The sequence below is a fragment of the Carcharodon carcharias genome, chromosome 31, assembly GCF_017639515.1.
Source record: "Carcharodon carcharias isolate sCarCar2 chromosome 31, sCarCar2.pri, whole genome shotgun sequence".
NCBI classification, from domain to species: Eukaryota; Metazoa; Chordata; class Chondrichthyes; order Lamniformes; family Lamnidae; genus Carcharodon; species Carcharodon carcharias.
This window is the reverse complement of record NC_054497.1, coordinates 6,853,440-6,997,618: the sequence shown is the minus strand read 5'-3', so window position 1 is coordinate 6,997,618 and position 144,179 is coordinate 6,853,440. Positions and strand designations below refer to the sequence as shown.

General features: G+C 43.4%; 2 protein-coding genes across 7 annotated transcripts in view; both read right to left on the bottom strand.

Moving 5' to 3' along the window:
• LOC121271473 (transcription factor PU.1-like) overlaps positions 1–6,159 on the bottom strand; it is a 24,980-nt gene extending 18,821 nt beyond the window's left edge. Inside the window, exon 1 of the mRNA XM_041177451.1 lies at positions 6,082–6,159. Coding sequence (XP_041033385.1) covers positions 6,082–6,104 — 23 coding nt within the window. The 5' untranslated portion in view covers positions 6,105–6,159. The remainder of the gene's footprint in view (positions 1–6,081) is intronic.
• Positions 6,160–26,854: 20,695 nt separating this feature from the next.
• On the bottom strand, positions 26,855–141,937 carry pold1 (polymerase (DNA directed), delta 1, catalytic subunit). Of its 6 annotated transcripts, none has more exons than XM_041178009.1 (28): positions 141,828–141,927; positions 138,151–138,192; positions 134,094–134,294; positions 131,292–131,408; positions 129,480–129,620; positions 127,840–127,965; positions 127,054–127,222; positions 123,044–123,164; positions 119,955–120,084; positions 116,945–117,111; positions 112,608–112,712; positions 110,312–110,452; positions 108,450–108,560; positions 107,463–107,654; positions 99,461–99,549; positions 96,885–97,001; positions 95,497–95,610; positions 93,737–93,884; positions 68,647–68,742; positions 67,558–67,695; positions 62,838–63,013; positions 61,766–61,918; positions 56,686–56,788; positions 52,045–52,177; positions 51,118–51,231; positions 41,032–41,084; positions 35,290–35,387; positions 26,855–29,001 (listed from the first exon to the last, which is right to left on the bottom strand). In XM_041178009.1, the coding sequence occupies exons 3-28, from the start codon at positions 134,287–134,289 to the stop codon at positions 28,905–28,907; spliced, it is 3,345 nt and encodes a 1,114-aa protein (XP_041033943.1). In that variant the 5' UTR covers positions 134,290–134,294; positions 138,151–138,192; positions 141,828–141,927; the 3' UTR covers positions 26,855–28,904. The 6 variants fall into 6 exon arrangements, with proteins under 6 accessions (XP_041033943.1, XP_041033939.1, XP_041033940.1 ...); XM_041178005.1 differs by lacking the exon at positions 138,151–138,192 and adding an exon at positions 134,387–134,476 and having other exon boundaries at positions 141,828–141,854; XM_041178006.1 differs by lacking the exons at positions 138,151–138,192; positions 141,828–141,927 and adding exons at positions 134,387–134,476; positions 135,482–135,505.
• Between the last annotated feature and the right edge of the window lie 2,242 nt (positions 141,938–144,179).

Here is a 144,179-nt window from a genome sequence, read left to right as displayed (position 1 = left end):
AGAATCATGTGACAGGGCAGAAAGAGACCATTCGGCCCATCACGTCTGCACCAGCTCTCCAAATGAGCAATTCACTGAGTGCCATCCCCCCGTCTCCTCCCTGTAACCCTGTACATTCTACCTTTTCAGATAATAATCCAATTCCCTCTTGAACGCCTCGCTTGACCCTGCCTCCACCACACTCTCAGGCAGCGCATCCCAGATCCTAACCATTCGCTGTATGAAAAACTTTCTCCTCACATCTCCCTTGTTTCTTTTGTCAATTACCTTAAAACTGTGCCCTTGCGTTCTCGATCGTTCCACCAGTGGGAACAGTTTCTCCCTATCTACTCTGTCCAGTCCGCTCATGATCTTGAATACCTCTATCAAATCTCCTCTCAACTTTCTCTTCTCCAAGGAGAACAGTCCCAAATTCTCCAATCTATCTGCATAACTGAAATAATACCCACTATGTTTGGGCCAGAGTAGTGGGAGCTTACATCCGAATTTGTGTATTCAGAAGGAGGAGGGAGAAAATTAGAACAATAAAATATAATGTATTATACTTGAATTTTGTATAAAGAAAGTTACACTCCTCACAGAGGCCTCCTATATTCTGGCAACACAGACTTAATGTTAAACATAAACACTGGAATGGACCAGGTAAGCAGAATTCCTGGTTTTCCTGCTGTATATTCTGTGTAAGATGCCCGATTGTGGCACTGACCAAATATAAGATAATCACTAATAACTCCAACTGGGAATTCAGGAGAAGCATCTTCACTGAGAGGGTGGTGAGAATGTGGAACTCGCTCCCAATTATTGGGACAATGATTGCACCTCTGGACATCTGAAGTCATGCACGATGTTAATTAAGTGCATTAATTAAGTGGCCAAAGATAAAAATAATCCCTCCCTCTCCAACCCCCCCCCCCCCCCCCCCCCCCCCACCCCCCCCCCCACCACCCACCCCCCACCGCCCCCTCTTCCCTAGAAGACTTCAGTCTTGATGGTTATGATCCTATGGTCGCACTGCAATGCTGAGCTTCAATGGTCAACATTGATGTCTGAGCAAGGCTGCAGGCAGCTGCTTATTCACTCAAGTTGGCCCTCACTGCTGTCCAATTCCGGTAGCTGCTACTTAAACGTGGCATGAGCAGGAAGCTGGGCTGATTATGGGACACTAAAGCCAACTGTATAAATCTTACCACCACATCATGCGCTAAATGCCAATTACTGCCAAACGTGCAACCCTCCTGGTCTGTAAGACTCAGATAAGCAAGTGCTGAAAACTCGGATTTAAACTCAATCTAATTTGCCCCAACCCATGGTGCCCAAGTTCATGTCATCGCTAATCTTAACGGAGAGGCCTCTTGATTTTAAACTTCTCATCCTCCTTTCCAAATCCCTCCATGGCCTCACCCATCCCTGTCTCTGTAATCTACTCCAGCCCCACAACCCACTGAGATACCTGTGTTCCTCTAACTCTGGCCTCTCAGGAATTCCCAGGCACAATTGGTGGTGTGCCTTCAGTTGCCTGGGCCTCAAGCTCTGGAATTCCCTCCCTACACCAATCTGTCTCGCTGCTTCACTTGCCTCCTTCAAGACACTTAAAACCTACCTCTTTGACTAAACTTTTGGCCATCTAACCTAACATCTAGTTATGTGGCTCGCTGTCATAACTCATTTTATAATGCTCCTGTGAAGCGCCTGGGAACGTTTCATTATATTAAAGGTGCTCCACAAGTTGTCGTTGTTTCTTATTACATGAACGTCTTCTTTCTTGTTAAGGTTAGTGACCTCAGGAAGCTGCCTCTAGGTCCAGAAGCAAACAGGTGTTGCACCCTATTACTGAGCCATCAGAAGGGGCCACATATTATCACTGCAGCTGGGTGCACGCGAATTCACATCAGAAGGCTGTGGCTTCAAGCCTTCCGACCGAGACTGGAGCACATGGCCTAGGCTGACAACCCAGTACACTGCTGGAAGGGCCAAGCCTAGGCCGAGATCTTCAACCAACAATCAGTCAGCTTGTTCGACTCTCAACTTTAAAAAGAAAATGCCATTACTCCACCGTGAGGAAAATTTGTGTCATTGGACTCGTATTCCAGAGGTCCAGGCAAATGCTCGAGGATCACGGGTTCAAATTCCACCACAGCAGCCGGAATATAAAGCTAGTCTCAGTAATGGCGACCATGATAACTACTGATTCACGTAAAGGCCCATCCGGTTCACTTATGTCCTTTAGTGAAGGGAATCTGCTGTACTAAATGTGACACCGGACCCACAGCAATGTGGTCGGCTCTTAACTGCCCTCTGAAATGTTTACTTCTAGGCCAATTAGGGACGGGCAACAACAGTGACACACACATCCCATGAAAGAATAAAGAAAAAAAGAACATCGCTGGCAAAGCCACATTTACTGTCCACACCGAGAAGGTAGCTTGAGAAGGTAGTGATGGAATCTTCTCCTTGAATCTGGGATTTGGTGGGAAACTTAAGGCAGAAAAACACAAGTAGGTCCTTCATACAGATACTTGGATATGCCCGCTGTGTTGGATAGGATAGAGTGAAGAGAAACAGCTATACAAGGAGGCCATAATGTAGAATAGGTATTTAATGGAGGCAATTTTACACTGCCTTCAGTAATGAATAATATCCAAGACGATGCTACATTAGAGAAGTGATGTTCTATTCAGGTGACCACAAGTACTGGGTGCACCGTGTCACATGACAATTCAAACGCTTCAGAAACTACAATAAGGGAAGTTTCACCATTTACTTATTTGCACTTTCTAATTGGTGAATAGCCTTCTTGTTCAGCCTTTCTGGATATGGGATGAGAACCTGACCCCAACCCCAACCCACCCAGTGGTAAATACGTAGCACTAACAGGCTATATCAATAATTGACAGACAGGTTCCAGTCAAGACCTTTGAGTCAGCCCATTGGAGTGCCAACATGCAATACAATGGAACTATGGAATGGGGAGGGCTATTGTCCCAGCCTCATTTTAATTTCTGAATCCAGCTGCACTGAGGCATTGAGTATGGCCAAGAGCCTCCCTGGAATTGGAATCACCCTTGGGTGCCTCCTAGTGGCCGGCTTGGTGTTGTGTTGTTGGAGGTCTGGGAGAAAATTGTGGACCCTTTAGGCTGGTGTACACTTTCAGGTAGGGGGTGGGTGGGTGAGTGGAGATGACTGAGGAATAATAAAGGGTTTTCATATGTATAAATTAAGAAATGCTTTGCACATTCCTTAAACTCTCCTTTCTAACGTTTATTCCTAGAATTGTCTGGAATAAAGCTGATTCAGATGCGTGATTATCCTTATGTCACAGCTGGATCAAGGACTACAGTCAGAGATGTGTGGGTGCTTTTTTACTCACACATCTTCCCTCTCATTAGTGACTGAAGACTGATGTGCTGTCGGTGATTGGTAAGGGGATCAAAGGTTACGGGGAGTAGGCAGGAGAATGGGGTTGAGAAACTTATCAGCCATGATTGAATGGCAGAGCAGACTCGATGGGCCGAATGGCCTAATTTCTGCTTCTATGTCTTATGGTGAAGTATGTTGAAGGGATACACAACAAATTGCATTTACACGGTGTGTTTAACATGGTAAAATGTCCCAAGGCACTTCACAGGGGCAATTACCAAATAAATGTGACAACCAGACAAAGGAGGAGCTAGTGGAACAGGTGAGCTTGGACAGAGGGATTTTAAAGAGCATCTTAAAAGAGAGAGAGGTGGAAAGGCAGAGAGGTAGAAAGGTTTAGGGCAGGAAATCCATAGCTGAAGGCAGGACTGTCAATGATGGAGCAATTAAAATTAGGGATGCTCAAGAGGCCTGAACTGGAGGAATGTGGGGTTCACTGAGGGTTGTGGGGCTGTAGGAGGTTGCAGAGATAGAGAGGGCCAAAGATTTGGTGAAGATAGAATGTGAAAAATAAAATGTGAGAGAACTGCCAACATACAGAGCCAAGGAGAAAATGAGACAGGTTTGACCTGTGAAAGATGTACAGGTGCTATAATTAAAAGTACTGTTTTTACTGTTGAAAACTCCACTTGCTTTCGTATAGGGTCTCGTCTGACAATACCATGTAGCACTGAGAACAAAACAGCAGCCTATGTGCATATAGAATCATACTCTATATCAACACTTAAAAACAGATGATCTGGTCATTATCCTGTTGCTATCTGTGGGAGCTTGCTGTGCACAAATTGGCTGCCAAGTTTACTACAATACGACGGTGGCTACACTTTAAAAGTAATGCATTGGCTGTAAAGTGTTTCGGCACATCCTGTGGTGGTCACAGATGCTGTATAAATAGTTATTTTCTTTCTAAACAACCCTAATTATCTGTGACATACTGTTGGCACTTCATCTGAGCCTTAATTCAAGAATGGGAAAAGGTTGCTCAAAACCATCCCTTGGTCATTTTGTTAAACAGTTTGCCCCCAAGAACTCCCCGCCCCTTCCTCACCTTAAGACAATGACTTGCTACAAGCTTGAGCAGCGCCCTATTCAAGTGGGCAATCATCCTGAGCACACCTCAATGGAGCACAGCCCCTCCCAATGCTATCCTCACCCAACATCGACTTTCTATCAGGGATCACTGGGCAGTGATTGGTGGCAATTGATTCCCCCAGAGGCACTGTGAGGCCAATTACAGCACCCCCTAAAATTGCCCAGCTGAGGTCATGCATTGAACCAGGGACCCACTGGTCTGTAAGACTCACTGGCCAATGCTTTCCCAATTTACCCATGAGGGGGAGCTACAACACCCCCTCCATCTTCCACTTTTTTTAAGTGTGAATTTTAAAATCTGTTTATATATATATATAAAAAACAAAGCAGTGCAGAGGCTTAAACTAAAAGAATCAAACTAAATTCTACCCAGTTAGAAAAAAAAGCAGTACAACTTATTTGTGACTACAAAGCAAGTTGTAAAACACCAACCTCCACAAAAAACAAACACATGCAAATACCTATCTATTTATAAGCACAAGCATTAATAATAAAACAACATAACACTTCTAAAAGCAGAATTCTCTTCCAGTGCCCCAGCCAGCATTTCCCCCTCAGCAAACAGCATCATAAAGCAGATTAACAGGTCATTCTAGTTATTGATTGTGGGAGAATGGTTGTTGCATTCGCCAACATAACAAGTCTCGTAAGTCCTCAAAAGTAATCCATTGTGAATATTTTGACATAGCCTATTAATTGACGTATTTTTCTATTTGTATAGAGGTTAACATAGTGTATCTCTGCGCGACAGAAAGCACTTTTTTTTAAATTCTCGGCCTGAACCCTAGGTCTGGAAGTGACAGGAATGTGGTCTATAATCACATTTGGTTCTCTTCTTTTTGCTGTGCTTTTGGGTAACATAAGCCAGATTTCAGTGAAATTGTACGCAATGATGCTCAAGATGAGAATCAGCTTCTGTTAGTAATGAACCAAGCTTCAAAAACAGCACAGCAGAAAAATAGTACCTGTAACACTGAAATACTAATGTGGTATTTACGTAAAATTGTTACATCTAAGAAACCAACATCTCTCACAAATTTACAAGGAGACGCATCTGTACTGTCCGTATAAACATACGTAGAAATAATGCAGCCACAGTAATCTGTCAGAGTTAAAAAAAATTAACATTCTTCCTATACTCCTCATAGCTTCAAATCAATCCAGGTTTCACAGCTTAAATTTATGCCCTTTCCGTTTATTCCCCACGAAACAAAACGGCAACTTCATTCTTGTTTAAACAGTTCTAATCCTACACACTGGCACCACCAAAAACCCAGATCCCTCAACTCCTTTTGTCACTTTCAGTAATCGCTAGCTTCCCACACCGATTTTTTTTTAAAAAAAGTTTACACTTTCAAAAGGAAGTTATCATCAAGTAACTTGGATGGAGGAAAGAGGGGAGCAGCCCGACCCAAAGTCGTCTTTCAGCATTGAAAGAGTTCCAATTTTTTTTTAAGTTTAAATAAAAGAGGATTTCTTTTGTCTGTTTAACCTGGGGTTGGGCAGTGAGTTTATCAGTGTTGAGGTGGCTTGCTTTGTCGGGATTTATCTGGTGTGTTTACAAGTACTTACTGCGGTGATTCCAGTGTGTGCATGTTGGTCGGAATAGAGTTGTGACAGCCCGATCTAGTCCTGCTTCCCTTCTGAACCCAGGCTCGAATCGCTACAAGCGTTTTAAAGTTCCCTACAGCTTTCGTTGGTGGGCGGAGCCTGGTGATTTCATTGCAAAAATCCCCCTTTACATTGCACAATCGACATTTCTGGAGTCAAGAGCCTCTTGTGGGTGTCTGTGTGTGTTTGGGGAGGGCCAGCTAGAAGAAAATATTTCACTTTGGAGCGTAAAAGTGACCCGGGCCCCTCAATGAAGGAACAATTAAAGAAGCAACGCAAAACATCTGAGCTGGGTTTGGAGCAACGCAATTATTTTTGAGAAGGCAGAATTGTAATCTCACCCGAGTTTCCCAAACTGTATGAACATTAACAGGGAGATTTCATCTCCGATTCCCAACAGCTCCTGTGTCTTTTTTTTTCCCTAACACTACACCAAACGCCTGAAATTCCCCGGGGAAGCCCTGTACCAAGTGTTAACTTCTGATCCCACCCGCACCTTCCCCTACCTCATAGAAATCACACACTTGTAAGCACTGACACACTTCTGAGGGGACCACCAGCTCCTCCCCACCCCCCCCCCCCCCCCCCCCCCCCCCAACTTCCAGTGGCTACTATTACTGCAGAAGAGCTTTTTTTTATCGGGATGGGGGCATCACTGGCATTTGTTGCCCATCCCTAACTGCCCCTTGGACTGAGTGACTTGCTAGGTCATTTCAGATTTGCTGTCGATCTGGAGTTACACAGAGACCAGATCATGTAATAATGAACCAGACGAGTACAACAATCACGGTCACAATTACTGAGACCAATATTCCAGATTTTATTAATTGAATTTAAATTTCCACCAGCTGCCATGGTGGGATTTGAATCCATGTCCTCGCACCATTAGCCTGGGCCTCTGGATTACTAGTCTGTGTGACATTGGCACTATGCCACCATCTCCCCTTTGTCCAAACCATTAGATGATGGAAATAATATATCAGGGAATCAACAAATTTGGAACTCCAATTGTGTTTGATGCTAGACTATACTTAAGAGAAGGCACCTAGTCCCTCTCAACTTCTGGAATAGCAGTTGTTGGGATTTTGCAATTAGTTGTTGACCTTTGGGTGTAGAAGTGGATAAAAATAATATCTTGCTCGTGATTGCCATTCAATGATCGTCTAATTCAAAATTCCAATGGTCCCGTAAACCAATGGTCCCCACCCATTGACTTTTGCCAGCATTTGAGCATTGGGTGAGAGGAGGTTGACATCTGGCTGTGATGGACAAACTGACAGTCATGTACCTTGCCAACACTCACTACTGGTCACCTGTGTAATCACACCACAGTGACCCCCCTCCAAAAGGGGAGAAAAAATGGAGTCTTCTTTGAAACCTTGAACCTTGCTAAGTAGCTACAAACAAAGCAGATAACAAGTTTAACATGGGCAGGGCATCATACATTAATGGAGTATCCATGACCAAGCTATTTGGCTTCAAGGACCATACTGTCATGGGTCAGAGAGAGAGGATGTTGAAATGTACCAAGGGTCAATTAATTGGCATCTTTCTCATCACCCACAAGAAACAAGAATTGCTGGAACAGGAAAGGCACCATAAACAGCCACTAATAAAACCAATAGAGAATTCTTGAGAAACTTCTTTACCCAGAGAGTAGCGAGAAGGCAGAACTTGCTGTCATACATAATATTTGAGGTGAATAGCATAGCTGCATTTAAGGGGAAGCTGGATAAACAATTGAGGGAGAAAGGAATAGAAGGATATGTTGGTGGAAGGAGAAGAAATAGGATGGGAGAAAGCATCTTGTGCAGTATAAACACAAGCACAGGCCAGTTACAAAGAAGTACATAGAATTCACAGCACAGTAAGAGACCATTTGATACATCAAGTCCATGCAAGTGATTATGCTCAAAGCTCAGGCTGAATAGCCTGTTTTTATGCTATAAATTTTACATAATTCTATTCAATAAAAGGTCATTAGGTCCAACAGGTCCATCCATTCTTGTAGGGCAAGAGGCGTACAAAATTATGAGGGGCCAGGATAGGGTAGACAGGAAAGATCTGTTTCCCCAGCAGAGAGGTCAATTACCAGGGGGCATAGGTTTAATGTGATTCGTAGAAGGATTAGAGGGGACATGAGGAAAACCTTTTCACCCAGAGGATGGTGAACGTCTGGATTTCATTGCCCGACTTGGTGGCTGAGACTCATTTAAAAGATACCTGGATCTGCACCTGAAGTGTTATAACCTGCTACAGACCAGGTGCAGGAAAGAGGGATTAAAACGAACAGCTAGTTTCTTTTTTTTCTTTTTTGGCCGGCGCAAACATGATGGGCTGAATGGCCTCTTTCTGTGCCGTAACCTTTCTATGGTTCTATGGGTAAACCACACCCTTCTTTTTCCAGCAATGCCTTATTCAGTCATTTATAGTATCTGATTCAATGATTAACTTGTTCCATAAATCTATGATGCTTTGTTGAAATTTTTTTTTCCCAATTGTGAATTTCAAAAAAAAATAATTACTTCACAATAAAATTTCCTGGACTGAGCATTGTCAGTTGCCGCATTCTCATAATAATAGTCAGAGGGACTGGATTTAACTGGCTAATTTATAACCTGAGCCCTGAAGTTAGGCTTGGCAATAGTGCCATGGAAACTTATAGCACATTTAACCAAAACGGGTTAACATCTCTGTTAGGATACCAGCAAGAGGCATTTCAGACAATCATGTTGAATATTTAGAATACTGGTGTCCCACAATATAATTTACTAGGTCAGTTGGTAGCAACATGGTTGCCACAGAACAAGCTCCTTGTTTAATATATGCAAACTCAACAGAAATAGCTGCTCTTTTTATTAATGCTTTGACACTTCCATGAGTCTATAACGACACATCTAGGTATAGTTTCTTCAGTGCCCTCATCTTGTGTGTTATAAATTGTTGCGATTATTTGAAATTTGACATTCTTGCATCTGTCCTGTTAAGTGCAAAGTGAAAAAGCTTTGGCAACATGTCTCTCTTTTCAGCGATATTCAAGCACTGTTTAGTTCCTTGGTTTAATCTCCGCTCCGTACTGAGTTAACTGATGTTAGATTGGGGGAAACACTGCAATTGGTCTCAATTCCTCTGACTGATAATAAATTTTTGATGGACAGGGGTATTATGAACAACAATTTGTATTCATACGATACTTTTAATGTATACAACATCCTATAACATTATGGAGCAAAGGTGAATATAAAGAGTTGAGGTAGATCAGCCATGATATAATTGAATGGTGGAACAAGCTGATGGGGTGTAACAGCTTACTCTTCTTCTGTTCCTATGTAGGGCACAGAAATGAAGGGGGTGCTTTTTACTGATTGCTATCCTGAAACATTTCCTTGAAAGAATGAAAAGTGGGTGAGGATCAGGTGTGTGCCCCTATAATAATGCCCTTCATGGTCAGGTAGAATGGCGACACTCACTCATGCTCGCACACAAAGAGTAGTCACTTGCATGAGGCACCAGAGGGCTGTTAGTGTCCGTGGACCAATCGCTAGAGATAAGTCACCAAGAATAAAGGAGAGAAAAATTACTTGTAACGGTTAGCATCCTCAATGATGCCCAAATAAGGAATTAAAGAATTTGTCACTAACACTGTGCACGATCGGGGGCCTGACAACCGAAATAACAAGACTTATGGAGAAGTTACTTACATTTGACATCATCCCACATCCTGTGATTAAAGGGATAATTCTGGCCAATTCCTCTTTACTCACCTGTGCCCACTGTGAAGTAACCTGAGAAACTGGTAATACTGGGTGGCACAGACAATTCCCCCATGGCACATATTCCTAGCCTTTCCCATGGAGATGTAAGCGCCTGACCCTCAGAAACATTGTCCCTGGTCATTGTCACAATGTCCGCTGATGGGAATTTATCCTCCCACGTATGATTCCCTCACAGTTGCACTAAAAATATCTCACCACAGTTGGGTTAATGATCTCATTGTTCCTTAACAAAATAAAGCACTAGATCATCTGAACAGAAATCTCTAGCTGCCACAGATTATGTTCTTACCCCACCTAACATAGATCCATTATCCACAGCCTTTTTATCCTAAATTATGCAACCCAGGTCGTGACCCATTTTGCAAGATATCATGAATCCTGAAGAAAGGAGGAGGAAATAGGTAAATGAAGGAGTATTGGGTAAGTGATTAGGGTTGCCAGTCCTCTAGGATTCTCCAGGAGTCTCCAGGAATTGAAGGTTAATCACCAGGGCATTGCTGAGATGATGCCAAGAGAAAAGTCATAGAGGGCACTAAACAAAGTTGTGCTTTTTTCCATTTTCTTGGAGCATTTCCTTTTATTAATTATGAAAATATTGAATATGGGAGAAAAACCTCAACAGTGAAGATTAATCTAATTGAGTAACCAAGAGCCGTTCCAATGGGCTGTGGGAAGGCAGTGACACTTGGAGAATAGACCAACAGCTGAATGGTTTGAGGCAAGAAGTGATGTGCTGAAACCTCCAGAAATAAAATGACAGTTAGCAGTCATCTGGGTGATCCCTGGACTTTTAAAAGCCCAAAGGTTATAGAATTGATAGTGTTGCAGAGAAATACACCCTTTCAAAGTTCTGCTGGAAAAGCAAAGCTAAGTACAAGAAGGTGCTTGGACAGAAGGATTAAATAGCCAGAAGGTATCATGTATGTTTATGACTAGGAATAAAAGAAGCCAATAATCCAATCAAGAAGAAAGTAATTAGAACAGGAAGCGCTGGAAAAACCCAGCAGGTCTGTGGAGAGAGAAACAGAGTTAACATTTTGAGCCCAATGTGACCAGCCGTTTAAGAGTACAGACTTGAATATTGCTGAAAAAGAGAGACCTGCTGTCGAAGCTTTTCGTCTTGCCCTCATCAGGACAGATTGAAAGATTACCAACAGTAAAGGGAACAACAATTTATACTGCATGAGAAGCAAGTGCTAGAGGCGTTGCCATTGAGAATGCAGCAGGGAACAGTTAACTGCCAAGCTTTTGTTCAAATTCAAACCAGGCATGTCAACTCTGATTGGCCAAGGCATTTCCATGCTTCATTCCCCATCAGTGAGGTTACCACCATCACCCCTCTGTAAAGCACTAGATCATCTGAACAGAAATCTCAACTGCCACAAGTTATGCTCTTTCCCCATCTAACATAAATCAGTTATCCACACCCTATTTTTGCTAAATCAAGCAACCCAGGCCGAGGCCCGTTCAACAGAAGGTGGAAAGAAAAAATCAAATTTGTTTAGTGCCCTCTATGACTTTTCTCTTGGCATGATCCCAGCAATGTCCTGGAGATTAACCGTCGATTCCTGGAGACTGCTGGAGAATCCTACAGAGTCGGCAACCCTAATCACTTACCCAATACTTTTTAATTTACCTATTTTCTTCTACTTTCTACAGATTGCTTACTAAGCATTGAGATAACATATCTGAAACATGAGACCCAATTGTTATCTGAAAAGTTTTTTTTGAGATGGAAACCCATTTGAATTTATCTCATTTACAGCATGACTTGATGATGAAAAATGAAAACAAAAAGAAATTTGTCTTTTGCCAAAAGAACAAATTACAAAAGGAGCATCTTCTACAGCTTCAGGACAAATTAAATTACTTCACATCCAATTAAATCGTGCTGCAGTGTTATTCTGTAGGAAAGTGTTGCGCATCAAGGTCCCACTAACAACAAAGGCATATGTCTGTTAATCTGCTTTGGTAGTACTGTATGAGGGAGGAATGTTGGCCAGGGTACTGGGGAAATTCTCCCTGCTCTTCTTTAATTTTTTAAAAATTAATTTGCGAGATGTGGGGTTCACTGGCTCAGCCAGCATTTATTACCCATCCCTAATTGCCCTTCAGAAGGTGCTGGTGAGCTGCCTTCTTGAACCGCTGCAGCCCACGTGGTGTGGGTACACCCAGTGCTTTAGGGAGGGAGTTCCAGGATTTTGACCCAGCGACAGTGAAGGAACGGCAATATATTTCCAAGTCAGGATGGTGAATAGCTTGAAGGGTGGTGTTTCCATGTGTCTGCTACCCTTGTCCTTCTAGATGGTAGCAGTTGTGGCTTTGGAACATGCTGCCTAAGCAGCCTTGGTGAGTTCCAGCAGTGCATCTTGTAAATGGTACACGCTGCTGCCACTGTTCATCGGTAGTGGAGGGAGTGAATGCTTGTGGATAGGGTGCCAATCAAGTGGGCTGCTTTCTCCTGGATGGTGTCAAACTTCTTGATTGTTGTTGGAGCTCATTCAAACAAGTGCAGAGTATTCCATCACACTCCTGACCTGTGCCTTGTAGATTGTGGACAGGCTTTGGGGAGTCAGGAGGTGAGTTACTCGCCGCAGGATTCCCAGCCACTGACCTGCTCTTATAGTCACAGTATTTATATGGCTGGTCCAGTTCAGCTTCTGGTCAATGGTAACCCCCAGGATGTTGATAGCAGGCGATTCAGTAATGATAATGCCATTGAATATCATGGGGCGATGGTTAGATTCTTTCTTGTTAGAGATGGTCATTGCCTGGCTTTTGTGTGGCGCGAATGTTACTTGCTGAATTTGGACATGGACTGCTTCAATATTTGAGGAGTCACAAATGGTGAACATTGTGCAATCATCAGCGAACATCCCACTTCTGACCTTATGATGGAAGAAAGGTCATTGATGAAGCAGGTGAAGATGGTTGGGCCTAGGACACTACCCTGAAGAACTCCTGCAGTGATGTCCTAGAACTGAGATGATTGACCTCCAACAATCAAACCATCTTTCTTTGTGCTGGGTATGATTCCAGCCAGTGGAGTGTTTTCCCTGATTCCCATTGACTCCAGTTTTGCTAGGGCACCCTGATGCCACACTCGGTCAATGCTGCCTTGATGTCAAGGGTAGTCACTCTCACCTCACCTCAGGAGTTCAGCTCTTTTGTCTATGTTTGAACCAAGGCTGTAATGAGGTCAGGAGCTGAGTGGCCCTGACAGAACCCAAACTGAGAGTCAATGAGCAGGTTATTGCTAATCAAGTGCCACTTGATAGCACAGTTGATGACCCCTTCCATCACTTTACTGATGATGGGGAGTAGACTAATGGGACAGTAATTGGCCAGGCTGGATTTGTACTGCTTTCTGTGTACAGGACACACCAGGGTAATTTTTCACATTGCCGGGTAGATGCCAGTGTTGTAGCTGTACTGGAACAGCTTGGCTAAGGGTGCAGCAAGATCTGGAGCACAATTCATCAGTACTATTGCCGGAAAGTTGTCAAGGACCATATCCTTTGCAGTATCCAGTGCCGTCAGCCATTTCTTGATATCATGTGGAGTGAATCGAATTGGCTGAAGATTGGCATCTGTGATGCTGGGGACCTCAGGAGGAGGTCGAGATGGTTCATCCACTCAGCCCCACTGGCTGAAGATTGTTGCGAATTTTTTAAAAATTCGTTCACAGGCTGGGCCAGCATTTTTATTGCCCATCCCTAGTTGCCCTTGAGAAGGTGGTGGTGAGCTGCCTTCTTGAACCACTGCAGTCCATGTGGTGTAGGTACACCCACAGTGCTGTTAGAAAGGGAGTTCCAGAATCTTGACCCAGCGACAGTGAAGGAATGGCGATATATTTCCAAGTCAGGATGGTGAGTTACTTGGAGGGAAACCTCCCGGTGGTGGTGTTCGCAGCTATCTGCTGCCCTTGTTCTTCTAGGTGGTAGTAGTCTTGGGTTTGGAAGGCACTTTCTAAGGAGCCTTGGTAAATGCTTCAGCCTTATCTTCTGCACTGATGTGCTGGGCTCCTCCATCATTGAGGATGGGGATATTTGTGGATCCTCCTCCCCCAGTGCACTGTTTAATTGTCCATCACCATTCACAACTGTGGCAGGACTGCAGAGCTTAGATTTGATCTGTTGGCTGTGCTTGCTTGACTGTGTCTATCACTTGGTGCTTATGCTGTTTGGCCTGCAAGTACTCCTGTGTTGTAGCTTCACCAGGTTGACACCTCATTTTTAGGTATGCCTGGTGCTGTTCCTGACATGCCCTCCTGCACCCTTCATTGAACCAGGGTTGATCCCCTGGCTTGGTGGTAATGGTAGAGTGGGGAATATGTGGGGCCATGAGGTTACACATTGTGGTCGAGTATGATTCTGCTGCTGATGATGGCCCACAGTGCCTCAGGGATACCCAGTCCTGAATTGCTAGATCTGTTCAAAATCTATCCCATTTAGCATGGTAGTGGTGCCACACAACACGATGGAGGGTATTCTCGATTTGAAGATGACATCGATGTGAAGTGACCACCTCCACATGGACTGTGCAATGGTCACTCCTACTGATACTGTCATGGAGAGATGCATCTGTGGCAGGCAGATGAGTGAGGATGAGGTTAAGTATGTTTTTCCCCCTTGTTTGTTCCCTCACCACCTGTCGCAGACCCAGTTTAGGAGCTATGTACTTTATGACTCGGCCAGCTCGGTCTATGGTGCCGAGCCACTGTTCATGGTGGACATTGAAGTACCCCACCCAGAGTACATTCTGTGCCCTGGTCACCTTCAGTGCTTTCTCCAAGTGGGTTTTGGGGAGGTGGGGGGTGGGGACAGTGTGTGGTAATCAACAGGAGGCTTCCTTACCCATGTTTGACCTGATGCCATGAGACTTCATGGGGCCTGGAGCTGATGTTGAGGACGCCCAGGGCAAGTCCCTCCTGACTATATACCACTGTGCTGCCAGCTCTGCTGGTGATGGTGGTGTCTGGGACATGATCTGTAAGGTATGGTTCTGTAAGTATGACTATGCCAAGCTGTTGCTCTGTGAGACAGCTCTCCCAATTTTGGCACAAGCCCCCAGATGTTAGTAAGGAGGACTGTGCAGGGTCAACAGGGCTGGGATTGCCATTGTTGTTTTTGGTGTCTGGGTCAATGCCGGGTGGTCTGTCCAGTTTCATTCCTTTTTATTGATTTTTTTTAACAGTTTGATACCAGTTTGGCTTGCTAAGTCATTTCAGGGGGCATTTAAGAGTCACATGTAGGCCAGAAGAGGTGATGACAGCAGATTTCCTTCCCTAAAGGGGCATTAGTGAACCGGTTCATGACATCTTCCTGGAATTTTAATCCGATAAATATCTGGAATTAGAAGTCTAGCTGTGGTGGGATTCAAACCTAGAGCATTACTCTGGGTCTGTGGATTACCAGTCTGATGACAAAGCCACTATGCCATACTGACATCCACCTCAACAAGCGGTCGGGTACTCCAATTAACAAGTCTTCGGACAGATGGAACTGCTAATGATGTAGCACTGCCTCGGTACTGCACTGGACCATGAGCCCAGATTATCCTACCAACCGAGCTTATGACAATGAAGAGTTATTAATCCCCACCCTTACCCTGCTCCTCTCTGTGACTCGCTGGGGTACAATTCCATTGGCACCAGCAGCCCCGGTTTTTAAAAAAAGACTTACGTTTACAAAGCACCTTTCACAACTTCAGAACATCCCAAAGCATTCAACAGCCAATAAAGTTATTTTGAAGTGCAGTCACAGTTGTAATGTAGGACGTGGCAGCCAATTTGTGCACAGGAAGATCCTACAAACGGCAATACGATAATGGCCGAATTTTTTCCAATTCATGCTGGTTGATGGTAAATATTGGCCCAGGGCAAGGGGAGAATTCCACTACTCTTCTTCAAAGTAGCATAATCATTTGCATCCACCCGAATGGGCCGACAGGGCCTCAGTTTATCCTCTCATCAGAGAGATGGCAGCTCTGCCAGTGTTGCACTCCCTCAGTATTGCACTGGGAACACCAGTCTGGATTATATGCTCAAGTTTCTGCAATTTGACTTGAACCCATGACCTTCTGTCTCAGAGGAGGGAATTCTACCAACTGAGCCACAGTTAAAATCTACAGTGCCAGGAAGACACTGTAAATGCCAGGGGCCAATGCAAATCCAAAAAATCTAGATGATATTATAGACTAAAACTTTAGATTTGAACTCAAACCAGGCAGACCACCCGGCATCGACCTAGGCACCAGAAAGGACAACGGCAAACTCAGCCCTGTTGACCCTGCAAAATCCTCCTTACTAATCTGGGGCTGTGCCAAAATTGGGAGGGCTGTCTCACAGACTAGTCAAGCAGCAGCCTGACATAATCATCCTCACAGTATCATACTTTACAGATCATGTCCCAAACACCATCATCACCATCCCTGGGTATGACTGTCCCACTGGCAGGACAGACCCAGCAAGGGTGGTGGTACATTGGAAGGGAATAGCCCTGGGAATCCTCAACATCGACTTCGAACCACATGATGTCTCATGGCATCAGGTCAAACATGGGGAAGGAAACCTCCTGCTGATTACCACGTACCACCCTCCCTCAGCTAATGAATCAGTGCTCCTCCATGTGAAACAACACTTGGAGGAAGCACTGAGAGTGGCAAGGGCGCAGAAAGTACTCTGGGATGGGGACTTCAATGTCCATCATCAAGAGTGGCTCAGTAGCATCAATACTGCCAAGCTAGCTGAGTCCTAAATGACAGAGCTGCTAGACTGGGTCTGCAGTAGGTGGTGAGGGAACTAACAAGGGGGCAAAACATACTTGACCTCATCCTCACCAATCTGCCTGCTGCAGATACATCTGTCCATGACAGTATCAGTAGGAGTGACCACTGCACAATCCTTGTGGAGACGAAGTCCAGCCTTCACATCGAGGATACCCTCCATCATGTTGTGTGGCACTACCACCATACTAAACGGGGTAGATTTTGAGCAGATCTAGTAACACATGACTGGGCATCCATGAGGCACTGTGGGCCATCAGCAGCAGCAGAATCATACTTAACCACAACCTGTAACCTCATTGCCCGGCATATCCCCCACTCTACCATTACCATCAAGCCAGGGGATCGAACCTGGTTCAATGAAGAGTGCAGGAGGGCATGCCAGGAGCAACACCAGGCATACCTAAAAATAAGTTGTCAACCCAGTGAAGCCACAGCACAGGACTACTTACATGCCAAACAGCATAAGCAGCAAGCGATAGACAGAGCAAAGCAATTCCAATACCAAGAGATCAGATCTAAGCTCTGCAGTCCTACCACATCCAGTTGTGAACGATGGTGGACAATTGAACAACTCACTGGAGGAGGAGGCTCCACAAATATCCCTGTCCTCAATGATGGGGAGCCCAGTACATCAGTGCAAAAGATAAGGCTGAAGCATTTGCTACAATCTTCAGCCAGAAGTGCCGAGTAGATGATCCATCTTGGCCTCCTGTAGAGGACCCCAGCATCACAGATGCCAGTCTTTAGTCAATTTGATTCACGCCACATGATATCAAGAAAGGACTGAAGACACTGGATACTGCAAAGGCTATGGGCCCTGACAATATTGTGACAATAGTACTGAAGACTTGTGCTCCAGAATTTGCCTCAACTTATTGTTCCAGTACAGCTGCAACACTGGCATCTACCTGGCAATGTGGAAATTTGCCCAGGTATGTCCTGTACCCAAAAAGCAGGACAAATCCAACCCAGCCAATTACCGCCCCATTAGTCTACTCCCAAGTGATGGAAGGGGTCATCAACAGTGCTATCAAGTGGCACTTGCTTAGCAATAACTTGCTCATTGATGCTGAGTTTGGATTTTGCCAGGGTCAGTCAGCTCCAGGCCTCATTACAGTCTTGATTCAAACATGGACAAAAGGACTAAACTCCTGAGGTGGGGTGAGAGTGACAGCTCTTGTCATCAAGGGAGCATCAAGGAACCCTAGCAAAACTGGAATCAATGGGAATCGGGGGGAAAACTCTCTGCTGGTTGAAGTCAAACCCAGCACAAATAAAGATGGTTGTGGTTGTTGGAAGCCAATCATCTCAGTTCCAGGACATCACTGCAAGGGTTCCCCAGGGTAGTCTCCTAGGCCCAACATCTTCAGCTGCTTCATCAAGGACTTTCCTACCATCATAAGGTCAGAAGTGGGGATGTTAGCTGATGACTGCACAATGTTCAGCATTATTCATGACTCTACAAATACTGAAGCAGTCCACAGCCAAATGCAGCAAGGCCTGGACAATATCCAGGCTTGGGCTGACAAGTGGCAAGTAACATTCGTGCCACTCAAGTGCCAGGCAATGACCATCTTCAAAAAGAGAGAATCTAACCATTACCCTTGATGTTCAATGGCATTACTATCGCTGAACCGCCCACTATCAGCATGCTGGGAGTTACCATTGACCAGAAACTGTACTGGACTAGCCATATGAATATCGAAGCTACAAGAGCAGATCAAAGGCTAGGAATCCCGCGGTGAGTAACTCACCTCCTGACTCCCCAAAGCCTATCCACTATCTACAAGGCACAAGTTAGGAGTGTGATGGAATACTCAGCACTTGCCTGGATGAGTCCAGCTCCAACAACATTCAAAAAGCTTTGCACCATCCAGGACAAAGCAGCCCACTTGACTGGCACCCCTGCCACAAACATTCACTCCCTGCACCACCACTGCACAGTGGCCACATTGTGTATCATCTACAAGATGCACTGCAGGAATTCACCAAGGGCTCCTTAGGCAGCATCTTCCAAACCACGATCACTATCATCTAGAAGGACAAGGGCAGCAGACACATGGGAACAGCACCACCTGGAAGTTCCCCTCCAAGCCACTCACCATCCTGACTTGGAAATATATCACCGTTACTTCACTGTCGCTGGGTCAAAATCCTGGAACTCCCTCCCTAACAACACTGTGGGTGTGCCTCCACCACATGGACTGCAGCGGTTCAAAAAGGCAGCTCACTGCCACCTTCTCAAGGGCAATGAGGGATGGGCAATAAATGCTGGCCTAGCCAGTGATGCCCACATCCCACAAATGCATAAAAAAGACTCAAGGCTTGCACTGTGATAGGGGCTAGCTGCATAAGTCTGAGCTTTCACACTGAAGGACTAAAGAGAACAAAACACAGTGGGTTCAAAAGGGACTATCTTGAGGTTAAGGAGAATGGAATTCAAGTCCGATGTAGGTGCAATTGGACAAATGGAAGGCAGTTTCAAAACAGACAGGGCTGCATATTCTTGCAAACAACATTGAGACTTATCTAAAGTGATAGACCTTGTGTGAAAACAAATTGAAAATAGTCAGGATCTCACACTCCAAAAGGGTTGAAGGAGATATCCTGGAATCACAGGAAGAACAATATTCATCCAACAGTATAGGTTTTCGCTGGGGAGCTTTTCTGAAAGCGAGTGGTGTTGGAGTTGTATAAAATGCTAGTTCGGCCACAGCTGGAGTACCGTGTGCAGTTCTGGTCGCCACATTATAGGAAGGATGTTATTGTACTAGAGAGGGTGCAGGGGAGATTCACCACGATGTTGCTTGGGCTGGAGCGTTTCAACTATGAAGAGAGACTGGATAGGCTAGGGTTGTTTTCCTTAGAGCAGAGCAGGCTGAGGGGGGACCTGATAGAGGTGTACAAAATTATGAGGGGCATAGATAGGGTAGATAGGAGGAATCTCTTCCCCTTAGCGGAGGTGTCAATAATCAGGGGGCAGAGGTTTAAGGTAAGGAGCAGAAGGTTTATAGGGGGTTTGAGGAAAGGTTTTTTTTGCCAGAGGAGGTGGTAGAGGCAGGAACCCTCACACCATTTAGATGAGCATTGAAATGCCATAGCATACAGGGCTATGGGGCCAAGTGCTGGAAAATGGGACTAGAATAGATAGGTGCTTGATGGCCGGCACAGATACAATGGGCTGAAGGACCTGTTTCTGTACTGTATAACTCTTATGACTATCCACAATCAGAGGAAACCTTCCATTACTCACCTTGGTCTATGTTACCTGAAGCTCTTGACAAGCAGGACAGCAAGGTCTCACTTGCACTGTCAAGTATCAAGCAACACCATCCTCTTTGTAAAGGTTGTGCAGCGCAAGTATATGCAACAAATGAAGGACACCTCAAGCACCATAGATGGGTGCCCATTAATGGAAAAGCTGCAGGGCAGGATGTACATTTAAGAAGATTAGGACCAGAAGGAGGCCATTCAGCCCCTCAGCCTTGCATTCTCTTCAATTAGATCATGGCTGATCTGCACCTCAAGTCTATTTTCCTGCCTTTACTCCATTTACTTGAAATTTTTAAAAAATCAATAAACATGACCAACAGGTCAATAGTTCTCCACACGGTGCAGTTCATCTTTGCCACCAGATAAAAGCTAGAGATGGTAAAACATATCACGATTCTATGTCCCTTGTGATGTGTTTTACGTTGGAGATTGACTTCAGGTTCTCCGGCGCAATACCAAATTGTTATTGTTTTGAACTTTTGAATGTCCATTGATTCTGAAAGAGAGCTTGGGCCCGATTTTAACCCAATCAAAATCAACCCCTCGGCACACAGTTAAAATTGGGTTCCTTTAACGCTGCCATGGTTGGCAGAGAAACAAATTACTGCTGGAATAAAAATGGAAAATGCTGTAAAAACTCAGCAAGTATAATCTGGTTTAAAGGTTGCCCTTGATGGAAAAAGTGAGAGGTTAAAGAGGAGTTTTGATAGAGGCATTCAAAATTATGAGAGCTTCTGAATGAATAGACAGGGAGAAGCTGTTTCCAATGACATGAGGGTCGGTAACCAGAGGACATAGATTTAAGATAATTGGCAAAAAATGCCGGGGAGGGGGGCAACCAAGTGTCAGCATCAAGTACCCCCAGGTCTGGTAAAGTGTGGTTACATGTAACAACCTGTATTAATATAGCACCTTTATTGAAGTAGATCATCTCAAGATGCTCTACAGGAGCATTATCAAATAAAATTACTGTGCCACATATGGAGATATTAGGACAGGTGAACGAAAGCATGGTCAAGGAATATCTTGAAGAAAGCGAGGTAGAGTAGCAGAGAGAGGTTAATGGAATTCCAGGGATTAGGCCTTCTCAGCTGGAAGAACATTAGCCAATGATGGAACAAGGAAAGTTGGGAGTGTGCATGAGGCCAGAATTGGAGGACCATAGGGACCTCAAAGAGTTGTAGCATTGAAGGAGGTTACAAAGATGGGGAGGAACAGGGGTGGCGAGGCCAGAAAGAATTTTTTAAAAATTATTCTTTCAAGGGATTTGGACATCGCTGGCAAGGCCAGCATTTGTCGTCCATCCCTAATTACTCTTGAGGAGGTGGTGGTGGGCTGCTTTCCTGAACTGCTGCCTTCCATATGGTGTAGGTACATCCACAATGCTGTTCGGGAGGGAGTTCCAGGATTTTGACCCAGCGACAGTGAAGGAACGGCGATATATTTCCAAGTCAGGATGGTGTGTGGCTTGAAAGGGAACTTCCAGGTGGTGGTGTTCCCATGCATCTGTTGCCCTTGTCGTAGAGGTTGTGGGCTTGAAAGTTGCTGTCAAAGGGGTCTTGCTGAGTTGCTGCAGTGCATTTTGTAGATGGTACACTGCTGCCATGTTGCATTGGTGGTGGATGTTTAAGTTGGTGGATGAGGTGCCGATCAAACGGGTTGTTTTGTCCTGGTGTCAAACTTCTTGAGTATTGTTGGAGCCGCACTCATCCAAGTAAGTGAAGAGTCCCACCATCACATTGTTGGCTTGTGCCTTGTGGACAGCCTCTGGGGTGTCAAGAGGTGAGTCACTCGCCACAGAATTCCCAGCCTCTGACCCGCTCTTGTAGTCATGGTATTTATATGGCTGGTCCTGTTCAGTGTCTGGTCAACTGATGTCGATAGTGGGGGATTCAGCGATGGTCATGCCATTGAATGTCAGGGGATGATGGTTAGATTTAGAATTTTAAACGAATGATGAGAATTTTTAAATTGAGGCATTGCCAGATCTGGAGCCAACAAACACCAGTGAACACAAGGGGTGAACAGGAACCACCAAATCAACCTACTGCTCAACCAAAGAACTGTGTGTTGAAAACAAAATTGAAATCACAGTGATAATGGAGTAGAGGCACCAGAGCAGTAACCCAAGGCATCAGGAAATTAGAAGATCTTGCATAAGATTTCCAAACTACTACATAACAATTAGCAGGAAGATTCATGAAGAAATGTAACCGATAATCAACAATTTGAGGAACTTTTACCTGATGGGGGAATAGAGCTGCTGACAACGAAAAAGAATCAAAGTGCGGCTCAAGACCTCGGCTTCATGTGTAGTAGACACAGGAAGACATCAGATATCTCAGATGGTCACTGCAAGAATAAAGCATGTCAAAGTTTTTTCAGTGGTACACACAAGGTGAATCAAAAGAAAATGAACATTGCTTAAATGATTAAATCTTTCGAGGGACTGAGCAGAGCATTTGGTTGCTGCTGTAACATTTTACCTCTACAATCTCTGGTCCAAGTCACCCAGGCCAGAAAGTTAGCTTTCTCTGCTAACTGTCCAAACTAAAATGAGCTGCATAAAGAACCAGTCCCTAATGTTCCAAAGTACAAAAAATCCCACAAGCCATCTCAAAGACCCTAGCGGGATTAGTTTTAGGGTGAATAGATAAACTCATAATAAAACCATAGAATGGTTACAACAGAGATTAAGCAATTAATTCATTAGGATTAAGGAGCGGTGTCAAGCACTCCTGCAGTTGAAGCTACCTCACGCCACTGCAGCAGTTTTTTAGCAGGAGTTTTACTGTGAATCTACCACACACAATAATAGATCTGATATCATGAGCTAACACTTTTCTTTAGAATTTTCTTAGGATTTGGGCAATGCAGACAAGGCCGCATTTATTGCTCATTAGTCACCCTGAAAAGATGCCAGCGACGACTCCTTGAACTCCGTTGTCTTTGTGGTGATGATGTTAGTTACGAAATTAACCCAGCAACGTTGAAGGAACGGCAATTTATATGACCAAGCAGGATAATGTGCTACTCAGAGGGAACCTGGGAAATGTTGGCATTCCCCATGGCATTGTCCTGCTCAGTGGTTGATGTCATGGGTCTAAGGTGGTGGGTTGAAGTTAAGCTTGCTGAATTTTGGCAGTACAAACTGTAGACAGCACATAACCCCAGGATATTGAATGCATTGGCAGGGGCGCAGAAGATTGCTTTCTTCTTTAGCTTCTTGACTGTTGCGACTGCAAACGTGTGGTAAGCATTCTATTATACTCCTGACTTGAGTCTTGTCAATGCTGAGGGTCAGGAAGTGAGCCATTTATCACATGATCCCAGTTCCTGTTCTTTCCAGTAATCAGTTTTGATACAGTTGGCCCAGTCAAACATCTGGTCAATGGAGGCATCCCTGGATGCTGATAGTGGACACATCAACCATAGCAATGCCATTAAAGGTTGTCGGGAGGTGGTCATTGCCTGGCATTCTGTAACACAAATGTTATCTGTCACTTGTCAACCCAAATAAAAATGAAGTTCTCAAGAAGATATTGGACACGAAACATTAACTCTGTTCCTCTCTCCACAGATGCTGCTAGACCTGCTGAGCTTTTCCAGCATTTCCTACGTTTATTTCAGATTTCCAGCATCCAGAGATTTTTGTTACTTGTCATCCCAAGATGTTGTCTAGAGACTGCTGTGGGCTGGCATGGGCTACTTTATTATTGAAGGACTTGTGAAAGGAGCCCAAGATTATAAGCAGTCTCATCCCTGTCCCTACAACAAAACGTAATTGATGTAGTAGCCAAAATTATTTTAGCCGAGGAACTTTGACAGTGATGTTCAGACTGGTCACCAACAATCACAACCATCAGTGTGTGCGTAAATTATGATTCCAGTCACAGAAGAACATTCATACTAACCTCAGTTTGTTAAGATTTGTTAAATGTTGCCTTGATCTTGGGGGCAATCACTCTCACCTCTCCTCTTGTATCTTTGTGCCCATTGTCTGGATCAAGGCTGAGACAAGGTTTGGAGTCATTTGGTCCCACTGGAACTGAGATGAAGTATTTTGGTGAGTAGATAGTGCTTGATGGCACTTTTAGCAACTCCTGTCACTTCACTGATGATTGGCAGGAGACTAGTAACCTGGGAATTGGCTAATTTAGATTATTCCTGTTTTTTATCAATATGAAATACATGGGTAATATTCCACATTGCTGGATAGATGCCAGTGTCATGGCTGCACAGCATGAATTACATGCTTGAAGAGTGATATGGGGATCTAGTTCTCACGCACAGGTCCGTAGCACAATACCCAGGATATTGCCAAGGTCCACAGCCTGTTCCTTAGTAGAGTGAACCAAATTGGCTAGGCATTGCTGCTCATGATGATGATGACCTTGAGAGAAGGTCATTCACTTCTGGCTGAAAACACTTGAGGTTGAAGAATTTTCATCTCTCGCACTCACATGCTGAGTCACCATGCTGAGTCTTGGGTGGTTCATGGAGCCTCTTCCTTGTTAGTTGCCCAATTGTCTATCATCATTCATGACTGGATATGCTGGTACAATAACTCTTCTCTGATCCATTAATTGTAGGGATGTTTAACCAGCTCTTTTTGATGCTGAGTGAAGCTACAACATAGGGCTAGCTGCATGCTAAATCAGTGCCTCATTCTGAGGTGTTGGGCCTGGCATATCATTGGATGGTCAGTTTTAGGATGCTAATCTATCAGCACAATTGGGGTGAATATCATACAATGGAAGATTGAAGTTGCCCAGCTCATGCTCTCCTTGCCTTGGTTGAAATAGTGTGATTATCAGTATCCAGTTAGGAATCCTCACCTCAGTGGAACTTGTCTATATTTGGAAACCCGCGAGGATGAGACGAGGATTCGTCCAGGTCTATTTTCCTCCACGCTGAAGATCCCTTGGTGAGAACCTCCACACATCTACTGGAGCTAGCGATCCATCCTCGCATGAGGGAGAGCCAGAACTACGTTAAAACCCTGCAAACTTTATCCTTTTAATAAAGATTTTTTCTTCAACCGTCCATCCCTGCAGGGGCCCTATTTGTTTGTTGTTTGTGTGCGTGCGCACATGCTGGGGAATTTTAAAAATAAGATAATTACACTTCCAGGTTATAAATTGTATGTTAACCAGTTCTTGCAACTTGTCTTAAAAGGAAGATTCATTTTACAATAAATCAATCACTCGAGTTTATTGAAAGAAGCCTGCTTAAAATCTCTTTTATTCTGGGTCCAACAGTAGCAAAGGTAAATAATTGGTCAGTTTGTTAAGTGAATTAAACACTTACACTAATGGTACAACCTGTGTAGTAGTGGGGCTAGATAAACTGCACTCCTCCCAATCCGGTCTTAACAGTGAGCATGACTATATAAAGCTGTCGTTTTACACGTCTGAGACATTGGTCCCAACTTGGGACACCAGCGGGAGTTTTACTGTGAATCTACCACTCGCAATAATAGATCTGATAGTACTTGAGCTAACACTTTTCTTAAAATTCTCAGGATGTGGGCAATGCAGACAAGGCTGCAATAATTGTTCATCTTTGGTAAGGGAGACGTTTCAGGCTCAACTGAGTTGGGACTGCCTGAACCTTGTCCTCATCCAAGGCCTCAGTCTTGTCAATATATTTTGCCATATTTCTCTTCGTGGTTTGTTTCACAGTAGCCATTTTAAGGGAGTGGTTTGCTAGGGATTCATGAATAACCATGTATTATGGAACTGGAGTCATATGTAAAACATGTATAGGGGTGGCAGGCTCTCTATGCCTTGTAGGGGGATCAATTAACCAGCTTTGAAGACAATGTAGCATGATTTCATGATCAATAAATCTGGTAATCTCTGGACTAACATTAAAAGAATGAATTCGCAATTTGCCATGCTGGTACTTGTTCATGACCTCTGTGTTGCTAGTCTGAAATCATAGCCAGTAGACTACTCATGCAGCTAAAATGGAAAATGTGTTTTATTGTTCACACATGGCCCACGACCTTGATGAGCACATTCACGAAGAAGCCTCTAACTTTTATTGCTTCCATGTCCCAAACTTCATCCAACAAAGGTTAATCTTCGTGTGAACTGCCCCAAAGTGGCAGGTATTGATATCGGAGAGAAATTATAATAAGTCTTATAAGAAATTATAAAAAGTCTTAAATACAAAAAGCCTAAAGAACTAGTCCAAGCAGATCAGCAAATTGAGAAAAAGCACAAAGGTTTCAACGGTAGCTCAGAACCAAAATGGCCCGAGCATTCAGAACCACATTGCACAGTCAAAACAGAAGGTCTGTTGGTTCAATTCTTAGTCTGATCGCAGCCAGCACATCAAGTGGGCTACTATTATTGGCAACGTCACTCAAAAATGGTGAATAAAAACAGCTAGGGTGCTTGCTCCTCATTGCTATACAGCACCTCTGCTGAAGAGTGTACCATGCATGCCTAAACAAGATGGAGCCCAAACATGATGTTTCTTGTCCTGCCATGGTCAAACATCATCTATGCTCACATATGAAGAATAGCTACTTAGACAAGGGACCAGGAAACTGCTAACAGCTGAGTAATAATCTCCCTCCTGCCCCTCCACCAAAGTCAGGGAAGAAGAGGCAAAAATAGAAAGCAGAACACAAGTTTTCTTCCGTTTCTTTCAGCTGGCTTAACTGGTTTTATGGTGAATGTGATTCTCTGTGTTGCACAGTCCTTGTAAATCGATTATTAAAAGCATTTTTGGCATCAAGAACAGAGCCAGGATAGGGATAAAATTAAACTGATGCTGCTTATTGAAGCTTGATCGGTGCCACTGAGTTACATTCAATAAATATGTTGCAGGAGAAATTTCAGGAAGATTGTTTAACCAAAAAAGACAATTGGTGCTCACTAGAATACAAGAACATGACTGTTTAATAACAAGTTAACACTTTTATTTCTCAAGATACAAAAATCGTTGCTCAAAAAACATATGGTTATATAGAAATATATAGTACAAAGTCATACTTGCGTGAAATACCAAATAAATTCCACACGGACTGGCTTCATGTCAGTGAATAAGAAAATGACGACCATCGTACCCATGCCATAAAGAACACTGCAATTGAAAACTTGGGATGTGGTTGAATGGTGGAATTTCAAATAGTTTAGTAGGTAAATGCACCAGCTGATGTAGCACCAAATCAAAACAGACCAGGGAGACCTGAGTTTTGATCCTTGGTTTATTTTGTTGGCCAATTTAGCAAGAATAGAAATGAGAATATTGAGACTTGGGTGTTGGCGGAGGTAAATTTGCCCAGGTTTGTTTTGCTGATCGCTATCTGTTGATAAATCCCAGTTGGAATTCCATACCTGGATGCCAGGTGATGAAAGGTCAAGTTTAACTGGGATGGGTGTTCATTCTTGAGCAGCCCAACATGAATCACTGCCCACACAACACACACAAAGACCAATTACTTGGGGAGGTACCAGAATGGTGCCGATGATTGGAACTGTATCCTGAACCACTGGCTACAGAAAAGGCGGAATCAGGAGATAAACACATTTGATAACCATTCCTCTTCCAATCCAATAAGAGATCCATTATCAAGTTCCTTCTAAAGCCAAAACAACACAAATTGAATGCAGCCTCAGCACTTTCCCACCAGTGGAAAAGCTGGCTACAGAGAGAGCTGATCCCACAGATTGGCTGTCCAAAAAAATTCCGTTTGCCAACTAGTTCAAGGGCAAATTATGACCCGGGTTTCACTGGCTGTTACTGCGAAAGATTCTGATGGGACAGCGAGCTTAAAAAATATAACTACGAGAAAAAGCATGCCACCTGGGGAATATTTAAAGCTGAATTCTAATGGTTTTTCCTGCTCCACATACACACACCAGGTGGTTTACTGGTACACCCAGAAGAATGGGCATGGTTTACTTTTATTGGTTAGAGAACATAACACAATGTATCGCAGTGCCTCAACCGAGTTCCCAATTTCAAGTGCAACTTCTCAATCCTCACTCGACTCTTACTCTCCTCCGTAAGCTAATCATGAACACACATGCTGCACCCATTGGTGCATCCTACCCTCAAACCCTATAAGCTGCCTTCAACTCCAGCTGCCTAACAAGCACAAAGGAGATGGTCAGCAGCACGTAGCAATGTATCAAATGATTGGAATGGGAGAAAATCTTCCAGCTTATCAAAATAGATTCAAATATCCCTGAAGCTACTGAACAAAGTACTGATGCAGTGGACAATTTCGTCGAATTGGCCTGGCAGATCTAAGAAAGATTTCTAAGAATAACACAAAAATACACCACCTCATTAACACTTAATTTCACCCATTCATTCAGATCATGTGCACTTCAATCAATCCACTGGTCAGTAATTCAACTAATGAAGTAGGTATCAAAAATATCTCTCAGCTTTTTGTAACAGCGGTAGATTTGGCACATTGGTAACCCAAAGGTCATCCTTTAGTGTACAAAACAATGTCTCATCTGCAATGGCATATTTTGTAAAACAGCCAATGAATCATTCACAATTTGTGATCTATCACAAGGCTTCTGAAAATTCAGCACTCTTTATTCGAACATTTTCTTCCTTTGCCCATTCCTCCCTTTCCCCAAAGGTCTGACAAACCGTATTTAGGGTTAAAAAACCGCACACTTGCTTTTGATATAGAGGTTCCTGAGTTACTTCAGATGCTGAGTTTAAGAAGTCAGGCCTTGAAAGGGTACCTACTCAATTTGAAAGATGTTCACAACTAGGAGATAAAAGCAAACCTGCAGCTTAGAATTTCACATTTAATAAGCTTCTCTCCACGTGGCAGTAACATGTGGTCAGTGGGCAGAAAAAATTAGTTTCTGAATCCTGTGAAGAAACCTTTCCATTCATTTATTTTAAAAACAGCCTCGCCCCACGCATCCCCCAACACCTCCTGGTTTCTTGCTCCTGTAATCACCAGGTCGGGGGTCCAAATCGCATCATCACTTTCTCCTGGTCACCAAGGTCCTTCTGCACTTTTTTCCGCATGTAGAATATAGGGCAGTCCCGACTGATGAGAAAACAGGAAAAAGACAAAAAGGATGTTACGTAGAATTTACAGCAGATAGGCCATTTGGCCCAATGGGTTCCTGCCAGCATTTATACTCCATCAAGCCTCTTCTCACCCCTACTTCATCTAACCATATTAATATATCCTTCTATTCCTTTCTCCCTTCTGTATTTGTCTAGCTTCCCCTTAAATCCATTTATGCTATTCCCTGTGATAGCAAATTTCACATTCCCAACATTCTTTGGGTGAGATGTTATTAGGGACAACATGCTGATGGTCTTTAGTTTTCACCACAAGTGGAAAAATCCAGCCTTTTGTTCTGTAGAAATTCAGCAAATGTGCTGGAATGACAAAAATGGCAGGGATCCTTAGCAATAAAGGGGCAAACTACTGAATGTCACATAAGGCCTTGTGACGTTTCCTCTCTGTCCATCCTGCTCAGCACCAAACCATTTTTCAACTACTCCAAACTAACTCTTGTGCCAAAAGAAAAAAGATCAGCTACAGAGGAAATAATAACATCCAATTTTCACTGCTTCTCTTTATAAAGCAATGATTCCATGGGCACCAGCAGCTCCAGTGCCTCAATGAATTAGCCACTGCTCCAACAGCAAGTGTCTGTAGGTTATTTGATCAGCTATGATTGTGTACTGTACCAGTATAGGTGCAGCCAGAAAATCTCCTGCAATAATCCTTTTTCTGCTCCCTCATCATTACCTTTGGAGCTCCCCAAGGATCTATTCATGGCCCTCTACTATTTCTCATCTACATGCTATCTTGCTCACTGGTGGCCATGCCTTCAGCTGCCTAGGTCCTGAGTTCTAGCAGTCCCTGCCAAAATCTTTCTGCCTCTTTACCTCTATAATACATTTCTTAAAACCTATTCCTTTGACCAAGTTTTTAGTCATCCAACCTAACATTTTATGTGGCTTCACATCAAACAATTTTTGATAACACTTGTGTGAAGTGCCTCGGGACTATTTGCAATGTTAAAAGCGTGATATAAATGGAAGTTGTTGTTCTTGTACATGAATGATAGGACTGCAAATGCCCATGGAACCAACCTTGCCGCAGAATAAATTATTGCTTTATAAGGGGGGGAAAAACCATAAAAATATTGTTTAAGAGGCTAGGGACCTTTAGAAAATACTTGGAACACAACACCTTGCCTCTGAGCAGAAAAAGACCACCTGAGGAGGTAGGAGGAAAGAAGATGGCATAACGCCTTTCAGCACCAATCTACCATGTCAAAATTTTGCAGATGACACAAAAATTGGCCATGTAATTGATAGTTAGGAAGAAGTTGTAGACTGCAGGAAGATATCAATGGACTGGTGAGGTGGGCAGAAAAGTGGCAATGGAAATCAGTCCAGAGAAGGGTGAGGTATTGCATTTAGGAAAGATAAACAAGACATGGGAATACACAATAATTGGTCAGATGCTAAGAAATGTAGAGGGACAGGGAACTTTGGAGTGTATGTCCACAGATCAGGTGAATAAGATGGTTAGGAAAGCATACGGGATACTTTTCTTTATCAGTTGAGACACAGAAAGTAAGAGCAAGGAGGTTACAGTAAAATTGTAAAGAATGCTAGTTAAGGTATTGCTGGAGTACTGCGTACAATTCTGGTCACTGCATTACAGGAAAGATGTGATTGCGCCAGAGGAGATTTAGATGAGGATGTTCCCAGGACTAGAGAATTCTACCTATGAGGAAAGATTTGATATTGTGGGATTATTTTCTTTGGAGCAGAGGAGGCAGAGAGAGATTTAATTGAGGTATATAAAGTAACAAGCAGCCTAGCTAGAGGCAGAGTTTCAGGCCCTCACTCCACTCTGGGCAAAAGTCCCTCTAATCCTTTATCTAGGATATAAAGGACCGATTCCCTTAGCTGAGAGTTCAGTAACCAAGGGGCATAGATTTAAACTAATTGGTAGAGGGTTAGAGGGGAGCTGAGGAAGAATTTGCTCACTTAGAGGGTGTTGAGAATCTGTAAATCTATGCCTGAAAGGGTGGTACAGGCAGAAAACCCTCATCGTGTTGAAAAGGTACTTGAATATGCACTTGAATAGACCAAGAGGTAGAAAGTAATATTAGGCTGGATAGTTCCTTTTCAGACAGCATAGATACGATGGGCCAAATGGCCTCCTCATGTGCTGTAAATTTCAATGATTTTATGTTGAAGGAAAGCCAGTTGAAAAGCCAACACCAGATCACTGTTGATAACTAAAACTATAATATGTCTGAAGCAAGTCTGTCTGCTTGGTCTTAGGTAGTGCACAAGGGGAAGAAATAACGGGACAAGGAAAGGGGAGAAATTTCATACTCTCAAACAAAGCAAAAATCAAATCTACATTAACAAGTATTGGGGATGGGATAGGTGGGAAAGCAAGAAAAGTAAATAAAGCTTGAATCAAACCAGAATCCTTTCACTTCCTCCTTCAGGTTCAGTCACTGCTGAAGGTTTGTGGATGCTGTACCAGACTGTATAGCATTGTGGTGAGTGAAGTCTGACTCCAACACGTCTCCATCAAATTCCCAGCCCAAAAAAACATGTGGGACTGTGCAGCTTATTATTTTGCCATATTATTGAAACTTTTTTTATTGGAAATTATTTCTTCACAACTAAGTGAAATTGATTAAAGAGCCTCTTTAAAAATGAGAAAATTAAATTTGAAGCTGTTACCTCATATAAGAAAGACTCACATTTTTACAGCACCTTTCACAACTTCCGGAGGTCTCAAAACATTTTACAGCCAATTAGGTCATTTTGAAGTGCAGTCCCTGTTGTAATGTAGGGAGGTTGTGAAAGGTGAATATTTCCAAATTACCCTTAAAATCATTTCAGCTTGACTTCAAAATAGCACTAATGTAGAGATCTTGCATAGGGAATGCTAGACCAATAATATCCCAAGCTCTGAATTTAGGTGTTAGCCATGGCTCACTGGGTAGCACTTTCACCTGAATCAGAAGGTTGTGGGTTCAAGTCTTACTCCAAAGACATGACTCCCAGTGTAGTACTGAGGGAGTGGTGAACTGTTGGAGGTGTGGTCCTTCAGACGAGACACTAAACTGATGGCCTATCCTTTCAGGAGGACTTAGAAGATCCGATTGCACGGCCAAAGAACAGCAGCAAAGTTCTCCCCACTGTCCAAATCTATTCCTCTATCAACATCACTAACATAGATTATCTGGCAATAGCAAGCAATGCTGTTTGTGGAAACTTATTGTGTGCAAATTAGCTGCCATGTTTCCTATTTAAACTACAGCTATTGGAAGTACATTTGAAGTGTAAAGCACTTTGGGATATCTTGGAACCATGAAAGCCACATTATAAATAATTTCCTTTAGTGAACCTGAATGGATTTGTCCTCCATCACTTTAGATTAAGTGACTCCCCAGATGATCCCTAATTATTACTGCACTGTTAGGATTATGTTTTACATCCTTCCACAGCAAGCACAACATTGATTCACAGTGCCCATTAGTCATTATCTTCACCAAGCGCCATATACTAGGCTTCATTCTTTACCTGAGCTAATTTTTTTAAAAATACAGTCTACAAATCTTACCCTTCCACTGGATGTTTGCTTGATTACAGAACATTAAACAGTACCTTGATTTACAACCATCATAGCAACCTGTCTGGATTCATAAAGCAAGTTCATTGGCAATGAAGGAGTCATAAATGTCAATCGCAGGCTAGAACTCTCTTGACAGCCATGAATCCTTTCTCATGCACCCAACTGCCCTCAGACTTGAGATAACCACTGCAAGTTATGCTAACTTATCTTGGTGAGAACGTGTAAAGTACTGGCAAGCTTGGAAGTTGGGGAAGGGAAGAAAGAATCACATGTCAGGGTGAGTAGTGGATATGCAAGAACATAGGAAGTTAGACAAGAGCGCAAATTACTTGGACTGATCAGGTTGCTATCGATCCCTCTTAAGGCACATTAAAGTTTTTTATCTGAATTAAAAACCCATTTTTTCTTTCTAGATTCTAATTTCAGCATCTCAAACAAGATTAAAGTAAACCTACAAAATGAGAAAATTAAGAAAATTTGTTTTTGTTTCAAACATCACTACAACACATCCCAATACTCAATAAAACACACTCACAACCCATAAAGCAACACAATATTAACACAAATAACCTCAAAGCAATTCTACACTGAACTTGATACTGAAATGATTGCACATTGTACTCAGGCCTGACACATACAGTACACAATGTGCGATGTGCGCACATCTCTGGACTAGATCTTAAGCACAGAATTCGTGATTCTTAATATTAAAATTGGGTGAGAATAAGTTTTTACCAATCCATCAATCCAAAGCTCAAGGTTAGAGAATATAATGGAAATAAATTACTTTAATAAACCAAATATTTCTCTATCCACTTTCTTTACATTTAGTTGTCCCTTGAACCCTTTGTTATTGTACACTTCAAGGGCTTTCCCTTGTTTGATAAATCTACCATTTATCCACTGTGTGAAATAGTTTATGAAGTTCCAGTTTACTTCACTGCTGCTGCTGCTAGTAGCTACTCCTACCAGGAGGTCTACTGTCATGGTATATCACACTCATCTGCCCTGCGCCATCCTGTCATATCCACTGTAGCTCATCTGCAACCACTCCATGGCATTCATCATTCAACTATGCCTAAGCAGACGTCTCCTTTCTGTTGCCCCCACTTTGCCATCTAGCCGAGATCTCTGTAGCTTCCCAGTCTGATCAAATGGCCAAAATACTGTACTTTTTTTTCTGGATGTCACTTTTTCAAGCGTTTTTTTTTTGCTCTTGGAATTTCAAGTACCTCTTCATTTTTCTTATGGTTTGTATATTGAATTTTATGTCTTCATATCCATATAGGAACATAGGACTTAGGAGCAGGAATAGGCCATTTGACACTTCGAGCCTGCTCCACAATTCAATAAGATCAGGGCTGATCTGGTTGTGCTCTCAACTCCACTTTCCTGTCTGTCCCCCATAACCCTTGACTCCCTTGTGTATCAAAAATCTATCTAACGCTGCCTTGAACAAATTCAATGACCTAGCCTCCACTGCTTTCTGGGGAAGAGAATTCCACACATACTAACAAACCTCAGAGAAAAAAAGTCTCCTAATTTCAGTCTTAAAAGGGAGGCCTCACTCTTAAATTTCGAAGGCCTCTATTTCTTCCATAGATCTTTTATTTATCATCTTCAACTTTACTTCAACTCCATTCAAAATTGTGAAGATTGCTATGAGATCACTTTGAATCATTTTTCTTTATGACAAAATACCTTGAATTCCTCAACTCTTCTGCATAACTTAGATTTCTGAAAGTCTGATATGAATCTCAGTTGTCCTACACTACAACCCGTCAAAGACAATATCCTTCCAATGGTGTTCTGATTTGCGCATAATAACGCCAGTTGAAGGCTAACCACTATGTTGCACATTAACATTGTCAACTTTTGGGTGACTTAGAATTAAGGAGTCTTGCCAGAACATTGTAGCAGACAAGCTTGCAATCCAGCTGGATCAACACAACACGAAACACTGTATACATTCCACTGTGCTGAAAAGTAACTGAGTAAAGGTACAATTGTATGGTCCCATTACACAAAACTTGGCATGTGAATAATATCTGAGGTTTTAAACTTGTCCTAATTATACTGGCTTAACAAAGGGAAGAAAGAAAATCAGGCTAGCTCATCAGCACTATCTTTCCTAGAAAGTGCAAGGATGTCAGCAAAGACAGGATCAGGCTGCCCTGACACGTCCCACAAGTTCAAACATCCTGCCAGCACTCAACACTAGCCTTATACAGGGAGAAGACTACTGGCACCCTAGGACCCATACCACAGCAAGCCTTCAGTAGCGGGGTGGAGGGGAGGGGAATTAGGGCAGGCAGTGGAAAGGAGAAGTGCTTTTAGAAATAAATTATTCATTCAGCACTGTCACTCATTAAATCAAGGAATAAAATTACAAACTGTGTACAAGCATTTTCTAGGGATTGGTCCCTAGAGTGCAGGGATGAGAAATAAAAGGCACAGAAAACCATCACGGGTGAAAAGATCAAAAGGGAAGACAGAACTATAAAACATATTGGCGAGGTGAAGCCAAGCTCAGGTTTTGAAAGTCTGCAGTCATTAGAGGATTGGAAGGCTAAACAAACTTTAGAAGTTCTCCAATTTTGAGCTCCCAGTTAGGACAAATTCAAGAGTCAGAACTGGGTTCAGCTAAGCAGCAGCTTCGTAATGAGGGACACTGTCAGTGGGAGCAGAAAGACCATTGTTTACCTGGTACAAAGCACGTCCTCGTGCAGACTACCCTGACACCGCTGGCACTGTGTCCACAAACGTGAAAACTTCTCCTCCAGCAGCTTCAGCTGAGATATCTAAAAGTGAGAAAAAAAAATCCAGAAATGGGTTTACAGGGAAATTTACAGATAACAGCAATAAAATATTGAAACACCTGCCCGTGAAAGTATACTGATGGCTTTATAAATCCCAGCTTTACTGTTAAGCAGATTTACATAACTTGCTTTTCAATGGCACAAGAATCAAATCTTATTAGGAGTGACAAGAGAACACAAATATTAGCTTATCTGTGTATATTAAAAAGCATCCACATGTGAGCACTTCAGGTCAACTTCCTCATTGCAGTGCCACAATTGGCTGCAGGCCATAATTAATCGGCCAACACATTTAGTTAGAGGTTTCCATTGTAAATGTGTGGACATAACAACTTATGGAAATACAGAAACAATACACAACATTAAAATAGGGATTGAATTACATCTTTGCACCATTGTTCCAATTATGTCCTGCCTTTTTAAAAATTCTTTTCATGGAATAGGGACATCACTGGCAAGGCCAGCATTTGTTGACCATCCTTAATTGCCCTTGAACTTAGTGGCTTACTAGGCCATTTCAGGGAGCTGCTAAGAGTCAACCACATTGCTGTGGATCTGGAGTCACACGGAGGCCAGACTCGGTAAGGATGGCAGATTTCCTTCCCTAAGAGACAGTAGTGAACCAGGTGAATTTGTTTCTTAAATCGACAATCAATCATAATTTATGGCACCGTTGCTGAGACTAACTTTCAATTTATTAATTAATCAAATTTAAATTCCACCAGCTGCCGTGGTGGGATTTGAACCTGTGACCTCAAGGACATTAGCCTGGGTCTCTGGATTTCTAGTCTGGTGACATGACCACTATGCCACTGCTTCCCCTTCTAACTCCAATTCACCTGGTGTTGAATCCGCTGTGCTTGTAGATAATTAGTACATTATTAAAAATTGTGAGTAGAGCACAGAGTTCCTGGCCACAAATCTTTCTTGTCAAAATTTCATCACACTTTTTAGCCAACCATTAAAAATTGCTATGTCAATATTTCTCATTCCATGTAATCCTGTCAACTGTCACATTGTGATTGCAGGTTGTGGACATGAGGTAGCTCTGTAAAGTCTCTCTGTCGACTCAATCACCAGCTAGTGTATAAAAAAATGGACAATTTGCTAGTCAAATCAAACATAAAAAGGAACACAAGAAAAGACTCTTTATTATATTCAAACAGCATTGTGGTTATACCTACAACACAGGATTGTAAGAAGGCAGCTCACCACCACCTTCTCAAGGGCAATTAGGGATGGGCAATGAATGCTGGTCTAGCCAGTGATGCCCACATCCCATGAATTAATAATACAAATTACTGACCTGCCTATCTTTCACTTCCCCACCCCAGCTTTCTCCAAGAGCGAGACAGTTAATCCATTATCTAAGCTCCCATGTGCGAAAAGTTTACTTATGGGAAGTGTTTAATGGCTGGTGATCCTTCATAGAATTAGCGCCTCTGGAGAGGAGAAAGTGTATCATCTCAATGCAACTTTATTTACAATGGTACTAACCATGAGAAGGTCAAAGGTGAACGAAAGGCAGGAATCTAACTGGCAGGTGATATGTAACTCATTTAAGGTTTGCTCTTCTAGTCTACAGTGTCATTTGAACCCCTCAAATGGGTTGCAGTATTGCAAATGCTCAAGTTAAATGTGTTCCATATCACTAACTCACCACTTTCCCTGCTGCTTTCAATATACCAGTGGAGAAATAGCAATGCAAGTGGTTGTGCTCAAAGGCAGGTTTGAAATAGGACTTTTTTCAGGCTTAACCCGAAGATAGAGATGAATGACCACATCATAGAATGATATAGCACAGGAAGTATTGGGGAGGTGGTGGAATAGCGTAATGTAGAGGCTCAGGTTAATGGCCTGGGGACACTGGTTCAAGTCCCACCATGGCAGCTGGTAGAATTTAAATTCAATTGAAAAAAAAAATCTGGAATTAAAATCTAGTCTAATGGTCAAAATCATTGTGGATTGTCATAAAAACACACCTGTCTCACTAATGCCCTTTTGGGAAGGAAATCTGCTGTCTTTACCTGGCCTACATGATTCTTAATGCCCCCTGAAATGACCTAGCAAACCACTCAGTTGTATCAAATTGCTATGAAGTCAAAAAGGAATGAAACCAGACAGATCACCTGGCATCGACCTAGGCACCGAAAATAACAACAGTACCCTGTCGACCCTGCAAAGTCCTCCTTACTAACACCTGGGGTCTTGTGCCAAAATTGCGAAAGCTGTCTCACAGACCAGGCAAGCATCAGCCTGACAGTCATATTCACGGAATCATGTCTTATGGATCATGTCCCAGACACCACCATCACTATCCCTGGGTATGTCCTGTCCCACCAGCAGGACAGACCCACCAGGGTTGGTGGCAGAGTGATATACAGTCCGGAGGGATTTGCCCTGGGAGTCCTCAACATCAACTCTGGACCCTACGAAATCTCATGGCATCAGGTCAAACATGGGCAAGGAAACCTCCTGCTGGTTACAAATTACTGCTCCCCATCTCAGCTGAAGAATCAGTATTCCTCCATATTGAACACCACTTGGAGGAAGCACTGAGGGTGGCAAGGGCACAATGTACTCTTGGTGATGGATATTGAAGCCCCACACCCAGAGTGGCTTGGTAGCACCACTACTGACCGAGTTCTAAAGGATATAGCTTTTAGGCTGGGCCTGCAGCAGGTGGTGGGAACCAACAAGAGGGAAAAACCTACTTGGCCTCATCCTCACCAATCTACCTATTGCAAACGTATCTGCCCACGACAGTATTGGTAGGAGTGACGACCGCAGAGTCCTTGTGATGTGCAGCATTATCACCATGCTAAATGAGATATAGTTTCTGAAGAGGTCTAGAAGCTCAAATCTGGGCCTACAGTGCCTAATGGATGCCATCAGCAGCAGCAGAATTGTATACAACCACAATCTGTAAACACATAGATGTCAATTTGATGAAGCAACAACACAGGACTACTTGCATGCCAGACAGCAGAAGCAGCATGCAACAGATGGGCTAAGCACCCCACAAGCAACTGATTTTCTTTAAAAATCATTTACGGGATGTGGGCATCACTGACTAGGCCATCATTTATTGCCCATCCTTAATTTACCTTGAGAAGGTGGTGGTGAGCTGTCTTCTTGAACCATTGCAGTCCCTGTGATGTAGGTAAACCCACAGTGCTGGAGGGAGTTCCAGGATTTTGACCCAGTGATAGTGAAGGAACGGCGATACATTTCCAAGTCAGTATGGTGAGTGGCTTCAAGGGGAACTTGGGTGGTGTTCCCATGTATCTATTGCCCTTGTCCTAGGTTTTAGTGGCTGAGAGTTTGGAAGGTGCTGCCTTGGTGAGTTTCTACAAGGCATCTTGTAGATGGTACACACTGCTGCCACTGTTCGTCAGTGGTGGAGGGAGTGAATGTTTGTGAAAGGAGTGCCAATCAAGTGGGCTTTGTCCCGATGGTGTCAAACTTCTTGAGTGTTGTTGGAGCTTCACTCATCCAGGCAAGTGGAGAGTATCCCATCACACACCTGACTTGTGCCTTGTCAATGGTGAACAGGCTTTCGGGAGCTAGGAGCTGAGTTGCTCGCTGCACATCAGTGCAAAAGAGAAGGCTGAAGTACTTGCAGCGATCTTCAGCCAGAATGCTGAGTGGATGATCCATCTCAGCCTTCGAGATCCCCAGCATCACAGTTACCAGTCTTCAGCCAATTTGATTCACTCTACATGATATCAGGAAATGGCTGAAAGCACTAGATACTGCAAAGGCCTTGACAACATACTGGCAATAGTTCTGAAGACTTGTGCTCCAAAACCAGGCACGCCCCTAGCCAAGCTGTCCCAGTAAACTCTGGCATCTACCCAGCAATGTGAAAAATTGCCAAAGTATGTCCTATCCACAAAAAGCAGGGCAATCCAGCTGGGTCCATTACTGCCCCATCAGTCTACTCTTGATCATCAGCAACGTGATGGAAAATGTTGTCAACAGGGCTATCAGGCGACATTTACCCAGAAATAACCTTCTCACTGACACTCAGTTTGGTTTCCACCAGGATCACACAATTCCTGACCTCATTACAGCCTTGGTCAAAACATGGACAAAAAAGCTGAACTCCAGAGGTGAGATAAGGGTGACTGCCCTTGACATTGAGGCAGCATTTGACTGAGTGTGGCATCAAGGAGCCCTAGCAAAACTGAAGTCAGTGAGAATTGGGAGAAGAGTCTCCACTAGTTGGAGTCATACCCAGACCAAAAGAAGATGGTTGTGGTTGTTGGAGATCAATCATCTCATCCCAGGACATCGCTGCAGGAGTTCTTCAGGGCAATGTCCTAGGCCCAGCTATCTTCAGCTGGTTCATCAATAAGCTTCCTGCCACCATAAGGTCAGAAGAGGGGATGTTCGTGGATGATTGCACAATGTTCGGCACATTCGCAACTCCTCAGATCCTGAAGCAGTCCGTGTCCATTTGCAGCAAAACTTAGACGATAGTCAGGTATAGCCTGATAAGTGGCAAGTAACATTTGTGCCACATGAGTGCTAGGCAATGACTGTCTCCCACAAGAAAGAAGCTAACCATCTCCCCATGACATTCAATGGTAGTACCACCAATGAATCCCCAACTACCAACATCCGAGGGGTTACCATTGATCAGAAATTGAACTGGGTCAGCCATATAAATACTGTGGCTACAAGAGCAGGCCAGAGGCTGGGAATTCTATGCAGCGTAACTCACCTCCTGACTCCCCAAAGCCTGTCACCATCTATAAGGCGCAAGTCAGGAGTGTGATGAATATTCACCACTTACCTGGATAAATGCAGCTCCAACAACACTCAAGAAGCTTGACACCATTCAGGACAAAGCATTCTGCTTAACTTAAACCCCATCTACCACATTCAACATTCACTCCCTCCACCACTGATGCACAGTGGCAGCAGTGTGCACCATCTACAAAATGCACTGCAGCAACTCATCTAGGCTCCTTCCACAACCTCTACGCCTAGAAGGGAAAGCACATCCATGGGAATACCACCATCTGCAAGTTCCCCTCCAAGTCATATACCATCCTGACTGAAACATGGTGGCCATTCAGTCCATCACACTTACGCTGGTTCTTTGAAAGGGCTATCCAATTAGTCCCACTCCTTTGTTCTTTCTCCATAGCCCTGGATAATTTTTTTCTTTTCAAGTATTTATTTAATTCCCTTTTGAAAGTTCCTATTGAATCTCTTTTCACCATTCTCTATCAGACAGCAAATTAGAGATCACAATAACTGTTTCTTTTGCTTGTTATCTTAAATCTGTTCCTTTAGGTTACCAACCCTTATGGCTATCTTCTGCCACTGGAAACAGTTTCACATACTTACTTTATAAAATGGTTCATAATTTTGAACACCTCTATCAAATCTTCTTGTAACCTTCTCTGTTGTGAGGAGGATCAAACCCAGCTTCTCCAGACAACAAGTTCCCCATCCCTGGTATCATTTTAGTAAATCCCTTTTGCATCTTTTCTACAGCTTGAGGTCCTTCCTGAAGTGTGGTGCCGAGATTTGGAGATACCACCAGAGAATCTACAAGCATATACTTTCTGACCCAAAAACAAACTATATAAATGATTTTTTTTTATCATACCTCTTTCTGGTACAGCTCTGACTGGTGAGACTTACAGTAACTGCAAACAGCACCTGAGGTAAAAGCAGAGATTAAGATTGGATTGAATTTGAAATCTCTTTCCAGGCGAACAGTGCACAATGTAAAGAGAGATGCTATAAAGGCTTGAAACTTGCACACAAAATGTGATTAGACAAAGAGTGCTTTATCGCAAACAAGTTATAAATAGGAACAGGTGTAGGCCATTCAATCCTTTAAGCCTGTTCAGGTACTCAATTAGAACATGTTTGATCTGTACCTCAATTCCATCTACATGCAGTTCATTCTGCAATCCTTAATACCCTTTGTCTAACAAAAAAAATCTATTACTTAGTTTTGAAATTTTCCATTGACACCCATCCTCAACAGCTTACTGGGGAATAGAAAGTTCCAGATTGCGACTATCCTTTGTATGAGCAGAGGATTAAATATATTCAAAAATTCTGACAAAGGGTCATTGACCTGAAATGTTAACTCTTTCTCTCTCCACAGATGCTGCCTGACCTGCTGAACATTAACAGCACTTCCTGCTTTTATTTCAGATTTACAGCTATTGCAATATCTTGCTTTGATCGTTTATGAAGGAATTGGCTAAGCAAGCAGTAGACAAAGAAAGGGGAAGAGGCACCTCCAGCAGCGCGCAGGTAATAAACCAGCTTCCTTCGTAGTGTAATATTTATGATTCTTTGAAATCTGAAAGAAAAATGCAAAACTACACACCATATCAGCATTAAAGAGAGAAAAGCACCCAATTATTAACTTATTTTTGTCTGAGTACTGACTGATGTTTGTTTTTCGCTCCTTTCTTCTGATTCATAGAATGCGAGATCTGACAAAATCAACATTTATTACCCATCCTTAATTGCCTTTGAAAGTCACCTTTGTGGTATTGCTGTGCTGTGTAGGTACACCCACAGTGCTATGGGTATGCAGTTCTAGGGATTTTAACCCAACAATAAAGGAACGGCAATCTATTTCCAAGTCAGTATGGCATGCGGCTTGGGGGGGAATGTGCAGGTGGTGATGTGCCCATGTGTCTGTTGTCCGTCCTTTTAGGTGGTGGAGGTCAAGGATTTGGAAAGTGGTGATGAAGAAGCCTTTGAGTTGCTACAGTGCATCTTGTATATAGTATACACTGAAGTCACAACATACTGATGGTGTAAGTGAATGTGAATGAGGTGCCAATCGAGTGGGCTACTTTGCCCTGGATGATGTCAAAATTCTTGGTTGTTGTGGCTGCAATCATTTAGGCAAGTGGAGAGTATTCCACAAACTCCTAACCTGTGCCTTACAGAACGTGGAAAAACTTTGGGAAATCAGGTGACACACACACACTGCAGAATTTCCATTCTCTGATCTGCTCTTGTAGCCAAAATATTTATGCAGCTGGCCCAGTTAGGTTTCTAATCTTTATTTCCCCTTCTGATCATACTGGTTTCTTGCTGAACTACAGCTCTACTGATGCCCTTCTCTCCCACACTCCAGTCAGGATTATTCATCTACGAGCGTCAACAGTAAGCATCAGCTGGCTACTCAGCCGCAATGGGCATCACAGCTCATCTCAACCTTGCCCTTGACCAACATCCACAGCCCTTCCATCAGTGATCACACAGGAACCCTGGTTGCTGTTTACAGGATTGAGTTCTGCTTAAGGGTTGTTTATTTAACAAAATTAATCACGTTTAAAGAGAAAGGCTAAGGACACATCCGATTTTCATCACTCTGCCACTAACAGCCATGCCTTCAGCTGCCTAGGGCCAAAGCTCGAGAAGAACGACAAGTGCCTCTGATTGGGCTAACCTGGCAACTTCAACATAGCTGAAGCAGTAAGTTCCCTCATTAAAAAATACTAGAACCATTTTACATAATAGATACAACACTGGCTTCCTGTTGATTTGGTGATGGCTAATACATTCACAACTGAAGCTACTGGATTATAAGGTCCAATTTCACTGCTGCTGTAAATGTGCAATGCAGCGCTACATAATTTAATTTTAAAAGTTGCTCTTAATCAGTTGGTATTTCCAAGCTTAATCGCTATTCAGTCCATTAGCATGGACATCAGACGAGGAAAGGTTTAATTCCAGTTGCCATGCCAACCAGGGCTAGATAAACTAAGGCATTACTTGGATAAGGTTCCAGAATCAGTGGGGCTGCCCCAACAGCTAGAGAAGATTGGGGTGGAAAAAAATGGCTGAGAGAAAAAAAATAGCACAACAGACTAAATGGCCCCTTGAGCCTGCTCTGCCATTCAAGACGACCGTGGCTGATGATGTACTCGACTCCAGTTTCCCATCCTATTCCCATATCTCTCAATTCCCTTAAAACCCAAACATCTATGTTTTTCAGTGTTGAACATACTCAATGACTAAGCATCCACAGCCCCCTACCCTGGTGGATTTCAAGGATTTACAGACCCAAGTAAAGGAATTTCTTCTCACCCAGCCCTACATGACGAACCCCTTATCCTGAGACTATGATCCCTAGTTGGAGACTCTCCAGCCAGCGAAAGCTGTCTCAAGTTTCTACCCTATCCAGCCTTCTATTAGTGCTGGGAGAGAGATTCAGGGATCTGCAGCATACTGCAACACCGCCAATGGCCGGAAGCATATGGATTCACATATCTTAATTCTACACAAAACTAGCTTGGAGTCATGTCAACTGGGGTGTACGTTCTCCTTGGAGAGATGGGAAGGTACCTTGGATCACAGACACAAAAATAAAGGCGTGTGAAAAAAAAAAATCAGAAAAGGGTAATCAAGATAGAAAAGAGAGATAAGAAAGGAAGGAAGGAAGAAAGAAAGAAACAGAGAATAAAAAAAAAAACGGGTGCAGGTTCCCGATACTGTGCAATTAGGGCGATGGCAAGCCATAACAAATATGGTTAAAAACAAACAACACTTAGTAAAACATCAGTAAGTACAGCACAGGCCAGTGGCCCACAGAGAGCGTAATTGCCGTGTCTAGTTTTTAAAAAAAGAAAGCCCCCTCCGCACATACTGCCACCCCCCTCCATTTGTAATCCCATGATGTGGTGTCAGGAAGAGGCTGAGTGATACTGGAAAAGTAGCTACAAGAATGAGGAACTGGTTAGATCTCTGCTCTGACCACGGGAAATGAGAGGGAGACCGAAGGAGGCTTTGGGCTGTAAGCATTCTATTCTCGAATAAGGGAAACTCCAGACTGACGGCTCGGGAGGCTTGAGGGCTTTAGCGGGGGGGGCAAGTTTGGTGGAAGGGGGAAAAGAGAATGTAGCAAGAGTATGTCTTTAGAAATTTTATTTAAAATTTTATTCATTTTATCTAGTTTCATTTCTGAAGGCACCAACCCTTGCCTAAAGATCAGTTCAACGGGCAGTGGCCACTTTCTGGTAACTCACCCAAGTGACCTCCTTCATATCTGACAGTAAACAGAGAGCAATGGCTCTGCAGACTGAGACACCATTTTGGAGGCAGGTGAATTTTACACTCGAGCTCCATCCTGCCCTCGCCTAATACACAAACAAACTTTGTAATTAGTACATCACCTGAGTAACTGAAAGGGAGGTCAATACCACCTTCTCATTGAGACATCACAAATACCTGAACTTTACAGCATTAATGCAAAGTGCTTTGCAGCAGCAGCTGAGTGAACCTGCTGGCTGGGTGCTCATGGGCCAGCATGCATGGGCTGTTTGATATGCAGAGCTTTCAGAGCACCAACAGTTCAGCTTTAGGGAACTGGAGGCAAGGATGATGTCTTTTTTCATGGCACAAATACCTAATTATCAACGTAGTTGCCTGCTCAAAGAAGATCGCCAATGCTATGTTTACTCTGTCATGACACAGGGCTGAATTTTCCCAGGATTGCACTAAATAGCAGATGGGTAAAATGGAGTCCTACCCACCGATGAAATTGGCGGGTTTTCATGCCATATCTTCCCGAGCCCACCTCATTATATTTCACTCCCACAAAACATACCGTTTCCATGGCAGGCAGGCTGTCATTCACCCGCTCGCCATCTCCCCGCTATTGCATCACACTAGCTGCCATCTTTAAAAGGCAGCTGCCAGCAAAGCGCTCATTGCCACCAGCTCACCACCGCTGCCTGGGAGATAAGGCCTGCAAATGCAAAAAGACTGCAGCCCCAGCTTCAACGACAGTCCCTCGAGTGACTGCTGAATGCCGTGGAGGCCGACCGGGATGTGCCCTACCCCTGCTCTGGCCGCAGGATGGGGAGCAATGTCACCAACCCGGCTTGGGAGGCAGTGGCAGCAGTGGTTGGCATCAACATCCTTCAGAAAAGGGCAGTCGTCCAATGCTGCAATAGGATGAATGATCTCCTCCGTTCCGCCAGGGTAAGTCACTCTTGTCATTACTCCTAACTCTCGCACTCTCAAATCCATCACACACCCACAGGGCCCTCACTCACTGCCAGTGCAAGGGACATCACCATTCACTCTTTCACACACGCCATCATTGTCCTCATCCCATCCTTGGGACCACTCACCACCCACACAGGCCAGGAATACTTATCATCTGGCCTGGCAGGCGTCCTGATACACTCTGCCCATTGCAGGACAAACTGGCTCACAACAGGGGGGAAAGGTCGCAGACAGGTGGAGGAATGCCGGAGATCAAATTTCTCAGAATTTTAAAACAGAGCCATCTAGCTGGCCGGCAGTGACCGGGACCGGTCCTGTGCTGATGGTGAGCTGCTCTACCAAATGAGGATCCAGCAGTGCAACATCCATCAGATAAGTGAGTGATGTGTCCTCTTTCACAGGCCACTGTCACGCACTGTCTCCGCTTGCTTTCGCAGTCACACCTGGGAAGCAGCAGATGAAGTCCACAACGCAGAGCCTCCAAGCAAGCTCTGAAGAAACCTCCGAAGAGGAATGAATCTGAAGGCACCCTCCCTGAAGTCCCGTCACAGCGCCCACCCACACCCTCCACCAGAGAGACACACCTCGGTGAAATCTAGTTTTAGAGTAGCCTCGGGAACACAATCTGGTGAGCACATTGCACTTTCTGATTGACAGCAGGCGGAGGCAGGGACTTCCCAGGGCTGCTGGAGGCCAGAACATTGCTGAGTCCAAGTTAGACGAGCCTCTGGACTCGGTCATGGCACAGTTGCTGGAGCTGCAAAGGCAAGCTCGGGAACATCAGAAAGGGATAGCCGCTGCACTCTTCAGATTGCAAGGCATGATAGAGGAGTCCGTCTTCAGGCTGAGGTGATAACACCAGAATTGCAATGCACTGAGGCCAACACTGGCAGGATGGCAGCCACCATGGAGACCTTGGTCCAGGACATCACTTCTGCGCGGGCTTAACTGCATCACTGATGCCATAGCTGGCCTCCAACAGTGTGTATGCGAGAGCTGTGCTGGGCAGCTCGATCTCACTCCAGCTAACCCTTCTGCTTATTGAGTCAGCCAGGGACCCTCGAGCATCCATAGGGAGGAGAATCAACAGGTGCATGCTCCAGGGCCATCCACCCAAGTGATTCTGGGAGTGACTGGCCCATCTGACTCCCCTCTTCCTGTGACCTCCGCAGATCCAGCTTCACAGGCCTAGAAGGGTGCCACTGCCTCACAGCAGGACCCCGAAAGCAGGCCGGGGCCCTCCAAGTCTTGGCCCTCCAAAGTCATCACAAACAGGGCGTCACAGTGAGCAGGCTGTCTCCACCTCCACTGTGGATGTCCGAGGGAGCACCAAGACGTAGCGGCAGGGTTAGGACAGTTAAGGATAATTAGTTGCACAGCCTGGGCACAGGTGTTAATCACTTATACATAATGTTCACTATTGTCAATAAACTCCCAAGAATGTCTCCCTGCCTTTAGCTCCTTGTTCTGATGAGCAGTGTTCTTGTCATTCAGATATGAAACCTTTCTGCACAAGATAAAAGGCAGGTATCTCAGTCCAGGGCCTCTTCCCTGCGCGGCCTTCAGACCACATTAATGGTCCATACTCCCTGGGAACATTATTAATGCCTGCCCCTCAGCAGTGCTGGTCACTGCAGCCAGAATGTAGTGGGCAGGTGCCACAGAGTTCTCTCATACTTTCTGTATGTTCTCAGCAGCTTTAAGGTGGGGCTGGCTCCCATCACGCCAGCATCTGTGACTGCTGTGCGCCAGCTCCCGAAGAGCTGAGGTGCTGAAGGTGGACACAGCATCAGATGCATCTAAAGTTTCACGGCTGTGTCTGTGAGATGGTTGTGATCACAGAGCACAAGCAAGCTGCCCTCGGCCAGACAGGAGTCAGAGGTTCTTAGAGGCCATGTGAAGATCTATGGAGTGTCCTCACTGCATGTTGTTGTCATCATCCTCCTGCGAGCGAGTGACTATTAGGGCCTCCACTGCATCTCCGTGGCAGGAGCATTCTCACAGTGGGTACTGGCATTGAGATAAGCCAGACTGGAGTCAAACGTTCACAACTGCGATGTGAGGATCTATGGGGATCACCCTCCACAAATCTGGCAGTATGAGGGCTTCCCGAGTGCGCTTGCCTCGTCTAGCCAATACAAGAGCCTCATCCCCTTCGTCGTCACCACCGATGACCTGCTCGCCCTCATCCCCGTCAGCGTCCTCCTCATTGGAGGAGACATGCAGCTCTTCCATTTCCTCTACCCGTTGCAGTGCCAGGTTGTAAAGGGTGCAGCAGGCAACAATGATGCGTGACCCTCTGCAGACTGTATTGCAGGGCTCCACCAGACCAGGTCAGGCACCAGAACCACATCTTCAGCATTCGGATGATCTGCTCCACCAAGTTGCGAGCTGCTGCATGAGCCTCATTAAAGCATCACTCTGCTGCAGTCTGAGGCCGCCTTATGGGTGTCATGAGCCACGGCCTCTGCAGGTAGCCCTTGTCCCCAAAGAGCCAACCCTTGGACCTCTATGGGCCCTGGAAGACTGCAGAGATCTGCGAGCGACTCAGGATGTAGGCATCGTGCACACTCCCTGAAAATCACGCGCATACCTGCAGGATGCGTTTTTGGTGGTCGCATACCAGCTGCACGCTCAGTGAGTGGAAGCCCTTGCAGCTGATGAAGCCCACTGAGTGTAGCGATGGAGACCTGAGCGCCACATGAGTGCAGTCAATCACACCCTGCACCTGTGGGAATCCCGAGATCAGGGCGAATCCAATGGCCCTTGCATCCTGGCTGTCCCAGTCCCGGGCAAAGTGCACAAAGTTGTGTGCCATGGAGATGGCATCCATGACCTCATGGATGCATTTGTGGGGAGCGGATTGTGAAAGCTCACAGAGGTCACCTGTGTAGCCCTGAAAGGAGCCACTGGCATAGAAATTGAGTGCCGTGGTCACTTTCACAGCCACTGGCAGTGGATGCCCTCTATGTCCCCTTGGCACCAAGTCCTGCAGTTAAGTGACAGATGTAAGCCACCAGGTCCCTAGACTTGCTCAGTCGTCAACGGCACTGGTTCTCAGTCATCTGCAGGAATGGCAGGCGGTGTCTATAGACCCTGGGTGTCGCTAGGCGCCAACTAGCCACGGCTCACTGTTGCTCCTGGGCAGGTGTGTTGGAGTCCTTGCTGCCTCTTCTTCATGAGGTTGCTGCTCCTGCCTTTGCACGGCCAAGTGCATCAGTCGCTCTCTCCTCCATCTTCTACGGTCTCTGTAGAATATCAGGCAAACAGCTAGTTCACCAGTATCCATGATCCTGACTTGGTCCTCCTGCAGCATGAAAGAGAGAGAGACATGGTTATCAAGGCTGTACTTAGCACCTCTCCTAGCCCTGTGTGACCGCCCCTTAATGCTTCCCGGAGAGTGGTCACTCCTGGGATGGCCAGAGATCAGTGCTCTGCATGGCTGCCCTCCGACATGGGGGACACTGGTCCAAACCAGGGTGCTGAGATTGCAAGGGACAGTAGGGACTGCTACATGGCCAGCGTTGGTGAGGAGATTGTACTGTATGTGTGCAATCCAACTGCTCTGTGGTCCAATAATGTGGGGGCTGACTCGAAGTCTGTGCCGGTGGGGTGGGGTGGGGGTAAGGTATGCAGCGCTTGGTGGCACTTTGGTGCCTCCGCGATGCTTGGATGGACAGGCAGGCTAGGAGCCTGACCCCAGTCATATTACTGTGTCTGCGCCTGAACTGTCTTAGTTGCAGAGAAATGGTCAGTTTATACAGGTGTCTCTAATGCCTGGCCATTTCCCTCTCTTGCCTTGCCCCCCACCTCAATTGTCTGCGGGTGGATGCAGCGCCAGGGCAGCACTTGGCCCCGCCCCCATCAGCAGCCACCTCCAAGGTTGGCCAGCACCTGCCCCAGACACACCCCACCCTTCAGCAGTTGCCTGCGGGGCCAGGCATCAGACCCCCCGCCCCCCCAATCCCTCCCCAGTGCCTCTGAAGCCTGTACACAAAAGGCAAGCCATAGAGAACGCTGCTGCTCACTCACCTCAGTTCTCCCAAAGTGAAGGCTGATGAACACGTCGCCTGCATGCTGTGAAACCTGTTAGTTGTGATTTCCCGCGGACGTGGACAAACGATACGGCGGGGATTCCAAGAGCCTAGCGGGATGGCCTTTTAATTATATGCTAACGTATTACAATTAGCTGCCCGCCGACCGATGGAGGGAAACGCGGCCCGAAGCGGAAGATCGCAACTTGCCTTCATGTCGTCATGAAGTGGGTCCTGCCATATTTTCCCCACATGCCACCTATCACAGCCGCCACCAGTGGGCTTGGAAAATTCCACCCATAGTGTGCACTTTCCATCTCCATGAGACAGTGGTCAGGCAATTTGCTTCCAAATCTCCATCTGGCAGCTGATCTGTAACTAGCTGCTAGAATGCAACAGAGCCAGGAAGACTCATTGGCCTATTTTTTTGCTTCCCTCGCCATGGTCTGTGTATTTATCTCTCCCCGATGCAAATCATTGTCGACACTCACCATTAATTTCAACTATTCCCAACAACATCTGTTGGGGTCTCTGATCTCTCAAAGTAAAAAATGTCTCCAATTCTCAGATATTTTAATTACAGAATGCTACCTTGAAATTAAATTTGGATAGATATCATCTGCTGCATGTTGGGCTTCCTATATAGTTTTATTTTGGCCCAGAGAGAAATAGAAGCTCGGGGACATAGCATTTAAGTTCAGTGTTACTTAATAAGTCATGCCAACCTAAGTAAGGGTGACACCGAAGAGAGATCTAGGAGCCTCAACATTGGTCAAAGAGTCATGACAGAGCACCAGCCAGCAATGAATTAATCATGCTGAAGCAATATAGTATCTGGTTAGGCTCTGAGTTGCGTGCTTGTCACAGGGAGATGTCAAAATTCTGGAAGTTGTGCAGAAAGGGGTCACTGTGCTGATCCTTCATGTCAAGGGACTGGATTTCGAGGAAAGATTACAAAAACTTGAATTCCTCAGTCTTTAGTGAGCTACTGAGAGAATGCTTGTTTGGAGGCAAAGTGCCACCCACTCAGCACATCCTGGAGTTGAATGTAACAGAAGGTGCACATTATATTGTCTCTTTCAAATCAGATCATAAAACACAACTCAACTAAAAATCCATGGGAGTCTGACTTATGACATCTTTCACTTATGCTGCAGAGCTTTTAATTTTAGCACTGTCCCACTCAATACCCACACCAATAAAATAAAAAGTTGGATGTCTCCACTTCCGCCCTGGCTCTAATTCTAAATTACTATATAGCATCTGCAATTTTATTTTAAAGGTGGCAAGTTTGGTCCAAGTTCATGGGGATTCAACATAGGGAAGGCACAAAGCAGCTAGATTAGTCAATGGATGCTGAAGCATTTGGACCCTCTCCCTACACTATCACCCAGGCCAATGCTCAGAAATGTTCTCCTCTAAAAGGCAGGGGCTTTCATTTTATACCAATACATCACCTCACCTTCCAAAAAGGTGGATATGCACACTGCACTTTCTAATTTATTTCAGATAGAGGAGGCAACCTTTACACTGTGCTACCCAATATCCTCCAAGAACAAAAGGACCCTTAGCCCACCACCTAGGCTAGATTTAACAGGCCTAAGAGACACTCAACTCACTAACAAGCTCTTACTTATAAAGCAGTTAATCAATCACTTGTGTTCCCTTACTGTCATCATTCAGCACAGCTTTACACCCTATGCATGTGCTTCTTTTCTTCGCAAAGGCCATGAGCCCTCCCACCTTTGATGTCAGTACAGTCTTGCATCTCGTGTGTTCTCCCTCTAGAACAAAAGAAATAATTTTAGCTGAAAATCAACACAGAAAAACTTAGCAAGCAGTCCATACAACTAGTTTCTTCCAAGTGAAATCCTAACTTATTAATGTTTTTTCATAAAACGATTTAGTGGATAAATGCACAACCCTGTCTGTGGTGAATTACCTAGGTTACCAGGATGTGCTACCATTCATCTAAATGCTCCAGGGAAAAAAAGAATAGCCAGCGTTCCCACTTTTGATCATTATCCACAATCTCAGATGAAAGTGACCATATGTGAATCCCAGGTGAGGACAGGTCAAGCTGGACTCTGATCCCCCCAGTTGAAAAGCTTGCTAATACTCAATGTCTGGGCTCACAAATGAAGAGGGCCACCTGAGTCAGGTACAATATGTACCACAAACCACACCCAGCATCACTTAGTGCCTTTAAAAAGAAAAGCATTTCTTCCTTTCAGAAAAGGAGAATGTGGAACAGATTTCTCACTGGATGTCATCCAAAATGAGCAAGTAGAAGAAAAATTTATGAACAGCAGTAACTGTCCCATCACTTGTTCATTGAATGACCTCATGAAGTACAAGAGAAATTGAAATATGTAGAGGCTGGGGATTATAGAATGGGGATACAGACTGGAATTAACAATAAAAATAAGGACATATGCATCAGATTTACGACTATACCACTGTAGTACTTTGGTATTTCACTTCACTTGTCACTTAACCCTGAATAACTCAATACCAGAAAGATATTCCACTAATGATTCCACAGTGCAAATGGTCACTGCACCAGAGTTAAGGCTTCAAGGTTTAAGTTCACTCACTTAGGAGCACAGCTTCTGCCTTGGCCTCTCCCAAGATGGGTTCGAAGATTCTCAGGAGCGGTTTTGCAAGTTGCTGCTCCAGATAATATTGCGTATCAATTGGAATGTTGTTCTCCAGGACATAGATTGGATCCTTAAGACAGAGGAGAGAGAGAAAGAGAGAGGGAGGGAGAGGGAATGAGGACCTTATTAAATTGGAAAGAAACTTTTACAGAAGAAAGCTTAAAAAAAATGACTTGACCCAACCACTCATAAATACCCAGTCAGAATGGAACTAAGCAACCGGGAGAGGTTTGCTCTCAGGTCTATGCCAGTCAACTGTGTCAGGGAAATCGTGGAGGTAGCACAATTGATCTGTATCCCAGGATAGGGAGGGCTTTCAAAGAAAAAAGTTGGTACATGCATAAGTGCTTGCAGAGGGAGTATTTTGCTAAGTCAGGTTGCTTCTTAAAATTGAAATACCCTGTTGCCACTTTTAAGGAAGAAAGACTGCAAGGCCATCACCACCTGACTGCATACCAATAAAAGCTGCTACCTTTGGAAAAAGGAGGACAAGGGAAGAATCAGAAAATGAAACACAGATGGTTTCATTATTATTGAATCAGAGGAAAATGTTTTAGTTGTGTGGCCTACTGCTATGTCAATCTCACAAAGGATTTCATCTTCTGAACCCTACTAGTGACTTATTTTCGTTATCCAGTGGGCAGCACCTTGGGCTTCAGCACTATCACCAGTGCTTTGCATGAAGCCATAAAACACCTGGGACATATTCAATGGCATTCAGCCAGTGTAAAACTGGCAGGGAGATTAACTGGCTCTGGAACAGATTCAAAGTATGTACTCCATCAAAATGAATGGAACCACTTCAGGATGCACAGATCTCCTTCACTTACTGACTTCAACAGACAGGCTTTGCAGAGAAGATCCAATGGCAATAAATTTGCAGATTTCTTCTGAAAGGAGCAATACAGGCAGTGCTGGAGTACTTGGTGATAATTAGCTCACTCCTGATCTCCTCAGGGCCTCTTTGCCATATGCAAGTCAGGAATGCAATGGAATGCTCACCAATTGCCTATATGGTGCAACACAGCAACACTCGAGAAGTTGGACACCACCAAAAACAAAGCTTGATTAGTGCAACGTCACTGAGCTCAATAATCACTCTATTCACACTAGTGCTGCAGTATGTACAAGCTACAGGATATACTGCAGCAATTCACTGATGTTACTTCAATATGCTATTTCTACCACCGAGGACAAGAGCAGCAACATCATAGGAATAACTTCACCTCCAGGTTCCCCTTTAAGTTGCAAACCACCCTGACTTGGACATATATAGTTGTTCTTTCATCAGCACTGAGTCAATGTCTTAGAGTTCCCTATACACCACCATTGTGGAGGAAAATCATCACAAGTACCACCCCAGTTCAAGGAGAAGTGCCACCACCTTTTCAAAGCAAACAGGGATGGACAATAAATGCAGCCATGTCATAGTCAGTCAAATCCAGAGAACAAAAAGACAGACAGACAATGAAGAAATTACTTTGAGCTAAATTGCTCTTGGGATTGGCTCATGAAATGTATTCTTACTCATGGTTTGTAAGATTTGATACCAATCTTTCCCAACCACACGCCTGGCTCTCTCTGTTCTTTTCTATCCCTAATGGTGTCAGTTTTTGCTGCCGTACAAGTCCACAGTACCACTATCCTCTGTAACCTCACCATACTTCACTTGGTCTTACATGGGGAACGTCAGCAGCCTATCAATGGCAAGGGGTATCACACTTAAGCCTGATCCTATCCTCAGCTAACATGTACGCTTTCCAGCGGAAGATGCCAGATAGCAATTGAAAAATGGATCCTCAATGGATTCCCCAACCCCACCACATTCTTGTCCAAATGAAATCAACTTTTCATTTATTCTTTCATGGGGTGTGGGCATCACTGGCTAAGCCAGCATTTGTTGCCCATCCCTAATAGCTCGAGAAGGTAGTTAACTCCACAAAGATCTGGGCTCAAAGCTGGAGCCTTTTAATCTTTATATACTAAGCTTTCAGAGAAGCCAAACAATTCTATTTTTAATCAATTGTGCTTATAATGACCACATTTTTCACAAACACATGAATACCCTTTTTGCTTAATCCTTCTCCCCAACAGAACTGCAAAAATAAATATTAAATTAAATATTTAGAAGTGTGTAATTCACATAGTGTTGCAACAATATGGCGCACCACTCCCCTACAATTCTTCTGCATGAACTGTTAAACAGCTGTTAAAGATATTTCTCTCTGTGGGCTGTAAAGGTTTTATGTGAAAGGAACTAAGGAATTTCCGTAGTCTCAATCCAGCTACCAATAGATATGGACCCTCGGCACAAAGCTAATTGGCAAGCTCACTGAGGAGCTACATGACGCCTGATCTGGGAAGTGAAAAATTCTAGAGCAGGGCCACTCTTCTGAAAATGGGGCAAGGAGACAAAATCGGGGCAGAGGAAAGGGAGCATTACTCTGCATTAGCCCATGCCATATCTGACCTCAAAATGAATAAATCAGCATAGATAGAATCAAACAGTACAGGAGGAAGCCATTCAGCCAATCGTGCACTTTGAAAGAGCTATCCATTTAGTCCCACTCCACCTGCTCTTTTCCTATAGCCTTGCAAATGTTTTCTTCTAGTATATATCCAATTTCTGTTTGAAAGTCACTATTGAATTTTCTTTCAGCACCCTAACAAGCACTGCATTCCAGGCCATCATAACTCTGCTTTAAAAAAAAATCATATCACCCCTCCAGTTTCTTCGTTAATTATCTTAAATCTGTGTCCTCTGGTTACGGACCCTCCTACCAGTGGAAACAGTTTCTCCTCAAAACCCCTCATTAAAAAAAGTGACAGAATTAATTCACAAAAAAGCGTTCTTCTTTGTAATAGGTACCAGCTTGCTGCAGTGGACAACAAAGAACAGTTCCTTTGTGGTTTGCTCACTGGCTGCAGGTTCTTTGCCTTATTAGGTTTTATAGTTATGGGCATCCCCCTTCACTACTGTAGGATGGAAAACACACCTGATACAACACAAACACCAAAACCACTAAACTTTCTCTTTGAGCTGAGGAAGTTAAGCGATCAATTAAACATGTTCAGAAAAATAAGGAAATACTTTCACAAAACTGAAAAAAGAGAACAAGTGCTCAAAGGCTCACTTCCCCAAGCACTGTATGGCTGATACCACAATGGGGAGGGTTCCCAAAAACACTCTCAGAAGGCACAGTCATTAACTTCAACTTCACCAGCATTCACCTAAATGCTATTGCATTTCTTTTGAAGAAGGTGGGTAGGTGATAGGTGAAAACAGGAAAACAAAGTTGCAGATTGCTTGTTTGGGTGGTTGACACTATTCTTCTGCACTCCTGTCTTCACAAGCAGTGCAGAATATGCAGGAAGAAGCATTACAGGATCACCTCAGTGAAGGAATTTTACCTGGTTTCTCTATTACAGAGAGAGTTCCTGCTGGTCAAATGAAGCATCCACCAGGTAGGAAGAGGGACAATGAGCTTGCCATCTGTCAACTTCTGCTGAAAAGTGTGGCATACATGGCAAATTGGGCAGAAGAGGACCAGGCACACACTACAGTTGAACGGCCTGCCAACTGTTCAAGAACCCACTTGAGTTAGATACTGGGCAGCGACAGCAACCCCAACGGGGGAGAAAATGGGAAAGGAAAAAAAATATGGGACTTATAGTTTTTTTAAAAAGCCAATCACTGTGGATGCATTTTATACAGTTTCTCCAATTGCTGCTTTGTTTACAACTCCTTCTGCCTTTCCCAACATCAAAAAGAAGTAGAAACTGAAATATAGCACAAGATGACAACTATGCAACATACAGAACAAAAATATCCAAAGCACACTAAGGGCACATGAGGTTGCGCATTCCAGGACAAGCGCCTCATCTCCTGATCTCACAAAGCCTATAATGCTCAAGTTAAGAGTGTATCAGGATACTTGTCACTTGTCTGGATAGGTACAGCTATAATGCTTTCAACAAGTATGAGACCATCCAGGATTCAGGAGTTTTGTCTATCGATTCCTTGCCACTGAACTCTATATATCCACTTTCTCCACCACTAATGCACTGTGATTGCAGCATGCACCATTAATGGAATGTACAGGAGCAACCAGGTTATGTCAGCACCATCTAACCTGCAATCACTATCACCAAGGTAGAGCAGCAACATTAAGGGAACACAATCACCTCAAAGTTCCCTCCAACATCCTGACTTAGGCATTTATTACTATTCCTTCATTGTCAACATCAGTAAAACAGATTATCTGGTCATCACCTCATTACTGCTTGTGGGATTTTGCTGCGTGCAATTGGCTGCCAAATTTCCTGCATTACAATGGTGACTATGCTTCAAAAGTACATGATTGGCTGAAAGCGCTTTGGGACCTTCAGGAATTGAAAGACACCATTCCTTTCTTATTGTCAATGGTTCAAAATCCTGGTATTCCCTACCCAACACTATCGGGGTGGCGGGGGACTTACTATATAGGCTGCAGTGGTTCAAGGAGAAGGCTATTAATTCACCAAAAAAAGAGATAGGCATTAAATATGACTTTGCCAAACAAAATTAAACATCCATACCTCAGACTTCATGTAGGCCGCTGCACCTTTTGCAGCACTGATGATAACATAGGGCACTCGGTCTCCAAGATTAGGTGCACTGCCTGCATCTCGTTTTCGCATCCTGTATGGCACAGACAAGAAATGGATCAAAACACACACTTGCAAAAAAAAACTTCCAGTTGATTTTATGTTTTAAAGTTAATTCAACCAAATGATTCAAGTATCTTAATTATTTGCTATTCCATAACCAACTTTAGTGGTCTTGATACTTACTGGTCCACACAATCCTTCACTGCGGTGGGATTGATGTAGTGACCCGAGTTGATAACTCAATCTATAGTGGTACTGAAGTGAAGACTTATTCTTTAAAAATCAGGAACAATGCCAAACATACAGGATTCTTTAATAAAGTACGCTTGCCAAGTTATTGAAAGTGAGGTTATATCTTGTAAGAATATGTCTGCATATGAAAAATTCCAGTTTGGCATAGTTCCTGAGATAATCACAGACTAATTACTTGAATATGACCTCTCCCATAACAGAGGACAGCATAGCAGAGCAGGGTGCAAAGAAATAAATTCTGTATTTAATGACAGTTCTGTATTTTAACAGGGTTAACTAGCACTTCATTATTGTTATTTGAATAGTGTTAAACTGAAACTGAACCTATTTTCTTTCAATATTAAAATAGCCCTCTGTGGAACTGCAAACTGTATTTTGTACAATGTTCAGTAACTGTTTCCTGGGTACAGTGGAACAGGACTCAAGTACCAAATACAACTATTTGCAATGAAGTCCATGAAAAAGCTTATACAGGGAGAGTTTAGAGATGCAATGAAAGGTTGAAATTTCCAGTTTTCAAAACAAACTGGCATAAGTATCCATTCCTACCCACAAACCCCACTTTTAAAAAATGAAGTATCTGCATTTATATAGCACCTTGTCCTAGTGGCAGAAGAATCTCAAAATAGCTCTCACTAAGAACTACTTTATTTCTTATGTTTATTTCTTAGCAAGCACAACAGCTATTCTGAGTCAGCAAGATGCACCAACAGCAATGAGAAACGATCAGCCATGTCTTGGTGATACTGGTTGAGCAAGGAACATTGGGCAGAACACCAGAGTTCCCTTAATGCTATAGAGGGATCTTTAAAGCACACATGAATAACTACATATCGACACATTCTGATTAACGTCGCATCGTAAGGAAAGCGTTCAATGGTCAGCGTTGAACTGGAGCATTAGCTTTTATTACAAGTTCAATTTCTGCTGTGCTACAAGCGAAGACAAGCTGACATAATTTGTTAGTTGACAGACTGAACCCTGGGAACTAATTATGGTTTTTTTTTAAGGCTTTCCTCCCCTTGTCTTCTGAAAGTGGGGCTCCTTGTTACAGTACATTTCCACAGGGAACAAAGCAGATACCTGCTGGTCTGTATGGATCAATTACAAATTGATTTATTAAGTGAATCACTGAAAGATTAATTCAGTTTAACTTTTCAAAAAACATGTACATATAAAGTAATCAGGTGCCTCTACTTAGTTCAAAACTTAAAACTCTTTCTCTTTTGATGGGGTTGATTTGTACAGGGATACAGGTCCAAGGGCCTGCCTCCCAATACCAGCCAAGTGGCCAGCCTTCATATCTGAACTAAGACTGAGAGATTCAGCAGGCTATTCAACTCTTGGAGACATCGTGGATCAGCCCAACTGTCTTTCCAACAAGGATCGTGAGATTGTGATCAGGAGCAGGAACTCTGGTCGCACTTTTCACCTCTAATCTGGAGTGCTAAACTGAGATGTGACATCTATGCTGTCTCCCCTATCTAAGATTTGTGAACTCAGCACATACAAGGGATTGAAACTCACACGGTTCAGTTTCATGTTGGGAAGTATATCCATAAACGAGTCACTGGAGAGCTCCTCAACCAATACTATTTGCAGTTAAACATTAGTGGTTAGTGCTTGAGGGTTGGGAGGAGGGATACACATACAGAACTTCACAATCCAAATCTTCACAGGTCTGCATACAACCCTTGCTTGCAGCAATACAATTAAACTTGAAGCTAAACAGACTTGAGGGTCCCAAGTTCAATTCCTGGTCTGTAGCAAGCTAGCTGGTTTCAGTTGGAGTAGTGACTAACATGCCACACTTTGCCTCAGACCTTGAGGGGAATGGATGGGGGTGGGGTGCACAGGAAACCAAAAACCTACTCCATCCAATTCTGACTGACAGAAAATGCACTTGGAACAGTGAATGAGCAAGATGAACAGCACCCCCAGTAAGCACAGGCAAGGCCTATACATAAAGAGTAGTGGCCCAAGTGATGTGCAACAACACTGCCCATAGAAGCACCTCCTAGCAAGAGTCAGCATCTTCAGGAGAGGTGGTGAGATACGTAACAAAACAAATGAAAAGAGCACTCTAAAGCAGCAACATCTTCAAGTTTTATAAAGGCATCCCTAGGCTGATGTCTCAGTCTGAAAACAAGGTATGAGGATAGGTCCTGAATCTGCATGCACATGCCATAATACTGAAGGGATTCTCGTTTAAGATAAATCTGAAAAAACCTTGTGATTATGTGAGAACAAAAGACAGAAAAGTTTGAACAGCGCCAACAATACTAAAAATAGACAAGTCTTGATTACAACGATCACCCACTACCCACAAAGAAGCCACAACCGTGTAAAGGAAAGCTCCACAATCCTTTGCGTGGGTCTAAGTAATTCTAAAATAAGACATCATTGCCCGAACACCTGCATCGGACATGAGATCTACAGCGAGGGCGGTGAGAATGGGCCAGGCTGTTAACGATGCGTGACCTCTGGACCCTTTTTCTGATTTTACAGCAGAGTGCTCAGTGAACTGCATGCATGAGCCCCATCTGCCCTTGGGAGTGGGGGTGTGTGCATGGCTCCAACTGGTACAGGCAGAATGCCACTGTGCAACATACAAGTTTCAACTCTATTCTTCGTGAATATTCGATTGGGGGAGCCTATATTACTGGTACCAAATCCACTCTTTTAAAAAGAAAGACAGAAAACAAATTAAACATTTGGACCATTGAGCCTGCTTTGCCACTCTTTTTCATTCCAATTCCCTCTTTCTTCATATTCCTTACTTCTCAATTATATGAACAAAGATGGATCCTCTGGTCCTTCCAACTTGTCCCACACAATTGTTATACCTTACGCATTATAGTATATACATTCTCGACCCCAACCAGAAATCATGTGATCTACTGGGATTTTGACCCAGCAACACTGAAGGAATGGTGATGCTTACCCAAGTTGGGATGTGTGTGCAACTTAGAGGAGAGTTTGGGGGTGATGTTTCATCAACACACTTACTGTCCTCATCTTTCTAGGTGGTGGAAGTCATGGCTTTTGGAGGAGCTGTTGAAGCCTTGGTACGTTGCTGAAGTGCACCCTTATACGTAGTACACACTGTAGCCATGAAACACCAGTGGTGGATAGGCTGTCATTATACTGTGTGGTGCCTTAAGGTTTGTAAATGGTTGTCATGTGTTCTACACAATAGACACTGCATTTTGAAGCAATACATTGCATGTGATATACTTTGGGATTGTTTGGAAAGATACAATAAGGCATTATACAGACACAAGTCTTTCTATTTAAATATATTTTCTGCTACAAATGTTAGACAGGGTGGCTCATCTTCTCCCTCCCTCCGCTGTCAATTGTGGTTGAATATTAAAAAAAACATATTAAAGGTCGCTTCGGTCACAGGAAATCTGAGCAATTTTATCTCAAAGCAACATTTTTTTAAATTTTGCGCAACGGCTTCTGGTCTTGCAGCTGCTGTGTGACCCAGCCTCGAGTTGCTATTTCTGCATTTCCTGCAAGACACAGGTCAGCAATTCTGGCACCTCACTGGAAACAAAACAAAACGCATTTCCAAATGCAGTATTCCCATTCTGTATTGTGGCACTAATAAAATCTGCTTGAATTTGTTCAAAAATATGTACAATTTCGATAATTTGGCATGAGGTTCAAAGCCTGAAAGGAATTCATTACAAAGCATCTGCATGCATTCGCTCTCTACCACTCAATTTCCCACAGGTTCACTTAATGGACTATTCTTTATACAACACAACTGGATTTCAGCAACTCTCAGGACTTGCAGTCCTTATTACCGTCACAGAGAGTTTTCAAACCACTTCCTTTATTTGTACAGGTAAGACTATCCAGTCAGGAAGGTCAACTCCCCCTTTTGCTCTCGGGTTTTGCAAGTTCGGGATCAACGTGAGCTCTTAAAGTGCTTCAAAAACTATAAAGAAAGAACTTGCGTATATATAGTGCCTTCCACAATCTCAGGATGTTCCAAAGTTCTTCGCAGTATTTTTAAAAACGTGGTCACTGTTGTAATATAGGAAGCTGGCAGCCAATTTGTGCAGAGCCAGGTTCCACAAGCAACAAAGTGGCAATGACCACATAATCTATGATTTGAGGTGTTGCTGATGGATAAATATTTACAGGACATCAGGGAGAACTCCTCTGCTATCCTTCAAGATAGTGTCATGGGATCTATTCAGTCCACCTGAGAGGGTAGATAAGGCCTTAGTTTGACATCTCATCTGAAAGGCGGCACCTCCAACATTGCAGCACTCCCTAAGTATTGCACTGGAACGTTAGTCTAGATTATGTGCCTAAGTCCCTGGGGTAGGATTGAACACTCAATTGTCTGACTCAGAGGCAAAAGTGTTACCCACTGAGTCATAACTGCCAAACAAGTTTTGATCAGATGGACAGTACCAAATTAACTGATCTCAGCCAGGACAGCCAGTTTTACTCCTGCCTAGAGAGAAAATAAAAACATGATTCCTACCCCTTACCACTTCCTTGCTAGATAGGTGTGTGGGGATAAATGTCAGGGTTGAACAGAACTGTATTTGGTTGCACTGACAAGGCCTGCTAGCACTCTCCATCTAGCCTCATGCATGAATAATGGCCACTAGAGTGAGGTGCCTGAGGACTGCCAACATCTGTGGAACCAGATCCCAGCAAGACTTAACGCCTGCAAAGAAACTGGAAGTGGAGGGGGAAAAAAATTTTGAAATAAGACACAGATAGATACCTTTCTGCTAACTCCACATGGGCTTGCTTCCCTGCATACTCATCAGCCGTCCTCGTGAGCTCCTTTGTAATCACAAGCTGTGAGGTGTCAATCCGATTGCACAACAAATCGGAGATAACTTCCTTTGCATGTTCCACTGCTCCTGTTGGATCCCTGTCAGAGAATACAAGTGTAGCCAGTGAGACCCCTAGCATGTATTTTGTCCACATTTACAAAGTGATTCATTTTTGCATTTTTGTCCCTATTTCAGGTGTCTCCCAGTGTTACTCCTTCAACCAATATGGTGGCACTCTGCAAGTCAAAAACATCTCTGGTGCTGCCGTTCAATGGAGATGGGGCAGGGTGGGAAGTAGTAATTGCACCAATCTCTGTGGGCAGAGACACTCACCTCAAGCAATGTAAAGGCATCCAAACCTCCTCACATAGCAAGTCTTTCCAAAGCTTTGGGACTTTAAGTGCGGGTTCTGATGCTGCATCATTTGCCACTTAATACTTAGAATATCGATCAGACATCTGGTTTCATGGTTAAGATTAATTAGATGGTTTGAGCTTGCTTGACGAATCGGATTTTTTAAATGCCCCAATTGGCAAGAGATTTTACAATGCACAGGAGGCTCATCATACGCAAACTTGGAAAAGCTGCTCTATCTTGTCCGAGCCGGTACAACATTCTGAACATGCACCAACTTCAAAAATCAGAATCCAGCTAAGTGTCGGTCTGTCTGAATAAACAAAGGTTTGAAAACTGAACTGATGAGACCTACTCCAATTACTTAAGGAGTTATATAAAAATAAAACTGCCTCATTTGGGTATTATCTCAAGTGCTAAAAATAAAAGATTTAACATGGAGTTAGGCGACCTCCATCCTCCATTTCTGCAGTGAATTCAATTTTCAACTTGGAGCTGAAAGGACAGTGTGTGCAGTGAGTGCCCGTTATCTTCAATCACCTCTTTCCTCAGGTCTCACAACTCAACTGTTCTGTATACCCAACATAACCACATTCAGTGGGGAATTAAATCTTTCCAACTGAGATTTATTAAAAAAAGAAAATAATGCAGATTAATAGCTACCTGTCAATTAAAATCTTCTGAAGACAGGTATTGATGAGGTTGGCTACCAGTGGACAATTATCCCTTCTCACCGTCTCTATACCCTTGCAATCCATCTTATCATGGTTATTTGGGTTGGAGGAAAAGTATAAACCAGCGTAGCGTTTCTTGTTGATCAGCAGATATGGGAAATATACCTAAAACACAAATTTACAAAAGGATTATTTGCCATTATCTGCTAAAGGTTAGTCAACATAATTTCCCTAATGGAAAAACCAAACTCATTGTTCTTGACATCCTGCAACAAATATGTTCCTTGACACTGATTTCTCCCTCTTTCCCTGTCACCATCTCAAGCTGAATCAGACCATTTGCACTGGGGGCTTACATCTCAGGCAGTTTCAGATCTCAAACAACAACAACTAAGGTGCCTCACAGAGTGTTACTGAGCAAAATTCAACACCAAGCCACACAAGGAGATATAAAGCAGATGATAAAAAATTTAGTCGAGATGTGGGTTTTAATGGTCATCATAAAGGAGGAATGAGAGGTAAAGAGATGGAGGGGTTTAGGAAACAAATTCCAGAACTTTGGGGCTAGGAAATGATAGAATGATTTGGTAGAATGATTTTAAAAAAGGGGATGTTCAAAAGGCCAGAATTGGAGGCATAGCGATATCTGAGGATCGTAGTGCTGGAGGAGGTTACAAAGTTAGGGAGGTGCAGGGCCATGGAAGGAATTAAAAACAAGGATGAGACTTTTAAAAACGAGATGGTGCTTAACTGGGAGCCAATGTAGGCCAGCAAGTAAAGGTGATGAATGAAGGTGACTTGGTGCAAGTTAGGGCACAGGTAGCAGAGTTTTGGATGTCAAGTTTACAGAAGGTGCAAGATGGAAGCGCATTGGAATAATCAAATCGAGAAGTAGGTGAGCTGAGGCAGGGTTGAGTAATATTAGAGGTGAAAATGGGGGATCTTAGTGATGGTATGGATGTGGTAGGAAGCTCACTGAGCCGCAAGCTTAATTCCACTGCTGCTTCTGCACAACTGAAACCCTTAACCATGCCTTATCACCTCCAGATCTGACTACTCCAACAGTCTCTTTGCTGGCCTCCCGAAAGCACCATTCACACTTATCCAAAACTGTGGGGCACGTACCTGAACCCACATGATATCTCATTTGCACTTCACCTGTCCTTGCTCTCCAATATTAGCTTTCTACCCGACAAACTCAAATTTAAAATCCTTCCCTGGAAATCCTTATATTGCCTCAACTATTCATGCAATCTCCTTCAACCTTATGACTTTCTCCCCTTCTTTTGTGCATATACCTCCTAAAGTTTCACCATGTGACAGGACCTTCAGTTGCTTAGGCCTCGTTCTCTGACATTTTCTCTGGAAACCTCTGACTTTTCATCTCTTTCTTACTTCAGTTTCTCAAAATCCTTCTCTTCAATCGAGACTTCAGTCACCTCTTCCTTGCCTCTTTCTTCCTTAGGAAGTGTACTGGAACATTTATATTACATATTAAAGGCACAATGTAAATGTATGTTATTGTTTCAAAAGCATAATGGCCAAATTGTGGTATTTGAGACACAGCAATTGAAGCTTTTGAAGACCCACATTTATACTTGTATTCCTATTTATTTGCCTGTTCTATTTGACTTTTTAGGCCTCAAGCTTTGGAATGGGCAGCCCCTAGCATTGTGGTAGTGGACTTCAGCAAATTCTGATTTTTGCGAATTAATAGCAATTTGGATTTAAGCCTTGTGTTTAACCCTTAAGACTCCATGGTATGACCTTCGTGATCAACAAATTAAAGAAAGAAAGAAAAAAGAAAAGTACAGCACAGGCCCTTCAGCCCTCCAAGCCTGCGCCGATCATATTGCCCGTCAACTAAAACATTTTGCACTTCCGGGGTCCGTATCCCTCTATTCCCATCCTATTCATGTATTTGTCAAGCTGCCTCTTAAACACCACTATCGTACCTGCTTCCACCACCTCCTCTGGCAGCGATTTCCAGACACTCACTACTCTCTGCATAAAAAACTTGCCCTGCACATCTCCTCTATAGTTTTCTCCTCTCACCTTAAATCTATGTCCCCTAGTAATTGACTCTCCCACCCTGGGAAAAAGCTTCTGACTGTCCATGCCACTCATAATTTTGTAACTTCTATCAAGTCGCCCCTCAATCTCCGTCGCTCTAGTGAGAACAATCAGAGTTTCTCCAACCTCTCCTCATAGCTTATAACCTCCAGACCAGGCAGCATCCTGGTAAACCTCCTCTGCATCCGCTCCAACACCTCCATATCCTTCTGGTAATGTAGTATCCAGAATTGCACGCAATATTCCAACTGTGGCCTAACCAAGGTTCTATACAGCTGCAGCATGACTTCCCAGCTTTTATACTCAATACCCCTGCCAATGAAGGCAAGCATGCCATATGCCTTCCTGACTACCTTATCCACCTGCACTGCCACTTTCAGCGACCTGTGGATCTGTACACCAAGATCCCTCTGCCCGTCGATGCACTTAAGGGTTCTGCCATTTACTGTATAATTCCTGCCCGTATTAGACCTTTCAAAATGCAATTCCTCGCATTTGTCCGGATTAAATTCCATCTGCCATTTCTCTGCCCAAGTCTCCAACCGATTTATATCCTGTTGTATCCTTTGACAATCCTCTTCACTATCTGCAACCTTGGTGTCGTCTGCAAACTTGCTAATTAGCCCAGTTACATTTTCCTCCAAATCATTTATGTATACCACAAACAGCAAAGGTCCCAGCACTGATCCCTGCGGAACTCCACTAGTCACAAGAAGAATCTTGCATTTATATAGTATCTATCACGGCCTCAGGCCATCCCAAAGCCAATTAGGCACTTATGCATTGTAGTCATTGTTATAGTGTAGGATGCACAGCGGCCAATTCGCATGCAGAAAAGTCTCACATACTGCAATGAGAATTTTAAAAAATAATTTATGTTGGTTGAGCCATAAACATTGGCCAGGACATCAGGAAGAACTCCCATGCTTTTCTTCAAATAGTGCCATGGGATCCTTCACATCCACCTGAGGGCCAGTCAAGGCCTCTATGCAGAGCCTTTAACAGGGCAACTCTTCCCTAAATACTACATCAAGTGTCAACCCAAAGTCTCCGTAGTGGAAATTAAACCCATAAGCTTCTGACTCAGAGGCAAGGATGCTATCAACTGAGCCACGGTTGACACAAGCTTCTATGTCCCTGTTCTACAGCGTTTCTTGAAAATTGCAAAACACCCTAAATGTCACTTTCTGGAGAAAAAATGCCCATGATCCAACTCCCACCTACTCCTTTACACCATCACTACCTCCAAATGACTGCCAAAAAGACCAAGACACAAGTGAACATTACCCACAAGCTCGCCAACGCAATCTGGGGTGCAAAAACTGCCATCCTCTGCACTTCTGCTGTAGCTCTGGTCTTCTTGACAGCTAAGTATTGTGCACCCATGTGGGCCTCAAGTTGTCACACCAAACTGACTGACACACAACTTCATTTAGTAATGAGGATAATTTCTGGAACTCTTGAGATCAACTTCTGTTCAGTGGTTACCAGTTCTCTCAAATATCATGCCTCCCTCCATCCGACAGGATGCAGCAACACTCAGAGAAATAACTCGTATTAGCAGCAACTTGAACCTCCCCATCCACAGGGACCTTCAAGCTCCCCAACTTGCCACATGGCTCTATGAAGCCTGCTCTGGACATGAACTAAGCATCTCCAACTCCATAACACTTGATGAAACCTGGAGGAAAGCTGGGGCTGAAAACACCCTCCCAAATAAATACAGCACCTCCAATCCAACATTTCAACAACCAAACTCCAATCTCCCCTGGTGCATGTGGACAACCTTCAATAAAATATGGACCAGGAGTGGCCAATGTGGCCACCTGAAGTAGCACTTCAAAATTTCACCTTGTTGCAACTGGGGAAACCCTGACCAAACCATGGAGCACCTAATAAAATCTTGGCCCTGACTCAGGGTAACATCTTGGAGTTACACTTGCTCTCCAGTAGGGCACTGGACTGGTTAGGGACGAAAACTCCTGAAGCCATATGAAAAAAGACGACTGACAGGTACTTAACCTACAAAGGCTTTCCTCTCAGTCATAGCCAATAAAGTGTAAGATGTGGTTCAGATTTAAACCAAAAATCCACAGGGACAAAAATTCACAAGCTGTTGGTTACAAAATAAATTAGCAAGAAAAAAGTACGACTTCAGCTGAAAAATAAATGAGCTTTTTGAAATAAATTTCCATTCTGTTTTCATAGCTTCCTTCAGGCTTGACTTTTTAAAAATGAATTAATAAGTGAAATGACTTCAAATGTAAAAGGATCTCCAGGTTTGTACGAAACAATTTTATGAATGCAAAACAGGTGTGAATGTCAGCACAAAATAGCTTGAACACAGGCACTGCCACTATAATTTTAAATTGGGTTATATTCAGTTCAGAATTGAGTGCAACAATTTTTAACCTCCTATAAAATAACTTGTGCTTAATAAACAAAAAGGGATCCAAATATGATAAACTCTGAAAGAGAGGAAATGGAGACTGAACAGCCAAGGGGCGAATCTGTGCTTCCACTGTTTATTTTATGGTGCTGCCCATTAACTGGGGTAGACCAATCCTGTGAAATTACTGGACTCCTCCAAACCAAATAAAGGTTGACAAAAATTCATACTAGCTTTTTCCACTCACCTTTTCAAACTCCAGTTTAATAGGAGGAATAAAGTGGCTGGAGACCCACTCAGCTGCCTCACGACCCAATGTCATGCTTTCCTCCACTGTCTCTGTTCCTAGTTTACACATCACAGAATCTGTGTCACCATAAATGACCTAATTAAAAAAAATAGGAATTAGGATAAAACATTGCCAAGCCGCTTTGGTGATATACTGTAAATTGTAGTACCTGAGATTCAGTTTCTGAAGGCCCAGGCACTTATACTTGTATTTCTTATTCACTTGGCTGTTCTGTTTGACTTTTTTGGCCTCAGTTTTGGAATGAGCTGCCCCTAGAATTCAGTATCAGACTTCAGCAAATTATGATATATGCAAATTAAAGGCAATTTGGATTTAAGCCTTGTGCTTTGCCCTTAAGAGTCCATGGCATGAACTTTGTGATCAACAAATCAAAAAAGAATCTTGCATTTATAAAGTGCTTATCATGACCTCAGGATATCATGTGGTGCAGTAACCAGCCTAAAGGTCCTGTATTCAATTGTGTTCTGTGTTGACTTAGGTGATTTCTTTTCTCTGCTTTCTCATTCTCCCTGCTCCTTTGATGTTTTCCTCGCTGCTATTTTTCACCTCCTTCTCCTCTCTTTTTGAGCTCTTGCACTTGTTGCTTTCATTCTTCTTCCTCCTTTCCCTGCAGTGCTCATTCTGCTTTCCAAGATAGCTACCTGACCTGAATGAACACAGGTAGCCGGATTGTTGCAGGCTGCATAATATCAGACAAGTTAAAAACAACACAGGCAACTCCATCTCCTCCCAATCCCTCACTGTACTCAGCTGGAATAGGTCTTCAGCCCCACTCTCTGAGAACCACTGAATTATAATGAGCCCGATGGAGATATGTGAAGTGATGAAAGAGCTGGGTGGGGTGCCTATTAATAGGATTATTCCAGTTTGACAGATTGGCAGGATTAGGGGTCATGCATTTAAACGATGCATGTAGGGATAGGTTAAATGTTGGGTGGCGAATCATTTCCCAGAGATTTTGTGCCTTCAGAACATGTTCTTGACTTGTGTGGGGCATGGTAAGGGAGGAAGTGGATCAATTCTTACCTTAGCATCTGCTTTGTAGCCATTTGGGATAGTGTACTTTGATTCAACCAGCTGTTTTGTTTTTTCAATCATTTGTCGGCCAAATCCGGTAACACTCTGGAAAAAATATTAGCACACAGCTTAAAATTCATTCGCGTGGTAGGAGCACAAAGTATTATTCTGAGAAATGACTAGTTGTCAAAAGATAAACATGTAAAATGTGTGTTTTCTATTTGAACACAACGGTGTAGGGTGTGCTGGGGAATGCTAAAACCTCAATTTCGGGCTCCAAACGTCAATATTAAGCACTCTCCCAAAATGAAATGTTAAGGTGGAGAATAAAGCTCCATCTACTCCCCTCAGCAATGCACCCTGGCCCCAATCCCAGATGAATGATGCCTATTGCATTTGTGAGATATTCTTATTTCACACATCTTTAAAGAAATTACAGAAAGAGTAGAGAAGGGCAATGCAGTGGATATGGTATATGTGGGCTTTTAAGAAGAATAAAAGAAAACTTAAGCACACAAGATTAGTTACACAGTTAAAACTTAATCTTACAAAACAATCCCCCAAAAAAGACTTTCTACTTGGTCAGACCTACAAGTAAACACCTTCCAGGCATCACTCCCTTTTTGGTGTTTAACTATAAGAAATCTAATAATATTACCCAAGGCAAACTGCTGTAGCTTTAATAGAGGCAGACCACATGACATGAAACACACTTCCACTCTACTCTGGAATCCAAACTTTAGAATAAAACTGCTTGTTGCAGCCCAAGACTTTTCTGTCTTGAATGGATGGCTGGTTCAAGCGGTACCTCCTCCCAGTCTAGAGCTAACAGCTCCCAACTCAACAGCTCAAACAACCCAAACAGATATATCTCCAGCTCAACAGTAACTCTAAAATACTTTTATTCTCCCTTTCATCTCATTGTTTTCACATCTCTTTGAAACTCAAACCCTTCCAAATATAAGATCTTTCATGTTTCCATCTTCTCTTTGCTTTCAGGTCAATAAAAATCAATCTCTCCCCTTTTATTTACCTATGGAACTCCTGCAAGATGCAAATATGTTTCTTGTCACCTCTGACTCCCCTTACATATTCAAACTAACTCTCAACTTATCTAAAAATGCAAATATTAGATCGAACCCATTTACTTGTACCTCAAACCTAACACCTCCATCCTTTTCATGCTTCAAACTCCCCATACGAGATGTCTCCCATTAATCTCTGCCCAGCTTAATTAAATCATACACACACACACATATATATATATATATATATATATATATATATATATATATATATATATATATATATATATATATATATATATATATACAGCCTTTTCCACAGAACAACATAATATTCCCCTAAAATATTTTTCTAAACATCAATTTCTCACACTCAAACTAACAGAAAATGAGAGGTGATATGCCACAGGATTGTGTGTTGGAATCACTGTTGTTTACCATTTACTGAATACAAAATTTGGTGAAAGGGTACAGCTAACGTTGAAGACCGCACCAGAATATGGGAAGACTTGAACAAACATACAGAATGGCTTGATAAATGGCAAATTAAATTCACTGTAGTGAATTGTGAGTAGTCCATTTCTCTTACTCCTTAGAAAAAACTCGATGTGATAGAGTGGCACAGAGATTTGGGAAAACAGATATAGAAATCATCGAAAGTAGCAATGTAGATTGATAAGGCCAAAAAGAATGCAGACAACGTACATCTATAGAAAAATAGAATACAAAAGCGGTGGGGGAGGGGGGTGGTTGGTAATGCTTAATTTATATTGAACCTTGCTTAGACCATAGAGTACTGTGCATGGTTCTAGCCTCCATACTATAAAAAGGTACCAAAGAACTGTAGAAAGCTCAGAAAAAATGTACTAGAATTGTGTGTAGGTGAGTCCAAAACAAGGAGGCATAAGTGTAAGATAGTCACTGACAGGTCAAGTAAAGAATTTAAAAGGAGTTCCTTTACACAGAGAATGGTAGCAGTGGAGCAGTTGAAGCCGAAAGTAGTGGTAGATTTGAGAGACCTGATGCATACATGAAAATAAGACAGAGGGTCATGGGGCAGGGTGGGAAGAGGCTCACTGGAGCAGAAACATTGGCTTATACCAGCTGGGCCAAATGGCCTGTTGCAGTTCCTATGTAATGCTATGTAAGCCAACCCATGACTGAAATGAAATTAAGTTAGCAATGGGTTAGAGTAGGTTTTTCACTATATTGGAAACACCTTACAAATGGCTTAGGACTTCCAAGCTCGACTCACTTGAAGTCTTCAAGTCAACAAATTAAGGAGGCTTTGATTGTCAGTCTAGGTTGAAATCAGACTGCCTTAAAAAGAACATTTTTTTCCTCTTTCCTAACCATCTCCCCATGTCACATAAAAATCCAAGGAGAAAGTAGTGAATGAGCAAAAACCTGGTTCTGAAGCCAGCCACTAAGAGGCATGCAACTGTGATGCTCAATCTGATTTCCCTTTTCCCACTGGCTTCCAGTCTGCACCACCTCATTGCACTGTGACCAAGAAAGGGAAGTCAGCAGTTGAGAGTTGCTACCCACATTCCACAGTACAGCAGAAAATGCTGCGCTTGTTGTGCTGTCCTCCTCAAAATTTACTCAGCAAACAAGTGACTTTTTTGAAGCAAAAACAAGAGTAATTTGCTGCCCCCACTGCCAGAATCTTCAACAGCTGATCCCAGAATGGTAGAGAAAGAGATTTAGGACAACATCGCTGTAAGTCTCTCAGCTACTTGTAGTTATCTTTTAGAGCATTTAAGTCCCTTTATTTCACAATCAATCTCTGAGGAGGAGGACTGAATCAGAAAAAGTGCAAGGGCGGCACTCTTGCCATCCACATCATTGCCAAATAACTATCTTTGCAATAAACCTCACATGTCTTCACTTAGTGTTTCTTCACGCAGCACTGTGTTGCACCGAAAATTCACTATTGCATTTAACAAATTTATGCTGACCTACCTCTTTGACCAAGCTTTTGGTCACCTGGCTTGGGTTTCAAAATTTTGTTCGACAACACTCCCAAAAAGCACAACGGGACATCTCTATGTCAGCACCCCTGCAGCATTTTGCTTCCATACACCCAGACGAAACCAAAGCTGAGTGGTTCTAGCAGAAACAGAACCACACACAGATAAGGCACTACTGAAGATTCCTTCCATGACTTTAGTGATGACTGGAATGAGACTAATTGGCACTTTGCAAGTCATTCAACTCGTAATACTCTCACTGTGATTGAAGTATTTGTTGATTTCCTTCCTTCCTCATTTCCCAATTTTACTAAAATCCTTTCTTATCAAGTAGTTTTAAGTTCAGATCAGGTACGTGCATCCAAAATGTTAATACACTCTCTTTTTAGAGATGCGGACTGACTTGCTGTATATCATCAGCATTTCCAGTTTCTAAAAACAAAAAAACTGCGGATGCTGGAAATCCAAAACAAAAACAGAATTACCTGGAAAGACTCAGCAGGTCTGGCAGCATCGGCGGAGAAGAAAAGAGTTGACGTTTCGAGTCCTCATGACCCTTCCACAGACCTGCCTGTTCTGTCGAATGGTCATGAGGACGCGAAACGTCAACTCTTTTCTTCTCCGCCGATGCTGCCAGACCTGCTGAGTTTTTCCAGGTAATTCTGTTTTTGTTTCCAGTTTCTACTTCCATAACAGATAAAGACAAACATGATGGCATCAGACCTGCTGGGGCAACATAAGAAGCAAATGGGCAAAGCTAAATAACACACAATGCCATTGATTATCACAGTTTTTGCTCAATTAGGGTCACGGAGAAATACTAGTTTTCTCTCGTTAGAAATACAATTCAACTCTCACAAAAGACTAAATTGGGAAAAGTCTTAGAGCAAACTGGACATTGTTTTGTTGCAAGTATCAAGCTCTGATCAACAAATCTTTCTCTTTCCAATTTCTTCCTTACAGAACTGGGAATGCCGCCCAAGGATAAGGTGCCATGGTTATGAGGAGAGATTTGAGGTACAAGAGCTATTTCCAGTAGAGCAGCGGTGGCTAAGAGAAGATTCAATGGAGATTTTGTTTAATTAAGCAAGATTTTAATAGAATATATTGGGAAAGGCTATTTTCTTAAATTTTCAACATGAGAGGAAATAACAGAATAGGAAAAATATATGCAGCAAGTCTTAGGAGCATAAAATATGGAGTTTTTAAAAGTAGAAACCATTGCATATATTGAGAAAATTGATAATTGTTAAAGCAAAGAAAGTACATGCCAATGGGGGAGTCAGCATGACAATGGTGCACTGCAGCAATTCAGCAAAGCTCCTTCAACAGCACCTTCCAAATTCACAACCTCTCTCACCTATAAGAATAAGGGCAGCAGATGCATGGGACCAAGTTTCCCTCTAAGTCACACATCATCCTAAATTAGAACTAATCGCTGTTCCTTCGCTCTCACTGAGTCAAAATCCTGGAATTCCCTCCCTATCAGCACTGTGGGTGTGCCCGCACCACATGGACTACGGCGGTGGCTCACCACCACCTTCTCAAGGGCAATTAGGGATGGGCATCAAATGCTGGCCTTCCAGTGGTTCCCACAACCCAGAAACCAGTTTAAAAAAGAGATTTTGGACTTTTCTTAGCAAAAAGCCAGCGCAGACATAACGGGCCAATGGCCTCCTTTTGTGTTGTAACTCTTTTGAGTCCCTTTTGTGTTGTACACTTCCATCCTTCTTGGGAAGGGAAAGTTGTTATTCTCTCAGGCTCATTCTCTCTTCATCACTTCATACATGCGCTCAACTGGCATCAGCTGAACCGAATGAGAGAAGCTGCTGAGGGAATATGATCTAAAATTAGAGTCTGAGGATGGGGAAAGACTCTTCCATTCCTGTTGAACAAGCAGGGGTTATGCAAGAAACTAAGGGCAATGCCCTGGGCTAGAAGGAAAGTCAGCCACACGTTGCTATCCAGTGACCCCTGATGAGGATAATGGACAAATACAGCATAGACAAGGAAAATGGGCTCACAGTTTTATGGCTACTTGGGTTAAGTACTGACACCCATGGAACTGAATCTTGGCTTCTGAAGAGGGAAGGAGAGAAAGTGGGTGATAATATACAACTGGGACTAAGTGCCTTACTGAATAATTGATCCAATCCACAATGATAAAATGATTATAGCTAAAAGGACTGTGTGACACTGTCCACCGAGTTTCCAGTACTACAGGTGTAAAGCACAAAACAACCTATTCATTTGATGAGATGGCCAAGATTAACTGTCATAAGAAACAATTTCATACAGAGGCTTCCCAGTAGTTCAGTGATCTGGTACTAAATTGACACATCACCTGCTTTAATCCCCAAACTGAGTTAGCTTACTCCTTTCATCCCGGATGATGGCACTACGACTAGTCTCTGAAAATTTGCATCAGGTGAATGAAAAATTAGTTAAGTTTTCATGCTGCTCATTGTTATCTAGTCACCTCTGCTGAAAGCGAGCATGCAGATACAAGTTTGATTGTAATGGCACCCTTGATTGGATCTTGTTGTTTAAGGCTAGCTTATGACAATTCCTTATGATGACACCAATAAATTGTTAAAGACAAATAATAGCAGAGGCAACCTTGTTGCGCTGCTTTTTTGAAGAGAGAAATAGGTTCAGTCAGTCTCTTATCCAGCCTTGCTGAAGATGGAATATACAAAATCCAGTATTTTGCCACGTACTCCCTTAGCTTCCAGCTTTTTCATCAATATTCCACAAGGCATACGGTTGAAGTCCTTTCTAAAATAGGCTTCCCCAAGTCTTATGCTGTAGTCTCAAATGGGCAATATACTGGCATGGGAAGTGAAGACAGAGGGATTAAGCTAGGCAGTCCACATGAGAAATGAACAATGGTATTGTCTTGATGAACTAAATGGCCTGTACATTTACGTAGTGATTCACCAAGCCCAAATATGTGAGGACTGCTAGTGCCATGAAACCATTTCCTAGTTTTCTAATCTTGGTGTGGTTTAATTTCTTTATACGATCAGAATTGAGGTGAGGGTACAGGAAGCTTTACTCTGCATTTGATCTATGCCACATCAGACCGAGGGTGCTTAATGTGGTCACAGGTTTGAAAAGTGTTATGATCTTTTAAGATATAAAATACAAATACGAGAGGGCCAAGAGATAAACAACAAGCACAAGGTTCAGGTCAGAAAAACCTTTGGTAGGTAATCCTGCATCCCATGCACTCAGCCTCCACTGAGGAAGTTAACTGCATCACACTTCATGCTCCTGGGACAAGTCTAAATTTACCATATTCATCCTCAACGGCCTAAAGTGATCATAGTACAATTGAATTCCATATTAAGTTTAAAATCAATATATTCCAGCCCCAACCCAAACAAACATCTTAAACTTAAACAAAGTCAATTATTACGAAGGCATCAGGGAGAGCCAGCTATGCTTGATTTGATGAAAAGGCTAAAAGGTATAGTGGTAAATAAACAGTGGTAACGTTTAAAGAAACAATTCAAAATGTACAACAAAAATACATTCCATTAGAAGACAAAAACTCAACAAGATTGATCCTTCTATGATTTACTAGGGAAGTTAAGGATAGTATTAGATCAAAAGAAAAGGCTTATAATGTTGCAAAAAATAGTGTAAACCTCAGGATTGGTAGTGTTCTAAAAATCAGCAAAAGGTGACCAAAAAGTTGATAAAAGGGGCAAAAACAGAATACGAGAATAAGCTAGCCAGAAATATAAAAACAGATTGTAAAAGATTTTACAAGAAAGAGAATGAAAGGGATGGTTGTCCTATGACAATAGGCTGAGCAAATTGGGCCTATACTCTCTAGAGTTTGGAAGAATGAGAGGGGATCTCATTAAAACATACAAGAAAAGACTTGACATGGTGGACACAGAAGTTGTTTCGCTGGCTGGGGAATCTAAAATACGGGGCATTGGGGGACACAGGGTTGTGGATGTTCCACCATTAAGTATATTCAACAACTTATATTTATTAGCACCTTCAATGTGATGAAATGTCAATCGGTAGATTTGTGATCTCTCAGGGAATCAAGCAGAAAAGTGAAGTTGAGGTAGGAGGTCTACTTCTGCTCCTATTTCTTATGTTGTGTAAAGTAGAGATGCATTGCTAAATTATTGACGAGACAAGTGCCAAGTTAGTTGCTTTCAGCAGGGGCAGCAGTTGGGGCAGTACTGAAGACCCAGTTTTAGATTTTGCATGGCCAACAGTGCGACCACAATTTTCACAATGTGTGTGACCAGTAAGTGAGGCTTCCGGCCCCCAAGCCTAGGCTCTGTGTCCTGGTTTTGGGAGAGGTTAGCAACCATGTTAAACAGACTGGGCATACCAACTCTGAGGACATGTGATCACCTGAATAATGTTATCTTCCTCACATTCTTAGAATGTACTGGGTTAATTAATTAAAATTCCATTTCATTCTCAGAGATTAAAGGCGATTTTTGTAAAAGTCTTTCATTTTAAATTTGTAGGTAAGGCTAAGGAACACAAGCCAGCTTTCGTACAATAATTTGACTTTTAAAAATACATCCATATTTATTAAAAAGTATATTCTATGAATTTATTTTGTAAACAATAGGTAAAATATAAATTTGCTTTGAAGAATGGTTACTTAGTTTAGTACAGGAGGGGTGCTGGCACCCATGGAACTGAACCTTGGCTTCTGTTACTGCCTTCAGAAGAGGAGGGATGAGAGAAAAAAGGGCAAAAAATACAAAACTAAATGTCATTGGATTGGAACAATCAATCCAATCCACACTGACAAAATGCCTACATGACACCCTCTACTGTGTTCCCAGCACAATGGGTGTACATGACAAAACTACCTATTCATTTGACATGAATTGGATTTAAATCACCAATCTCTTTCACAATAGCAGAAAGGTTAGCCGTTGTATGAAATTACTATTTTCTTACAAAGGGTTCCCAGTGGTTCAGTAATCTGGTTGAGTTGTATACATCATCTGCTGATCCCCAGGCTGAGTTAGTTTATTAATCTCATCGGTGATGACGGGACTAAAACTGGCCTTGAAGCTTCTGCACCATGGACTGAAAAATCAATTAGAGTTTCAGGCTGTTTATTGCTGTCCAGTCACCTCTGCTGAAAGAGAACGTGCAAAGTGTTTGGTGATTGCAGGTACAAGTTTGACTACAATGACACCTGAGACTGACACTCATTCTTCAAAGTTCCCTTTCTGATGAATATGCATGTGTAAAGTAAGGTAAGTAGAAGATCAAGTAAGTAGAAGATCAGGTAAAAGCAAAATACTACAAATGCTGAAAATCTAAAACAAAAACAAAAATAGCTGGAAAAACTCAGCAGGTCTGACAGCATCTGTGGAGAGGAAGGCAGAGTTAATGTTTCGAGTCCGTATGACTCTTCATCTGAATTGAAGAGAAATAGAAATGAGGTGAAATATAAGCTGTTTCAGGGGGGTTGGACAAGTGGAGCTGGATAGAGGTGATAGGTGGAGGCAAAGAAGAGATTGCCGAAGATGTCATAGACAAAAGGACAAAGGTTGATGGTGGTGATATTAGCTAAAGGATGTGCTAATGGTGACATAAAGAGTAGAAAGCAGGATACGCAAGTGACAGATGGCCCTAGTGGGGGTGGGGTGGGGGGAAGGGATCGAAATAGGCTAAAAGATGGAGATAAAACAATGGATGGAAATAAATTTTAAAATAATAATAGGTGGGAAAAGAAAAATATATTTTAAAAAATATATAATAATTATTAGAAAAAAGGGTATCGGAAAGGAGGTGGAGGGAAGAGTTCATGATCTGAAGTTGTTGAACTCCATATTCAGTCCGGAAGGCTGTACAGTGCCTAATCGGAAGATGAGGTGCTGTTCCTCCAGTTGGCGTTGAGCTTCACTGGAACATTGCAGCAGGCCAAGGACGGACATGTGGGCAGGGGAGCAGGGTGGTGTGTTGAAATGGCAAGCAACAGGGAGGTCTGGGTCATGCTTGCAGACAGACCGAAGGTGTTCCGCAAAGCAGTCACCCAGTCTGTGTTTGGTCTCTCCAATGTAGAGACAACCGCATGGGGAGCAGCGAATGCAGTAGACTAAAGTAGAGGATCAGGCTGGGCAGTGATGCTCTCTGTGATCAAAAAGCACACAAACATACACAAAGAACGTCCACTTGGGTGAAGTACCACTGGGTCATTGGCACATGGGTGAATATACCCAACAAGGAGTCAAGTCAGGTGGGTGCAGAACGGAGAACATTGAAAGGAAAATGATTTCAACTGAAATTCAAACCAATTTTGCAATTCATTTTGCAACAGAGCCCCAAGCCCAACTGTGCAGTACGAATACCAGCAGAATTGTATCAGGCAGGAAGCAAGGCTTTACCACAGGAAAGCTGGAAACTGTCCGTTTCCTGAGGCCTGCTTATGTTAAAACTAAATAACACACTCACAGCAGCCACATTCCTTGCAGCACCCCTGCCACAGCAGAGCCACTGCCACCCCCATCTCCCCCTCACTACCACCCATGTACAGCAAGGGGCTTACAACACAACCTCATTAATCTGCTCCCAAATTGCATAATTTTTTTTTTGTAACTTGGTTTACATCAGCCATCTCTTTCCCAATCATCAAGCTGCAAGCTTGCGGTTAGAGTTTGTTAAACCATTGACAATTGACGCACCAAGCAACCTGTTCAGGATTGAGGCAGCCTCCATCTGGCTGTTAAGTCGCAATAAGAAGTGGTTCTTAAGAGACACGCAAGGAAAGAGCAAAACAATTATAAGCACTACTGAAAAGCGAATCATGTAGAAGAAAAATTCCAAGACACTTCACAGGCATAACCAGACAAACAAAGAAATATAAAGAATGAAATAGGGGACGGAAGTATCGTACTTGGGGTAGCGTATGCAATTCCAGCTACTCTGCCGCAAAAGAACACAAGGACCTAAGGGGGTGCAAGTACACCCAATGAAAATCATGGCAAGCACTATGGGAATGAAGTGCTACCCTAGAAAGGAGGCACTTAAAGGGGTTGGACAAGAACCTCTCTGAGCCATGGGAGGGCTCACATCAGAATCAGAGGTTGTGCGGTCAAGTCCCATTGCAGGACACATAACACAGACCAACCTTTGTCCAACCTTTTCTCATAGGCAGGGGGGGCACATTTCAATTTATCTCACACTCGGGGGAAGAGGGTGGTTGACAAGCAAATTTCGAAAAGATAAGGTCTGGCACAACATCAAACACGAATTTCAAAAAGAAAGCTGACATATTATACGAAACAACTTGCTGAGCAAAAAAAAAACTCCACAATAAAATGGTAATTAAAAAATGAATAATAAATAAAGACGACCATTTCAGTGCGAAAGGGTGAGAGTGTGTGTGTGCAGCTTACTTCGAGTATCAGGGTGCTCACTCGCTCACCCTCACCAACGGAGAGAGTGCCTGTTGGTGTGTGGGCATGAGGGCGAATGAGGACCCTGTGACTGGGAGTGAGTCAGACACACACTCTCCCGTCCCTATCGCCCCCCCCGCCGCTTGACACCATCCAGGAAAAAGCAGACCATTTGATTGGCACCACATCCACAAACTCATTGCCTCCGCCGCCGATGCACAGTAGCAGCAGTGTGTACCATCTACAAGATGCACTGCAGGAATTCACCAAGGCTCCTTAGACAGCACCTTCCAAACCCACGACCATTGCCATCTCAAAGGACAAAGGCAGCAGATATATGGGAACACCACCACCTGCAAATTCCCCTCCAAGTCACTCACCATCCTGCCTTGGAAATATATTGTTGTTCCTTCACTGTCACTAGGTCAAAATCCTGGAACTCCCTAACAGCACTGTGGGTGTACCTATACCAATACGGGCTGCAGCAGTTTATGACAGCAGCTCACCACCACCTTCTCAAGGGCAACTAGAGATGGGCAATAATTGCTGGCCCAGCCAGCGAAGCCCACATCCCACGAATGAATAAAAAATATATAATTCTAGGGGCTACGTGGAGGGGCTTCTGCAGCTTGGGCAAGCCTGATATAGACCAACACTTCAGTGCAGTACTAACGGAAAAGAATCAGTGGTGTCAGTCCTGTTCTGTACATAAATTGGCTACCACATTGCCAACATAACAGTTACTATGCTTCAAGAAAATTCATTGGCTCTAAAGTGCTTTGGTTCATCCTGAAGAAATGGAAGGCACATAATTTGTGCCAACACAGGAGGCTATTCATATTCACTCCTATTGGCTTCAGGACATCAGGTCCATCATTTTCTGATCTTCAACTAACTTGCTATCCTGCTGCCACACTTCCTTTACTATAGGTACATTAATTTTAACAAGACTTCCATATGCTCCTTTATCAAACTCCTTTTGAAAATCCACACAACTTCCAGTTCAAGAAACAACTGAGCTCCTTTAATAGCAGTCAATGGCCATGGTGCAGTACTCTTGCCACTGAGTCAAAAGGTTGTGGGTTCAAGTTCCACCCCAAGGACTTGAATGTAGTAGAGGCAGTGCTGCAACGTCAGAAGTACCAACTTTTGGATGAAATGTTAAACCAAGGTCCCGCCTATCCTAAAAGATCCCATGTTCTTATTCGAAAAGAACAGGGGTAGATTTCCCCAGCGTCGCAGCCTATGTTTCTCGCTTAATGAACACCCAAATATCTGATCATTGTCACATGCTGCTTGAGGCAAATTTGCTGATGGTACAAAGATGGGTGGCAGCAATATGTGAGGAGGACACAGTCTGCAAAGAAATATAGCTAGGACAAAAATTTAGCAGATGAACTAAAGTATGGGAAAATGTGAGGTAGCCCATTTTGGTCATAAGAATGGAAAAACAGATTAGTTAAGTGGAGAGAAACAGTAGAATGCTGCAGTTCAGAAGAGTCCAGGTATCCTCGTGCATGAATCACAAAAAGTTAGCATGCAACTACAGCAAGTAACTAGGAAGGCAAATTAAATGTTTTCCTTTATTGCAAGGGGAATGGAGCATACAAATAGGCAAGTCTTATTTATAGGGAAGGGGGGCACTAGTGAGACAGAGTGCTACACACAGTTCTGGTCTCCTTATACTTGCATTGGAGGCAGATCAGACAAAATTCACCGGGCTGATTCCTGGGATAAAGGGGTTGAATATGAGGAAAGAGCAGGTTGGCCAATGCTCACTGGAGTTTAGAAGAGTGAATGGTGATTTTATTGAAATGTATAAGATTCTGAGGGGCCTTGACAGGGTAGAAACTAGGATGATGTTTCCCCATGTGGGGCAATCTAGAGCTAGGGGGAATGGTCTCAGAATAAGCAGTCTCCCATTTAAGAGGTGAGGAGGAATTTCTTCTCTAAGGGTCATTAATCTTTGGAATTCTCTACCCCACAGAGCAGTGGAGTTTGGGTCATTAAATATATTCAAGGTTGAGTTAGACAGATTTTTGATCTACAAGGGAGTCGAGAGTTATGGGGGGGGAAAAGCAGGAAAATGGAGTTGAAGCCACGATCAGATCAGCCACGATACTGTTGAACATTGGAGCAGACTTGATGGGCCGGATGGCTATTCCTACAGAAATACCTGGAAAAACTCAGCAGGTCTGGCAGCATCGGCAGAGGAGAGCACAGTTGACGTTTCGAGTCCTCATGACCCTTCAACAGAACAGTCCTTATCCCAGGAATCAGCCTGGTGAATTTTGTATGAACTGCCTCCAATGCAAGTATAAGGAGACCAGAACTGTGTGTAGCACTCTGTCTCACCAGTGCACCCCTTCCCTATAAATAAGACTTGCCTATCTGTATGCTCCATCCTCCTTGCAACAGTTCTGTTGAAGGGTCATGAGGACTCGAAACGTCAACTGTGCTCTCCTCCACCGATGCTGCCAGACCTGCTGAGTTTTTCCAGGTATTTCTGTTTCTGTTTTTGTTTTGGATTTCCAGCATCTGCAGTTTTTTGCTTTTATGGCTATTCCTACTCCTATTTCTTATGTAGAGCAGTACAGGCTGAATGACCTTTGTTACAGACAGGGAAGAGATGGTAAGGATGGTTCCCCTTTGTTCACCTCTCAACTGAACGAAACAGCATGTTAAAGTGTTTTGACCCTTGGGTGCTGTAACTTTCAGGAACAGGCAAATGACAGGTTTTTCATAAGTTTTAAAAGAAAGGTAAATGTTACCCAAATATACACCATTACACCCACTCTCTCACTCACATAGATACACACACACTCTCAAGTAATTATTGTAACTATAAAGGTAGCATGCATTTAGGTCTTATGATTTTTCAAGAGTTTTCCATTAAACTTGTTTTTCAACGGGGTGAAGATTTGAAATGATGCAAGTCTGTAATTCTTTCTTGTCCACTGAAGATAAAAGCCCTGATAGTCTTGGAAGGACAAATTCACTGTTGTTGTATTTTCACAGTAACAGGTTTCTTTTATTCTACTACAGTCAAGGTGCAAAATCGAAGCCCAGGTACAGTTCCTCAGGTAGAGAGTTCAAGGCCAATCTGAATCTCTGCCTACTGGTATTTCTTAAGCAGAATCTTTTTGCTTAATTGGTCCAGGTGTTTCAAGTCTGTCTGCTCAGAATGTGCCTTATTAAATCTCATCAGAAACCTAGTTTCTGTCATGTGACCAGAGCATCTTCTTCCATTGTCCTCAGTTTCTGATGGTTAAGCCACTGTCAGATAATGAAGTCCGGCTATATTTTATCCACATACCATCTTGATAAAACAGAGCTTTTCACACCCATTTTCTGGTTTTCAAATTTAGATCCGAAAAGTCTGCAACATTATTCTGAAACCCAGTCCTTTTAATTAGTTAGAGAAATGCAGCCATTAAACACAGGAAAGGTCGGTGTACTTTAATGACTTCTCAAAGATATGTCCAGGAAGGTCACTTGCATTTTAATGACTTAGTCAAGATTTGTCCAGACACAAAAGTTAGCTCAGGGTTCCTGGAGTTCCATGTGCATTGACAGGAAAGAGGTCAGAAAAGGTCACCAGAGCTCTCAATCCATTTTGTTTTACAAGAAAGTGCTCATTTCAGCTTTATACTTCACAAGTTCCTTTTTTAGTTCATATATTGTATGAGCGCGATACCTCCTTTAGTGCTGTAAAAGTTTGACAATATTAAGTGGTGCATTTATCATACTCAGGACTGCACCCTAGCAATGGGTCAGGGGATGGAACAAATTTGATCTCTGCTGCTACCAAGTTGTCGGCATTGCAAGGTGGTATCAACTGAAAGTGACAACCCTCCTGCACTGGTGTAGCGGGATGGCGCAAAGGGAAAGAAGGGCTAAAAATCAGAGAGGGCAATTGCAGAGTAGGATCTCACACTTCCCACTACATTAACTTGAAGAGGCACTAGCAGATGCCAAGATACAAACAGCCTGTCCACTCCCAAAACACTGCTAGCCAGTGGAGAAGGCAGAATTGGGGGAACAACATTAACTGAACAGATCTTTCAAACAGTAGCACAGGCTCATTGATCTCCTTCAATGCAGTAAAATTCTATGGCTCTAATTGGTGTGATATGCTTAAGAATTTAAGAAACAAAAATAAAAGATAACAGTCAAGAATGAAGCTTTTTACAAAAACGTCTCTCCATTTTGTTGGAACAATCTGTTGTGATTTTCCATCCATTTAATTTAAGAACAAAAAAAATATTTTTTTTAATTGCTTCCTCCTTACAACAGGAAGCTTGTTTTTCCGCAAACCGTCCTTTTAGTTCTCCTTGAAGCCATGAAAGGCTAAGGTACCCACCAAAAAGGGAATGCTTTGTGCAACCCATAATGAAAAAATTATAGCTTTCACTTGATATCAGTCCAGTTCCCTGACAACTCAGCTGATTAAGGCTGTCAACAGCTGAGCCATAAAGAACAGGAAAGTCCCAGGGCTCAATTGCCTGGCTGTATTTTGTCAGTCAATCTGAGGCAAGGTGGCAAATAGGAAGCTGTAACTGACTTCAACATCCATAAGAAAGGCTGGGAAAGCCATTGTTCAATTCCTGATATCTATATTATGATCTCTTCTGAAAGGGATTGTGCAGCTGGAGGATGAGGAAAGAATTAGGCTCAACTGCGATTGTCATGAGCAGTCAAATAGCCTGCAATACTCACAATCTAAATTCAAACATGAAAAATGGCTGCTTTCGCAAGGAATCAGGGTAGATCTGGTCTGTGGAACTGACCCAGTGAGCGTCAGTAAATTCAAGAGAGGGAGAAACTCATGAGGAAAAGAAAACTTAACAAAAAAAAAAGGATGCAAGAGAAAGAAAATTAAACTCTAGTAAATTTTAAAATCTTTCTAGAAAAAGGGTAAAAAAAATGAGAAATGAAAATAATTCGTGCAAGCATGAAGGATTGCAAAATAAGTCTTGTAGAACAGCCTGACTGTGCAGAAAGGAGCTTAAAAAAAGTTAGGTGCAACAGCCTGGTAGTACATTAACAAACCATAGGTTTAAAACCTGACGTGTCTTAATTGGGAATAAAGTGTCCCCATCCCTCCAGAGTATAGAAAATGTAGAACAGAATTTAACAAGAGCTCATGTCACTTAATGCCTTCTCTCTCCACCGATGCTGCCAAACTTGCTGAATATTTCCAGCATTTTTTTTAAGATTTCCAGCATCTGCATTACTTTGCTCTTCCATAAATGCCTGGTTGGGTACATGAATAAAGTTTACAGGAGCAGATCACCTTATACATTAGCTCCTGCAATGGACTGCAGCAGGATGATGTCTGTGGAATGGAGGAAGCCAAGGTGAAAAGGTCTGGGGACTGATGAATATTCTGGAATTTGAAATGATGATCTTTGGGGTCAGGGTGTACTTGTTCAGAATTTTCAATGAGGTGATTAAATGGTTCGGGAAGAACGAGCAACTAGGTAGATTATATACAGTCTATGAAAAGTATATACTTTATAAGGGTTGACCGTGATTTATATTACCTGGTATCTTCCTGCCTTTTGTGTGCTATGATCTGTCCCAGTCAGGAACTGGTTCAGGTCTCTTGGAGAATGTGACAAATCTGCATTCACTGTACAAGCTTGTTCCATTGGTTAACGAACCTCCTGACATCTACGACCACTAGCATCTAGAAGGACAAGGGCAGCAGATAGATGGGAACACCACCGCCTGGAAGTTCCCCTCCAAATCGCTCACCATTCTGACTTGGAAATACATTGCCATTCCTTCACTGTTGCTGGATCAAAATCCTGGAACTCCCTCCCTAACAGTACTGTGGGTGTACCTACACCACATGGACGGCAGCAATTCAACACCACCTTTTCAAGGGCAATTAGGGATAGATAATAAATGCTGGCTTAGCCAGCAAAGCCCACGTCCCTTGAGTGAATAAAAAAAATCTAACCTAGTTCTACCTTTATGCAACATAAGCACCTGGCCCTTGGTCCTTCCTAAACTATTTAGAATGAAATCATCAATGCATATTAACCCCATGTAGTTCCTTCAATATGTGAAACACATCTATCAGATTATCCTGGAATCAATGACTCACTAAGGTAACTAGATCCAGTTTTTAAGTCTATCTGGACAGCAAGGGTTTTTAAGCTAGGTCTCATTCTTGCGGCCCTCTATATCACTGCTTGTGTGAAAGGGCTATAACTCAAGATGGTATTCTAAGTGAGGCCTAACCAAAGTTTTACATAAAAACAAAAAAAGTGCTTTGTTTCCTTCTGGCTATGGCTTCATTGCACTGATCATGACCCTCAAGGGAAGTGTGTATTATAATACCAAGCTCTCTTTTGCTTGCGACAGACTTAAGTGATATACTCTGTGGGGTGTAAGTATATTCAACATTAGTCCTACCCAAGTGCACAGTATGTATTTATTGAAGTTAAATTCCAAATAGTGACCTAACTACTCCACACATCGAGATCTGCTTGCAGTAGCTTATTCTCATCCACAAACCTCACATTCACACAGAATTGATCTACAAAATTGCAGACCATTCTCCCAACACCTGCATCCAGATTTTTAAGTTGATGAAGACAGTGAGAAATAACAGCCCTTGAGACCAGTCTCTGTGGAACATCACTGGTGACTGGTCTCCCAGCAGATCCGTAAATGAACCATCAATGACCACTTTCTGACTGTCAGAATGCAGCTAGTTCTTAAACTACTGTAACGATTTAACACCAATCCTACCAACTTTATCTTGTGTAGTAATCTGATCTCTTTATCAAATATCTAAGTTTTCTGAAGATCGAAATGTACCATGTCTACCTGCATACACCAAATCAGTGACTTCCCCTAAAAAATTGGCAAAACATGACTCTTTCCTACAAATCATGTTCAGCATCTCTGACAACTCCTCTCTCCAGTTGATCACAGATAACATTTCTCAAGACCCCTTCCAAAGTCTATCCCCTGGCTGAAATGCATGCAACTTTCTGAAAATTGCTACTACGACATGGTCATCCCTCCAGCCTAATGGAATAAACCTCCAATTCTAATGAACTAATAATATGGGCAAGAGGTTCAAAAAGCACATGACCCATTTCCTCAATCACCCTTGAGCGAATGCCATCCAGACCAGGAGCCCGATCTGCTCTAAGGTTCATAATTGTTTCAAAGATGTCAAACTCATTTATTTTGACATTTACAATGATCAAGTCAACAGTACAAATCAGTATTTCTAACCGAACACTGCTGACTTTATGTAATCATTGAAGACTTCTATCGTACCCTGGAAGTTCAGTTGAATTCAAAATAAAAATCCCAACCTGTGTCAACACTGCCCATTACTGGAATTGTTTCAATTAAACAAAGATACAAGGATAGGTAAATGCTGGAATGAAGAAACACATACATTCCTAGCTCCCCCTACTCCACCTCCTATCCTCTTGTAAACCGTCTAATAGCCAGTTCCACTGCAGTATCCACAGAGGAAGTAGATCACCTCCCCCAAATATTGCACAGCCTAAGCCCACCATGAAAGGTGAAAGGGGAACCAAATTAAACTGAAAAAAGAACCCACTACATCTTTCGTTGTTATTAATGACTAATAGGGAGCCATTGCTGGGGAGATTGATTTCAATATAAACTATTCTTCTCTGCCCCAAAATATTAAGAGTTAATATTAAGAGTAATTTGGCATTTGCTCTCCTTCCTGCAGCCCACTGGGACCAAGTCAGCTGGCAGGTCTATTGGCAAAACGTTCCACAACGATCCCCTCCTTTCTGGACCCAAATCCGTATGAGGATACAAGCACTAGAAAAACTAAAAGTAACCATGAATCCGAAGCAGGATTCTCCACTTGGGACAGAGAAAAAAAAAACCTCAAGTGTTAGCTAAAAAAAAACCAGATCTGCCCAATTCCTTTAAATACACATGTATTCAGGTAAGACCCTGGCCCTGTTCTTTAATCTAAAATTCCAACCAATAGTCAACGGTTAAAATGCCCACTGCTAAACTAAGTGCTCTAGCATTTAAGATTGTCCAGTCAGGGTCAGTACTTGACTAAAAAAAATGGTATCAAACCACAATACTTCATCCAACAGGGTCAATCAATATTCACTAAGAGTTAAATTCTAATTAACTGCAACATTCAAGTGTTGTAATTTTATTTTGACAGTTATAAGCCCACGTATCTTTCATAAAAATCTCATATCGCATGACTGCAGTTATGCTAGGGGATAACACTGGCCTGTAAATGTACTCATGTTCCACATGCTTTCTATTCACACCATTGGCTGATCAGTTTAATTATATTGCACGGAGGGTTTCTAGTCTTTATTTACCTATTTCAATGTAGCAAAATTGTACTGGATTTTCAGATCTTATTTCAAATTAGGACATGAGGAAAACAGAAGTATTTATGCTTAAGTCATGGGTGTCCTATCTCCAGATCAAGATCAATTCTTTTTTAACAGTTCATCCCAAGGCTACACTCACTTATCAAACTATCACACTGAGATGTTTAAAAAAAATTATCTTGCACAATTTACAATGCTGAGATGACGATGTGTCAGCTTCCCTTCCCCCTTTGTCCAATACCGCACTATGCGGAAATCTCCAGTCAGGTAGCTACCTGGATCCACAGCCCCATCACTGCTATGTAACTAGACACTGGATGGTGTAGGATGACATATCACAATGACATGGAGCAACAGCAATGGAAAGTTGAAAAAAGATAATGAGAAATACACCACAGCATATTTTGTAGATATAAACCTATAGAGTCGCCGCTCCCCACCTCCCACAATGGTATAGTTGGTAAAACAATGCCTACTTCGGTACTGAGTCATACCAGCACGGCATGATGCAGCACAGGAGGTCATCTGTCCCATCATGCCTGTGGAGGCTGTTTGCAAGAGCTATCCAATTAATCACACCCTTACTCTTTCCTCAATCTGCAATTTTTCCCCTTTAAGTATTTATACAATTTCCTTTTAGAAGTTACCACTGAATCTGCTTCCACAGCTAGATCAGGAGCGTTAACAAACAAAAGTAACCTTGGTGTCATACCTGACAGAGGTGAGCTTGCATACCTGCGCTAAGACCGCCTACTTGCACCTCCTTACATCACCCAATTCCATCCATGCTTCAACTCATCTGCTGCTGAAACCATCGTTTAATTCCCTTTCAAAAATTACTCTTGCACCTGCTTTCACTACCAGATCAGACTGTAATGACTTGCTGTGTAATTTTTTTTCATGCACCTACTGCCTTTGTCCTTCCAGATGGTAGAGATCGCATGTTTCGAAGATGCTGTCTAAGGAGCCTGGTGACTTGCTGCAGTGCATCTTATAGATTGTACACACTGCTGCCACTGCATGTCAGTGATGATGGGAGTGAATGTTGAAGGTGGTGCGGGCTGCTTTGTCCTGGATGGTGTTAAGCTTTTTGAGGGCCATTGAGTGTCATCTAGGCAAGTGGAGAGTATTCTATCACACTCTGGTTCATTGCCAATAATCTTAAATCTGTGTCCTGCCAGTGGAAACAGTTTCTCTCTTTCTGCTCTATCAAAGCCCCTCATTATTTGCAACAAATTTATTAAATTTCTCTGTGCCAAGGAGGACAATCCCAGCTCTCCAGCTGACGCCTCCATTCCTGTCAACTGTCTGTGACTGAACCAAGCTGCTTGCAACATTGCTGCTAAGCCCTCATCCATGCCTTACCTCTAGGCTTAATTTTTTTTTTATATTTGTGGGCGTCGCTGGTTAGGCCAGCATTTATTGCCCATCCCTAATTACCCTCGAGAAGGTGCCGTGAGCAACTTCTTGAACCGCTGCAGTCCATGTGATGTGGGTACAGTGCCGTTAGAGAGGAAGTTGCAGGATTTTGACCCAGCGATATTAAAGGAATGGCAGTATAGTTCCAATCAGGATGGCGTGTGACTTGGAGGGGAACTTGCAGGTGATGGTGGTTCCATGCACCCACTGCCTTTGTCCTTCCAGATGGTAATGACTGCAGGTTTCGAAGATGCTGTCGAAGGAGCCCGGTAACTTGCTGCAGTGCATCTTATAGATTGTACACACTGCTGCCACTGCATGTCAGCAATGCTGGGAGTGAATGTTGAAGGTGGTGCGGGCTGCTTTGTCCTGGATGGTGTTGAGCTCTTTGAGTGACGTTGAGTGTCATATAGGCAAGTGGAGAGTATTCTATCACACTCCCTACTTGTGCCTTGTAGGTCGTGGTCAGGCTTTGGGGAGTCAGGAGATGAGTTACTCGCTGCAGGCTTACTAGTCTCTGATACCTGCTCTTGTAGCCATGGTATTTATGTGGCCGGTCCAGTTCAGTTTCTAGTCAATGGCAACTCCCAGAATGTTGATAATGGGGAATTCAGTGATGGCAATGCCAGTGATATCAAGGGGCAATGGTTAGATTCTCTATTGTTGGAGATGGTCATTGCCTGACATGTGTGGGGCGACTTTACTATTCCAATGACACTTCCCTGGCCAGCCTTCATTTCCACCCTATATTAACTTGAACTCATACAAAACTCTGCTGGCTGTAAGCTAACTCACACCAAGTTCCATTCACACCTCACTCTTGGAGCCAATGTAAGTCAGAGGAGACAAGTTCAGTAATGTCTCAACTTTAAAATTCTCATCCTTGCTTTCAAACTCCTTCATGAGCTTATTCCTTCCCTTTCTCTGTAACCTCCTCCAACTCTACAAGCCACCAGATCTCTTCACTCTTTCAATTCTGCCCTCGTGCGCATCTTCAATATTAATCACTCTATGATTGATGGCTGCGCCTCCAGCTGCCAAGGCCCTAAGCTCTGGAATTTACTTTATAAACCTCTCTTTTTCTCTATTTCTGTCCCTTCCATTAAGATTCTTTGCCCAGGCTTTTGGTCACCTTTCCTCATATCTCGGTATGGGGCTCTGTGTCAAATTTTGTTTGATTATACTTCTGTGCATCGCCTTGGGACGTGTTACCACATCAAAAGCAAGAAGTTGTTGCTTTTCTAGTCCTTCCACTGAACTAAAGTCCCTCACCCCAGTGTAAATATGTTCCAAAAAAAGCCCTTGTTTGTTCTTAGGCTTTACAGAGTTAGTTCATCTTGACCAGAGCAAGTGCTGTGGCCTGGCCTGAGTGCTCAGTTAAAATCAGCCAGATTTCCCATTGCTGATCAGAGTCCCTCCTGAAAATGTACTTGAAGATTTGGGGTCAGCTGTGACAGACAGTGATGATCAAGTGAAAGTGCTCGTGAAACCATATCCCAACAAAAGAATTTTAAAATTCTCATACTTATGGTCAAATCCCTCCATACCTCTAACCTCCTGCAGCCCTACAACCTGCCAAGATCTCCAATCTGCTCTAGTTCTGGTCTCTTGCACATTTACATTGCTTCGCTGACAACCATGCCTCAAGCTGCCTAGGCTCTAAGCTATTGAATTCACTCCCTAAACACGCACTGGTCTCAATCCTTTAAAATGCTCCTTAAAACCCACTTCCTCAACCAAGTTTTTTGTCACCTGTCCTAATATCTCATATAGCCCAGTCTCAAATTTTGTTTCGATTGTGGCCCTGGGAAAAGCCTTGGGATGTTTTGTTACATTAAAGACATTACACAAATGCAAGATGATGCTGCTGTCTTCAGGTAAAGGACAGGAAAAGGATATAAGCAATTCCAGCACCCCATATGCCTAGAACACCAAGAAGAATCCCAGAGACACTCCTTGAAAAAAAGCAGAGGAGAGTGAGCAAAGATGCTGCTGACAAACTGATTTATAACATCTTATCCTGCTCAACACAACTTCCTGCACAGCTTAACCACAGTCTCCCTTCTGAGGACATATGACAAGAGTCATCGCAAAACTGCAGTCTTCAGACTACACACAGGCTGCACGGGTATACATGTATACACATAATCGCCTATATACATATACACATATTTGTTACAGCCATTTAAAAAAAATCTCAGTATTGTAGAATCTGTTCTTAGTGAGAAGTTGCTTCCTAAAACATTTTCCATTGCCACAACTTTATAAATAAAGCAAACATTTCCCTTTTCAGTCTTTGAGTTTTTACTCATCTTAAAGAAACAAAATTCTTAGAAGAAAAGTTCCAAAGTGTTATTTTAGTCCTATTGCACAATTGCGTACATTACCAAAGTGTTATATTCCCACGACTGGGCTCTTCTCCTTCTCCCTGATGTCACGCAGCTTTCAAGTCAAGAGAAACAGACTGGGAAACACGTCTTGGCACAGCTCTGTCAATATTGCTCTACAGTTGACTGAGACAAGGTTTGCAAGAATGTTCCTTTGATTTCCCACCCCTCCAACTTTCCAACAGCTCAGTATTTCCCTAACACCTCAGTGAGACTGAAATTAAGAACTAATCGTCATGTGGAATCCTAGCTCAAAGGCAAATCACTCAAGAGTAAATATAAGAGACATTTTATTATCTATTAAACATACTGGGTACAGTGATGAAGCATTACCGGTGCCTCAATCTTCCTTTTCATTTGTTCTTGGGTTGGCAGCAATTCCGGTAAGACCCAGTCCTAGTTGCCATGAAGGGGGCGATAGTGGGGAGCCGCAGTCAACTGAGTTGCATTTAGAATCAAAAACAAAAATACCTGGAAAAACTCAGCAGGTCCGACAGCATCTGCGGAGAGGAGTACAGTTAACGTTTCGAGTCTGTATGACTCTTCACCAGAACTAAGGAAAAATAGAAAAGAGGTGAAATATAAGCTGGTTTGGGGGGTGGGGGGACACAGGTAGAGCTGGATAGAGGGCCAGTGATAGGTGGAGATTGCCAAAAGATGTCATAGAAACATCTTGTAAAACACCAGGAGAGAAATGGAAAGCAATGAAGGTGAACAAGGCAAAAGAGAGAGGCGGAAATCCTGTCGGAGAGAAGAGTAGGCATTCCTCGAAGAGAAGTGGCAGTCAATTAAACACTAAGATAAAGGCAAAAAACTGCGGATGCTGGAAATCCGAAACAAAAACAAAAATACATTTAGAATCAACTATGTTCAAGACTAGAGTCATCTGTCAGCAAGTCTGAGCAGGATTGGCAAGTTCCTTCCATGAAGGGCACTAGACCAACAGTTTATGCCAATCCAGCAATGTTTCTGGTAAGCTTTCTGCATCTTCCAGGTTTAATTTAGTTCAATTTCATAACTTGCCAGGCAGAATGTGAACCTTACTGGTCCTGCTCCATAAATGTACTATCACCACTTATGAGAGTTTGACTACGAGAACCCATCAATTCCTGTGATTTCTGACACTTGAATTAACTTGCAACTATTGGAATCATCAGAACTCTTTCCAACAAATAAAACAAATATAAAGTCCTTTCTAAACCAACCAAATCGCCCTCACGCCTTCTCCTCCCTCCCAGAAACATGATAGGGTCCCCCTTGTCCTCACTTATCACCCCACCAGCCTCCGCATTCAAAGGATCATCCTCCGCCTTTTTTGCCAACTCCAGCATGATGCCACCACCAAACACATCTTCCCTTCACCCCCCCGGCGGCATTCCGTAGGGATCGTTCCCTCCGGGACACCCTGGTCCACTCCTCCATCACCCCCTACTCCTCAACCCACAACCTATGGCACCTCCCCATGCGCACGCAAAAGATGTAACACCTGCCCCTTCATTTCCTCTCTCCTCACCATCCAAGGGCCCAAACACTCCTTTCAAGTGAAACAGCATTTCGCTTGCATTTCCCCCAACTTAGTCTACTGCATTCGTTGCTCCCAATGCGGTCTCCTCTAGATTGGAGAGACCAAACGTAAACTGGGCGACCGCTTTGCAGAACACCTGTCCGCAAGAATGACCCAAACCTCCCTGTTGCTTGCGATTTTAACACTCCACCCTGCTCTCTTGCCCACATGTCTGTCCTTGGCTTGCTGCATTGTTCCAGTGAAGCCCAACGCAAACTGGAGGAACAGCACCTCATCTTCCGGTCTGAATATTGAATTCAACAACTTTAGGTCTTGAACTCCCTCCTCCTTCCCCACCCCTTTTCTGTTTCTTCCCCCTTCCTTTTGTTTTTTCCAATAATTTATAGATTTTTCTTTTCCCACCTATTTCCATTATTTTTAAATCTTTTATGCCCCCCCCACCCCCACTAGAGCTATTCATTGAGTCCCCTACCATCCATTCTTAATTAGCACATTCATTTAGATAATATCACCAACTTCAACATCTCTTTGTTCTTTTGTCTGTGACATCTTTTGATGATCTGCTCCTATCACTGCTTGCTTGTCCCTACAACCACACCCCCCACTTTCACTCTCCGCCCCCCCCCACCCCCCCACCCACCAACCACCACCTTAAACCAGCTTATATTTCACCCCTCTCCTTGGATTCACCTAGTTCTGTTGAAGGATCATGAGGACTCAAAACGTCAACTCTTTTCTTCTCCGCCAATGCTGCCAGACCTGCTGAGTTTTTCCAGGTAATTCTGTTTTTGTTTTGGATTTCCAGCATCCGCAGTTTTTTGTTTTTATCTCGGTAAAAAAGAATCTGACTTGCTGTGCTTTTGTTTAGACAGCAAGGAAAATTTGAAACTAGCCACGCTGCAGGCTTTTGGGGGGTGCAGGGCGGCAGTAGTTATAAAGAAAGGCAGGAAGGGATGGTGAAAGGCAGGATGAGGGCACAAAATGTCAAAACTCACCTGTGATATTTCCAGACAAGGCAGCTTGCCAACTTGTGCTCCAGTGAACCCATACACCGAATTTGCGCTCACTTTCAGGGCGAGTTGACGACCATCAAGAACTTTTTGTTTGAATGGGTCCGTCTCTTTCTTTAGTTCTGCCTTTGCCCTTAAATATTGGGAGGTGAAGAAGTGATAATTAGAAGCACATTACTTCATTATCCAGGAATTGGATGCCACAAGACATATGGTACATTGTCCTTCCAACTCTGGGCCCTGGTTTGAATCTAGTCCAGGGTCAGCAAGCTGAAAATATCACCTATTCCATATGAAGTGCACCCACATGTTAAGAGTCCAACATACAAATTGGTAAAATCACCCGAAGAGCCAACAAAATGGCTGGCATGGAAAATCAAAATGCCCAACCTTGTGCAAGGCAATGTCTTATTAATTACATTGTTAACGTTTAATGGCAATCCATTGTTAAGGTTTAATAGCAATTACATTGTCAAACAAGTGATGGGTATATATAAACCTATAAATGGGGATAGCTGGGATACTGGTAGATTGGAGTAGTGTTGACTGTGAACTAAGTCAATAAACTCTCTCCAGCAAAGAAATCAGCTTTGTCTTTGTTTGAACTTCACCTATTGGCATGGATCCAGTTAACATTACTCACCTAAGAATATTAATACAGCATATTAGAGAGTAGGTATTGATTTACTCCATACATGGCGCATACTATTCCTGACCTGAGAACACTTGATGCTCATACTGGTGCAAAATAGATTAATTTTTCTGCAATAATCAAGAATGAAAATTTGGTAGGAACATCAAACCAAGAACAGGCCATATAGCTCAAGGCTATTCCACCCTTCAATGAAATCATGACTGATCTGTGACCTAACATCATACACTTACCTTTGTCCCATATCCCTTAATACCTTTGGTTAACAAAAATTCATCAATTCTAGTTTAAAATGAAAATTTATCTAGCATCAATTGCCATTTGCCGAAGTATTCCAAAGACCTGCCACCCTTTTTTTGAGTGTAAAAGTGTTCCCTATTTTCACTCCTGAAAGGTGCGGCTCCAAATTTTGGATAATGTCCCCCTAGTCCTCCCCAACCTGCAGAAATAGTTTCTATCTACTCTACTTATTCTCCTTAATAGCTTCAGCACTTAGATCAAATTACACCATAACCTTCTAAATTGCAAGGAACAGAACCATAGTTTGTGTAATCTCACCTCATAATTTAACCCTTGGATTCTGGTAAATCTACACTGCGCTCTCTCCAAGGCCAATGAGGTGAGATGCTCTGAACAGCTAACAGTTCTCAAACCCTAATTAGGGTGTTTTTCTCATCTTAGTCCTAAACTAAGTTCTACACTTACACAGGCCAGGAGAAACAGCCAGTCAGCATCTAACCAGTAAAGCCCTCAAACATTTTATAGAATGTCACTTTTCGTTCTTCTAAGCTTCAGGGAACACAAGTTTATTCCACACATTCTCTCCCATAACAACCCATTCCTCCCAAAAATCAATCTACCCTTTCAGGTAGTGTATTCTAGGTTATAATAACTCACAGCATAAAAAACAAATCCCTCAACTCGCCTCTGGCTCTTTTGCCAGTTACTTAGGTCAATAAAGTAAAATTTGACCAGCTGATCAGTGAGAAGCTTTAACTGGATTTCAATCATTCCCAGGTCCAAAACAAGTCTGATGATTACAGCTGCTGAATTAACAAATATATTATAACAAATTTGAGGCCACTGTACTCACTTCTTCCTTGCAGACAGAAGGTTTTCCAAGATTTCTGGAAGTAAACCCTTTCGCACTGAAGCTTTGACAAATTGGTCACCTGTCGGAGTCTTAATGAACTGATCTGAAGAAAAACTTGAAGGGGAAAGATAGAAGAGAAGAACAGAAAACAAAAAAAATAATAAATAAAGTTTTTCATTAAATAAAATTGAGCCTCAATTTTATCACTACATTATTATTCCACGTGTTTTGATATCACTAGCTAGGAATTCAAAGCCTCTAACATGCTCATGTTTTTGAGTGCGCTAGGCTTAGCAAAGCTTTTTCACTGCTTAGTGCCCCAAATGGCTTAGTAGAAAAATACACTGCTTGCTGTGCTGCTGTAATATACAGACCAGTTTGATTTTGGCCAAGTTAGCCAGTTTCAGACAGCATGACAATAGCACAGCTATAACAACTCAGGACTAGAGAACAGTAGAGAGAAAAAAAAAACAGGATTTCTACACCAAGTGACACTGGTAGCTCAGAATTTGAGCATTACTGAAAAAAAGACATGTCTAAGTTTTTCGTTTTGCACTCATCAGGACACCTTGCAAAAATATCAACTTAATGAGAAAGCAACAATTTATACTGTATGTGAAGAGTATACTGATTGGTTGGCAAGTGGCATTGCCATAGAATGCATCAGTGATGGTGACTGACAGTTTACTGCCAAGCATTGTTTGAAATTTCAACCAGGCAACTTGATCTTGTTTGGTCAAGGCATTGGCCTGAGGAATGAGTCAACAAAAGGCTGTCACTTATTTAGTTTAGCCGAAATACGCAAACATGCATGTTCTTGTGCTTGTTCTTTGCATGTATTAATACACGGGCTCGCAGTGTGGCACACTTACGAGTGTTGGGAGATACATATGTTAATACAGAGGGTCCTATTCTTTGCAGACAGAAAGAACATGTACACGCTTTTCAATCAGCACTTTCTTCACATGCGGTATAAATTGTTGTTTTCCCCTTATATTGGTATTTTTACGAGGTGCCCTGATGAGTGCAAGACAAGCTTAGACATGTTTCTTTTTTCAGCAATTTCTACACCAGCGACAACTGCTGGAATTATTCTGTTTATGGCAATCAGTCACAGCCAGGATCAGACTTGTCAGTGATGGCGAAAAATCACTCACCATCAAGGATAATGCATGAAGAATGACTCCAAGTGAGGAAACTGAGTCAGTGCTTTCAGAAGCAACAGGGGGGAAAACAGCAAAAACCACGCAACTCTGAGTCAGCAAACTAGATGGCTCGACAACAAAGAAATCTACCTAGGCCAGTTAAGATTGCAACTCAGCCACCTGAATGATCATCACATTAAGGCAACATGCAGCATACCAACTTTGTAAAGCTACACAACTCACTTGTATTTCTCTACAGCACCTGGCTTCAGCAGGGTGGTGTAACAGAGGTTATGTGCCATCATTATAGATGGATATAGGGAGGAAAAATCCAGGGTTGCAATAGGGACATCATAATACCTGTAGGAATAGAATAGAAAAGGAAAATGACACTTTATGAAGCGCAGAACACCACGGAGCCATTAAAAGCTATCTTGGATAAGACAGATGTTTGATGTTTTAAAAAGAAATATTAATGCTTGCACTAGATAGAAATGTTGCTTTGAATCCCATTCTTGCCCTTATGAAGACCAGGCACATGAAGCATGATGGTGGGCAGCAATTCACTTGACATCCCACAAGGACCACCATACTGTCTCAACAGAGCTCCCACAATGGCTTGGCTGGCTAAAGCAAAACAGTAGCTGAGTCATACAGATAGAATGGTTTTAGCTTCAATCTTGGCCCGAACACAGGTAGAGCTGATACGACTGGCCTCAGTATCTCCCCATTCCCCCAACACAAAAAAAAAGGATTCCTGCGATTGACGATTACCCAGATAATTCTGCTGGAAGTCCTTATGCATGTTTTGGGTGAGGACATAATTGAGCTCAGGGTGTGTTGAAGGGGAAGCTAAGGTAAGCGCAAGGGAGAAAAGAGTAGAAGGGTAGGCTGGTAGGTTGAGATAAGCAGAGTGAGAGGAAATCAGACACAGACTAGTTAGTATGAACAATCTGTTTCTGTGCTGGTGGTCAAATGACATGGCAATGGTCAATTTTCAGGCTCACATGAAGAATAACCATTTGGGCAGTGTATTGAGGCAGGCAGCGAGACCCTGTGAAATCATTTCTGTTTCTCCCCACTTTCCATAATGGATGAAAAAAAATTGCAATAATGCAAGAAATACAAGTAAGTATAGGCCTTGAGCCTCCTGTGCCATTCAAAAGATTATAGCTGATCTACCTCAACTCCAATTCCTGCCCTACCTCCACATCCCTTGATGCCTCAGTGTCCAAAGATCTACCAATCCAGGCCTTGAACTTATTCAATGATTGAGCATCCAGGTATAAAATTTCAAGAATCAAAACCATCTGAGTGTAGGGGCATTCGGTTCTTGACCTCATTACAGCCTTAATCCAAACATAGACAAAAGAGCTGCATTTCAGAGCTGAAATGAGAGTGACGGTCCTTGGTATCAAAGTAGCATTTGACTGAGTGTGGCATCAAGGAGCCCTGGCAAAATTGAAGTCAATGAGAATCGGGGGAAAATTCTTCACTGGTTGGAGGCATACCTAGTAGAAAGGAAGGTGACTATGGTTGTTGGAGGCCAATCATCTCATTCCCAGGACATCATACAGGGGTTCCTTAGGGTAGTGCCTGAGACCCAAACATCTCCAACTGCTTCATCAATGACCTTCCCTCATCATAAGGGCAGAAGTGGGGATGCTCACTGATGACTGCGCAACTTTCACTGCCATTCGCCACTCCGCAGATACTGAAGCTGTCCATGTCCATATGCAGTAAGACCTGGATAACATTCAGGCTTGGGCTGATACATAGCAAGTGACAGTGACGCCACACAAGTTCCAGGCAACGGCCATCTCCAACAAAAGAGAATCTAACAATTTCCCCTTGACATTCAATGGCACTACCAGCACCGAATCCCCCACTACCAACATCCTGGGGGCTACCATTGACTAGAAACTGAACTGAACCAGCCATATAAATATTGTGGCTACAGGAGAAAGTCAGAGGCTGAGAATTCTGCAGTGAGTAACTCACCTCCTGACTCCCCATAGCCTGTCCACCGTCTACAAGACACAAGTCAGGAGAGTGATGGAATACTCTCCATTTGCCTGGATGAGTGCAGCTCAACACTCAAAAAGTGCAACACCGTCTAGGACAAAGCAGCCCGATGGATTGGCACCCCAGCCACAAACCTAAACATTCACTCCCTCCACCAACACACAGTGACAGCAATGTGTACCATATATAAGATGCGCTACAACAACTCACTAAAACTCCTTCAACTGCACCTTCCAAACACCGCCTTCTAGGTGGTAGAGGTCACTAGGGCAGCAGATACATGGGAACACCACCACCTGCAATCCCCTCCAAGCCACACACATCCTGACTTGGAACTATATTGCCGTTCCTTCACTGTCACTGGATCAAAATCCTAGTGCTCCTTTCCTAACAGCACTGAGAATGTACCAACACCACACAAGCTGCTGTGGTTCAAGGTGGCAGCTCACCACCATCTTCTCAAGACTAATTAGGGATGGGCAACAAATACTGGACTTGCCAGCGACACCACATCCCATGAAAGAAACTTTTAAAAAGTAGTTTCTCCTCATCTCAGTCCAAAATGGAAGACCCCAGCAGGGATCTACATACTTGCATGCCAAGCAGCAGGCAGTCGTGGCTTTAAAATTCAGTATTAAGGACACAGAAGTTGGAGAATTGTACAGGAGAGTGCTTGGGTAAGTGCAGAAAGGAAAATCATTGATTATTGTTTAGCATGTCAAAAAGTTTCAAAAAGCATTTAGAGCCTCCATCAAATAAAATTAACCCCAAAGCAAATTTATACCGAAATGTACCCTTTAACTGGCTCGATGACAGTGGCACCAGTGTAGTCCTCTCCACCTTCTGTTTTGACCACAGGCATCACCAGGTCGTGTTTCATTGCCTAGCAACAGAAAGAAGATTAATACAGCAACTCAGTTTGCTACATCATCAACTCAGGAGATGCTTTGCAATTTTTACTTTCAACTAACAATTAATGTATTTTTTAATGCAACAAAGATCATGGGGTGAATTCACAGGAACCTGCATCATTTTTACTTTTACACAACCTTGCACCAGCATAAAAAGCCTACATTTATCATTTCTTGTAACAGTATTTGCAACCTGGTTGTCTTAGCATTACCACAACTTACATTTATAAAGCATCTTTGATGTCGTAAAATGTGCTAGCCAGCTTCACTGGGGCTTTATCAAACAAAGTTTAACACTGAACTACAGAGATATTAAAATAGGTAACCAAACAATTAGACAGAGATGTAAACTTTGAGTATCTTGGAGGAGCAGAGTAAGGAAGGGAGAGAATCCCAGAATTTTGAGCCCAGCAGCTGCAGGCATGGCCGCCAATGGTAGAACAATTAAAAGCTAGGATGTGCCAGAATTGGAGGAATGTAGAGATCTTGATGGACCTGCAGGAGGTAACAGTATAGGGATTGCAGAGGTCAAGGCAGGATTTGAAAACAAAGGTGAGTGTTTCAAAATTGAGGCGTTGTTGGACTCAAAACCAATGTAAGTCAGCGAGCACAGGATGAAAGGTGAATGAAATTTGGTGCGACTTAGGACATGGACGGCAGAATTTTAGATGAGCTCAAGTTTTGTAGCATGGAAGATGGGAGGCCGGGCAAGAGAGCATTGCAACAGTGTAGATTTAAAGGCATAGATGAGGGTTCCACCAGCAGATGAGCTGAGGGAGGGGTGGACTTGGGCATGTTGCGGAGGTGCAATTAAGTGATCTTGGTGACAGAGCAGATATGTAGTCAGAAGCTCAGCTCAGCTCAAATGGAGTTTGTGGCAGCAACCAAAGGCAATGACTTCAGTCTTCCGAATATTTAGTTGGAGCAAAATTCTGCTCAGCCGGCACTGGATGTCAGTCAAGCAGTGTGACAATTTTGAGATCGTGGAAGAATCAAGAGAGATGATTGTGAAGTAGAACTGGATGTCAGCAGCGTACATGTCCAACCTGACGTTGTGTTTTCAGATAATGCCACCAAGAGGCAACAGGTCAGTGTTAAACAGGGAGGAGCCAAGGGACGTCAGTTAACAGCAGGAAAAGAGTAGGAAAAAAACAGTAGGAAAAGAGGCCATTTCAGGTGATTCTCTGGCTATGACTGGATAGTTAAGAATGGAACCAGGCAAGGACAATCCCACCCAGGTAGGCGATGGATGAGAGGAGTTGAACAATGGTGCAGTTAAACCACACCAAAGGCTACAGGCAGGTCGAGAAGGCTGGACAAACTTCTCCATTTTAATAAGTCAAGGCTGCCAATACTGAGTAATAGAACAGTTTCCATATTTTGCTCTTTGGTTCAGCATCAAGTGAGTTGCCAATTAATGATCACAACAGTAGATCTTAACCATTGATCTCAAAATCACACCCTTTTGCACCAAATACAATCCATTTACAGCCAAAAAGCAGGTGGGACATTTATTTTATTAATCTAGGCTGGATTTAAACATAGATCCCAGAAAAGAGAGGGCAATCTTCAAGTCACACCACCAAGCAGCCTCTTGCACATATCAGATTTATTTAACTATACTTATAATTAGAACTCTCGACCAGTTTCACCTTGCGTCAAAATAATTGTTGACAAAGTTAACCCCTGCCCCCGCCCCCCACCCTACTTCACCAGCACCATAGAGTCATAGGGGTCTACAGCACAGAAAAAGGCCCTTCAGCCCAACGAATCTGCGCCGGTCAAACAAGTATCAAACTATTTTAAACCCATTTTCCAGCAGGAGGTCCATAGCCTTGTATGCCATGACATCGCAAGTGCACATCCAAATACTTCTTAAATGTTATTAGGGTTTCTGCCTCTACAACCTTTTCAGGCAGTGAGTTCCAGATTCTCACTGCCATCTGGGTGAAAAAATTCTTCCTCACATCCCCTCTAAACCTCCTGCCCCTTATCTTAAATCTATGCCCCCTGGTTATTGATCCCTCCACCAAGGGGAAAAGTTCCTTCCTGTCTACCCTATCTATGCCCCTCATAATTTTATACACCTCAATCATGTCCCCCCTCAATCTCCTCTGCTCCAAGGAAAATAACCCCAGTCTATCCAATCTCTCCTCATAACTAAAACTCTCCAGCCCAGGCAACATCCTGGTAAATCTCCTCTGCACTCTCTCTAGTGCAATCACATCCTTCCTATAATGCAGATTCCAGAACTGCACGCAATACTCTAGCTGTGGCCTAACCAGCGTTTTATACAGTTCCAGCATAACCTCCCTGCTCTTATATTCTATGCCTCAGCTAATAAAGGCAAGTATCCCATATGCCTTCTTAACCACCTTATCTACCTGTCCCGCTACCTTAAGGGACCAGTGGGCATACACACCAAGGTCCCTCTGACCCTCAGTACCTCTCAAGGTCCTACCGTTCATTGTGTATTCCCGTGCCTTGTTTGTCTTGCCCAAATGCAACACCTCATACTGATGCGGATTAAATTCCATTTGCCACTGATTAGCCCAACCGACCAGCCTGTCTATATCCTAAAAACAAAAAAACTGCGGATGCTGGAAATCCAAAACAAAAACAGAATTACCTGGAAAAACTCAGCAGGTCTGGCAGCATCGGCGGAGAAGAAAAGAGTTGACGTTTCGAGTCCTCATGACCCTTCGACAGAACTTGCGTTCGAGTCCAAGAAAGAGTTGAAATATAAGCTGGTTTAAGGTGTGTGTGTGGGGGGCGGAGAGATAGAGAGACAAAGAGGTGGAGGGGGGGGTGTGGTTGTAGGGACAAACAAGCAGTGATAGAAGCAGATCATCAAAAGATGTCAACGACAATAGTACAATAGATCACATAGGTGTTAAAATTAAAGTTGGTGATATTATCTAAACGAATGTGCTAATTAAGAATGGATGGTAGGGCACTCAAGGTATAGCTCTAGTGGGTTTTTTTTTATTTATTTATTTATATAATGGAAATAGGTGGGAAAAGGAAAATCTTTATAATTTATTGGAAAAAAAAGGAAAGGGGGAAACAGAAAGGGGGTGGGGATGGGGGAGGGAGCTTACTACCTAAAGTTGTCGAATTCAATACTCAGTCCACACCCCCCCCCCCCCACCTCTTTGTCTCTCTATCTCTCCGCCCCCCACACACACACCTTAAACCAGCTTATATTTCAACTCTTTCTTGGACTCGAACGCAAGTTCTGTCGAAGGGTCATGAGGACTCGAAACGTCAACTCTTTTCTTCTCCGCCGATGCAGCCAGACCTGCTGAGTTTTTCCAGGTAATTCTGTTTTTGTTTTGGATTTCCAGCATCCGCAGTTTTTTTGTTTTTATCTCTGTGTTTAATTGACTGCCACTGCTCTTCAAGAAATGCCTACCTCCTTGAAGAAGTTCTGTTCCTCTCTGCGACAAGATTTCCGTATCTCTCTGTTGTCTTGCTCACCTTCCTTGCTTTCCATTTCCCTCCTAGTGTTTGACAAGGTGTTTACTAAAACCCGCTTTCACAGCCATATCTCCTTTCTCAGTGACTGTCTCCGTCTCCGACTTACCCCACGTGGATTTCAACTGAAATTCCACCCCTCATGTTTCGAACCCACCCAGGATTACAGGTATCTCCGGGACATAAAACGTTTCTCGGACTGCTGTTCCCGTCACATTCTGAAATCCACACTCAGTGCCATGCGCCGCCATATGAACACACTCGACCTCTCCCTCCAGCAGCATCGCCGTACCCTTTTTCAAAGCTGCGCGTGCCCCCAGTTTTATTTTATCCTTCGGCTCATCCGACGCCTCAACAAGAAACTTTTTCTCTTTCTCTCAAGTGCTAAGGAACGCAAGCTGCAACAACTCATTGACACCAACACCCATCTAGGACCCTCCACCCCTGCCTGTTCCTCCGTCCCCACCCTTTCTTCCAATCCCAACCCCAGCCGTGTATTCACTATACCCCCTGACCTTCCCCTCTCCGATGCTGAACGTTCAGTGCTCAGCAAAGGACTTAGTTTCATACCCTTACGCCCTCACCTCAATGAATTTCGGGCTCGGCATGATGCTGAACTCTTCTTCCGCCGTCTTCGTCTCCGGGCTCACTTCTTTGGGCAGGAGTCCTCTCCCAGTTCAACGGATCCTTTTACCCATCTCCAATATTCTCCCTCCACCTGGACCCCTCCCTCTGGATTCGTACCTTCTCTTGATCTTTTGAGAACTGTCGGCGCGACATTAGTCGTCTCAATTTCTCTGCTCCTCTCACCCATTCTAACCTGTCTCTCTCTGAACTTACTGCACTCCATTCTCTCAGGTCCAACCCTGACATTGTCATCAAACCCGCTGACAAGGGTGGTGCTGTTGTTGTCTGGCGCACTGACCTCTACCTCGCGGAGGCTGAGCTTCAACTCGCAGACACTTCCTCCTACCTCTCCCTGGACCATGACCCCACCACTGAACATCAAGCCATTGTTTCCAGGACTGTCACTGACCTCATCTCCTCTGGGGATCTCCCTCCCACAGCTTCCAACCTGATAGTCTCCCAACCTCGGACGGCCCGCTTCTATCTCCTACCCAAAATCCACAAACAGAACTGCCCCGGTAGACCGATCGTCTCAGCTTGTTCCTGCCCCACAGAACTCATTTCTCGTTATCTTGACTCCCTTCTCTCTCCCCTTGTCCAGTCCCTTCCCACCTACATCCGTGATTCCTCTGACACCTTACGTCACATCAACAATTTCCAGTTCCCTGGCCCCAACCGCTTCCTCTTCACCATGGACGTCCAATCCCTCTACACCTCCATCCCCCACCAGGATGGTCTGAGGGCCCTTAGCTTCTTCCTCGAACAGAGGCCCGAACAATCCCCTTCCACCACTACTCTCCTCCGTCTGGCTGAACTTGTTCTCACACTGAACAATTTCTCCTTCAACTCCTCTCACTTCCTCCAAATAAAAGGTGTGGCTATGGGTACCTGCATGGGCCCCAGCTATGCCTGTCTCTTTATGGGGTATGTGGAACATTCCTTGTTGCAGTCCTACTCCGGCCCCCTTCCACAACTCTTTCTCCGGTACATCGATGATTACTTCGGTGCCGCTTCATGCTCTCGTCAGGACTTGGAAAAATTTATTAATTTTGCTTCCAATCTCCACCCCTCCATCATTTTCACGTGGTCCATCTCTGACACTTCCCTTCCCTTCCTTGACCTCTCTGTCTCAATCTCTGGTGATAGACTGTCCACCAATATCCATTACAAACCCACCGACTCCCACAGCTATCTCGACTACAGCTCCTCACACCCCGCTTCCTGTAAGGACTCCATCCCATTCTCTCAGTTCCTTCGCCTCCGTCGCATCTGTTCCGATGATGCTACATTCAAAAACAGTTCCTCTGACATGTCCTCCTCCTTCCTTAACCGAGGTTTTCCACCCACGGTCGTTGACAGGGCCCTCAACCGTGTCCGGCCCATCTCCCGCGCATCCGCCCTCACGCCTTCTCCTCCCTCCCAGAAACATGATAGGGTCCCCCTTGTCCTCACTTATCACCCCACCAGCCTCCGCATTCAAAGGATCATCCTCCGCCATTTCCGCCAACTCCAGCATGATGCCACCACCAAACACATCTTCCCTTCACCCCCCTTATCGGCATTCCGTAGGGATCGCTCCCTCTGGGACACCCTGGTCCACTCCTCCATCACCCCCTACTCCTCAACCCCCTCCTATGGCACCACCCCATGCCCACGCAAAAGATGCAACACCTGCCCCTTCACTTCCTCTCTCCTCACCGTCCAAGGACCCAAACACTCCTTTCAAGTGAAGCAGCATTTCACTTGCATTTCCCCCAACTTAGTCTACTGCATTCGTTGCTCCCAATGTGGTCTCCTCTACATTGGAGAGACCAAACGTAAACTGGGCGACCGCTTTGCAGAACACCTGCGGTCTGTCCGCAAGAATGACCCAAAGCTCCCTGTCGCTTGCCATTTCAACACTCCACCCTGCTCTCTTGCCCACATGTCTGTCCTTGGCTTGCTGCATTGTTCCAGTGAAGCCCAACGCAAACTGGAGGAACAACACCTCATCTTCCGACTAGGGACTTTACAGCCTTCCGGACTGAATATTGAATTCAACAACTTTAGGTCGTAAGCTCCCTCCCCCATCCCCACCCCCTTTCTGTTTCCCCCTTCCCTTTTTTTCCCAATAAATTATAAAGATTTTCCTTTTCCCACCTATTTCCATTATATAAATAAAAAAAAAACCCCCACTAGAGCTATACCTTGAGTGCCCTACCATCCATTCTTAATTAGCACATTCGTTTAGATAATATCACCAACTTTAATTTTAACACCTATGTGATCTATTGTACTATTGTCGTTGACATCTTTTGATGATCTGCTTCTATCACTGCTTGTTTGTCCCTACAACCACACCCCCCCCCCCACCTCTTTGTCTCTCTATCTCTCCGCCCCCCACACACACACCTTAAACCAGCTTATATTTCAACTCTTTCTTGGACTCGAACGCAAGTTCTGTCGAAGGGTCATGAGGACTCGAAACGTCAACTCTTTTCTTCTCCGCCGATGCTGCCAGACCTGCTGAGTTTTTCCAGGTAATTCTGTTTTTGTTCTGTCTATATCCTCCTGTAATCTAAAGCTATTCTCCTCACTATTTACCACCCCACCAATTTTCGTGTCATCCGCGAACTTAGTGATCAACCCTCCTAAGTTCAAGTCTAAATTGTTCATATATACCACAAACAACAAGGGACCCAACTCCGATCCCTGTGAATCGCACTAGATACAGGCATCCAATCATAAAAACACCCCTCGACCATCACCCTCTGCTTCCTGCCACTCAGCCAATTCTGGATCCAATTTGCCAAATTGCCTTGGGTCCCATGGGCTCTTACCTTATGTTATCAGTCTCCCATGCGGGACCTTATCAAAAGCCTTGCTGAAGTCCAAGTAGACGACGTCAAATGCATTGCCCTCATCTACACACCTGGTCATCTCCTCGAAAAATCTAATCAAATTGGTCAGACATGACCTCCCCTTAACAAAACCATGCTGTCTTTAATTAATCCCTGCCTCTCCAAGTGTAGATTAATTCTATCCCTCAGAATTGCTTCCAGTAGTTTCCCCACCACTGAGGTTAGACTGACTAGCCTGTAGTTCCCCGGTTTATCCCTTCCTCCCTTCTTGAATAATGGTACCACATTGGCTGTCCTCCAGTCCTCTAGCACTTCTCCTGTGGCCAGAGAGGTATTGAAAATTATTGCCAGCGCACCTGCAATCTCCTCCCCTGCCTCACTCAACAGCCTGGGATACATTTCATCCAGGCCAGGAGATTTATCTACTTTTAGGTCTGCCAGGCCACTTAGAACCTCATCCCTTTCTATACTAATTTCTTTAATTATATCACAGTCCTTCTGCCTGATTTCCATACCCACGTCATCCCTCTCACTTGTGAACACTGACACAAAGCATTCATTCAGAACCCTACCTACGTCTTCCGACTCCACACACAAATTACCACTACGGTCCTTAATGGGCCCTACCCTTTCCCTGGTTATCCTCTTACTCTTAATGTGCTTGTAAAATAACTTTGGATTTTCCTTTATTTTACCTGCCAATGTTTATTCATACCCCCTTTTTGCTCTCCCAATTTCCTTTTTAAGTTCCCCCCTACACATTCTATATTATTTTATTTATACTATTTATCCAGCATAGATCATTCACTATTGTTCGGTTAGTGCTGGGAACTAAATACTGGAGAAGTTCTCTATACAACATGGAAGTTAGGTGGCATATTCGCTGAACAAATTACAGCTAACTAATGACAAATTTAAAAAAGCATTGCTCTGATCCATACCTGTCGGAGCAACTGAGAGACCACTTTGATTTGCTGTCCTCGTGAGAGGAGATAGGGGAGGGGGACGCCCGTCACTCTGGCCATTTCCATGTAGTTAATGACACACATCAACTTCTCCAATAGCCGCAAGGGCAAGTAGGCATCCTTCAGGCAGTAGACAGCCAATCGTCTTCGTGTTTGCTCATTACCATTCTAAACCAAGCAGAATGATGAGGAGATGGGCAAAGTAGAAAACAAATGAAAATAGGAAATAGATGTGACAATGAAAAAGAGAACAGATGATACCTACAGTGCGCAGATCAGAAAACTACCCATGTGTTGTAAAATTCACATTTAAAATTATTTAGTTACACTTCAAGTAGAAAAGGTTAAACTACAATTAAAAACAAATCTTAACAATGTAGTTAAATTTAAAATTAAGCCAATGTGAGAAATTGGCCTTTAACCAATAAGCTAGATAAAAATATTTTTAGAAGGTCCTATATGAACATTTATATGCAGAACTCTTCTCACTTACTGTAATGGTTTCTCTCTAAGTTGTGATTGCAAGGTCAAGCAAGAGGTCCAGGCACACAGAGTTTGGGTGCAAGTATTCATGTGACTGATTGTAGGATGCCACAAAAGTTTCACTTCAAGTGAAATATTTAAAGGCCAGCACTCAACAAATTCAGGATTATTCAAGCCCACAGAAAACTTATGACATCTCCTACCTCCTTCTTCAGTCATCAGTCTAATTCCTAGCAGCCCAGCAAAGAAATGGTTCTCAAACAAAATAAATCTATTGAGACGAATGCTGATGCGTTGTTCAGAAATGAAATCTAACACTGGTCTATTCTGAAACTGAGTTAGAAGGATTATTTAGGAAAACCCCCACCCCACCCAATATCATAAAATTCAATTCAAGGAACTTCAATTAAGTTAAGCCGCCAAGAGATGGCACCGCCTCTTTCCCCCACCCAGCAACATAGTCATCCAGCTACTGAATACCTGCAGGTCTGAGATGATTGAGTGCTGAACGTCTTCCTTCTGCTCCTGCAGGAAGTGGAAACTTACTGCGTTGAGTGTGTACGATCGCAGTTTGTAATCTCGTAATAACACCTGACCAAAACAAATGTTATGCAAGTTACTTCAAAGATAGAAAGCCAGTCAGCAATTCCCAAATAGGAAATGGCTTGCTTTGAAGTGTAGTCACTGATGTTTTATGAGCACCATCAGTAATAAGATGAATGTCAAGTTACTTGGCTTATCTTTCAGCAACGTTTATCGAGGGATAGATGGTTGGAGATCTTGTGACGCAGTGGGTAGTGTCCCTACCTCTGAGCCAGAAGCGCCGGGTTCAAGTCCCACTTCAGTGCTTGATGGCCACGGAAAATTCATAACACGGCCAAACAGGTTAATTATCGCCTGTAAGTCCTTCCAATACACTTGATGGCAGATGGTAAGAGCAGGAGAGTTTCCTGGTCAGCCATACTGCAGAAGGCAGTGGCAAACTACTACAGTTCACTCCCAAGCATAACCATGGACAAATCCATGAAAGTCCATGGTTGCCAAAGTGCTCTTAGGGCATATACCTGAAGGGGATGATGTTGGTTAGGACACTGGGATAACTCCTAGTTCTTCTTTGATTAGTGCCAAGGGATATTTTGAGAAGTCAGATGGAACCTCAGTTTAATGTCTCACTTGAAAGATGGCAACTCCAACAATGCAGTGCTCTGTCAGTACTGCACTGAAGTGTCAATGTGGATTATGTGCTCAGGTCCTGGACTGGGCTTGAAGGCAGGAAACATGTGCAGGCCACTTAGCCTCTCAAACCTGTGCTAGAATTTAATTTGTGTGTAAAAACAACTTCTTAATTGCATTGCTAAATGGTCTAGATCAAATTTTAAGATTGCCCCCCACTAAAGAAAAAGAGTTACTCTGAAGGCCCTATTGAATCTATCAGTCATTTTAAACACGAGATTAGATCAACACTCAAATATCTCAACTCAAGGAGATACAAGCCAATTATATGCCACCTGTCCTCATAATTTAACTTTTTAAGCTATGGCATAATTGTGGTGAAAGAGCACTGTACCCTTTTTCCTATTTCTTGCTCAATTCTGCATGCAGTGCTCCAGATGGGCCTGAGTTAAGGCTCTGAAGCATCAGCTCCTCACTTCTGAATTACAATCCTTTTGCAATAAAGGACAACATTGCATTAGCTTTTGATTACTTTTGGTATCTGTGCACTGGCCTTTGGACACCCTTTACCTTACCATTAAGAAACATTCCAAAATATTCTTTCTTGGATCCAAAATGGATGACTTCATACTTTCCCACATTGTACTGCCTCTGTTAGTTTGCCGTTTCAGTCTGTGCATGACCCTTTTTAACTTCCTCCTCCAATCTACACAATTTATTCTTCCTCCAAACTTAAGAATCATCTGCAAACTTGGATATATGACTCTCTATTCCTTTATCCAAGTCATCAATATGGCGAAAAGCTAAGGTCCCACTACAGATCTCTGGGGAACATAGTTTGTTTCACCTCATCAAAGAGAATTTTATCTCTACTCTGTCTCCTACCTCATAACCAACTATCAACCTCTACAACATGGATGCCTCGAATTCCATGTTCTCTCCCTGCTGCTAATAATCTTGAGTGAAACTTTATCAAATGCTTTCTGGAAGTCCATATAGACAATACTCTCCTATCTACCAAGTTAATGATTTCCTTAAAAAATCTAGGCTAAATCTAGTACCTCAGCAGCAGGAGAATAAACAAATGATGAAAAACTCACTTTACCAAAGAAATGGATGGCAATGACAACTACTACAATGTAATCCATGCATTTAATAGCTTTACACACCTGTAGGAGATCAAACTGCACTCTTCCTTCTATGTTGATCACTTTATTCTCTCTACGGCCCATTTGCCGAGACTGAAACGAAGAATCTCGGATTATAGATTTAATGCTAGGAATACGACCCAGGAATGGGAATGTTGTCACCTGAAAAATAATACAAGTTTCTCTGATTGTTACATGATGATGGCAGTAAATCAGAAGAACAGATAACACAATAATGTTGATGTATTTGTGTCTTTTACTACACGTATGTCAATCAGGTCTTAACCAATACCCAAATTACTGAATCCTGCTAGTAATAGTCATGTTTTCCCAATCACAGTCTGGCATCTCAAAGACAGGAAGAGGAGTGTAATTTAGTATGCAATAGAATTATTTCACCTCTATTTTTTTTCTCATAAAATAAATCTTGAAAAAGGACTGTTTTGAATGGCTGAATAACATCAAATGGTGTGTGCAGAACTACACAGAGCTTGGTCTCAGCTAGCTTCAATCGGGAGAGTTGGCGGGGTGAGAAAGAGAGATCAACCAGGTTTCCTATTTTTGACAAATATCCTATAATATCGGCTATACATGGATGCTCGTATCAAGGGGACCACTCTTGGGCTCTGATGTGATGTCCTTCACGATCAGAAGCTCACTGCTGCCTCTCTGTTCTCAATTAGCCACTAATATCAGATTACTGGTTCAAAAACAGAAAATGCTGGAAAAACTCAGCAGGTCTGGTGGCATCTGTGGAGAGAGAAACAGATTTAACGTTTCGAGTCCGTATGACCCTTCTTCAGGGACTCTTGGTCCCTGTCTCCCTATCCACTGACCCATCCATTAAATTTCTAATCTCAGGCACAGAGACAATCAAAACTCGGTCATCTCTCAACAAGAAGTAAAAACAAACTGGCTGGACAGTGATCACTGTGGATCTATATGGAATCATAGAATGATGCAACACAGAAGACCACCATTTTGATCCGAAGTCCGTGTGTGCCAGCTCTTTAATTGAGTGGTCAATGCCCTTTAATTTTTTTTCTCCAAGTATTTATCCAACTCTCTTTGAATGTTATGATTGAATCTGCTTCCAACACCCTTTTAGATTGTGTATTTTAAATCAATTTTTAACAACTAGCCACGTACGACAATGCTTCTCATATCATCTCTGGCTCTTTTGGAAATCAATTTAAGTCTGTGTCCTCTGGTTATCGATCCTTCGCCCATGAGAAACAGTTCTCCTGATTTACTCTTTTCAAAATCCTTCATGGTTTTGAATATTGTTATCAAATCTCCTCTTAACCTTTGCTCTGCTCTTAGCAAAATAATCCCAGCCTCTCTACGCTGATACCATTTTCGTAAATCTTTCTTGGACTCTCTTCAAGGCTTTGCTATCTCCTAGCAGCTGTTTAGGGATAGCAATGACAGAGGCTAAGGTAGCTGCCCTCCCTCTCAACCACAGGCAGTGTGTGGTACTAGGAGAAAAACTGAAGGGTTTCTCCTTAAAAAAAAAATTACAGCACAGAAACAGGTCATTCAGCCCAACTGGTGCACACCAGTGTTTACATTCCACTCCTTCCATTCTACTTCATCTATCAACATATCTTCCTATTCCTGTTTCCCTCATGTGTTTATCTAGTTTCCCCCTAAGTTATCATCTCGTGGCTACATTTTTAAAAAATTGTCTTGAGGAAGTGTCACTGGGCTGGGAAGGTATAACAAACAATGACCAACCAACTTCAGAAGGGCTACAACTCTCTTCCCACCTGACATCTTCAAAACATTAGAATTGGAAACAGTTATAGAAAGAATTGTTGCATTTATTTATAAGCAATGTCACAAGTTCAAGTTAAGAATCAAAGAACAAATCATGTTACTCTCACTCATCTCTTATTGGTCAGCTCACAACAAACACTAGCAAAGGCTTACACCTCTCCTTTCAGTTAAGCAAGAGAGAAGGGCTTGCTTGATGAGTGAGAAGGCAAAAGTTTCAAAATCGATTTTCAGTTCCCCTATAAACTACGATTGCCCTCAATTGTAACTTTCAATGTTGAAGATTAATTAGAAATTATTTACTCTCGTGTCTATTTAGGCCAGGCTTCAGGAAGCCAGATTCCACACAGCCATATCCAGCTTCCTTAACCAGAATGGCAGCATTGCAGAAATATTGGATACGAAATATCAGTTGTTACAAAGATAAGAAAACCTGACTTGTAATGTAAAATCAGGGCCAGCTTTTGGAAGATGCTCTATTGAAATCCACACTAAACAAGCAGGAACAGGAAAGTAGCTCAGAATGGGCTGTCATATTTACCTTGAGTGCTTGCGCCCGGTTGATCAAGTATGGCAAGTCAAAGTTCTGAATGTTGTACCCAGTAATTATATCAGGATCAGCCACTCGGACAAACTCTGACCAAGCCTAGAAAGAGAAAAAACATCAATCTTAACAAGCCTTTTATACACAGGTCGAGTATATTTTATCTGTAAATCCGAAAACCAAACATGTCAAAGAGCCGTACTTTTTAATGAACCTTTAGTGTAGGAAGTCTAGTTGTTTGTCTGCACTGTTTACCTTATGATATTTGCAGTGAACATGTCAAAAAGAAACTTATTAGAAGTACCCTGTATTTATTATTCAATAGCACATCTTACTTGTCTAGCCATTTTATTTACTTCAGGCTATAGCAATCCTAGGCTTAGACTATTACAATGTAAGCAGGTCTAGGCATATACACAGTATCTGACAACCAAAATTATCTGAAATTCAAAACACAGTTGGCCCTAAGGGACTTGGATAAAGGATACTCGACCTGTATGTAACATTTATTCCAAACTGTATATCAACACAAAATACTTGAATGCTGGAAAAGTGAAACAAAAACAAAATGCTAGAATCTTCTGTAGTCGTGCAGAGCAGCTGTGGAGAAAAGAGGCAAGTTAATGATTCGGGCACCACTCAGGATGTTCTGACTCTTCCCCAAAAAAGCTGCTGAGGCTAGAGGTGGGGGCGAGGGGTGGGGCGGGGTGAGGGTGAGGGTGGGGTCAACTGACCATTTCAAAATGGAGATTGATAGATTTTTGTTAGGCAAGGGATATGGAACTAAAGCAGGTGAATGCAGTTAAGATACAGATCAGCCTTGATATAATCGAATAGCGGAACAGGCGAGGGGCTGAATGATCTCCACAGTTGTTGTGCCCAACTTGCTCAGTGTTTCTAGCATTTTCTACTTTTAATGTACATAACCACATGTCACTGAACGTTGTGTTTAGTCACCCCATCACTGACAGCAAGGCTGAGATCAAGAGCTAGCCGAGTGTTAAATCATGCATGTGACCCTTTCCATCTAGAACATGTTAGAACATCAGTTTACTGAGAGAGCTGGGTGGGGGGGAATAAACATGACAATTATTTCAAAAACGTTCAGACATCTGAGTAATTTGTGTTTAAAATCACAATATGCCCTCTATTTAAAACCATTATCTCAAATAACAAAAACCACCGGATATACATCTGGACGTATCGCTGAGGAGACTGGTGATGCTGAAAACTCATTTCAAGAGTACAGAGGCTATTTTGTGTTAGCACGTGGGGTGTGATTTTTCAACAACAGATTTCAGTCAACTGGAAGATCATGGAGAGAAGGAACAGACAGCACAGTCACCAAACAGTCTGACTTACACACTACAGGTCATCTGCCTGCATCGTTTCTCAGCTGAGGAAAGGGCAGTAATCCTACAGAAGCCTAACAAAAAGGAGAAAATAACTCAAACTCACTTAAGCATGGTGCCAAACAGTGATGCTAGAGTGACTTTACAGCAAAACTAGTTACCTGGTTGATGAATGATAGAACACAGAATTTTACAGCACAGAAACAAGCCATTAGACCCAACTGGCCCATGCTGGTATATGTTGCACAGGAGACTCCTCCCATCCTACTTCATCTCACCCTTTCAGCATAACCTTCTATTCTTTTCTCCCTTGTGTTTATCCAGCTTCCCCTTTAATGCATTAATGCTACTCACCTCAACCACTCCACGTGTTAGCGGGTTTCACATTCACATCACTCTCCGGGTAAAGGGATATCTTGACTGGATTTATTTGTGACTATCTTACATTTATAGTCCCTAGTTTTGAACTCCCTTACAAGTGGAAATATTTTCTCTGTCTATCTTACCAAACCCCTTAACAACTTTTTTAAAAATCAGGTCACCCTCAGCCTCTTCTTTTCTAGAGAAGGGTCCCAGTCCATTAAGTCAAAAACCACCACTGGGATTTGGTTCCACTGGTAACTCATTCTAGCAGCTAAGTCTGAACAGAGCGCATCAGCAAACTTCTGACCATGAAGAACATCAAATCCAAAAGTGTCCCTTCCCCACCCACAACCCTTTACCCCAGCATTCACATATGGCAACTTCAAGCAGGTGTCAAAGGGCAGCTGGCAGAAGTAGGAAGCTTAGCTGATCTTTATCCCCAAGACCCCATCTATCCCCCACCCTTCTGGACTGAAACCAGGTGAGACCAGGCTCTATGTAGTTCTGCATCACGCCAAATGATGTATATTGTTAAGAGTATTCAAACAATCCATTATCCAAATTTATTTTCTAAGAAAAAAACAGGGGGAAAGTATCTCTATTGTAAACTAAACTTATTCTTAACAAGACCTCAGTTTTTACTTCCACTGAAAAACCAACAAGCGCATTAACTTGCCTTTGCCTGCTGAATCAACACAAATTTTCTGTGAAGTTACAAACTGCATAGACTATTACTGGGAACTGTCAGGAAGCATGTTGCTAGGAGTGATATTGTCAATAGAAAGTAATGGTTCGCCATTTTGTAATATTCATACTAGGACATGGGCAAAACAAGCAAGGTCACATATATTGCCCATACATTACCAAGTGGTTTAAGTGGCCTCTTCAGGGGTTCACTATGTCGCATGGATAGCATCAAGTGTAGGCAACACTGGGCAGAGATGATAGATTCCCTTCCTTGAAGAGGATTAGTGAATAATTCAACAACTTCCATGGTCATTTTTTACTTCCGGTGATGGACCACAAATTACCAGGTTTCCTGAATTCAATTTCACTGATTGTCTTGGTGAGATTTGAATCTCCATTCTCTGGGTCATTGGTCTACAGCTACAAGTACTACACTACCATGCATTCAGAAGCAAAAAAAAGTTACAGAAACAAAAATATACTGACCAAGAAACAGGCCAGTTTCCCCACCTCCCCCGAATGGAACAAAAGTACCAAGGGTGAGGTTGTGTACACTCAGCGAAGCATGGAGCAACCTCCCCCACCATGCAATTATGACTGATTATCATACTGGCTGGTTGAATCTAAAAGTGGAGAGGTTTGAAATACAAAACCGCAAAAATATTTTAAAAAAAAGTTTTTACATAAATTTATCTCTTCGTTCAAGAATTCGCTCACCATTAAAATCTTCCTCTTGGGGGGACTAATCAGCTCTCCATCAGTGCATTTTTAAAAAATATATATATATATATATATATATATATATAGTTATCGAGAAAGCTTCAAGTGCAAAGCCCATTCTGCAGGGCAGCACCGAAGTTACAAAAAGCAAAACGTGCAAACCATTTCCCTTCACCGACCCCCCCCACCCCAACACCATCTCAAAGCTTGGAGGCTAAAGGCATCACCAGGTGCAGTGTTAACCCGCAAATATCAGGTTCAACACACAGTACTGAGTTAGCTACGCTTGGCCTCTGCTCTTCTGAGTGTCTGTTGTGACAGCTCACTCTTGTTTGAGTCCAAACTTTGCAGGTTCAAGGCTCACTCCAGTAACTTGAGCTCAGAATTCAGGTTGACAGCAGTGCAGTGCTGAGGAAGGGCTGCGCTGTTGGAGGTGCCTCTTCTTGGATAACATTAAACCGAGCACCCCACACCACGCCCCCTCCCCATCTCCCAAGCGGACATAAAAGATCCCATGGCAGTATCTGAAGAAGAGCAGGGGAGTTTTCTCCAGTTTACCAGCCAACATTTATCCCCCAACCAACTTCATCAAAACAGAATGTCTGACCATTATCTCAATGCTGTTTGTGAAGCCCACTGTGCATTTTCTTCATTACAACAATTGCTGCACTTCAAAACTACCTGGCAGAAAATCGCTTTAGGATGTGCTGAGATGATATATAAATACAGGTGTTAATCTACTCCTCCTTTAAGAGGAAACATTGCTAGGAATTCACACTGCTAGCCAGTGACATCTGCTGGAAAGTGCGCATGTGGATGTAATGTGCTCCCATGTAGTCAAATGACTTGACGATAACTCACGCGAAAATAATAGCACAATTTGGCTGATGCCTCAGAAACCATGCTATGATGAAAGTCAGGGCCTTTGGGGAGGAAAAGTGAAGATAATTAAACCAAAGCTGTGCAAATTTTTAAAAATAAAATCAACGGCAGTTGGATGCACAGTAATGAGAGTCACTTATTATTTCAGCAATAACGTTTTGAACAAAGCAGCAATTCCATCCTCAAAGGGAAACTACACCTTGGGCTGGGCAGAGCAAAAGAAAATTTATCGGAGGACTGTGAGATCTGGACAAAAATCTCCAAAGGTTCTCCAATCCTGATGCTGCACTTGTACTTAGCCCCCATCACCTTCCATCCCAGCGCAAATACCTTCAGCAGCTCGTTTTCCTTCTCAAAGCACAGGACCTGTGAGCCCACGATGCCGGCGCAAGACCGAAGGGTGAACACATTACGGATGAAGGGGTCCTTTTCACCCTGTTGCAGCACCATGTTAGCAATCTGTATCACAGGGTCCTTGTCAGCCTCTGGAAAAATACCTTAGAAAAAGAAAAGCAAAAATTAAAAAGAGGGACAACCAGAACCAAAAATAATGATTAATTGTTGCATTGATTTAACATCCGAAAGAGGGTCATGAGTAAGCAATCATATCCACAAAGCAAATATGCTCTTAAGTAGTCATTAAAATGTCTCTTAGGATCTAACAAATCATCTGACTACATGGTTCAGGAGATGGAACACTATGCAACGATGTAGCAATCCACAGTGACGGGGAATGCTGTGATGTAGATATCACAGTGACGGAATACTGTAACGTAGATTTCACAGTGACGGAGAATGCTGTGACGTAGGTTTCACAGTGACGGGGAATGCCGTGATGTAGATTTCACAGTGACGGAGAATGCCGTGCTGTAGATTTCACAGTGACGGAGAATGCCGTGCTGTAGATTTCACAGTGACGGAGAATGCCGTGCTGTAGATTTCACAGTGACGGAGAATGCTGTGATGTAGATTTCACAGTGACGGAGAATGCTGTGATATAGATTTCACAGTGATGGAGAATGCTGTGATGTAGATTTCACAGTGACAGGGAATGCTGTGATGTAGATTTCAGTGACGGGGAATGTTGTGATGTAGATTTCACAGTGACGGAGAATGCTGTGATGTAGATTTCACAGTGATGGAGAATGCTGTGATGTAGATTTCACAGTGACGGAGAATGCTGTGATGTAGATTTCACAGTGACGGAGAATGCTGTGATGTAGATTTCACAGTGACGGAGAATGCTGTGATGTAGATTTCACAGTGACGGGGAATGCTGTGATGTAGATTTCACAGTGATGGAGAATGCTGTGATGTAGATTTCACAGTGATGGAGAATGCTGTGATGTAGATTTCACAGTGACAGGGAATGCTGTGATGTAGATTTCACAGTGACAGGGAATGCTGTGATGTAGATTTCACAGTGACGGGGAATGCTGTGCTGTAGATTTCACAGTGATGGGGAATGCTGTGATGTAGATTTCACAGTGACAGGGAATGCTGTGATGTAGATTTCACAGTGACGGAGAATGCCATGCTGTAGATTTCACAGTGACAGGGAATGCTGTGCTGTAGATTTCACAGTGACAGGGAATGCTGTGATGTAGATTTCACAGTGATGGAGAATGCTGTGATGTAGATTTCACAGTGATGGAGAATGCTGTGATGTAGATTTCACAGTGATGGGGAATGCTCTGATGTAGATTTCACAGTGACAGGGAATGCTGTGATGTAGATTTCACAGTGACGGATAATGCTGTGATGTAGATTTCACAGTGACGGGGAATGCTCTGATGTAGATTTCACAGTGATGGGGAATGCTCTGATGTAGATTTCACAGTGACGGGGAATGCTGTGATGTAGATTTCACAGTGATGGAGAATACTGTGATGTAGATTTCACAGTGACAGGGAATGCTATGATGTAGATTTCACAGTGATAAAGAACACTGCGATAAACATGAGTACCTGCACTATAAGAGCGTACAGGACACAGGGGCAGAAGATGACCATACGTCCCCATGTCCCCTCAGGCCTGCTCCACTATTCACGAAGGCCATACTAAACTTCAACCTCACTTTGCTGTCATATCCCCATATCCCTTTGATTCCTTGGAGTCCAAAAATAAAAATCATCTTTCACAGTGCACACAGAAGGTGCCAAGTGGTGGATCAGGGATTGAGCCGCCTCCCCTCCCCCAGGCAAGTGAGAACACATATGCACCCACGCACACACATGTACGGTAGAATCATCCAGCCCACAAAGCGGCCATTACATAGTTATACTGGCAGGTGCTTGGTAGAAAATCGGCTGCTTTTCCCATCAGCTAGAGTAGGGCCCAAATCACAAGCAGACTGTACAAAATTAGAAATGGGGCTGCTGGGGATAAATGGACATACACATTTTTTTCCAGCTCCCCACCTCTTTCATCTTTATTGTTTCCTTTCTAACACAAGAACCATTTTACACACTCTTTTATCAGGGAAAAACATGCATGCGGGAGGCAGTCCAAATGCATGCAAAGAAAAACAAACTCTCTCAGTGAAACAGACTCTCTCATGCAAATCATTTATGAATTTTTTCTTCATGCTGCATCAAATCAAGCCATGGCAAAAGTCTCTGTTTTACGTCTGAGTATTTCTTGTTAAAGGTACAAATGGAGGTTATGCTGTGCTAGTTCTTTGTTACAGGAATCCAAAAATTACTGGGACAAGGGGCTTTATTTCATCACCTGGCACTGTTTCTTCCCCTCATTCAAATATTTATTCAAAAATACTAAGTCATACAGATCAGATTCTCTCAGGTCCAACCCAAGTCTGTGCTGGATGAATGGATCTCTGTCAGGTTAGTGATAATGGGGTGGGGGTGAGGCTACCATTGGTGACATTGCCACTGCAGTTGGGAAGACTGGGAATGAGAACTGAGTCAAGGTTCCCATTTCTCACCTATGCTACAAACTGCATTTCAATGAACATCAGGTGAAGGTAAGGTTCAGAGTGCCTGTGATTCCCCTAAAGATACAGTAGTTCTGCCAGCATTCACTGTCTGCGTTCACACACAAAGAATAGCCACATCAGCAAGGCACCCAAAAGCCACTGATGACCACGGACAGTACTAGAGGAGGGAACAAACCTGGGGAAAGAACTATTTTTTTTTAAGAGCATGTACATTTACGGGTCTGTCTTCCTCCACTATTACACACAAAATGTCAGCACAAGTATGAAATGAGTTAATATCAGCTCCTGGAGGAAAATACACCAAACTGATCCCATTCATTCAAAACATTTTAAATGAGTTTTGAAAAAAAAGAAATATTTGGTTGTAGAATTTATTAAACATACCCTTTCTGCCAGCACACTCTATGTCAAAGCTCAGCACTCGAAGTGGAGGGATTTTCTGCCACTCGCCCTCGGCAGGATGGCTGATGAAGTCCGTCCAGGCGACGTCCACCTCAATCTGTGCCAAAGTCACCTGTATGACACAGCAAAAATTAAAGAAAGGCTATTCAGTTAGTGAACATAATGCTTAATGTGCAACTTTTCCTTTTTATTCATTTTCCAAGGTGTAGGCGTAACTGGTGAGACCAGCATTTATTGCCCATGCTGAAGTGCCTTGAGAAGGTACTACAGTCCATTTGATGAAGTGTTGTTGGCTGGAGAGTTCTACGATTTTGACCTCAGCAAAAATGAAGGAACAGCAACATATTTCCAAGTTGACATGGTGTGTGAGAGACTTAGAGAGGACTTGGAGGAAAACCTTGGAGCTGTTGGTGTTCCTATGCAGCTGCTGCCCTTGCCCTTCTATTTGGTGAAGATCACAGGCTTGGTTGATACTGGCAAAGTTACTGCAGTGCATCCAGTAAATAGTATATACTGCAGCCAACATTCCCTCTAAACTGTTCATGTTATATTAATTATATTGTTAAGGTTAAGGGTAAACAGGTGGAAGATATCAATTAAGCATCCTGAGAACATATGAAAAGGGATTGCTGGGACACTGTTAGGTAGGATGCAGAGATATGCAATGCTGCATTCTGTAAATAAACCTATTGAGAAAGGAAACAAAAACAGAAAGTGCTGGAAAAACTCAGCAGGTCTAACAGCATCTGTGGAGGGAAAAACAGAATTAACGTTTTGAGTCCATATGACTCTTCTTCAGAGCTCTGATGAAGAGTCATACGGACTCGAAACATTAACTCTTTCTTTCCATCCACATATGCTGTTAGACCTGCTGAGTTTTTCCAGCATTTTCTGTTTTTGTTTCAGATTTCCAGCATCCACAGTATTTTGCTTTTATCAAGAAATAGATGTGTGTCTAGAATCATACTTCACCATCTGGCTTGGGATCCATTTAACTTGAGCTGCGCAGATGCACAGCTGCACCGCAATCAGGAATGTGCCACACAGCGGACAAGCAGGCCACCCATCAATCATAAAGGGACCACGCAGTGCGAGAAACAGGCCATGCAATAAAGAGAACATTGATTGCAGCCACTACAGACCACAGAAGTTGCTGGGTTTCATTTTTGTTCATGCTGAATGAACTGATGGCACCAGTTGGGGTCCTAACCTCTGTGGGCTGCTGCTACTACAAAACTTTCCAAGGCATCTCACAGCTGTATAATCAGAGGAAAACTGAAACCAAGGAAAAACAATGGAGGTGGAATTGAAAGAAAAAGTGTTAAGACTGGATTGTTATTCATATAGGAAGTGCTTGTGCAAGGACGTTAGGAGAGAATAGAATGGGGTTCCACTGTTAAGCCGTAACTAGTCAAACAGCCTGCCACCGATCATTGTCTATGCTCACAGGTAAAGAATGATCAATTACCTAGGTGAAGCTCCAGAAAACTGTTGGCACAAACAGAAGAGAACACTTGCAGGAGGGGAGAGTGGAAAAAGGGCAAACAATACGCAACTGCCCTCTTTACCAGTTGTGGCCATATGCTCATTTCTTTAAAATAAGGGAGTTTTAAAAGATTCAAAAGTCATGAGAGAAAATGAAACAAAATGCAAAATACTGCAGGTGCTCGAAATCTGAAATAAAAATCAGAAAATGTTGGGAACATTCAGGTCAGGCAGCATCTGTGGAGAAAGAGTGTTTCTTGAACTGATCCACTGATTGGTGCTAGTATTTTCTATTTTTGATGAGAGAGAATGATATGGGCAGGTGTTCCAGCTACTTCAGACACCAGCATATTTAGGGAATTAAAATAGAATCATACCTCTCTCAGCCTGTTGTTCAATTTCATAAAAGAACAAAGTACTTCCTAAAATGTGTGTCCAGAGTCACATGGGTTCAATAACAAAGGTTTCTCTTTTGGTCGCAATCTGAGGTCCAGAATTTCATTGGTGTATAAAACTAAATGATATAGAAGAGCATCTTCAAACCACTGTGGGTTTTAACGACCATCATAAACATGCAAAACTTATTTTAAATTATAATAATTGAACCAGCAACATGCAATCCGAAGAAGCAGAGCACTAACAGGAGACCACAGACAAAAACGGAGAGCAAACATGGGACAAGAGCAATGCTTTATTTTCTGGTTTGTCCTCTTTGAATTTTGTGAGCCTGTAAGTTTGCAAAGGATTGTTTTCACCAATGAACCAATTGCAAATCAGATCTGTTAGCATCAACAATTTGAGATGTACACAAATTAAAGAGAGCAGGGGTTTTAGGTGTGGTCTAACATTAAAGATAGACCTTTCAACAGTGAAATCATAAAACACTTCTACACACAAAAGGTGGTAGAAGTTTGGCACTTTCTTTTGCAAATGGCAATAGGTGCAAGATGAATTATTCATTTTAAACCGGGGATTGATAAGTTTTTTGTTAACCAAAGTTACCAAGGGATATGGGGCAGATGCGGGTGTGTGAAGCTAGGTCTCTTTGAATGCCAAAACATGCTGATTGGCCATTCCTGTGGCCTCTGAAGCTCTGTGGTACATGTCTATGGCTTTGGGCACAGTGGTAAATGATTATTTAAGTCAGTCCCTATCCACATCCATATTATTTAGTGCCCAAAATGACAAATTTGATCAACTTCAGCCATGGATCAGATAGTAGCACCCTCACATTTGAGTCACGAGGTTCTGGGTTCAAGTCCCACTGCAGAGAATTGAGCACAAATCTGGGCCATATAAATACAAGTTCTTCTGAGTATTGCTGAGAGAAAATAATTGTTCAGTTTAGCCCGATGCCACATGACAAGCAGAAGCCCTATGACACATTCCTGCATTTCCCAAGGCTTTATGTTAGAGGATCTGCGTTTTCAGCTCTCCAAAAGGCTGGGCAAAATCATGGTTCGAAGAGGAGGACTAGCCTTCCAGGAATTACTGTATCAGGCTAGAAGAATGCAAGTTCTTAAAAGATTAACTCCGTTCCATACCCCTCTAAAAATTCAACCCAACTAGCCTTTTATCGAACACACCTTTCTGGGATTGTCCCTTGTTGTAGTAGAGTTTCCTGGCGTCTGTTCTTCCCTTAACAAGTACTTTCCAGCAGGTAATTCTATCCAGTTACAGCCAACAACATCACTGTCCACCATGAATCTTCAAAAGATATTGCAGGAAAGGGAGAAAAATGCAAGATTTAAAGAAAAATTATATTCAATCTTTTTAACAGTGCCCTTCCACACATCTGCACACACTGTGGGCTCAGAACCTGCCCGATTCAACGAAAAAACACGTTGAGGCCTGTTTAACACTAAGTACAGTAGTGGATATGTTTGTGCTAGCACCTTTTTCCCACCAAATGTGATTAAAAGACCAAATGGAACCAATATTTGTTTCAAAAACAGGCATGATGTAAAATGCCTGAAGTTTCCTCTACGCAACTGCCTCTGCAATGCTGATAAATAGCTAAATATAGGTGAGAGCGGAGAACACAAGAGGGAAACATCTGCAGTTAGTCGTTTGCGTGCAAACACATCGCACTTCAAAGCAGAACAAACAGCTAAATGAATGGTCCAAACAAGCCAGCTAATTGGAAGTTGTTTAAAGGCCCGACTTTGCCTGAAATCAGCAGAGCTGCTTAGATCGGTAAATACAGAGAATTAATGAAGTGTAAAGAAATTATTGAACTACCTGAGATAGCCAGCATTACATTATGAGCAGTGCTTCTGTAATCAGTTATGGCCATGGCACATGGTTAACGTTAGTTAAATGATATAAGCAACTGACCGTGCTAAGTGCAGACAGTGTAAATGGGACTGTACTCATTTTGTCACTAGTGGAACCTGTGCCATTTCTATGGCTCACAGATAGCCCCTATTGGCAAAAGCCCAATATTACAAGCAACAAACCAGCATATTTCAAACACATTTAGACTATTATGCTTCCTCACCCAAAAGAAAAAGTTTACAAAAGAAAATGATAGATTAAGTTCAATGCAAGAAGTGTGAAGTAATTCATTCTGGTAGGAGGAACTTGGAGACAATTTAAGATAAATAAGGGCATAGAGTACAAGAGCAAGGAGGTGTTATGTTGAACTTGCATACGACAATGGTTTGGCCACAGCTAGAATACTGCATCCAGTTCTGGGCACCACACTTTAGGAAGAATTTACTGAAGGCATTGCAGAGAATGCAGGAAAGATTCACAAGAAAATGGTTCCAGAGATAGGGAACTTCACTAATGAAGCTAGATTGGAGAAGTTGGGCGTGATTTCCTTGGAGAAGGTAGCTGAGAGGAGATTTGATAAGTATTCAGAATCATGAGGGACAGAGTAGATAGGGAGGAACCGTTCCCACTCATGAAAACACTGAGAATGAGTGGACACAGATTTGAGGTAATTGGCAAAAGAAGCAATGGCGACATGAGGAAAAACATTTTCATGCAGTGAATGGTTAGGATCCGAAATGCACTGCATGAAAGCATGGTGGAGGCCGGTTCAATCGAGGCATTCAAGAGGGAATTAGACTGTTCTGTGAAAATGAAGAATGTGCAGAGTTATTGGGAGAAGGTGAGGGAATTTCTCACTTGGAGAGCCATTGCAGACACGATGGGCCAAATGGGCACCTTCTGCATTGTAACAATTCTGTTAAACAGCTACTGACTATTCATTTGTTGGCCATGGTTCAGTTCAGCATCGTCACCTGAATCAAAAGATGGCGGTTTCCAGTCCCACACCAGAGACCTGTGCATATAATCCAGGCTGACACGCCCAATGCTGTACTATGGAGCACTATACTGTCTGAGGTGGCGTCTTTCGGATGAGATGTTAAACCACCTGCCCTCTCAAGTGGACCTATAAAATATCCCACGGTATTATTCAAAGAAAAGGGGAGGTATTCCTGGTGTCTTGGGTCAACACTGATCCTTGAACCAACACCACCAAAAAAAAAAATCAAGTCATTTCTTTCATTGCTGTTTGTGGGAGCTTGCTGTGCACAAATTGGCTGCCATGTCTCCTACATTACAAAAGTGACTACATTTCAAAAGTACTTAATTGGTTGTAAAGTGCCCCAGGATATCCTGAGGTTGTAAAGGATGCTATATAAATGGAAACTGCAGAGAATGACTAAAAGGTTAATTAGGAGAAAGAAGTTAAGACTATGAGAGGAAGCTAGCTAGAAATGTAAAACAGATAGCAAGAGCATCTTCAGGTATTTAAAAAGGAAAAGAGTAAGTAAAGTGAGTGTTAGTCCTCTAGAGAGTGAGAATGGAGAGTTAATAGTACAAAATAAGGAAATGGCAGATAAAATAAATAAATATTTTGCTTCTGTCTTCATGACAAAAACATTCCAGTAATAGCCATAAAACAAGAGGTGGAAGGAGAGGGGGACTTGGTGAAATTACAATCACTAGGGAAGCTTTACTGAGCATGCTGTTGGAACTGTGGGCTGACAAGTCTCAGGGTCTGCTGCCCATCACCCTCAGGTCTTAAAAGAGGTGGCTAATGAGGTCATGGACACATGGATGTTAATTTTCCAAAAATCCAGTCCATCAGACTGGAAAGTAGCAAATATAACCCCTCTATTCAAGAAGGGAGAAAACAGGAAAGTATAGGCCAGTTAGCCTGACATTTGTCATGGGGAAAGCATTAGAATCAATCATTGAGGTAGATATAGCTGGGCACTTAGAAAAAAAACTCAAGGTAATTGGGAAGAATCAGAATGGTTTTGTGAAAGGGAAATCATGTTTAACCAATTTATTGGAGCTCTTCGAAGGAGTAACTTGCGCCGTGGATAAAGGGGAGCCTGTAGATGTACTGTACTTGGATATCCAGGAAGCATTCAATAAGATGCCACATCGAAGGTTATGGCGGAAAATAAAAGCTCATTGTGTCGGGGGTAACATCAGCATGGATAGAAGATTGGCTGGCTGGGAGAAAACAGAATATGAGTCATTTTCTGATTGGCAGGATGTAACGAGCAGAGTCCCACAGGGGTCTGTACTGGGGCCTCAACTTTTAACAATTTATATCAATGACTTAGATGAGGGCAACGAAGGCATGGTAGCTAAATTTGCAGATGACGCAAAGATAGGTAGGAAGGTATGTTGTGAAGGGGACATAAGGAGGTTGCAGGCAGACTTAGATAGGTTGAGTAGGTGGGCAAAAATCTGGCAGATGGAGCACAATGTGGGAAAATATGAAGTTGCTCACTTTGGCAGGAAGGATAAAAAGAAAGTAAAGTATTACATAAATGGAATATGACTGCAGAATTCCAAGGTGTGGAGGGATCCCGTGGATGAGTCACAAAAAGCTAGTATGCAGGTACAAGTAATTAAGAGGGCTAATGGAATGCTATCCTTCATTACGAGAGGAACTGAACATAAAAGTGAGGAAGTTATGCTTCAGTTATACAGGGCATAGGTGAGGCCACATCGTGAATACTGTGTTTAGTTTTGGTCTCCTTATTTAACAAAGAATGTTAATACATTAGAGGCAGTTCAGAGATGATTTACTGGATTGATACCTGGAATGATTGGGTTGTCTTACAAGGAAGGGTTAGACAGACTGGGCTTGTTTCCACTGGAGTTTAGAACAGTGAGGAGTGACTTGAATGAAGTATATAAGATCCTGAACGGTTTTGACAAGGTGGACATGGAAATTATATTTCCTCTTGTGGGTGAGTCCAGAACTAGAGGGCACTATGTTAAAACTAGGGGGTGCCCTTTTAAGACAGAGATGAGGAGAATTTTTTTCTCTTAAAAATGTTGTGAGACTTTGGAACGCTCTGCCTCAGAAGGCAGTGGAAATGGGGTCATTGAACATCTTTAAGATGAAGACAGGTAGGTTCCTGTTAGGCAAGGGAATCAAAGGTTATCGGGGGTAGATGGGAATGTGGAATTAGTAGTACAAACAGATCAACCATGATCTTATTGAATGGTGGGGCAGGTTCAATGGGCTGAATGGTCTACTTCTGCTCTTATTTCATATGTTCGTATGAACCTTTCTTTGCACAATTTCTTTGACACACAAAGAAATAGTAAATACCTGATTTCAAAGTCTATGTTGGCCTCATATGACTGATAGTTACACATTGGGGTTGAACCAAAGCGGAATCCTTGTTCTAGCAAGCGTTTCGCAGGGGCAATTAAACGAGGTAGCGCCATTGTAATCTTCAGAAACGGCATCTTAGTGTTTCCTCCATAGCCATACATATCTGTAATTACACACCAGTCACCACCTGAAAGCATATCCTCAGGAATGTTGAAACATATTGATTTGCTTCATGCCTCTCCTTAACATAGTTTACCCTGCTAGGGACATTCCCTTTGGAACAGGAACTCTCTGGTGCCTTGTCAAAGTGAACTTCCTTTCATGCAAAACTAGACAACATGCCATAAATGCAAGCTGTTGTAGAGCAAGTATCAAAGGTTATTCAACTGTAGTGGTCCTCAGAGTCTAGTCATCTGCTCACTTGACACCCAGACACACACGCTTTCCAGCAGGGCTCAAGGTGATGAGGAGTCAGAAACTTGCCTCGCCTTAGCCCTGTTCAGGTCAATTGTGACACTCTTATCTTGGCTCTAGCTCACATCAAACCATCTCCTGCTAGAACTCATTCTTCTCAGAATCTGGAAACCAAGTGCTTTACCTTCCTCTTCCTCTGACAATCTACAGGCTCCTATATGTTCAAAAAAGCTCTCTAATTTGCCTGATGATCAATCCTACTACTTTCAACCATTCTCACTATGGAGTTTGGCCCTTCTCCTAGGTTTCCCCAACCATTACATGGGAGAGAACTGCAGGAACCACACAAATGAATTTTATACTTACTCTCCTTCAGACAAATATCAACTGCCAGAACCACTTGTGAAATGTTGTCCCTATTTGATCTCATGTCCTTAATCACAACTGCGTTCAGCTCCCGCTGAAAATCATGGAGGTGTTCTGAACCAAAACCTGTCAGGTGAATTACGTTTCATGGTTAATAAAACCAAACAGTAACTAAAACGCGACTGCTCAGAGGATCCACAGCAATGAGACACATCACCTTGGGAGGTGACCACAACAGACTTTTAACCAAAAGAGCACTGCAAATATTTACTTAGTCAAGCAATGCCAGGTAGGACAGCAGCCTTTATAGTTTTGACACTGAACAACACATCCAGGTTCAAACAGAGGCTTACGCAGAGTTCAGTTCTGTCAATATTCTTGTCTTTGCCATGCATTTAGCTCCAGCCTTCCCTTTAGTGGGTAACACTAGTTCTCACAGACTATCAATGCCTGAAGTGATCCAAGAAGCCACCACACTCTCAGGGCAACTCGGGATGGCCAATAAATACGGCCTTACTAGCATCATAAGAACAAATGGGGCAACAGAAAGAGATTCAATAGGAGCTTACAAAGAGGAACTGAATAAATACTTGAGGGTGAAAAAATTGAAGAGATATGCAGGAAGAGCTGGGGAGTGGGACTACCTGGGCTACTCTTTGAAAAGCCTGGAGCAGACATGATGGGCCAAATGGCCTCTCTGTGCTTTACTATTCTAAAAATGCACCTTTTAAGTCAGCCTCTCAAGCCAACAGAACGTGGCATGCTGTTGGAAAGGGGAGAGATCCGTAGCCGAAGAGGAGAACAAAAGAAAACGCTGGAACTCTAGTAAATTAACCTGGGAATATCTTGCAATGGGAAATTCCTGAGACACTGATGCATCCTATATGTCACATTTTCACCATCCCCAAGGTAGATTAGGCGCGGGTTCCTAGAATTTAGAAGAAGGCAGCCTCATTGAAAAATATAAAATTCTTAAGAGGCTTGACAAGGCAAATGCTGGGAGGATATTTCCCCTAGATGGAGGGTCTAGAACTAGGGATCACAATCTCAGAATAAGGATTGGCTGTTTAGGGCTGAGATGAGGAAAAATTTCTTCACTCTAAGGGTTGTGAACTTTTGGAATTTTCTACCCCAGAGAGCCGTTGATTCTCAGCCACTGACTATATTCAAGACAGAGATCAGTGCTTTTTTGTACATTAAGGAAATCAATGGATATGGGGATATAAAGTAAGGTGGTGTTGAGGTAGAGGATCAGAGATGATCTCTTGGAATGACGGAGCAGACATGAAGGGCTGAAAAGCCTGCTCCTGTCCCTATTTCTTGTTCTCATTAGAAGTTAAATAAAAGTTAGCTATAATCAAGGAACAAATTAGACAATCTCACTTGCAGATGGAAAAACAATGGATAATTTGTTAAATTCAGCAGATTTATAATGGCATAATTTTGAGATTCTGTTCAAAGTGCATTTTAGGGCCTAATTAGAGTGAATTTTCTGCTATGGCTCCTGCGTTATATCTGACAGGGAGGTAGTCAATGCTGAAACTTGGCAATTAAAGTGGAATGAGAATCCACTTTATAGAAAGTGGATCCTTATAAAAGTCAAATCATCTCCATTACTGTAAGAGTTTACAAAATCTCACCAGGTGGTGCCTTTACATAGAAGTAGGGCATGAATCCATGTACGTGGCAGCAGACACTATTCCCTTCCATTGTAATTCCAAACATTCGGGTAACAGGAACTGGTCCCTGTTTATTCCCAGGCATTCCAGCAACATAGGATCCTTCAAGAAAACAAAACTACAATTATTAAAAATAACAGGCACTCATCTCATTTGCTGTTTGGAGGAGCTCACTGCACACAAGTTGGCTGCCAGGTTTCCAACATTATATACACTCCAAAGATACTTCATTGGCTGTAAAGCACTTTGGGATGTCCTATGGTTGTGAAAGTCATCACATAAATGCAAGCTTTTTTTATGTCTTATGTTCTTATGAAATGGAGTTAAGGAAGAAAAACATAGTGGAGAAAACGAACAAGAGTGGAAAAGATTCACATTTTGAATTTTCTCAAGTATTCCTTCTAACAGATTCAAAGAAAGGCACACAGAGGAATCTGGCAAAAGGACTTCAAACAGAGGAAACAAAGCTTTCTCTATATTATTCAGCACAGACTCAATGGGCCAAAAGGCCTTCTTCTGTGCTGCATTGTTCTATGATTCTATGGTTAAAAACTAAGAGAGGAAGATCATTCTTAATGAAAGACAATATTGGCGCAATTGAAACTACTGAAGGGGAAACGGCAGAGTTAACACTCCCCAGGCAGGAAAATAATGGTTCACTGTCTAATTATCATGATACAAGAAGCATATGTTTGACGTCACTGAGTAGGTGGTTGCTATGTTAAACTTATGGAAGATTTGCAAATTCCTGAGCCAGGTGGCCTATGTTGAAGGAGACTACCAAGGAAATTTGCATAGCACTGGCTACAGTAATAATACATTCAGCAGGGCTGGAAATATAATGCTTGTTTCTAAAATAGGGATCAATCTTGAGCCAGACCCAAAGCATACAAAAAAAGTTTGAGCAGGAACTTGAACGGTAAAGGCCAGCAAGGATTTAGGAGGTGAGCATGCTGCTCGACAAACCTCAACTTCCCTCACAACATTACAAATAAAATAAACCCTATGATACTGTTTATTTGCATGTTTAAAGCTTTTGACAAGGCCAAATTGAAAGAAAGACTTGCCTTTCTGTAACACCTTTCACAACCACAGAACGCCCCCAAATCATTTTACAACCAATTAAGTATTTTTGAAGTGTAGTCACTCTTATAATGTAGATAATGTAGCAGCCATTTGCACACAGGAAGCTCCCACAAGCAGCAATATCATAATGAACAGATCATTTACCAAGATTTAAATTGCAGGCAGATGAGGAAGCCAGGATATAAGTCAGCTAAGCCAATAGAGAAGAATATAACTTTACACTCGGAAAAAATATTCCTTTACTCAAAAGTTACCCGATAAATAATCACAAAAAGTTCTGGAATTAAAGAGGCGAGGGAAGTGCAAAATGAAGTTGGATGCTCGGCTAGTTGAGTTGAAACGCCACAGGACTAACTTTGATAGACTAAATGGCCTTTTCTCCTCAGCTTTTTTCTCTAGTTACGAAAGAGCTATTTATAAGTAAACAGGAGTAGGCCATTCAGCCCCTTGAGCTTGTTCCATCATCCAATTAGATTACAACTGATTTTCATTTCAGCTCTGTCACCCTGCCTTGGTTCTGTAACCCTTAATGTCCTTGACCATGGGTAACGTATCCACCTCCAAGCCTCAAAAGCTTTTGGGTGAAGCTTTGATACTCTGTCACAGTCTAACTGGGAGCGGGGAGAGTTGAATTCAAGCTTCCTCCGAGCTTTCCATTGCCCACCAACCCTTGGTCCCACCACTTACCCACGTAGTGCTCCAGCTCCATCTGCTGGAAGGTGATTGTATCCACTTTTGGGTCAATTTTGGGTGCTGGTGGACGCTGCCATTTGTTGTTCATAACCTTGGAAGAAAACAGGTTTCCTAAACACAGGGAAGAAAAAGAGCTTTTAGCACAAGTCAAATTATCTGTATTTAGCCACTGGACAGGCAAAACGGCCAAGGTGAATGGAAAAGGGAAGAATACATAGCACAGTTTAAGAGAAATTATCCCATTTTCCTTAGTATAAAGTCATCAGAGATCACCGGAAATCAGAAGTTCATCTGTAACAGTTCAAGGCTCAGAACGGATTTCCTTCTTTCAATGTTCTTCCCTCCTCTTCTAGGTGCCACTGCTTACTCAGGTTCCAAGGGCATCAGTGGCTGTTGGTACCTCGCCCAAGTGGCCAATCTTCAGACATGAGCCTTGATAATTAATGTCAATGAGCTATTTGACCACAAGAGGCCATCACAACTAATGCTTGCCCTGTGTTCACATAACACCATCCCTCCCCTCAACACAGTCACAGGAGAATGAGGAAGCCTAATCGATTTTTTTTTTTGCCTCTCACCTAGATTTCAACTATGTCCCAAAGGCTACACCAGCTGAGATCTGCTTACTCAGGCCCACAGCTCTGTACCACAGATCTGAACTCACGTCCTTGGAAGATATCCACACAAGCATTTCTCTCTCAACCCACAGAGAGGTGAGCAACATGCCTGAGAGAGCAAAGGTGCCTTTAGCATTTGGATACAGAATCACACTAATTCTGCCAAAAGACACTGTAAAATCAGTAATTGATAATACTGGAGTGAAAATTTATTCGAATGTGGTTACTTTTTGGATTTATTTTGACTTATTTTCAAAAGAAATAATTTGGGAAAGAACTACATTTATATTGACGGGAGGAGTGGGAGTTTTTTATGCAAACAGTATTCACACAAGTGTAATAAATAAACGATGAAATTAAAGCTGGTTAAAAATGCTGATGACTAGGTATTTCAGTTGTTTCCCCAAACATCAGAAAATAATTAAGCCATTTGTTAGCTTGTCTTGCTAATCGATAAACCTTACATCCATTATTTTAGAAGTCTCTGTCTGGGATGCTGGGCAAGGGTGGTTTGTCAAAGGCTCTCTCTTCTGGTTGTGAACAAAGGGTAATAGAGATGGAAATACACTGGAACAGTCAAGTTTTAAAGTGAAAGATGCTGGATCAGGCTTTTGCCCAGAATCAGAAGGTTCGGATGTGGGAGAGTTTTGTTTAAGTTGAACACAATCACCTTGTGGTCTGGGCTAGTGGAGCATATTCACTTATTTGCATTGTCAAGCAGGGATAAGTCATAGTGATTAAAGTGAATGAAGTCAGTCATAAGGACTAGACTGAGGCAATTTACTGATAATTCCAGTATTTAATCCATTCCCAACTCCTCTGATAATGAAGCAGCTCATGTCAACCTACTACAGGTCCCTGACAATATCCAAACTTGGGCTAACAAGCGGTACATGACATTCACACCACACAAGTGGTGGGTGGTGACCATCATGAGAAGGAAGAAGTCCAGCTGTCTCCTCTTAACCTATAATGATACCACCGTCATAGAGTCCTACGTCATTAACAAATCAGGTGGTTCCCCATTGACCAGAAGCTTCACTGAACCAGCACATAACACCATTTTTTAAGGGGGAGGCAATGGCGTAATGGTATTGTCGCTGCACTAGTAATCTAGAGACCCAGGATAATGCTCTGAGGGACTGGGTTCGAATCCAGACGGTGGAATTTGAATTCAATAAAAATCTGGAATTAAAAGTCTAATGATGGCCATGAAACCACAGTCAATTGTTGTAAAAACCCATCTGGTTGCCCTTTAGGGAAGGAAAATCTGCCATCCTTACCTGGCCTACATGTGACACCAGACCCCACAGTAAAGTGGTCTTAAATGCCCTCTGAACTAGGGCAACTAGGGATGCAGCAACACCGTCATCCCATGAACGGATAATTTTTAAAAAATTACTACAAGAGCAAGATGCCTGCAGACCCCTCAAAGCCTCTCTACCACCAAAAAGCCACAAGTCAGGACAGTGATGGAATACTCACCATTCAGCGATATTCAGCAACATCCAGGGATACAGGAATTTGTTTGACTAGAGTTCCCACTCTCAATATCTACCTGATCCATCCATCACCAGTGCCCTCCATATACAAGGGACATGGGGCCTGCTGATAGGAGAGAGAACTATACCACTAAACTAAGAGTGCAACAAGACCAAATTTACAACAGAAACCCTTTCAGTTGAAGGCCCCAGTTTCAACGTTCGGAGATATTGCACCTGATTTCAGATAAGAGTGCTACAATTAGAGGCAGTGCCCAGTTCAGCCAGCTTCCTATTGCTAAACTCGATTCGGTGTCGAAAAATACATGCACAGAGGTCAGAGGAGACCACCTGCGATGTCTCCGTGAACAAACAACCTCCTAATGTTCACTACTGAAGCTTATACATTGAGAACAGTCACTTGAGTGAGGTACAGAAGATCTGTCAGTGCTCAGGGAGCTGAACCTAACAAAGAGGAGTAGAAAACAAGAGAGAAAAATGTCTTAAAATAAATTAACATTCCAACATTCATTGGAATGGTTGGAAGTGTAAAAAACACAGCTCCATCCAGCTCAACTGCTATCAGCCTAATTATCAATACAATGATAATAATTGCTGACTAAACACAGCAATCAATCTCTTATCAATTAGTCTACATCAGACCCAGTCATTCACATCTAAAACAATCTGCCACCTACCAATTGGAACTACATCATTCGATGCCTGAACTTCCTTGGCATCCATTGCCATTTCTGCCTCCACTTCATCCAGATACGCCAGCTCTTCTTCAAACTGTGACGGTCCCTCATCATCCCAATCTCCACGGAGCCTCTTCGCCTGTGGCCGATTGCCATCACCACTGCCGCCAAATGGCTTGTCTCTTGCAACCTGCATTTTATCTATTTAAAGAGAAAGAATGTTGCCAGTCATTTAATTGGGAGTTCTGCAGACATCGGGTGCTTTTAAAGAATAACTTGCATTTATATAGCACCTTTCATGGCCAAGGTGCTTTACAGCCAATAATGTCCTTTTGAAGTATAGTCACTGTTATAGTGTGTATGCTTCACATCAACATTCCAGCCTGCACAAAGAAAAAGACTTATCGTAATAATAGAAGCATTTTATTTTCTGTATCACTGAAAAGAGAGACATGTTGAAGCTTCTCATCTTGCACTCATCAGGACAAATGCAAGAATGTCAAATTTCAAATTATTATAACAATTTATATTACAGGAGAAAATAATGCTGATTGATTATAGCTCCACAGGGTACAAGATTGGCCACGAAAATGATCATGTAAACAGGGCCCGAGCCATTTGCTCAGCTTGTAAGCTTGATGCAGAAATAGAGCCCATCAAAGCTATCCCACGGGACAATGGCTATCCTGATCAGGTCGTTGTTCACTGTGTATCATGCAAACTCACAAATTGACCAAGAGCTGCCTCTTATCAACCTGAAAAGTACCTGGTCTATCGCAGGTTACTCTTGAAAGGCAAAAGTATCTCAAACATGTGAACAACAGGTTAAGCAAGCCATTTCATGCTGCTAATATGCAGTGGCTACGCATTATTTTCCACTAACAGGGTGCTGCCATCAGTCCAAAAGGATGTTCTGCCTACCACACAACTGAGCAATGTTGTGTAAGAATTTCAATACTGGTATGATACCATGTACATACGCCATACGTCACAACAATTGGCTGATAGGAACATGCTGCATGATTCTTCAGTTGTTCATAATAGGCAGAATACACACCTTAGTCAACCAACACACACTTGCAAAACTTAAAACAAAACATCTACTGTTAGATGTAATTCTGCGATTGGGCAGAATTTGCTGAACAATCCTGAATGGGCTAAATACTACATTGGTGGGGTGAAGATGGTGGCATAGTGGTACTGTCACTAGACTAGTAATCCAGGGGCCCAGGCTAATGCTCTGGGGACATGGGTTCAAATTTCACAGCAGCTCGTGGAATCTGAACTCAAAGAATAAAATACAGGGCATAAAGCTAGTCTCACAGATTGTCATAAAAACCCATCTGGTTCACTAATGGCCTTTAGGAAAGAAAATATGCCATCTTTACCTGGTCTGGTCTTTCCAAACCCACAATATGTGGTTGACTCTTAACTCCTCTCTGAAATAGCCTAGCACACCACACAGTTCAAAGGCAATTAGAAATAGGCAACAAATATTGCATTGTCCACATCCCATGAAAGACAAAAGAAAAAGAAAATCAATTTATATAATCAGTCGAGCTCGTAGCATGGCTCATTTACACTTGGTAGAAGCAACATACATTCATATGCAGGGACCCGTTCTGTGCAAACAAAAGGAATATGTTCAAATCTTGTGCCTTTCTTGAGTTAGCTGGGAGCTTGGGGAGCCTATAGTTTCCCACTGCTTTCTCCATGGCAACATCATGGCCAATCAGAATTTATTTGCCAACCAATCAGCATTAAGTTTTATTTGGATCCTTAAATCCTAAGCTAGCATTTCACAGAATAGAAGATAAACCACCATGGGCCTGCCTGGATCTTTTGGGATGTGAACACCACGCCCTCCAGAATAATGGGACCTTTCCAATGGTGAATTCCAAAGGAATTGAATACACAGACCGTGGGGGGCGGGGGGTAATCTGTGATCAACACTGTCAATCATAACACACTCTCCTAAGGAAAAACAGAACAATAATATGCAAAAGTACATCTTGCCAAATGTGGAACTAAACGGCCAACCCTTCACCACATAGAAAACACACATTGGGATCAAGGATCAGTCCGACCACTCGGAGAGCAGGAAATGACAGGAGCGTGAAGCTACCGTGATGCGGCAACTCCCCGAACAAGCCAGTGATCTTTCTTCATTCATTTAAAATTATTGCACGGCCCGCTTAAATAAAGTGTCTGGTTCTCAGGCACCGCCCGCTTTCGGATAGCTGGATTTGAGGTACTGTACACGCACTAACCACATTACAAACATAATATGTTCTACCTGCATTACTGCATAGAAATCGTCTGCCATGTTTTGGCATTGCTGTCCCAAGTTTATGTTCACCACATAACAAATCAACCCCCGGCGCTACTTCTCCAGAGTTCTTGCTTGCTGTATTGTTTTCCTCAGATTAACAATCACTCAACAATCATCATCAACCATGTCTCAATTGGTAGCTCTCTTGCCCAAGTCAGGTGGCTGCAGACCTGAGCCTCACTCAGGGTTTGAGCACCTACTCCAGGCCAACACACCCACTGCAATGCTGAGGGAATGTTCCAGTCAAGGGTGCCACCTTTTAGATGAGATGTTAAACAGAGGCTCCATCTGTCTTTAAGAGCTCCACAATGCTAATCAAAGAGCAGGAGAGCTCTCTCAGTGTTCTGGCCAACCTTCATGCCTCAACCAACATATAAATCAGATGATCTAGCAATTTATTTTATTCCTGTTTGTAGGGCCTTGCTGTTCACAAATTGATGCCACAATTACATTACAACAGCAATTTCATTTCAAAAGTACTTGACTGTAAAGCACTTCAGAACATCCTAAGGACATAGAAGATGCTACATAAATGCAAGTTTCTTTCCTTTGGCCCTTAAAGAATCCAAGGCAGTATTGGTTAGAAGAGTGTCGCCAGAATCCTGGTCTGCATTCCTCCCTCAACTCATTCATCTTACTGCTGTTTATGGGATCTCATTGTGCGTAACACAATGAGCTACAACTGCCTACAGAACAAGTCACCACACTTTAGAACAATGTGCTGTACATGAGATGCTTCAGGAAGTATGAGATAGGGCATGGCGCAATGTAACTCATGAATTACTCACAGCAATTGAGAAAGAGACAGAATCCGAATGTGCACTGCCCGAGTTTGGTGGAGGAATGTTCAATTGAAGCATTCAAAAGGGGACATACGAACCAGGAGTAGGCCATTCAGCCCTTCTAGCCTGCTCTGCCATTCAATAAGATCATGGCTGATCCGATTATAACCTCCCGGCCAACCCTGGTAACCCTTCACTCTTTTGTTTATCAAGGATCTATCTACCTCTGCCTCCACTGCCTTTTGAGAAAGGGGAAATCCAAAGACTCACTGCCCTCGGAAAAAAATTCTTCTCATCTCTCAAATGGGCGACCCCTTATTTGTAAACAGGGAACCAGAGTTCTAGATTCTCCCACAAGACCCTGTCAGGATCCCTCAGGATCTTATATGTTTCAATCAAGTCACCTCTTACTCTTCTAAATACCAGCCTAGCCTCTCCAATCTTTCCTCATAAGACAACCTGCCCATTTCTGGCACGAGCTTAGTAAGCCTTCTCTGAACTGTTTCTAATGCGCTTACGTTCTTCCTTAAATAAGGAGACCAATACAGTACACAGTGCTCCAGATGTGGTCTCATGAGCATCCTGTACTACTGAAGCTGGTGTACTACTTTTGTAATCAATTTCTCTCACAATAAACGATAACATTCTATTAGCTTTCCTAATTATTTGCTGTATCTGCATCCTAGCCTTTTGTGATTCATGCACTAGGACACCCAGATCCCTCTGAATCTCTGAACTCTGCAATTTCTCACCATTAGATAACGTGCTTTTTCATTCTTGTCAAAATGGATAATTTCACATTTTCCTGCACTATTCTCCATTTGCCAGATCTTTGCCCACTCATTTAACCCATCTATGTCCCCTTGTAGCCTCCGTATGTCCTCTTCTCCACCTACTTTCCTTCCTATTATCTTTGTATCATCAGCAAATGAAGCAACCATACCTTCAATCCCTTCATCCAAGTCATTTATTTAGTTACTGTTATCTGAAAAGGAAGAATGTGCAGGGTTACAGGGAGAAGGCAGGGGAAATGTTACTAGGTGAGTTGCTCATTCAAAGAGCCAGTGCAGACACAATGGGTCAAGTGGCCTCCTTCTACGCCATAACAATTCTCTGAATTTGACAACGGAGTCACATAATTAGGAAAGCTAATAGAATGTTATCATATATTATGAGTGGAATTGATTACAAAAGTAGGGAGGATATGCTTCAGTTGTACAGGGCATTGGTGAGACTATATCTGGAGTACAGTGTACTGTGTACAGTACTGGTCTCCTTATTTAAAGAAAGATTTAATTGCGTTACAAGCAGTTCAGAGTTAGGATATTACCAAGGGGATAACCTCCACCCCCACCACCTGCCCCAGTTACCGCAGCAACGGCAGCACGGCTCACACAATTGGCCGACACCCTCAGCCACCCCCCCCCCCCCACCTGCCCGATTGGTTTGACGCCTGAGCGTTGACTGGCCCAGGAAGAGTGCGTTCTCCTGGGTGGAAAATACCAACCCTGATTGGCCTACAGCTAAGCTGCGTTCGCATTGGCTGAAAGTAGGCAACGTTGAAGGCTGGACAGGTTGGAATTTTGAAGTGTAAGAGTCAACTTAATTGAAACCTTTAAGATCCTGAGGGGTCTTGACAGTGTGGATGTAGAGAGGATGTTCCCTCTTGTGTGGGAATCTAGAACTAGGGGTCGCTCATTTAAGACAGAGATGAGGAGAAATGTTCTCTCTGAGGGCTGAGTGTCTTTGGAACTCTTCTTCAAAAGACAGTGGAAGCTGAGTCTGAATATTTTTAAGGCAGAGCTAGATAGGTCATTGATAAACAAGGGGGTAAAAGGTTATCAGGGGTGGGTGGGAAGGTGGGGTTGAGACTACAATCGGATCAACCATGATCTTATTGGATGGTGGAGCGGGCTCGAGGGACCCTCCCGCCTAATTTGTACGTTCGTACATTAGGTCAGGTGGACAAAAGCTTGGTCACGAGGCAGATTTTAAGCAACCCCTAAGGAGGAACGTGGGGTGGAGGGAATTGCGGAGCTCAGAGCCGGGGTTTTGGGGGGGGGGGGCAACCGACGGGCACGGTCGCCGACAGCGGAGCGATTAAAATCAGGGGCAGTCAAGAGGCCAGAATTAGAGGATGGCAGATATCTCATGGGGTTGTGGGGCTGGAGGAGATGACAAGAGGTAGACAGTGGACAAAACCACAGGGGGGGGGAGAGAGAGGTGGGGGGGGAGAGAGAGAGAGGTGGGGGGGGAGAGAGAGAGAGAGGTGGGGGGGGAGAGAGAGAGAGAGGTGGGGGGGGAGAGAGAGAGAGAGGTGGGGGGGGAGAGAGAGAGAGAGGTGGGGGGGGGAGAGAGAGAGAGAGGTGGGGGGGGGAGAGAGAGAGAGGTGGGGGGGGAGAGAGAGAGAGGTGGGGGGGGAGAGAGAGAGAGGTGGGGGGGGAGAGAGAGAGAGGTGGGGGGGGGAGAGAGAGAGAGGTGGGGGGGGAGAGAGAGAGAGGTGGGGGGGGGAGAGAGAGAGAGGTGGGGGGGGAGAGAGAGAGAGGTGGGGGGGGAGAGAGAGAGAGGTGGGGGGGGAGAGAGAGAGAGGTGGGGGGGGGAGAGAGAGAGAGGTGGGGGGGGGAGAGAGAGAGAGGTGGGGGGGGGAGAGAGAGAGAGGTGGGGGGGGAGAGAGAGAGAGGTGGGGGGGGAGAGAGAGAGAGGTGGGGGGGGAGAGAGAGAGAGGTGGGGGGGGGAGAGAGAGAGAGGTGGGGGGGGAGAGAGAGAGAGGTGGGGGGGGAGAGAGAGAGAGGTGGGGGGGGAGAGAGAGAGAGGTGGGGGGGGAGAGAGAGAGAGGTGGGGGGGGGAGAGAGAGAGAGGTGGGGGGGGAGAGAGAGAGAGGTGGGGGGGGAGAGAGAGAGAGGTGGGGGGGGAGAGAGAGAGAGGTGGGGGGGGAGAGAGAGAGAGGTGGGGGGGGGAGAGAGAGAGAGGTGGGGGGGGAGAGAGAGAGAGGTGGGGGGGGAGAGAGAGAGAGGTGGGGGGGGAGAGAGAGAGAGGTGGGGGGGGAGAGAGAGAGAGGTGGGGGGGGAGAGAGAGAGAGGTGGGGGGGGGAGAGAGAGAGAGGTGGGGGGGGAGAGAGAGAGAGGTGGGGGGGGAGAGAGAGAGAGGTGGGGGGGGGAGAGAGAGAGAGGTGGGGGGGGAGAGAGAGAGAGGTGGGGGGGGAGAGAGAGAGAGGTGGGGGGGGAGAGAGAGAGAGGTGGGGGGGGAGAGAGAGAGAGGTGGGGGGGGGAGAGAGAGAGGTGGGGGGGGAGAGAGAGAGGTGGGGGGGGGGAGAGAGAGGTGGGGGGGGGGAGAGAGAGGTGGGGGGGGGAGAGAGAGGTGGGGGGGGGAGAGAGAGGTGGGGGGGGGAGAGAGAGGTGGGGGGGGGAGAGAGAGGTGGGGGGGGGAGAGAGAGGTGGGGGGGGGAGAGAGAGGTGGGGGGGGGAGAGAGAGGTGGGGGGGGGAGAGAGAGGTGGGGGGGGGAGAGAGAGGTGGGGGGGGGAGAGAGAGGTGGGGGGGGGAGAGAGAGGTGGGGGGGGGGAGAGAGAGGTGGGGGGGGGAGAGAGAGGTGGGGGGGGGAGAGAGAGGTGGGGGGGGAGAGAGAGGTGGGGGGGGAGAGAGAGGTGGGGGGGGGAGAGAGAGGTGGGGGGGGGAGAGAGAGGTGGGGGGGGGAGAGAGAGGTGGGGGGGGAGAGAGAGGTGGGGGGGGGGAGAGAGAGGTGGGGGGGGAGAGAGAGGTGGGGGGGGGAGAGAGAGGTGGGGGGGGGGAGAGAGAGGTGGGGGGGGGGGGAGAGAGAGGTGGGGGGGGGGAGAGAGAGGTGGGGGGGGAGAGAGAGGTGGGGGGGGAGAGAGAGGTGGGGGGGGAGAGAGAGGTGGGGGGGAGAGAGAGGTGGGGGGGGAGAGAGAGGTGGGGGGGGAGAGAGAGGTGGGGGGGGAGAGAGAGGTGGGGGGGGAGAGAGAGGTGGGGGGGGAGAGAGGTGGGGGGAGGTGGGGGGGAGAGAGGTGGGGGGGGGAGAGAGGTGGGGGAGGTGGGGGGGGGGAGAGAGGTGGGGGAGGTGGGGGGGGGGGAGAGAGGTGGGGGAGGTGGGGGGGGGAGAGAGGTGGGGGAGGTGGGGGGGGGAAGGGGGGAGGGGAGGGGGGAAGGGGGGGTTTGATCGTTTATAAAATGGAAGGGTTCAAACCCTGTGTCTTGTGACTGGGGCAAAACAGAGAAAGAGCCGCTGGCATCAAGGGGAGAGATTTGAGAATCACTGTCACTGTCTAGAAAGGTGAAGCTTTAACAGGCACAAAAAATTCCGTGAGGCCCAATGGGTGGGGGGGGGGGCGGCGGTGATTTAAAAATCAACTACCGGCCAAGGTGGGGGGGTGGGGGAGGAATATTCAATCCCCTCCCCAGGGACAGTCTCTGAACCGCCACAACGCCGGGGCTTCCACTTTATATCACCCTTCCCCCTTCCTCTCCCTCCCCTGCCCGCCTGCCTGCCCGCCCGCTCGCTCGCTCACTGCCCGAACCGGTTCCCAGCTGCTCGGAGCTCCAAGGAAAGCCGCAGGAAACCTGCGGAGCTCCGGCCGGGGCCTAGGCCTCAGGCTCCAGCTCCTTTACCTCAGCCTCTCGCTCGCGCTGCTTCTCCCCTCAATCTCCCGCCAAGGGGATAACCTCCACCCCCGGTTACCGCAGCAACGGCAGGACGGCCCACAGGATTGGCCGACACCTTCAGGCGACCAATCCCACCCCCTCCCCTCCGGTTTGACGCCACAGGAAGAATGCGTGCTCCTGGGCGGAAAATACCAACCCTGATTGGCCTACAGCTAAGCTGCGTTCGCATTGGCTGAAAGTAGGCAACGTTGATTGGCTGACGAAGCTGAGCTCTCATTAGCTGAAAGTAGGCAACGTTGATTGGCTGACGAAGCTGAGCCCTCATTGGCCGAAAGTAGGCAACGTCGATTGGCTGACAAGAAAGCTGCGCTCGCATTGGCTGAAAGCAGGCAATGCTGATTGGCTGCAAGCCTCTCCTTCCCACTTATAATTAGGACTATTTCCTGCTTATTCATTGACGATGATCCTCAGGTTTACGTCACTGTTAAAAAAAAAAGAAACGTGCATTTAAGATTCTATGCATTGAAAACTAATTGTATTACAATTGTATTGAACAACATGATGTATGTTGGTAACTCCAATCCCATTGCACTGTCTGTAATGACCATATTGAAATGACTGTAATATTCACTGATCTTCGTGATCCATGTGTAAAAGTTGAATCCGATTGCACATTTTGTAATTGCCATTTAGAAACGTTTTGTAATGTTATTCCATATATTTTATGAATAAAGTATATTCTGCAAAAAAAAACGTGCATTTATGATAAAAACAAAACACGGCGGATGCTGGAAATCCGAAACAAAAACAGAAACAGAAATACCTGGAAAAACTCAGCAGGTCTGGCAGCATCGGCGGAGGAGAGCACAGTTAACGTTTCGAGTCCTCGTGACCCTTCAATAGAACTAAGTAAAAATAGGAAAGGGGTGAAATATAAGCTGGCTTAAGGGGGGGGTGGCATTTATGATGGTCATTTTGAAAAGTTTTGTAATGTTTTTTCAGATATTTTATGAATGAAGTGTAATTTTTGCAAAAAAAAAGAGACTTGCATTTATTTAGAACCGTTCACAACCACTGGACGCCTTTTTAAGCGTAGGAGAAATTCACTGTTTCACTAATTCACTGTTGTAGAAAACGCAGCAGCCCATTTGCACGCAGCAAAATCCCACAAATAGCAATGTGATAATGACCAGGTAATTTGTTTTAGGGATGTTAATTGAGGGATAAATTTAGGTCAGCGCACCGGGAAGAGCTACCCTGCTCTTCTTCGAAAAAGTGCCGTGTGATCTTTAATTCCACCCATGTAGGCAGGTGGGGCCTCAGTTTAACATCTCATTGAAAGATGGCACCTCCGACAGTGCAGGGCTCCCTCGATTGGTGAAGCATCACCCTTGATCTTTGTACTCAAGCCCTGGAGGTGGGAGTGAACTCAGAACCTTGTGACTCAAAGGTGAGCCCGCTACCAACTGAGCCATAGCTGACACCTGCAGTGTTGAGTGAGGCCATTCAGCCCATTATGCCTGTGACACCTCTAGACTCAAATATTCCAACGTGCCCCTGGCTGCTCACCCACATCCTACCCTCCACACACTTGAAGTTACCCAAACGTCAGCTGCCCGTGTCTTAACTTGCACCAAGTCCCATTTAAAGGAGTCAATGGGGGACAAACAGGAAGGTGGAGTTGAGACCACAACCAGATCAATTTTAAACAAAAACAAGAAAATGCTGGAAAAACTCAGCAGGTCTGACAGCATCAGTGGGGAGGAAAAAACAAAGTTAACATTTCGAGTCCGCATAAGTGTATTTTGATCAGTGAAGGTAGGCTTGTGGTTGCAGATTGGTAACAGGGTTACTAATTTACACCGTGCCCTACACTGTGCTTGATCTGAGGTACACAAATTTCTTTCATTTTTCGATTTGATCCATTTATGCTGCTTCATTAGATAGCAGCACCATACACAGGACCCGTTTGGAACACATCCACAACCATAAACTCACTTAAGTGGAAGCAATTTGGCAATGCGATTAACGATGCCATGAGACAATGGGGGACAAACAGGAAGGTGGAGTTGAGACCACAACGAGATCAATTTTAAACAAAAACAGAAAATGCTGGAAAAACTCAGCAGGGTCTGACAGCATCTGTGGGGAGAGAAAAACAAAATTAACGTTTTGAGTCTGCATACATGTATTTTGATCAGTGAAAGCATGGTCAAATCTCTCTGACCATGTACTCTCAGAAAGCAAGGAGTTTGTTCTTGCGCATGGTTTCAATTTTGGTGTGCCTTCATCCCAAATCAAACAGGAAGAGGCATTTGTTGAGTTCAAACTTCCAACTATGCCGGCACAAAGCAGCAT

Excerpts from the sequence above, each read along its gene's own strand:
- pold1 (XM_041178005.1), bottom strand. Across the intron at positions 127,966-129,479 it reads CTATGTAAAGGCACCACCTG|GTTTTGGTTCAGAACACCTC; the intron begins GTGAGATTTTGT and ends TTCACCTGACAG. Across the intron at positions 41,085-51,117 it reads AGCTGTGCTGAATGATGACA|GTGCTGTTTGCAGTTACTGT; the intron begins GTAAGGGAACAC and ends CTTTTACCTCAG.